Source organism: Lontra canadensis, unplaced genomic scaffold (genome assembly GCF_010015895.1).
Source record: "Lontra canadensis isolate GAN:19392208 unplaced genomic scaffold, GSC_riverotter_1.0 scaffold90, whole genome shotgun sequence".
Classification (NCBI taxonomy): Eukaryota; Metazoa; Chordata; class Mammalia; order Carnivora; family Mustelidae; genus Lontra; species Lontra canadensis.
The window spans coordinates 5,545,320-5,689,498 of NW_022631084.1; positions in this window are offsets into that span (position 1 = coordinate 5,545,320).

Sequence of the window (144,179 nt, forward strand, 5' to 3'; positions counted from 1 at the left end):
TCTGAAACTAGAACTCAATCACAAGAGAAAAGTTGGAAAGAACTCAAATACATGGAGGCTAAAGAGCATCCTACTAAAGAATGAATGGGTCAACCAGGAAATTAAAGAATAATTGAAAAAATTCATGGAAACAATTGAAGATGAAAACATAGCTGTTCAAAATCTTTGGGACATAGCAAAGGCAGTCCTGAGATGAAAGTATATAGCAATATAAGTCTTTCTCAAGAAACAAGAAAGGTCTCAAGTATACAACCTACCCTATACCTAAAGGAGCTGGAGAAAGAACAAAGAAAGCCTAAACCCAGCAGGAGAAGAGAAATAATAAAGATCACAGCAGAAATCAATGAAATAGAAACCAAAAGAATAGAACAAATCAATGAAACTAGGAGCTGGTTCTTCAGAAGAATTAATAAGATTGATAAGCCCCTAGCCAAACTTAGCAAAAAGAAAAGAGAAATGACCCAAATTAATAAAATCATGAATGAAAGAGGAGAGATCACAACCAACTCCAAAGAAATACAAACAACTATAAGAACATATTATGAGCAACAATACACCAGCAAATTTGACAATGTGGAAGAAATGGATGCATTCCTAGAGACATATAAAGTACCACAACTGAACCAGGAAGAAATAGAAAACCTTAACAGACCCATAACCAGTAAAGAGTTTGAAGCAGTCACCAAAAATTTCCCAACAAACAAGATCCCACGGCCACCTGGCTTCCCGGGGGAATTCTACCAAACATTTAAAGAAGAATTAATACCTGTTCTCCTGAAACTGTTCCAAAAATAGAAATGGAAGGAAAACTTCCAAACTCATTTTATGAGGCCACCATTACCTTGATCCCAAAACCAGACAAAGACCCCATCAAAAAGGAGAATTACAGACCAATATGCTTGATGAACACAGATGCAATGCGAAAATCCTCACCAAAATACTAGCCAATAGGATCCAACAGTACATTAAAAGGATTATTCACCATGACCAAGTGGGATTTATTCCTGGACTACAAGCCTGGTTCAACATCTGCAAATCAATCAATGTGATACAATACATTAATAAAAGAAAGAACAAGAACCATATGGATACTCTCAGTAGATGCTGAAAGTATACCATCCTTTCTTCACAGTGTAGGGATAGAAGGTCCATACCTCAATATCACCAAAGCCATCTATGAAAAACCCACAGCAAACATCATTCTCAATGGGGAAAAACTGAGACCATTTCCCCTAAAATCAGGAACATGGCAGAAATGTCCACTATCGCCACTGCTATTCAACATAGTACTAGAAGTTCTAGCCTCAGCAATCAGACAACAAAAGAAATAAAAGTCATCCGAATTGGCTAAGAAGAAGCTAAACTCTCACTCTTTGCAGATGATATGATACTGTATGTGGAAAACCCAAGACTCCACCCCAAAACTGCTAGAACACATATAGGAATTCAGTAAAGTGTCAGGATATAAAATCAATGCACAGAAATAAGTTGCATTTCTATACACCAACAGCAAGACAGAAGAAAGAGAAATTAAGGAGCCAATCCCATTTACAATTGCACCCAAAACCATAGAAAGGAATAAACCAAACCAAAGAGGCAAAGAATCTGTACTCAGAAAATTATAAAGTACTCATGAAAGAAACTAAGGAAGACACAAAGAAATGGAAAAATGTTCCATGCTTATGGATTAGAAGAACAAATATTGTGAAAATGTCTATGCTACCTAAAGCAACCTATACACTTAATGCAATCCCTATCAAAATACCATCAATTTGGGACACCTGGGTGGCTCAGTGGGTTAAAGCCTGTGCCTTCAGCTCAGGTCATGATCTCAGGGTCCTGGATTGAGCCCCACATTGGGCTCTCTGCTCAGCAGGGAGCCTGCTTCTCCCCCCCACCCCGCTTGCCTCTCTGCCTACTTGATCTGTCTGTCAAATAAATAAATAAAATCTTTAAAAAAAAAAAACCATCAATTTTTCTCAAAGAAATGGAACAAATAATTCTAAAATTTATATGGAACCCAAAAGACCTTGAATAGCCAGAGGAATATTGAAAAAGAAAGCCATTGTTGGTGGCATCACAACTCCAGACTTCAAGCTCTATTATAAAGCTGTCATCATTAAGACAGTGTGGTACTGGCACAAAAAACAGACACTAGATCAATGGAACAGAATAGAGAACCCAGAAATAAACCTTCAACTCTATGGCCAACTAATCTTCAACAAAGCAGGAAAGAATGTCCAGTGGAAAAAAGGCAGTCTCTTCAACAAATGAGGTTAGGAAAATTGAATAGCCACATGCAGAAAAAACTGGACCATTTCCTTAAACCACGCAGAAAAATGGACTCAAAATGGATGAAAGACCTCAATGTGAGACAGGAACCCATCAAAGTCCTTGAGGAGAACACAGGGAGCAACCTCTTTGACCTCAGCCACAGTAACTTCTTCCTAGAAACATTGCCAAAGGCAAGGGAAGCAAGGGCAAAAATGAACTATTGGGACTTCATCAAGATCAAAAGCTTTTGCACAACAAAGGAAACAGTCAACAAAATCAAACGACCACTGACAGAATGGGAGAAGATATTCACAAATGACATATCATATAAAGGACTAGTATACAAAATCTATAAAGAACTTATCAAACTCAACACCCAAAGAACAAATAATCCAATCAAGAAATGGGCAGGAACGCCTGGGTGGCTCAGTGGGTTAGAGCCTCTGCCTTAGGCTCAGGTCATGATCTCAGGGTCCTGGGATCGAGCCCCGCATTGGGCTCTCTGCTCAGCAGGGAGCCTGCTTCCTCCTCTCTCTCTGCCTGTCTCTCTGCCTACTTATGATCTCTCTCTGTCAAATAAATAAATAAAATTTAAAAAAAGAAATGGGCAGAGGACATGAACGGACATCTCTACAAAGACAACATCCAGATGGCCAACAGACACATGAAAAAAAACAATCAAAACCACAATGAGATACCACCTCACACCAGTCAGAATGGCTAAAATTAACAAGTCAGGATAGGATAGATGTTGGCAAGGGTGTGGAGGAAGGGTAACCCTCCTCCACTGTTTGTGGGAATGCAAGCTGGTGCAGCCACTCTGGAAAACAGTATGGATCCTCCTCAAGAATTCAAAAATAGAGCTACTCCTCGACCCAGCAATCACACTACTGAGTATTTACCCTAAAGATACAAATGTTGTGATCCGAAGGGTTTATAACAGCAATGTGCACAATAGCCAAACTATGGAAAGAATCTAGATGTCCATCAACAGATGAATGGATAAAGATGATGTGGTATATGTATACAATGGAATACTATGCAGCCATCAAAAGAAATGAAATCTTGCCATTTGCAACGATGTGGATGGAACTAGAGGGTATTAGGCTGAGCGAAATAAGTCAATCAGAGAAAGACAATTACCACATAATCTCTCTGATCATAATCCTCTGATAAGAGGAATTTGAGAGGAATTTGAGTTGTGGGGGTAAGGAAGGAAAAAATGAAACAAGATGGGACTGGGAGACAATCCATAAGAAACTTTTAATCTCACAAAACAAACTGAGAGTTAGTGGTGGGTTGCGAGGTGGGACAGAGCGGCTGGGTTATGGACATTGGGGAGGGCATGTGCTATGGTGAGTACTGTGAAATGTGTAAGCCTGATGATTCACAGACCTGTACCCCTGGGGCAAATAATACATTATATGCTAACAAAAATAAAAAATTTAAAAAAGAAGGAAAAAATGCTTATCAGTATTTTGATTTATAGCTTCAAAAAAGAATCTGATTATCTTTATTTTCTTTATTAAACCAACAAGTTTGAATAGTCTTCCCCACATCCCCTAATTTCTACTCTAAAAGTTTGGTCTTGGCAGACACAGCCCCAGATGTGATCTATTTTGCCAGTAAACATTTGTTTTAAAGATCAGACATGAACTTTAGTCATAATTTCCCCTCCTATATAAGTAAAAAGAAATCTATTTTTTATGTTCTAAGTCCATTGTGTTTGCTTTCTAGAATTTTATTCAAAATATACTGAAAATAGTATATCATCTTAAATTCCCTCATTTCAATTGTCCTTTTATTTTACAGATACTTTTATAATCTCTACAGGGAATTTAATTTAATTATACTGAATACCAAGAATACTTTCAGTATACCCCTGCACCCATAATCTTTTTTGGACAAACTTACCCACAATTTTATTAATGATAACCCTCCTCTTACTTTTCCAAGCTTCTAGAAGTTGCCTTTATATAAGAAAAAAAAAATGGAGAAGTAGCCATTTTTATGCTATAGAAAATATGATGTCCAACAGAAAATTACACAGGTAATTAGTTCATCCAATTTTATTAACAGGAAGGTAAATATTACAATATCAAAATATTTTTCTTCACTAAAGTAGCTTAGAGAACTAAAAATGGGATGTTATTTTTAAATTATAGACATCTATAATATTTTCAAAGTAAATATCCAATGAATTGAACAACTAAATATATCATTACTAAACTCAGAGAAGTATGCTCAAGAAAATGATAAATGAAACCAGGTACTATATACAGAGCACTTGCCATGCCAAAGCACTGTATAAGATATCACTGAGATATAGACATGATCCATCATTAAGACAACATGGAATATGATAAGAGTTGAACAAAATACTTAACCATTCAGAACAAATGCAGGAAAGATGTCATTTGAAATATACAGATAAATACTGCTGTAAGAAATTATAGAGGGGAATTATCACTTCAAACTAAGGTCAGCAAGGAGAACGTCAGGAATTTAAATTTGAACTAAGTTTTGTGTACCACTAGATTTACACAGAAACCAAAAGAAACAAGGAAATAGAAATTTAAAAATATATGTTGCTATATACAAGTATTTATCAATGAACAACATAATGGAAAATATGTAGAGATGGAATGAAATGATAAAAAAAATTAGATATGAAAATAACTGCTTATATAATTTTAAATACCCAACATCACTTTTCCAGAAGAATGGGAAAGCAAAAATTGACAGAAGAAAAATTTTAGAAGATGAAATGCTTTGACTGTTATTAATATTTTAACAATTCCCATCTAAGTCTCCAACTTATTTCTTCATTTTCATGCAATACTTACAGATTCAATAGAACTGTGTTGCCTATGAGAAGTAGAGGCTACAGATGCAGAAAAAAATAAAAGTAGGACACCACTCCAAACAATCACTGAATCAATTGTTCCTCAGCTATTATTTTCCCTCCCTTTCTCTCAGAAACTAATTTTTGCACAGTTGCATTAGTAATTCTATCAGTTCAACAAGAAATCAAAAATCTGACTCTTATTCACAGTTCACTATAAATAAAATACTAGGGCAGCAAATTGATTTTATAGTTTCACACATCTATATACTCTAAAGCTAGACTGTCCTTTGGATATCTCTCTTGAAATTTTTGAATAACCTTCCTTTCCAGGAAAAAAAAGAAAAAGAAAAAAAACTTGCTTTCTCAAGTTTCTAGTAATTGGTATTTTGAATCACAGGATGCCAGAATTTTCAAACTAAATATGGAAATACACATCTACACACTAGTATTGACTTCTGTTGTAGTTCCATAGTGCAGAAAATTTGTTTAAATTATCTCAAAAGGACAATAACTTGAGCATCTGAATCTAACTTTTTTTTTCTCCCTTTTTTTTTTTTTCAAAGAAATTATGCTATTTTATTTTAACAAAATAACCTCTCAGGGGTGCCCGGGTGGCTCACTCAGTTAAGCATCTGACTTCACTCAGGTCATGATCTCAGAGTCCTAGGAGGAACCCAACTTCAGGCTTCCTACTCAGCAGGGAGTCTGTCCCTTTCCCCTTTCCTCTGCCCCTCTCCCCATTTGTGCTTGCTCTATCAAATAAGTTTTTTTTTTAATTAAAAAAAATAACATTTCAGCACACCCATACATATTTAAGGATTCCCTAACATGTTTAGAGAAAGAGAAAAACAGAAATTGACTCTTGAACATGTTTTGCTTTCTGTTATTACAAAGAAGGAAATTATCAGCTCAAATTAATGTCCAATTAATGTCCGATTACCTAGAACAGAATCTTGTATACATTTGGACAGTGGACTGAGCCTGAGATTCAATTCAAAAATCAGTTTAGTTATGTCAAACTGATAAGCATGAAATCAGTCTATATTTTACATTAAATTTAAAATACATAATCAGACTGATCATAGTGAATGCCTCAGTTCTAGTAACTAACATTTGGACAATTTTTTTTTGTTTAATTTTGTTTTTATAAACAATCTTCGACATGTCTTCTTCAAAATTTTCAACTTGTCTTGCCTGCCATTTTGTATCCATGTGATATATTTATCTAAATTAATCTCACTAAAGAAAGTTTCCATTTCATATAGACCTTGTTCTTCTCTACCACCAAAATTACAGATTTTAAAATGCCTCAGGGACATTTTTTTAAAATCCAGAACTACTCAGCATATTTATTTGACTGACCCCTAAGTTATTGTATATTTTCACATAGGAAGCTAAGTTCAACCTACTTGGGCCATTCTGAAAGCAGTCAGAGTACTTGGACTGAGTAGTCTAACAACCACATATTTTCCATTCTGGTTCACAAATAAGAAGAGTTAAACTTCTATGGGTGTGTTTAATGGAATTCAATAAATACTTTAAAGTGTACTTGTGCCCACAGGTGGTATGGTAAATGTCAGATGTCATAAAATGAAAACTAGAGAGAACTCTAAATTTAAATGATTCCAGTGAAATTTGAGTATTAAGAAGTAATGATTTCTTAAAGTTTTGAAACAAAAGCATAAGAAACATTTACTGATGATTATCTAAATAATTTCATCTGGATAGAGAATGAATTTCATAGATAAGAAATATAAACAAGGCAAAACTATGAGGGTGGAAACAGACAAGTGATCATCAGGGACTGGGAGCGGAAGGAGGAGTTGACTACAAAGGACATGGGGCAATTTGGAAGTAATGGAACAGTTTTGAAGTATGCTGTGAAGCAAAATATGAAGCTCTATGTATTTTTTTCAAAGTCCATAGAAGCATACCCCACAAATTATAAATTTTCATTTTTATAAATGAAAAAACAGAAATACTGATGAGAGTTTCCTAAAGTAGAAAATCTGATGTTCTTTGTCAGTATCAGATACTACCACAGGGTGTCAAATTGGTAATTCTATTTTTTGTGCTTTGTCCATATTTTTACCCATTGTCTCAGGATATAACACCTTAATTTCTAGTGAAGATAGAAAGGCCTCAAGATATCTGCATGTGAGTCTGACAAAACAACAACTACAACAACAACAACAAATATATATCAATTCTCTTTAATCACTTTTCATGCACTATATTAAATTTTCTGAATATAATATAGCAAACAATAAGACATTATAATAAATAAGCAATCTAATACTTGTTTATTTTGTTTTATAAAATGCCAAAGGTTAGCTCACCTTCATAATAAAATGTGATTAAATTTTTTATAAAAACAAAAAATTTTTCCCCATCTCATGTATTTTTGGTTGGAGTATAAAATGCCACAACCATATTGGAAAATATATTTAAAGTTCTTTAAAAGAGTTAAACAAATACTCTCATATGATCCAGGAATTTCAGCCCTAAAAGTTATCTAAGAAAAATAAAATTATATCTCTAATAAGACCTGTATGCTAATATTTATAGTATCTTTATTTGTAATAAAGAAAAATCCCAAGGCACACTGATAGGTATATGAATAAGCAAACAGTAGACCATTCCTGCAACAGAATATCACCCAAGAATTTTAAAAAGGTTCTGATACATGCTTCTAATATGACAAATTCTAAAACCATTGAGCTGAGTGAATCTAGATGCAAAAGAATACATATTGTATGATTCTACTTATGTGAAAGTCTAGAAAATGCAAACTAATCTATAGCAACAGAGAGCACAAAAACAGTTGTCTAAGGACTGGTGGAGAATAGGGAAGTTGGTCTTAAAGTTGGAAGAAGTATGTTTGGAGGAAGTAATGGAAATGTTCTAAATATCGACTTGAGTAACGGTTAAAACTATGAATATTTGTCAAAACTCATTGAACAGCATATCTAAAATGGGTTCTTCGTGTACATAAACTCTACCTGAGTAAAACTCACTTTAAAATTTTAAATTAGATTTTGCAACTAGATCTTAGATTCTAAATACTATTTTCCAATAAAAGGAGTCAGAGCTCATGAGGAATGGGTTGATTTTAGGTCCTAGAACATCTTATAGGACCAGAAAATCAGAAAGTTCTAAAATGAAAGAAAAGAAGGAATAAAGAAGCATAGAACCCATCTGAAAGAATTCTGAAAGAACTCACCACAATGGTCAAAGATTCAACTTAAACAACAAAATAAGACTTTTTTTTTTTTTAAGGAATGAGCCCATACTGATATACACAAATAACAGACAAATAAAGGGAAGACAAGTGGCAACTCAGTCTAGCTATAAGAAAACATCAAACAACCCAAATTGAGAAACATTCTATAAAATAACTTACAAGTATTTTTCAAAAGTGTCAAGGTCATGAAAGACAGAAAAAACTGAGGAGCTGTCATGAATTGGAACAGACTGATGAGATTATAGCAATTAAATTCAGTGTGAGATCCTGAAATGATCCTGATACAGAAAATGTTCATCATCATTAGCCATCAGAGAAATTCAAATCAAAACCACATTGAGATACCACCTTACACTAGTCAGAATGGCAAAAATTAACAAGGCAAGAAACAACAAATGTTGGAGAGGATGTGGAGAAAGGGGAGCCCTCTTAACACGGTTGGTGGGAATGCAAGGGGTTGCAGCCACTTTGGAAAACAGTGTCTAGTTTCCTCAAAAAATTAAAAATAGAGCTACCTTATGACCTGGCAATTGCACTGCTGGTTATTTACCCCAAAGATACATGTGTAGTGAAAATAAGGGCCATATGTACCCCAATGTTCATAGCAGCAGTGTCCTCAAGAGTCAAACTCTGGACAGAGCCTACATGCCCTTCAACAGACAAATGGATAAAGAAGATATGGTCCATATATATACAATGAAATATTACTCAGCCATCAGAAAGGATGAATATCCAACTTTTGTATCAACATGGACAGGACTGGAAGAGATTATGCTAAGTGAAGTAAGTCAAGGAGAGAGAGTCAATTATCATATGGTTTCACTTACTTGTGAAACATAAGGAATAACATGGAGGACATTAGGAGAAGGAAAGGAAAAGTGAAAGAGGGAAAATTGAAGGGAGAGATAAACCATGAAAGACTGTGGACTCCAAGAAACAAACTGAGGGTTTTATATGGGAGGGGGGGTGGAGGGATGGGTGAGCATTAAGGAGGGCAGGTATTGCATGGAGCACTGGGTTTTATACATGAACAATGAATCTTGGAACACTACATCAAAAACTAATGATGTACTGTATGATGACTAATATAACATAATTTTTAAAAAAGAAAAAAGAAAAGGGACATTAGTAGAAAGATGAGTAAAATCTGAATAACTTCTATGTTTTAGTTAATAATAGTATGCCAGGGTTAATTTCCTAGTTTTGACAAATTTTCTGTGGTTATAATAAGATGTTAACATGTGGTCAAGCTGGGTGAAAGTATATGAGAATTCTCTGTATTATTTTTGCAACTTTTCTGAAAGACTAAAATTACCTCAACGTATTTATTGTTAAAAAGTTTCAAATATTACTGGTGATATTACATGTTTCCAAAAATACATAGAAAATTAGATCCTTAGCAAATATTCAGTGAATTGGCTTTTCATGTTTGAAAAAATTAATTAAAATTATATACTGAATTCTTACTCCATACTACAGAGAGAGCAATTTTCCCATGGAAAGGAAATAAAACATCCCAATTTAAAATAATATTCTACCATAGTCCCTTCATTCAAAAGTTATCTAGCATCTACTATGTAAGAAAAAATGTATAATATGTGAAAATATGCACAGTAAGCTAATTTAAAATACCAGCAAGTAAAATAGGAATTGATAGGTCTCAGGGGCCCTGGGTGGCTCAGTTGGTTAAGAGTCTGCCGTTGGCTCAGGTCATGATCCCAGGGTCCTAGGATGGAGTCACACATTGGGTTTCCTGCTCCACAGGGAGTATGCTTCTTTCTCTGCCCCTCCCCCCCACTCATTCTCTCATTGCTCACTCTCTCTCACATAAATAAATTCTTAAAAAAAAAAAAAAAAGAGGAATTGATAGGTCTCATGGATGTCATTCAAAACTGGCCATATGTTTTTTTCCTTGGGGCACTTGGGTAACTCAGTTGGTTAAGCACCCAACTCTTGATTTTAACTCAGGTCATGATCTCAGGGTCAAGAAATCGAGCCCTGTGTGAGGCTTGGCACTAGGCATGGAGCCTGCTTAAAATTATCTCTTTTCCTCTGCTCCTACCCCTGCTCCCTCACCCACTAAAAATTTAAAAAAAAAAAAAATATCTTAAATTTTTTTGCTGCTTTAAATAAAATGACTCTAAAATGTGTGTAAAATTGTGTTATCAAAAATTATTGTTTTACTCTATATAAATGTCTGGCCACATACATGGTAATAATACGCAATCATTGTTTTCACTAATTTATATTAGTTGAGAGTTTTCACCTGCTAGGAATTCATTTAGAAATACCTTGACATTGTACCTTGCTTTAGTTAGAAAACATCAAGTCAATGACAACAAAAATAACTACCACTGCAGAAGAAAAAAGTAGGACAAAACTTGTATATTATTAGCTTTTCTTTAATCAATAAACTTAAAAGCACACAGAAATTTGATTGCTTCTTTTAAGTGGTTTTTTGGTTGTTTTTTAAATTTTGTCTAAGTGTATATTCTGTATGAAGTACATAGGTGGGTTTTATTTTTCAGCCCAATCTGTCAGTTTCTGCCTTTCAACAGAGGATTTCAGAACATTTGTATTTAATGATATAATTAATAAATTTCCTTCAAATAATAAACATTTTATAACTTCTCTATTGTTCCTTCTTTTTGCATTTGCCTTATAACTACTTTTTGAATGTCAAGTTCCTTGCCAATGAAGCATAAAGAAAATGAAGAGCCATTTTACATCAAGTGCATCAGATACTGTGAAGTCCCACATTAAACAGCCTAGAACTTCACCCCTTAATTTATCTGAGAACAAAAGCATCCTCCTTTCAGTGTCCTATTACATTGCTTGTTCTATTATTAAACAAAAGAATAACAGCAGATGTTAATTTATGTATCCCAGGAAAGGTTGAGTTTGTTTGTGGCTTTGAGCAAAGGAAAAAAAAGGAACAGCTTATATAATATGGTTATCCACTTACATTATCTCTGAAGTTTCAATCCACAATATGGAAGCCAGGTATCAAGGGACTTGGCAATTCTGCCACTCTTGGCAGTGGGCAATGACTTGGAACTACCGATCTCTCTCCATCCAGCCACTTCTCGATTTAGTGCATTATGTGCTGTGAATGACCTCACAAAAGCCTATTTTAGGAACTCCTTTCTGAAATTTCAAAGACTGTCAAACTTCTTTGAAATCATAATTTTTTATTTGTGTGTTTTAGCAGTCAAACTTATCTGGAAAAAAAAAAATCCCAGTTCCCTGTGAAGATAAAGTCCCTTCAACATCTGGCTTTTCTGAGTTGGTAAAGAAAGAAGATTCTTACTTCATTATTTCTCCATTTCATGCTTTGGTACCAAAGACTCTACCAATATTCCTGAAAGAAATATATCCACTGCTTCAAAAGGATTCAACTTTATCAGAAGCAGGGCCTATACAAAATCATCTTTTTAGGTTTTGTCTAGAAGTTGTCTAGAAGTTTTTCCTCACCACACAGAACTGTATCATTAAACTTCATCATCACTAGCCATCAAGATTCAAATTAAAACCACATTGAGATACCACCTTACACCAGTTAGAATGGCCAAAATTAGCAAGACAGGAAACAACATGTGTTGGAGGGGATGTGGAGAAAAGGGAACCCTCTTACACTGTTGGTGGGAATGCAAGCTGGTGCAGCCTCTTTGGAGAACAGTGTGGAGATTCCTCAAGAAATTAAAAATAGAGCTTCCCTATGACTCTGCAATTGCACCACTGGGTATTTACCCCAAAGATACAGATGTAGTGAAAAGAAGGGCCATCTGTACCCCAATGTTTATAGCAGCAATGGCCACGGTCACCAAACTGTGGAAAGAACCAAGATGCCCTTCAACGGACGAATGGATAAGGAAGATGTGGTCCATATACACTATGGAGTATTATGCCTCCATCAGAAAGGATGAATACCCAACTTTTGTAGCAACATGGACAGGACTGGAAGAGATTATGCTGAGTGAAATAAGTCAAGCAGAGAGAGTCAATTATTATATGGTTTCACTTATTTGTGGAGCATAACAAATAGCATGGAGGACAAGGGGAGATGGAGAGGAGAAGGGAGTTGAGAGAAATTGGAAGGGGAGGTGAACCATGAGAGACTATGGACTCTGAAAAACAATCTGAGGGGCTTGAAGGGGCCGGGGGTGGGAGGTTGGGGGAACCAGGTGGTGGGCATTGGAGAGGGCACGTACTGCATAGAACACTGGGTGTGGTACAAAAACAATGAGTACTGTTATGCTGAAAATAAATTTAAATATTAAAAAAATAACTTTGATCAGAAACGTTACTGTGAAGAGAGAAAGGAGAGTCTGCTCAAAACAACAGACAGGAACTGATTCAAAGACTCATTTTCTTAATAGTTATTTTACAAGATCTTCATTGCAAGGTAAATCATTGAATCAGATCTCATTAGAGACATTGAAAAATCATGAGGTTTTTGGCACATTGCTCTATTGTGTTAGTTAGATACTAGAAGTAGAGAATTATGTGAACTTCCCCAAGTTTAAAAAAGAGTTTCTGGCTAGCTGATACACAGAATGACAAAGCTGTGTCTATTCATCCCCAAGTAGAAATCTATAGAACTTGTAAATGCTGAAGAAATTTTGTATCTGTCCAGATAAAATTAAACTTGAAATATGGATTTATGACCCTTTACTTATTGCTCTAGATAAGACACCTCAGTGAGAGAAGACTTTCCAAACATGAGGTCACTGGCTTACAAAGAAAATTGTTCAACAGAAAGTCAGGGCTAAGAGTTAAAGTCCAGTTCTTTAACACAAGCCTTTCTTCATCTAGTAAAATTAGCAATGTGACATTTGGGAATGATTTGTTTTCCTATGTGTGTAAAATTTTTCATTGATAGCTGCTATGATCAAAATGCAAAACTAAAATTTGTATTATTTCAAAAAACATTACCTAACCGATTGGTCAATACTTTTTTTTTTTTAAAGATTTTATGTATTTACTTATTTGTCAGAGAGAGAGAGAGAGAAAGCACAAGCAGGCAGAGGCTGAGAGAGAAGCAGCCTCCCTGCTGAGCAAGGAACCCCACATGGGACTCGATCCCAGGATCCTGGGATCATGACCCGAGCTGAAGGTAGCGGCTTAACCGACTGAGCCACCCAGGCGTCCCTGGTCAATACTTTTCACCTGTATTTCACTATCCCCCATCCACAAGTGTCTCAGTCCTCCTTTGGGCCTTTGAGGAATGTGAGCTTCCTACTCTTACCTAATAATTAATTTGCAGTGATAATACAAGCTAAGTACTGCAAGCCCTGATTTCTTTACTCTGAAATGGTAAAGTAGCCAGTGGGAGAAACAATAGGACTATAGTAATCTGGAAATTCTCAAATCTACTAATTTGAATTTGCATATTTCCATGATTAAAAAAAAAAAAAAGAAAACCTTTCTCTTTTGACTTAGATATGCCCCAGCAGTAAAACCATAGTTCAGTCATCTCTCTTTCTCTTCATTTGTTATTTCCTTAGAATGGTACATCTTTCTTGCCACCCATCTTCCCCATGTTGTCTTATGCTGTGAAAGGCCACATAAACAAATGATATTTGTAAATCTAGATCCTTGTCACCATAAGGTTAAAGAAATGAAGCAGTCTTCTTTTTTTCTTTTTTTTTTTTTTTAAAGATTTTATTTTATTTATTTGACAGAGAGAGATCACAGTAGACAGAGGCAGGCAGAGAGAGAGAGAGAGAGGGAAGCAGGCTCCCCACTGAGCAGAGAGCCCGATGCGGGACTCGATCTCAGGATCCTGAGATCATGACCTGAGCCGAAGGCAGCGGCTTAACCCACTGAGCCACCCAGGCGTCCCATGAAGCAGTCTTCTGTTTAACACCTGCATCATCCCTAATAATAGTAACCTTAAAGCTACTTGATTTTCTTCCCTAAAGCTCTTAGATTTTCTTCCAAGTGTATAACAGCATATTTCTTCAAAAAATATCCAAGTTAAAAAGTTATCCAAATTAAAGATAAATAGAAACTATGCTTTGAGACAGACATTTTATCTAAAAGGCATTAATTAGTGTTAAACTGAGCTACCCATTTTCTTAACTGTTTTATACGTTTTAATCTGTTATTTTGTGCAAACAGTCCAACTACTTTTTTTGGACATATTACATGAACCTTACATGCAATATATTATGCTGCTCAGCTATACTCCTCATTATTTCACCAACCCAAAATTTCAAATACTTTTTGTGCTAAATAAAAGCATCTTTATTACAGTCATTTACTTTTGAGCAGAATTAAAGTTTAGGTTTGGGCTTATTTTCACAGCTTGAATTTCATTTTATTTAAGAAATTACAATTGCATTTTGCTTGAAAAATGGAGAAAAAAATTAATCCTTTATAAAGATTGTTTTTACATCCTACCTATATAAAATATTTTATAGTTTTTAAGAAAACTTTCTATCAAATTTTTTAACTTTACATTTACCATGACAGGTATGTTACTGTTTTTTAAATGTATCATTTTAATTGAAATAAGTATCTTATTCCTCTTAGATAATGTTGACCTGCTGTCATAGTGTATATTTCAAAAATAATTTCATGTGCATTATTTCATTTGATATTGATAAAAACTTTCAACGGAATGGACCAACCCTTCACTGGCCAACCTTCCAGCTGCCTCCCCCAATTTACCAATTTTATAATTGATGACATAAAATCATCAAGAATAATGGGCTTTTTTATAGCTATGTAGTGACTAAAAGAGGATTTAAGACTAATGTTTATCCCTCTAGAACAGAATGTTCACTTCCCCACACCTCTTTTTTTATTGTGTGAGAGAAGGGAAGAAATGGGATTCATTATTCATCAATTGTCCCAGCATATTAAATATCTCTCCCGAGTAAATAATTATTTTTGATATTTACTTAAAATCTTCCAATATTACAAGTGCAGAGACTAGAGGAGTCATCAGATCCATCTTAAAATTTTATGTAACTCCTAAAGTATTTCATACATGAAACAAAATCAAAACCATCTACTTTCTTTTTACTCTCCCTAAAGATAAAAACTGTTTTGCATATAAATTATCAAAATTCTATCAAAATCTTTATTTCCCCAGTCTACATATTTGAGTCAGTTGAGATGTTTCAGCCAGAAACATGCCATCATCTAGACAATTTATCATCTGATTTAAAGCATGTTATTGATTCTTAAACTGTACAAAACCATTGGAGAACAACCCAGATCATTCCAAAAAGGTTTCTAAATTTCCGTTATCAAGTTGTATTCACATTTTGCTTTTTTGATATTTAACAATACTTTGCATCAATAGGCAGTTCATTCTCAGAGGTCATTTGGTTCTTTAAGTGTTAGAGAAGAATCACTGTTTTATTGGTTAGCTTAGTTTTGGAGGTGGGACGGAAGTTGGAAGACTTTTACCTTTCTTTGTTACATTCTCTCAGAAAAGCCCACCAGAGTTTAGCAAACTTTTTCTGTAAAGGTCAGTAATAAATATTTTAGGCTTTGAAGGTGGGTAGGGAAAATTAAAAATATCACATAGTTACCTATGTGACCATTTAAATGTAACCATTTACAAATTGTAAACACCATTCCTAGCTGTCAGGTACAAAAGTCCACTGGGGAGCCCTCTCTTTGCAGGCTGCCAATGCAGGATTGTTCCAACCAGCCCACAAGACTCAAACACAGGAATTCAGACTGCTAGTACATAAGTTGAAGTCTTCCAAGAAATCTCTGATCCAGCACTGGTAGTAATAAGAAGTAGGTCTGAATCAGAGGGGCTGTTTGCACAACCCCTGATGGGTCTGGGTGTAGAAAAAGTACCCATACCATTCTCCAGAGCACCCTCTGCTCCTAAACATTCCCTCCAAAGGAATCACCTCTGGTCTCTTCAATACAGGCTGCACAGGGGATTATGGTGATTCGGGATCAACCTTGTTATCTTTTGCTGAATTATCTTTTACTAAATTCCAGGAAGATCCATGATCTTTGGGACTTTGTGTCCCCTTCTTAAAGACAGAGGGTAAGAATATCTTCATTTGCAAGAGGATAGTTCCATCTCGAAAGGCAGGACCTGAGGGTTATCACTACGGTGATACTAAATTTCGGCTATCTATAGGAGGATATATATGGATGCTCAGTAAGCAGTATTTGACCATACTATTCATTAACCCATCATCTCTCAGCCCTAAATCAACCAATCTAGATTACGATTTGCTGGCCTGGGAATGGGACTCTGACAATCATACTTCTCTTTAGACTGCTAGGCTTCAGCCAGGTTCCAACAGTGAAGGGCACCAGAGGGAAATGAAGTCAAGAGCAACACTTGACTTCATCCTCCAGCTTCTTGTAGGCTCAGAATCAGCCTAATTGAATATCCTCCAACAGAGCAGCAGGGGCAGCGTCCTTCCTCAGAAGGTCTGAATTCCAGCTTCTTTGGGCCCTTCCCCCAAGACTCCAGGTTCTGAGCAATCTGATAGGTTCTCTGGGATGACAACTGCTCCCTGCTCTTCTTACCCCAAAGTTCCCTCTTGACTCTTTCAGAACCTCTATACCTATCTTCCTATAGTTCTATCAAAGTCCTTTGTTAAAATGTTCAGTGTGCTTTTAATTTTCCTATCAGAATCCTAGCTAACGTAAAGGAGAGGATAGATTTCAAATTCAGGTAAAAACTGATTTTTTAAATTAATCTTTTTATTGTTTTGACAAATTGTTAAATTGAGGTTGGAAAGAGATCATTAATGGAAAAGATCAAAATAAGAGATTTTTTGGAAGAGCAGAAGGCAAAGACTAATAATCATAATTTCAAAAACAGGAGCTACACTATTGTCTACTAGTAGCCAATATTGTACGAAGAGCATATGTTTACTAAATCCTCACAAAAGCACTGCAGGGCACAATCACTATCTCCACATCACAGGTGAGGAAACAGGATCAGAAAGTTAAATGACTTGCACAAAATCACAAAGCAAGGAAGTGGCAGGGTCAATACTGAAGTCCTGTTCTATCTGATTCCAAATTATGTCATTCTACCTCCCAAGGAAGGAACCATTAGAAGGACAGTCTGAAAGGCTGTGAGTGTTCCTAGTAAATGAAGTCACATAGCTAAGTAGGGATGAAAGAACAAGATACTGATTAAAGGCTGGCTTCTTTGGCAGTAAATATATGTACAATAAGTTTGGAGAAAGCAAAAAATGTATCATTTGCACTGTGAGAATAAAAGTCTGAAAATGCAAGGAACACACTTGAGATCGAAGGCACATGCCCCTATTGGAGACACTTATTTGAGTCAATTTAAAGAAGTAATTTTGATTTTAATAATGACTACCTGAGGCAAATTTGCTTTAAATTCATGTTGTTACAAAAGACTGTAGAGTAGAAAAAAAGTAATTTTTAGGGGATTCTCTCCAATTATTTAGATGCCAGATTCTCTGCAGTTGGTCCAAAAAAGTTTGATTAATTACGTGAGGGATATAATTCTAAATCCGAGATCAAGGACTTGGAACGGAAGAGCAGAATTTGGGCATTAGTTGTGTTGGCAATAGTAGAATAGCCAGTTTGGATATAGGTTGAGAAAAATAATGGCTGTGGAAAAGCTATTGCAGGACCCCTGGAAAGAAATGGATCAGGCATTTTCCATAACAGCATTGAATGGCAGCCTTTGTGACATTTAAACATTTGGCTATTCCACTGGCTGGTGTGAATTACAAGATAGGATACATATAAATTATTTTAGAGTCTAGATAAAGTCTATTCTACTGCCATACACCCTACATTCTGGGCATATTTGTCCTCTCCCCTAAGAATCCAATGCATCATGGGCTTACCTTTGAACACTCTGAACAGAATGCTGTAACCAAACCCTCCATCTGACAAACTTTTACTCATCTTCAATGTCAAATCAGATTTTATCTATTCAATAAAACTGTCTTAGGTACTGTCACGAAAAGTTCGTTGTTTCTCTGTGATTCCCTAGTGCTTTGTCAAAATCCCCTTAATTATATGTACAATGTTGTACCTACTTAATTCCTATTTTTCCTTCAACTCTCCAGCTATGAATAGGAAATTTGTCCTCTTCATTTTCTAAACCCATCTAACATGGTGTCTTACAAAAGATAGTTACAAAATGAGCTAGAATTCTTGCCTCACCAATAAATATTTATTGAACAAAAGAATGAGTTAATAAATTAATCAAATACACAAATGGCAGTTGGTTATCTATTACAAAGAACAAACTATTCTGTCAATTAAATTTAAAATCAAAGATACAGGGAGATGAATAATCACAAAAACCCAGAAATGACTCTAAATGCCATAGTTTTATAATTTTAAAATATAAGCAATTAAAGCAGTGCCATACATTAATGATTTCTAGTAAATTAAGCAACTTGGGTATTCAACCATGCTGTTTAATTACCTGTGTCCTTAAGTGTTACCAATTATGTCTCCCCTTTATATGAAAAAATATGGCTGTAAGTCAGTAAAGCATCACTCCTTCTGGACAAGGAAAGTGAGTAGTTAATTAGTGAAGGAGATCAAACTGCTTCCTTTGGGATGAGAAAACTGTCATTTAGCAATACCTGGAGCATAGACTGAGAAATAAGTAATTTTACGTAAGAGGTTCTTGAACTAGTGACTTCTACCAATTAACACCAAAAATTTAGGGTAACATATATTTTGGCAGGACATGGACAATGCAAGAAACTGAAAAATCCTCAACTAGATAGAGTTTAGTTGTAGGATTTCTGCTACAACCGAATTTTCTTTCTTCCAACTTTTCAACAATACTGTAATTATGATCAAATAGGAATAGGGTGTTCTGGTTACTCCAGGTGACTAACGAATCTACACCATGGACTGAGTTCACTGATGCTTACTCAGTTAATCCTACTTCAATTTTGAGTTCTTTGGTCCTCTTCACCTGTCTTGCAAGATTTTCTCTCTTTCTTAAAGTTCAAAATGTACAGTTGATCAAAGAAAGGAGGCATAAAAAATAACCTTTTTTTGTTAAAGATTATAAGTTTTATACTATCAATCCTTTCTTCCTTGTCATCCTCCTGTATCTGCAATCTTTTGATTTCTGACTTGGCAGTTGAGACAAATACACTCTTTTCATGATAATGATGTATGAATGAAGAGATAAATATCCCTGAAAGCTAGTTATTTCCTGGTGCTCAGCTAGAACTTTGAAATTCTCAGATAGAATTAAACTTTCTGCCCCTCATCCTTGACAAATGATTCATCTGGCCATCCAGCTTTTGTTGAGCATCTAAGAAGTTGAAGAGAAAGTCCATTCCAGAAAGGACCACCATGGTAGCACATGAGCAGGCATAAAGCAGCAGAAAGCACCAAACATGGGCTGAGGACAAGAAAGTTGTAGAATTATATAACCTCTCGAAGAATGCTTGTTTCATCATCTCAAAATAAGAATATTTAGGTAAAATTTATAGGATGTGTTGTGAGAGTTAAATATGATAATTTCTGTAAAACAATTGGTTTGGCAGAGATTGCAATTTATCATAGCATTCCATTATCTCCTGGGCAAACTACATTCCCCAGACATCTATGGAGGAAGCTGTGGCCACATGCCTATGTTCTGGCAAAAAAATGTAACCAGACATATTATGTATGATTTATGGAAAATATCCTTCCAAGGGCTATACTCATCTTTTCTTTTTCAATTCCTGTTGGCTCGACTATACTAATCATACAGCTGAAGCAGACATCTTAATCATGAGGTAGATCCTGAAAGATAGGAGAGCAGCAATGTAGAATGAATCTAGTTCTCTGCGATGTTTTACTCCCTACTTCTGGACTCCTTCTATTTGCAAGTAATAAAAACTATCTTTATTTTGTATACTCATTTTTTTGTTTCTTTGTTCCTATACATTCAGCACAACCTAAAACTTATACAACTTCTTACAACTTCTATAATGTCAGGATGATTTTAAAAGAACAGAAATAGAAGAAAAGGGGACCAGATAACAGACTCTTATCTAAATGAAAAAATACTGCAGAGACTAGATAGGCAAGGCATTGGTCTTTCAAGGGGTCAAGATGATGATTTGGAGTGATATATTACTGAGACTTTACACAGAATGGCCGGGAATGTACATGGTAATATTAATCAGAATAGGGACTCAACAGCAATAAAACTATTATGGAAGAAAAGAATAGGTTGGATTTTAGACATACTGAATTGTGTATGCTGGCATAGTATCTTGATGAAAATGTGAAGAAAAAAAAAAGAAAAGAAAGAAGAAAGAAAGAAAGAAAGAAAGAAAGAAAGAAAGAAAGAGAAAGAAAGAAGAAAAGAAAAAATTTGAAGCAAATATCACAGTCTTATATTTCTGCCTGGTATAAACTTAGATTGTACTCAATTTATTGTAATTATTAATTCATTCAGAAGTTTTTCTTAAGCATCTGTTTTGTACCAGACACCATTTGGGGCCTTTGCGATACACCAGGATTTTTGTCCTCAAGAAGGCTCACTGTCATAAAAAGCACATTTAATTTTCTTCTAGGGCATGAAGAAGGTAACTTCATTTTACAGAATCCTTCATTGTTATGGTAATACAGTAATTGCACTGATACCTTACCATTATCCAATATCTTAACCAAAACTTTACTTTTAAATGTAATTTCATTTTTATTGTGTGATACCATGAAGGAGCTAGTTGCTTAACCTTGAAATTTTCAAAAAAAAAGAGTAATAGAAAGTTTCATGACGGAAACTAAAGGAAACAGTCTTACACATTCCACTGATTTTAAGCAATAATTTCCTGAGCAAAATCTGGAGCAGCACTTTGAAATTGTAGACATTAATAAAGCCTATTCCTTCCCCTTGCTAGCAATTTGGAGAGTGTACCTGTATTATTGCAAGCATAAATTCAGCTACAGACCATGTAAACAGCTCTGTTAATATTTATTACCCCCTTTCTTTGTTTCGTGAGGTTTCAGCAAAGGTCTTTATTTTGGCCTGGAAAAAATACTTAAATCCATTTAATTTTGAGATTTCTGAAAAGTAAGTGATTATTCTAAAGTACAATGTATATGTTTATGTTGATTTTATTGATTAATGTTGGTTTTATTAATCACTTCCAAGGATTTTTACGTTCTTTAACTATTTTAGTTACACAGAACTCTTCAAATTTAGAATCAATAATACTTCGTTGCTGCAATTGTGTAACAGAAATATTAAGCTATACTTTAGGACTAGCTTCTGACTAGATAAATGGTTTTGAACCAAGTCATAAACTTCAGATGACTGAGCAGCTCAGTTCACTAAAATATTTATGTCTCGCTTTAAACATTCCATAAAAATACCAACTTTGGTTCCCTGAACTCTTCTAACATTTTAAAGGCTTACATACCAGTTGCTTTGGGAGGCTTTCAGTAAACTTTTTTATAACTACCTAAGGGGCTTATTTTACACACAAACCATAGGTCACATATCCGCATGTATTGACATAACACTGCCAAAGCACTACTAAGTTGCCTATTGCGGGTTTAAATAATTAGGAGGAAAGCATTAGTTTAAACGTTAAGATCAGTAGGCCAGGGTGCCTGGGTGGCTCAGACTATTAAGCATCTGCCTTTTGCTCAGGTCATGATCTCAGGGTCCTGGGATAGAGCCCCACATTGGGGTCCCAGCTCAGCAGGAAGACTGCTTCTCCCCCTCTACTCCCCCTGCTTGTGTTCCCTCTCTCATTGTGTCTCTGTCAAATAAATAAAATCTTTTAAAAAAGTAGGCCATATTCACTGAGTCTAATTGGCTGCCAATTTCATCATTTTGTTGAAGGATGTCACACAAGCTTGAGTGTAAGCGTTAATTTTAAATCACTATACCTGCCATTTATGGGGCAAACATATGCTTTTCAAAGTGCTTCATCCTTTTCAACCCTACAACATTGTGTGAGGTAACATTTAAAGAAAGCCAACAGTCATGGATATTACTGAAAAGTTCATTTTTTTTTTAATCTAAAAGTCTTACCATATTTTACATTACTTATGGAAATAGGTGTGTGGGACCTGCTATTTTGTTTTTAAAATATGTTTTCTTGTGTATATTATTTATGTTATAATGTTTAGCTATGCCTACCTGATATGCCCATTCAGCAGTTAGTGCCTGTGAAACACATATATAAAATATGCATAGGTAATATTAATTTAAAAAAAAAAACTTCAAGAAATAGGATCACAAGTTACAAATCATTAATTCATGTATATATGTGTGTAAGATTGATTTGTTTTTTAAAAATTTACTGAATTTGAGGAGGCTTGGTTATGATAAACTAGATTCTTCACTTTATGAATCCAAAAACAGATCAGCAGCCTGAGTCAGGCCTAGGTCAAGATGGCAAATAGCAGGGACAGCATGAGATGAAGGGCTGGACACTGGTCCAAGTCCCAGCTTTGCTCAAGGTCATTCAGCTACTAATTGGCACTCTTTCCATAGTTAAGAGTATCAGTTTCCTTCTTTGAAAATATATCCCTGCTGGTATCACTGGGGGAAAAAAAAGGACTCAGATATGATGATTTATATCAAAGCACTTCATATTTCAAGCACATGAAAAAATATAAGTTATTAATACTACTGTGCTGTTGTTGTGACATTTTTATGGATCACTGAAGAGTAATCATATGCCGTATGTTCCAGAAAGGACATTCAAGCTCATCTCTACTCAGTACCTTGTGAACTTAATTTCCTCATCCATGACATCTGATTCTATTTATCTTCCGTCCACACATTGCTAGTATCTCCTTACAGTAGTACTTGCCTGGAAGATGGTGAGTTGATTCTGATGGCTCAAATAGTGATTCTAACCCAAAACTTCAGTTCTGAGAATCTGGATGGTACTCCCCGAGCTGATCCCTGCAATACATTCTCTAGCAGCCCATCAAGGAAATAACAAGTACACTTAAAAACAGAGATGGAATTGACAACCCAGTTGTGATTCCCCATCTCCACTTGTTTTTTTTTCTACCTCCCTCTTCTATGACTGGTAGAAGCTACACTTCTACTGCCACACTTTTTTTTTTTCATTTTATTTATTTACTTGACAGACAGAGATCACAAGTAGGCAGAGAGGCAGGCTCCCTGCTGAGCAGAGAGCCCAATAAGGGGCTCGATCCCAGGACCCCGTACCCTGGGATCATGACTGGAGCCAAAGGGAGAGGCTTTAACCCACTGAGCCACCCAGGCGCTCCCTACTGCCATCCTTTTTAACATAGGTGCTTGAGTTAAAACTTGAAGTTAAGACATTCATAAATTCTGAAGACATTCCACTCATTGTCTCACTACTTCTGTTTTTATTTTTTTAAAGATTTTATTTATTTATTTGACAGAGAGAGAGATCACAAATAGGCAGAGAGGCAGGCAGAGAAAGAGGGGGAAGCAGGCTCCCTGCCAAGCAGAGAGCCTGATGAGGGGCTAGATCTCAGGACCCTGAGATCATGACCTGAGCCGAAGGCAGAGGCTTAACCCACTGAGACACCCAGGTGCCCCTGTTTTTATTTTTTTTAAGATTTTTATTTATTTGTGCCCAAAAGAGATAGCGAGAGAGGGAACACAAGCAAGGGGGAGCTAGAGAGGGAGAAGCAACCTCCCGGCCAAGCAGGGAGCCCAATATGGGGCTGGATCCCAGGATACTGGGTTCATGACCTGAGCCAAAGGCAGCTGCTTAACGACTGAGCCACCCAGGCACCCCACTGCTTCTGTTTTTAAAAAAATAATTACTATTCCAAGGAATTAACCAACAGTATTAAAGGACATTTGAATGACTTTATATTATATTTATTAGGAATGTGGTTTTGCCCAACTTTCTTTTTCCTCATTTTTGTGGTTGATAAAATATCAGAATTTGAGGTCCCACTCAAACTTTGAGATCTTATGTTTTTCAAGATGCCCTTTTTCAGGCTCCCTCTGAAGGATGGGTTCATCAGTTAATTGTTTAAGAAGTTGATAAACATTGATATAAACAATCAAATAATCTTTTCAGTTACATCTTATTGTTCTCTAACAGTGTATCTTTTTTAATGTCATTTTTTCTTCCTCAATTTTTTTTCCTACTCTTTTTCCGAATCAAGAATCTTTTCAAATTCATTCCAGTGCCTGTATTATTATCATTTTCCTTAGGCCTCGTATTCAAGATGACAATAACTATTTAAAAAGTAATTGAAATGCAAAGTATATAAAAGTATATAAAACATTTTTCCTTATTAGTGTTAAGATAATTTGGGAATGCTGACAGGTAATGAAAGGCTGACCTGCAAATTATCAGACATTTCTATGACCACATTCTTTACATAAGCATATTGTTTGCTATAAATCTATTTCAAGAGAGCTAAAAACTACTCATTCAGTCTTTTCATAACACAGTTATGGAACACTTGTGGGTTTTACAAAGCTGTACTTCATTGGAGCAAAATTATAAAATATGATCTTGGCCACTGAAGAATGTACAATACACAAATACACTCACTCATGTTGGCTACAGTAACTATGACTTTTTGTCCACTACTTCTTTACAAAGTGCCTGATACATAGTAAATACTCAGCAAATACTTTGAATCCATAAACTCACAAATGATGTAACCAAAAGAGCGGGTTACATCATGTGGATGTTCCACAAAGAGAGAAAAAGGAGATGGTTATGTGATTGGAACCAAGAAATACTACGTGGAGAAGATGAGACACAGAGTATTTGTGGCAAAAATGCATTTCTAGTGGAAATTACTTCAAAATGTTGGAAGATGGCAAAGTATTTCTATGGCTGTTTATGTCAGCCAATGAAGTTTTACCTAGACCCCTACCCCAACAAAATTCTGAAAATCTTCTCTTATACCCATTTACCCTCACTTCTAACCTACTGGACTTTCCACTGCACTGTCTGGAATTCACAGTCAAATCCCTTCTATCCCTAACAGCTTCCCCGAATGTTCCTTTCATATTCTTGCTGTAACTTAACTGGATTTCTCATGAACATACTGTTACCTGAAACCTTCTCAAGTGATCCCTGATTTTCTCCTCTCATCACTCATACCACTGAGCTTAGAGGCAAGACAAAAACCAACCTTGTTCCACATGCTACTTCTAGATCTTCTTCGATGATTAAAAAAGAAAAGAAAAATCCTTTAATCTAATGTCTTTATATCATTAGATTACAACCTCTCCTTGTTTCAATCACCTACAGACAACTTGGGTGTCTATGGTGTCTAAAAATCTATGAAGATTTTTGGCTGCAACGTCACAGTTGCTTTATTTGGCAAAGTTCTCAAAATCAGTGATCCTAATATTCACACTGATTATATATCCAGTATACTGGGTTTTGAGCTCACTAAATGTCTTCTAATAAAATAGTTCTTTACTTTTTCTTATCTTCTCACTCTCATTATTATACCCTGTTTTATCTTAAGAACAAAGTTAATACCTTCATAGTCTCAATTGCTATTATTCTGTGTGCTCTCTGTCTAATCCTTCTCAGTGTTTTTTCTGATTGATTCTCATATTCTTGACTTCTAGATGCCAAAATGCCCACCTAGAGCTTTGTTCTCACATATATTACCTTGTCTCTGTATGCTGACTCTTCTGGTCATTTCATCAAATCTCAATTTTTTAAAAGTACCCCAAATGCTTCAATCATCTACCCAAAGTCTTGACACTTTCACATGAATGTCTGATATTTCAGTATCAACACGTCCACAAGATTCCTGATCTGTTTTTTCATTTAGACCTTCCCCCCTTCCAATGTTTCCTATCCAAATAAACGTGGACTGAATCTTCCCAGTTGCTTAGCCGCAAACAGCACAGTTATTCTTGATTCTTCTCTTTCTCTTAAAATTTTAATTCAGATATTAAACTCCATGTTCAAACTATATTGCTTATTTACATATTTATATATAATATATAAACAATTATATCTAAATAGTAGTTACATAATTTTATATATCTATACATATATATATTTCAAAAACTGTTCCTCTGTTGCTATTGTCTTGATCTAAGACATCTTTCACTTAGACTATTCAAATAGCTCCTAGGTGGTATCTCTGTTCCTGCCTTCATTGCTCTGCTCTGTAGACTAGTATCCAGAATGATCCTTTCAATACTTAAGCCAGATCCTGTTATTAATCTGCTTTGGAAGAAATCTAATTTTTACCCTATTTCACTCAGAATAAAAACCAAATTCCTTACAAAAACCTATAGGACTCTGAATTTTTCTGCCTTTCTTATTATTTATATGACCTAGTCAACTAATAGACCCCTGCCCACTTCATTCCAATTCAAGTGAATTTGTGGCTGTTCCTCAACCATGCCAGGCCCATTTTTACCTTAGGACTTTGGAGTTGCTTTTTTTTTTTGAGAGGTGGGTAGGGACCAGTAACACTACTTCCCTAGATATCGACATGTCTCACTCTAACAAGTTTTGCCAGGCTTCAAGCATCTGCTCAAGTCTCCTGAAAGTATCTCATCTTCTCCATGAGACCTTGCTTACCAAATATCCGAAACTCTACTCTCCTAGCATTTCCTAATCCTGTTCCCTGCTATTTATTTCTTCATAGAATTGATCACCTTTGATATAATATCTATATCATTTATTACATCTATTGTTTCTTCCCAGTTGAAATGTAAGCATTTTGATGGAAGGAATTTTTACCTATTCTTTCTCCTGCTATAACCCTAGTACCAAATACAGAATCCGGTATATGGTAGATGCTCTTTGTTGAATGAATGAATGAATGCATGCGTGAACAGAAGAATAATGAATGGTTAAAGACAAGGATTACAGCAAAGTAGAGAGAATCTTTCTTACCAGATAAAGAACTAAGATTTTATATCTTATAAAACTATCTCCATTCCCCTACATTTCTAGTGCTTTCATAATTTCTGATTTGTACAATTGTCTCCAGGCTTTTTTTTTTTTTTAAATACCACAAACTACCAAAGCCATTTTATTTCTAAAATAGAATGTTTTCATGCCACTTACATTCTTAAAGCCTTTCATTGGTTTCTTATTTCCCAGTGGATTCAACCCAAATTCATTTTGGCACTTCAGGACAGAAATAAGACTGTTTAAGATAGCATCCCAAAAAGGTATTTTTACCAACACTGTCAACAGTATATACCAGAATAGCAACTGTATTGGTCTGGTCTAGCTAATCCATAATGCTGCCCTAATCTGTTTTTGTTTTTTTTTTAAGATTTTATTTATTTATTTGACAGACAGAGATCACAAGTAGGCAGAGAGGCAGGCAGAGAGAGAGAGAGGAGGAAGCAGATTCCCTGCTAAGCAGAGAGCCCAATGCGGGGCTCAATCCCAAGACCCTGGGATCACGACCCGAGCTGAGGACAGAGGCTTTAACCCACTGAGCCACCCAGATGCCCCCCAATCTGTTCTTTAACTCAATTGTTCATGTTATATACAATAAAAATTTTATGTGAGGTTAATGTTATGGAATTAAAGTTCTATATAACTCCCCGTAGCTAACTACATAATTTTAAACAACCATTTGTAGAATACAGTACAGTTCTGATATTAAATATAAGAATTAATAATAATAATATAAGAATTAATTCTCAGCCTTTTGGCTAAAATCAAGTGTAGAAAGTAATGCAAGTGTATAAGTTCAGTGTGGCTATGGGAAATTTCCATTCTGCTCCCAGGTAGATTTTCTTGTTTTCCTTCCTTCCTTGCCTGCCTGACTGCCTTTCCTCTTCTTCTTTCTTCTCCTTCTTTTTCTTTGATTTTTTATTTTTGCCATTCTTCAGTGTATCCCCTTCTATTGCTCCTTCTGGCCCTGCTATACTCTGTCTAGAGGTGTATTCTTTGCATCAGCCTTCTTATATTTATTTGCAGAATAATCTCAAATCTTTACTGTAAGATATAATCTTTTACAATTGTTCTGCTGAGGAGGATAAACTTTCTTCCAATGATAATTATAAAAATTTTGCCACAAATTTTATTAATCACCTAGAATAGCTCTTATAACTGCATGATGCTTTGGCATTAGCTTTTCTATTTAATTTGAATTTGTATTTCCTCATACATATTTCCTTTTCATCACTGATAGAATCATTGTCTCAGGGACACTACTCATCTTTTCTAAGACACTAACAATACCACATTTTATTATCATCACAGGTGAGTTTGTTTTTTTTTAACTTATAATGTACTTGATTCTTTATGGCTCAATTCCACTGGAAAAACATAATGCTAAATACCTAGTAGGCACCATTCTTGCATTTACCAGCATTTTTCATTTACCAACATTATTCAATAACTGTACATTGATACTATTAAGGAGTATATATATTAGCCTCTAGCATTTAGCACCAAACACATAATAAGCACCTCAAAAATATTTGTTAAACTATCCTGTGGATAAGAAATGTGGAGTTTCTGTTACCACTAATGGTTGACTATGTAATTGAGGTCAGCATTCCCTCCCAGGACAATCAGAAAAGATGCACAAAAAAGAAAGCAGGATTAAATGCATGAGAGTACTGAGTACCAGGGAACTGAACCAGAGGGCTAGAGCCCTGTTTTTCTATGGGGTCATATGCTAATTCAGGAGGATGAAGTTGACAGATCAAGAAGTTTAGCAATTTCTTGCCTAATCATAGGACAAAGCCCACAGAAAAAGGTGTATAAAGCCTGTCAAGGTGGGCAGAGACACCACGGGGCACAGACTAGACTGGCCGTATCACAAAAGTAATTATTTATGTTGCCTTTTCAACATAAGGAGGAAATTATTTTTCCATTTTTCTTATGTTTTTTTTTTTTTAGTGTATCTATATGAAAAGATGGATATTAGTTGGGCCTGTTGTGGCAATCATTTCATAATATATGTAAATCAAACCATCATGCTGTATATCTTAAACTTATACAAGAAAATATTTGTTATTTCTCAATAAAATGGGGGGGGGAGGCACCAAAGAACACATTTTATATCATCCTATTTATTGAATTTTCAAACATCAGGCAAAACTAAATTATAGTGTTTAGGAATGCAATTAAAAAAAACAATTATAAAAATCAATATTGTGTTACCCTCATGGGTGGGAATTGGAGAGAGATGCCAAGGTAGCATGAGAGAGATTTCTGACATGCGAATAAACTTTCCATTTCTGAATTAATGATGGTTACAACACTGTTTGCCTTGTAACATTTTTGTTTTGTGAACTCTTTTATATGTGTTTTATATATTGCCTCAAATAATTATTTATGAAAAAAAGAAAATGAGGAGCCATTGGAATATGTTAATAAATGCAATTATATATTTCACCAAGAACAGCAAACTATTTAAAAGACCATTTTAAAAGCCCAGATTATCGTTGAGAGTATGATCCCTGTTTTCTGAACTTTATTCTTTACATGAAGAAAGAAGGAAGCAAGCAAGCAAGAAAGAAAGAAAAACATATTCCTGTGTCTAGTGAAGTTAGTCGCCAAGAGTGGCATGAGAATGGGAAAATATGCTATATTCAGCAATGTGTTAAAACTGTCAAAAAAGATATGAGCTACATTGTGAAACAGATGTTATAATTCTGTGTTTTGTTATGGTGATGAAATTGCTTTCTCCCTTAAAAATAGAATATTTCAAAGAAATGATTTGCGTGTGGGAGAGGGGAGATTGCGGTGGGCCATCTTGTAGAGAAACCAACACAGTTGTTTGTGTTTGCACACACCCCCCCACCCGCTGACCCACAAGTACCTTGCAACCTATTTTTTTAAATAAAGTCTGTGCTTCCAGGGACCTCTGAGTGGTGTAGTCAGTTAAGCATCTTACTCTTGGTTTGGGTTTAGGTCGTGATCTTGAGGTAATGAGGTTGAGCCATGCTCTGCCTAGAGTTTGCTTAAAACTGTCTCTTCCTCACCCTCTGTCCTCCCTCTACCTATAAAATAAATAAATCTTTAAAAAAATAAAATAAATGCTGTGCCTATATTTTAAATCTAAAAAGTTTTCCCAAAATGACCTGCATGACATTTTGGTGTCATCCAAATTGTGTATTCCACAGAAAAGGCCATCAGAACCAAGCAGGAGTCACAAATTTTGTTAGATACTCCTTTCTGAAGCAGGAAGTATGGCTGACACAATAGGCTGTAATCCATATATTTATTCCTCTGAAGACCACATGTTCACCATAGCTAGAACATAAAAGTTTGAAGAAAAATATGCAGGTATTACTTAATTGGTCCTTCCCTTGATTCAAACTACCAAGTACTACTACTTAAAAATAATTTTATGTGTATTTAAAGTTGGTATCATTATAGAGTAAAATATAGTGGCCATAAAAACTCACTGACTGTTCTTTTTTTTTTTAAAGATTTATTTATTTATTTATTTATTTATTTATTTGACAGACAGAGATTACAAGTAGGCAGAGAGGCAGGCAGAGAGAGGTGGAAGCAGGCTCCCTGCTGAGAAGAGAGCCTGATGCGGGGCTCAATCCCAGGACCTGGGATCATGACCTGAGCTGAAGGCAGAGGCTTTAACCCACTGAGCCACCCAGGCACCCCTCACTGATTATTCTTATCTCAATTTCCTTCTGCAGTTGTGGAAAATAATATTGCTTTAAGGTAATTCATGTCACAATCACAGCAAGGTATCTAAGTCCTTAATTTTCACTTCTTCTGTTATAGCAGAACTTTAATAATATGAGATAAATAATAATCTTTAAATGTTGTTATGCCTCTAATGTAAATCATACATAGATGAAACTTATTCTCTTCCCATTCACAACAAAAGCACAGTAAATATCCCATGTAGAAAATTTACAAATGATTTATGCAGATACTCCATCCTTAAAGAGGGGAACATAAATCCCTAAGTGTGCTATATATAGTGGTTTTCCAAAAAGTACAGTATGGGAAAAGAGGGAGGGAAGTCATATTTTATAGTAGAGAAACTGGTAAATGCTAGCCCAGCCAGTTGATTATGGTTAATATCGATAGTCATATTAACATATGCACCCTTGATTTGATGTAATGAGAATGGGACTTCATCTTTGTGGTCTTCCTTCCAAAAACATGCACTCTAGTCTAACCATGAGAAAAACATTTAGAAAATTCCCCCATTGAGAGATATTCTACAAAATCCCTGGCCAGTCATCCTTAAAAATTGTCAAGGTTATCAGAAACAAAGAACACCTGAAAAACCATCACAACCAAGATAAGCCTAAGGAGACATGATTAGTAAATGAAATGTGGTATCCTAAATAGGATCCTCAAATAGAAAAAGGAGATTAGGGAAAAACTGAGGAAATTTGGAGAAAGTATAGATTAATAATAAAATACTAACAATAATTAATAAGAATGTATCAATATTTGCCCATTAAATGTGACAAGGATACCATATTAATATATGATGTCCATAACAGGAAAAACTGAGTTTAGGATATTCAAGAATTCTCTGAACTACTTTTAGAATAATTCCGAAAGACAAATACTGTTCTAAAGTTAATAGTTTATTTTAAAAATAGGCATGGTTTATCTTAAGCCCAGACTAATTATGACAAAAGGTTTGGGCACAGGCATATGAAGGATATGTTCTTTGAATATTTGACAATATGATTATTTTGGGATATGTTATGTTTGAGGAATCACCAGTATATTCAAAGGAGAGTTCCAGGATAAAACTAATAAATTAGGAGTAACATTTAAAATAGAGGTCATTATTTGAGATACAGAACTTGAAATTCAGAATAGAGAAGAACTGGGGTTAAGTGAGAAAACAAAGGAGCATAGTGAGCAAAGAAAAGAAAGAGACTGACAAAGTTTAGAAATAGCTTTCATTGGGCCAGTAGAAGGAAGAAGAGAGACTCTGGATGGGTATAGAAAAAGAAGGAAATAAAAGGTGCAACTAGAATGATGCAGAGACACAGAAGGCAAGAGAGAAGAGAGGTTTAAGAACAAGAGAATGCTGTTCTCAGTCATGAAATGAATAAGCAAATAGTCATAAGGATTACAAACAGCTGGTAATACAAAGACCATTGGATGGTCAGTGGATTGGTAGAGTGGAAGCTTGAGGCAAGGAATGGAGGAGTGTAACGAAAATGGGAGAAATTGGGACAGTGATTTAGTGAAATGGTGTCTTAGTTGATGCTACTATAACAAAATACCATGGATTAGGTGGCCTAAACAACAGACATTGATTTCTCACAGTTCTGGAAACTGGGAGATCAAAGCTTGAGAAGCCAGCAGATTCCCTGTCTGGCTGAATCTTCTTGCTGCATATTCCCATGAGGAGCGATCTTGTGTCTGCTCTTCTTTTTATAAAAACAATAATCCCACATTAGAGCCTATTCTCTGGACTTATTCTAACCCTAATGACCTCTCAAAGTTGCCTTACCTCCAAAAGCCATCACCTTGAAGATTAGAACTTCAACATATAAACCTCAGAAAGACAAAAACTTCAGTTCATAGCAATTGTTTTGTCAAATATAATTTGAATTTTTCCTATTCAAAAAGTATTGTGGACCAGCAGCATCATCACCACCTGGGACCCTGGTAGAAATGTGAGAATTCAGGCCCATCCCAGACATACTTAACCAGGATGTGCATTTTAGCAAGATACTCTGGTGCACTTTACAGTTTGAGAAACACTAGGTTATACTATTATGTCAAGAAGTTTAACAACATCAAGATAGAAAAAATAGTTTAAGTGAAAAATGGATTATAGAAGATTTTTTTTATTAGAATAGAAGACCCATGAGAATATTTGTAGATGAGAGGAAGAAACAAGTGGGGAGAAAAAGACATAAAAGAAATAAACACGAGGGGGGAAAAGAAATAAACATGAGGGGGGAAAACACTGCCCACAATATTATTCATTATAACTGTTCTTTCCGATTTTTATTCGATTATCTCATGCTTGCTTCTTCTCCCTGAGGCTGTGTCATTTACAGTTAGTGGTAGTGGAGATGCTGGCGGAAAGGGGGAGTCAACAAATCTCTTGGCCAAGGGTCATCCAAGGTCTTTTGTAAATTCTCTGAAACTTTGACTTCTCTTTCACTGTCCTGAAAATAAGGACCCTGAGCAACTGCCTGTATAAGGTATTAAAAGTTCAATTAAAAAAAAGTTTTCTAACTTTGAAGACACTTAGCATTAAGTAGGTATTAAAAAGACATTTGAACTTCCCTCACAGAATGTACTTTACAATCTGACTTTCCCAACTAATTGTAATTTTTTTATGAATCCCCAGAGAGACTGACAGACCTGTCCTAATCTGCTAATTAGGAGGCCAGCAATGTGCCACAGGTTTTTTTGGAGTACCTTCCCTAAGGAAGTATTTAGTACCAAGTATTTCTCTTTGAATGATCTGTAAATAAATTTTAACGAACAAGACATTATTCATAATGCTCCTATGGAGACCCAACGAGCACTAAGACAGCTTAAGAAAAAGCACATTTTCATTGATATCCATGACAATGTAGAGAAAGGTACAAGGGTCTCAGCACTGAGGCCTTGGAAATCAAAGTTATAAGAATAATTCTATGACTTTGGCCTTTTTATTTCTTCTCTTCTAGTCAGTGTTTTTGTCCTAAAATGGGGAGATTGAGCTAAATACAATTTAACAAACTGGAAGTCCCGAGATCAGACGTGCCTCACATGAATATTTTAGCTTGGAGTCTTTTACATTTGACTAAAGATTTAACATAGGTAGATTTAGCTCAATGATCTGAATTTCAGGATTTTTTTTTGAAACGTTGGAAAATATGGTGTTATCTGCTTCATTTTTCCACATGACAATTATCAGCCGAAACTGATTAGCACCATGGAGGAGATCTGATAATGCTGTGCTCAGATACTTTCTCCAGAGCCAACATCTCTCTCTCTATACCACCACACCCATTCACCCTGCACCCAAATTCTCCTGGGAATATCAACTGCTGACAGCTCATAATTGTGTACATTGTTGAGAATTACCCTTGACCAGATGCAAGAAACTATCTAATTCAAGACTGAGTTAGACCAACAGAGGCCTGACTCCTTTTCTTCAATTAAGGTCAACTCTGAAGTGTTATCCAGCTCTGGAGCTCTGCTTGGGATTAGATAATGTCTTTACTCAAATTTGCCTTCCTTACTTTCTAGAAATGCATCTCCTAAGAGCACATCCTAGTAAGCCTACATGTCATTCTCCTCCTCAAAGTCGATTTCCAGGGACACAATGTAAGGCACATGTCTCCAATTTGCCCAAATGGCCACTACTCACTAATTTTTTCGCTAGGGGTATAAGCTAAAGTTTCATTCCATTAGTTATCAACACTAGCCCACTGTTGTTTACCTCATAGTAAAGAACAATTTACCTGTACTCATATTTCTGTCATAGTTAGGAAAACTAAAGACAAGATGGCCAAAGGACTCAATATTCATCCTTTATTCATGCCTCTCTAGAAATTAGAATTTATGAACTCAGGACTGGATGTTTTTCTAAGATCCTTTCCAGGGCCAATACTCTGTGGTATAAGAACCCATGTCATTTTTCTATTGCAAGGAAGAGCAATTTTAGTACAAAGAAGTGACTGTAACTGTGAAATTTCAAGACTCAGAAAGAGGCCACTGTTCACTCTAGCAAAGAGCAGCATCAAAGCTTAGCAGTAGCACCATAAAGAATAAACACAGGGAATAGTCCACATGACAGTTGTTTCAGGACTAATTATGCAGTGCAGTGGGAACATGTTTTTGCCCTTTCTTCTAGATTATATAATGACCAGGGAAAAAGAATAAATGACCTAGCAATATATTCCCAGGATAGAGACCCTTGCTATTTCCAGTAAGTAGGTCTGTAGCCCATTAGCACTTACCAACATCTTTACAAATAACTTTTAAATATGAATGCTCATTTCGTCAACAGCCCTGTCAAGAAGATATTTTTAGCCTCATTTACAGATGAAAAAATCAGAAGTTGGGAGAAATCAAATCTTTTGCGCAGTCGGTAAATACAGAGCAGGGGCTGTGTACGCAGATTCCAAACTTAGACTATTTGACTTCTTTTCAATCATGGAAAATATAATCCATGAGATGTTAGTGTTTATCAGAATCTCTCCGGAGTTGGCAGAATTTTTCACGCTGAGTGGCAATATTTAGATGACCATACTGACATAATGGCAAATTTTGTACTTTATGCTTTCATTTCTCCTCTACATACCCAGTCTAGTACACAGAGAAGTTTGGTTGGCTATATAAGATTTGCTTTTTGAACTTTACTGTACTGTTCCAATATAAGGTATTAACATTACCACTATTTCTAATCAGTTCAAAATAGATAAATAAAAGTCAGCTCCAAGAATAATTTATTCTAGGAGTGAACTCATTGCCTGGAAACAGTACTATCTTCCCTGTATCTTCAGCAAAATTTACAGGAAAAAAAAATATTGGACCAAAAATGCAAGTAAGAAGAAACACTCTGGACAATAAAACATATATAATTATTTTGGTATTTCCAATTGAACATCTATGTATGTATTACAGACACATATATATGATGCAATATAAATGTATTTGGATTCACAAACCATATTACTCAGTGTTACCCTCAAAAATGTTTATCACAGTTTTATTCAGAGCAGTGAAAAACATAAAATGATCCAAATGTTCAACATAAGAGAATCAGTTTGGTAGATTACGTCACACCCACAAAATGGATTGTCATGTAGCCCTTAAAATTATAATTATGAATAAAACTTCATGACACAAGCAAAGAGAAAATGGTAGGAGAAAAAAAGCAGGATGCAATTTATGCAAACTATGTGATTTCAACTTGTTTAAAGAACAATTCATATAAAGCTGGAAAGAAATGTACTTATATAATGTACTCTTATAACCTCAGTATCCTTACCTTTAAAGTATTATAATAACCTATTTCATAGGGCTGCTGAGAGAACCAAATGAAACAGGGAATCAATATAGCACAGTGGATGTATCTTCAGAGTCCTAACGGAAACAGATGGCACTCTCAAATTGGGTAACTGGAGATAATCTGATGAACTATTTACCAAAATGAGGCAAGGGTATAAGAGAACACCAAGGAAAAGCGGAGTAATATAGGACTTGTAAAAATCAGGGTACCAGAATCTCTCATATGAGGGGGCAGATTCCAAATCCCAGAAGAAAATATATCCATATGAAAAGGATTGGTCCACAGAAGCTTTGACCTTCTGTTGGGGATGGCAGCCAGCCTATTGTAAACCAACAGAAAGGAAGCCAGGATATTAAGTACCGCAACAGGCTTTTCTTCCCTCCCTCTATAAAGCCATATAGCTCTGCCTTGAGGTACAAAATAGGATGGAGAAGAGGAAGGGAACCTGGGAGGAAGAATGGAAGTTATTTACAGAGCTTGCTTTCTTTCTTCTTTTCTTTCTTTCCCCTTTTGCATCCATTTTTATCCTACTACCAGTGAAAACATGTGTTTCCAAAACAGAGATCATACAAAGTCCCATCAATGACTTCATCCATGTGAGATCTGTTGTTTGAGATCCAAGGTGAAGGATAAATCACTCTGAAAGCTCATTGATGCTTATACTGTAAGAAACTCTATGGACAGAAAGGTAATTTTATGTCTGAAATATGGTGTTTAGCCCTGGAAGGGTTCCTGCATAGTCAGTGCACCACCAGTTGTTCTTAAAATTAAGATGGGGAAAAAGGTGATGACGGGGTGTGAGGGAAGGAGAGGTAGGAGCCACTCTGATAGAATTGGTGTGGGATGGCTCATTCCTTGACCTGAGGCCTCAGGTCCTGTCAGACAACCCTACCTACTCAACTATCTTAGTTTCCAGGTTCCAACAACCATTCTCTCTTCTTATCTCTTCAGCCCTAGTGATGACATGCATTATCTCTTATGAATTTCCAAACATCCTGCTCAGAAGACAGTAAACAGACATTTTATTAAACTCTCCTCAAATTACCCAGTTGGGGGGCTGCCTGGGTGGCTCAGTGGGTTAAGCCTCTGCCTTCAGCTCAGGTCCTGATCTCAGGGTTCTGGGATCAAGTCCCACATCAGGCTCTCTGCTAGGCAGGGAGCCTGCCTCCTCCTCTCTCTCTCTCTCTCTCTTTCTCTACTTGTGATTTCTCTGTCAAATAAATAAAATCTTTAAAAAAAAAAAATTACCCAGTTGGACCTTAACATCTATTTTCTAGTACTGACTGATAGAATAATTGGAACTGAGCCATGGCCTCAGGAAAGATATTGTCAAAATAAAACTTTGAGGCTCAGTTACTTATATAATTGAGGAGTAGAGGGATAATCCCTTTGGCAGAAGGAAATGAGTAATGGGTAATCCATGGCAGGTGTTAGTTTTACAATAATTCATATAATTTAAATTACTACTGCTGGTGGCTTACTAGCTTAGCCAGTTCAGCTGCCACCACAACATACTACAGGCTGGATGTTAAATTTCTCTTCTCACACTTCTGGAAACTGGAAGTTCATGATCAAAGTATCCACATGGTCGGTTTCTAGTGACAACTCTCTTCCTGCCTTGTAGACAGCCACTTGTTGTTATGTACTCACACAGCTCTTCTTTGGTGTGTACATGTGGAAAGACAATGAGTTCTGGTCACTTTTCTTTTTCTTACAAGGGCATCAGCTTTACTGGATTAAGGTTTATGATCTCATTTAACCTTTTTCACTTCCTCATAGGCCTCATATCCAAGTATAGTCACATTAGGTGTTAGAGCTCCAACATGAGAATTTGGGGGAGGATACAAGCTGAGATAACAAATTATATACACTGGTCTCTGCCCCAAAGCTAAAATGTTTATAATTTCCTAAGTGATCAGTACACTGGGAGCATCTCTTGTTCTAATATTTGCTTTGACCCCATCCCTGACATAGGGCTCCTAAAACCCACATATATTCATAAATGATCAAAAGGATTAGGAGCATCTTTTTTTCTGTTGAGGTGACTCTGGGTGGGGTCCTGGATGGAAGCTGGTCAGCAGAAAGACCAAACCATGATTAAAACCATGGAATTTTTGCCCCTTCCCCATCCTCCAGAAAAGGAAAAAGGGCTGGAAATGGAGTTCATAACTGATCATACTTAGGTGAGGAAGCCTACATAAAAGCCCAAAAATACGAGGCCTGGAGAGCTTTCAGGTTGGCAAACAAGCATATCCATACCAGAAGGGTGACACACTTCAATTCCACTGGGACAGGAGCTCCTGAGCTCACAACCCTCCCAGACCGTCTGTATCTCTTCATCTGGTTGTTCATCTGTGTCATTTATCATTTCCATTAATAAACTGGTGAACATAAGTAAGTGTTGCCCGGAGTTCTTAGAGTTACTTTAGCAAAGTAATCAAACCCAAGGAAGGTGATTGTTGGAATCTCTGACCTGTGGTCAGAATCACAAGTGATCACCTGGGCTTGTAATTGGCATCTTAAGTGGGTTGTGGGGTGGAGGGTAGGAGATAATGTTGCAGAACTGACCCCTTAATTGGTGGGATCTGACATTATCTCTGTATAGACAGTGTCAGAATTGAGTTAAATTTTAGGACATCCAGCTGGTGTCAGAGAGAATTGTTAGGGGTGGGGAAGAACCTCCACACATTTGGTGACCCAAATGAAGTGTTTTATGTGAGTAGTTAAGGAGATTCAGAGGGAAGAAACACACAGGAGAGAAGAACCGGGTTTTTCCCCACAGAAAGGAAGAAAATTGAGGTTTTTCCCTTTTTATACATATTCAGTCCATAACACTTAGGATGAAGTACACAAGGCAGGAAGAGATCATATAGCTGTGACACTGATATGACTACAATAATAATAACCAAATATTGATTACAAATTGGTGACAGGATCTAACTTTTGAAGCCCTGGAACATATAGCAAAAAAGGAAGGAGAAACAAAGACATGTGACTGCCCAACAGAGAATGCAAGTGGACAATAAGAAAACCTCTTTGGGAGTTCATCTCTTACAGCTGTTGGCAGACATGGCTGGGAATCAGACCCAAGACCTGATCATAATGACAAGAATTGCAGTGCCAATTAAGTGCCCGATCCAGGCAACTAAAGGCACTGGTTGGGAATGAATGAGATTCTGAGACATGGAGAGAAATGTGAGCAATCACAGACAAGACTGAAAACTTTGAAATTACAAATCATCTTGAGGCCCCCTTTGCCAGCTGAGGTACAACCAATTACCCTCCCTTTGTAATAGAAGCAGCATTTTCTGAAATAAAAAGCTTTCAGTGTTTGTAATTGCGACAGTTAACTCATTGCCTCCAGACCCCTAATGGGAATCAAGATTCCTGAATATACCAGACAGACAAGTCTAAATCTTGACCCAAGAAGAAACAGCTTCTATTAAGAAAGAACTGTAGGAATTCATCCATTGGTATGGGCAGCAGTAAAATAGAGTATGTGTGGAAAGGGTAGATGAAGCAAGATGAAATAAAACTCTTGTGTGGTACAACTTAATTGACAACAGTGGGTACATCCAAGGTTCAACATTTAATGTGTTGACTTAAGTATTAAAAGTCTACGAGGTTGGCTTATTGAAGCTTGAACTCAGTAAGTTTCAAACAATAAACTTTTTTTTTTAAAGATTGATTGATTGATTGATTGATTTGACAGAGAGATCACAAGTAGGCAGATAGGCAGGCAGAGAAAGAGGGGGAAGCAGGCTCCCTGCTAAGCAGAGAGCCTGACGTGGGGCTCAATACCAGGACCCTGAGATCATAACTTGAGCCGAAGGCAGAGGCTCAACCCACTGAGCCACCCAGGCGTCCCAAACAATAAACTTTTGTTTAAAGTGTTGTACACATACCAGTAGCATAAACATCACCCAAGAGCTTGCTAAAAGTGCAGAATCCTTGGCCCCAAACTATATCTACTCATTAGAATCTGTTTTCTAACAAGAGCCCCATGTTACTTGTATGCACCTTAAAATTCAAGCAGCACTTCAGGTAAAGAAAATAATCCAAAAGGGCTCAATCTGAGAACATTTCTCAGCTAACTGTAAACTCAATAAGAGAGACAATTTTCTATCATTTTCTTGCATTTCTGCATGTCTTATAAGCAGAGATACAGGCTGCTTTTTTTTTCTGAAATATTTTTCCAATGATATTCATATAGTGAACAGCTTTGAAAGATAGAGATAGTGTTCCTTCTGGAAACTTCAGAAACTTCTGAAAAATAAGAAATGCTTAGTATTTAGTATAATAAAATTAATGTCTCCTGCTGTAGCAAAAGGCAGGCAGGTTTGCTGCCAAAAATGATTTGTGTTCCCCAAACTCAGAGTTCCTCTCCCATTATCTCAAAAGACTGCAGGAGCACATATCATTTGTGCCTCTTCCCATCACCAAGGGACTAGAACAAGAAAATGCTAATGCTCTGGTTAATGCAATTGTTGTAGGTAATAAAGCCTTTTGTGTCTGCTATAGGAGGCTCACATCTGCCAATATCTATGAGCAGTCTAGCTTGTTAGCTTGCAATTAGGGTAAAATATCAGACTCTTCCTAGTTCTGGACAGTTTTATCAACAAAGATGAGATGCTGGTAGAGGCATGGTTTTCTAGAAAAGGAAAAATGAGGCTCTTTCAAGTCAATAAATGAGATCTGGACAAGCCCATGGGATTGGTAGTGAATATGTTGATGAAATCACGTAACTAGACAATAAAATGGTCTTCCAACTTATTGCTCGTTAATGAGAAAGAACTGGGAAGATTATTGTAAGTCAAGTGCAGTTGACTCTTGAACAATGCAGGAGAGGGGTATGTCAAAAATCCACATATAAATTTGGACTTCCCCCAAATTTTAACAACTAATAGCCTACCCTTGACAGGAAGCCTTACCTTTAACATAGTCAATAAGCACATATTTTGTATATGTATTATATACCATATTCTTACAATCAAATAAGTTAGAGAAAAAAATGTTATTAAGAATTTTTTTTTAAATTCATTTGAGAGAGAGAGAGAGCATAAGCAGTGGGGAACAGCAGACAGAGGAAGAGGGAGAAGCAGACTCCTCGCTGAGCAGGGAGCCTGATGTGGGGCTCTGATCCCAGGACCCTGGAATCCTGACCTGAGCTGAATGCAGACACTTAACCATCTGAGCCACCCAGGTGACCCTGTTATTAAGAATATTTTGAAAGAAATTATATTTAAAGTATTGTACTGTATTAATCCCCAAAAACTCAGCATGTAAGTGAAACCCTGCCATTCAAACCCCTGTGGTTCAAGGGTCAGCTACAAGTAAATGGGTTCAGACAGCTGACCTCATTGTTGTAACTCTCCTCCATGTGGCAGTATTTCCTCTCCAATTTGGTGATCCATCTCAGAACTACTCCATTGTCACAATTAGTACTAAGATTTGTCCTGCGTGACAACCTGGAGAAAACAGTTACAGGGAAACCCACTTCAACCAAGAGTGCAAGGAGGGAAGTCTAGGACCATGGTTGGCTGAAACCAGGTAAATCATTAGAATTTTGGTGGTTCACTTGGGAGATGTGGGGTTGGAATATGCAATGCTTGGTAAGAAAGAAGGCAACTCCTAGATGATCCTAGGATTCAACCCTTCCTAGGGTCTATCATGCTAAACTTCAATCCACTTAAAGACAATAAAAGTTCTGCAAGAATTTCACAGTAGGTATTGACAGTTTCAAGGAAGCTTTGGCCCTCACATTTCCCTGGAACAAATCTGATGGTACACCATAAATGAGGCACTGGATAGTATTCAGGCCCTTACTGTTCCAAGTTGAGTTTAATTGCAGATGAAGATGACCCACTAGAGAATGAGAAATTGACTCAAAGAAATCTAGATAAATGTTTGCTGTCAGTCTCGCCACCCTAAAAAAGTTCCCTAGCCCTTATGTTAAAATGATAGAGTAATTTAAGAGATGTTCTCATGACAACAGGAAAAAAAATGCTTCAGAGTTTAAGGAGGACTGGTTTTAAAAAATAACCGTTGTGCAAATCAAGCACCACAGCCAACTAAAAAAGCCCCAGAGCTCCAGCCAGAAAGCAATGTGACTTTGGATGCTGAGTCAAAGTGTCCCCAATGTAATCATGAAGCTGCTGTCCCATATGGAGCTGTGAGTAGACAGGAAATATTGGTGGTTTGGTTGAGCTACAAGCAGCAGCAACACTATTGGAAATCAAAGGTAAATGTACCTTGCTTACTGACAAGAGCCCCCCGCCCCACCTCCCCAGAATTCAGTTAATTTGAAAACAAAGATGATTAAGCCCTTAGGCTGAAGTCTCTGGTCCCAAGAAGAACCAAAGGCTGTAAGCACCCATTTGAATATGCATAGGAACTTTAGTGAAGGGAGGAATTGAAACTTAACTTTCCACCACAATACAGTTTGGAGAAACCCTGATTTTCTAAACATTTAACATAATATTTAAGTTTGCGCTTTAGAGTCAATCAGATCCTTAGCTTTTAGACCTTGTATAAGATGTTAAACAGTTCTGTGTCTCACTTTTCCTCATCTTAAAGTGAAGACCTTTAGAGTACCTACTTAATAGGATTATCTGTTCCCTATCATTATTAGCCCTCATTGTCATGTATATAAAATATATTATGCATACAGCACCATAATAATGTTGCCATTGATGTTATGACAGCCAAAGTGTTCTTCTAGCACTGCTACAGTAAAAATACGGTTTGTACTAATTATAAAATTAGTATGAATATAAACTCCAAAGATTGAGTACAGACTTTTTTTTGTACTGAAGCTTACAAATGAATATAAATTTAAAATACCTAGGAATTAAAATTTATGACATAGATCAATGTATATTGACATGAAAAGAGAAATACAAAATATTGCTTAGGAGCAAAAAAGCAAGCTGTAAAAGTGTGCAATGATAATTGATCACATTTATACATATATAGAGAAGTATAGAGAGAAAGTGAGAAATTGGCATGTCTGCATATGATAGAAACTAGACTAAAAAGATCTACTGTAGATTTTAACTATGGCTATCTCTGGAGATGAAATTAAGAAATATTTGTACTGTCTTTTATTCTTCTGTTTAAATACTTTAAAAACAAGTATGATTTATACATACATATCCATGTAACACTTTATTTACATAGAAAAATTAAATTTTTATTTAACACACATCTCTGAAAATCAAACAGTGAGATATGTGCATAATATATAATCCTTCCATACTTTCTATTATTTTTCACATATCTGTCATATATAACTCCCCAAATCCTTCTGAATACCCAGAACAAACAAAATCCCAATTTAACAGATTTTTAAAATGACTTAGAAATAGTATTCCACTATCATTATTTTGTAAAATCCTTGAAAAATACCGAAGCTTTTTAGTAACATACAAAAAGTTAGGACAATTATTCCTGTTCCTAAATATTAGTCTACTCTTTTTTCTATTATTTCACAAGGATCAGCTTATTAGAAGTTTATAGTGAGGGTGCAGTGAGAAGAACTGGAGGAAACTGACTTATCTTGTGCCAAAAGTTAAGCTTTTGTCAAATAGAAAGAAAATACAGGGAAGAAGGAGTTAAAGCAGCTGTGTTCCATTCATCCCTTTACTGGTGGGATACTCTGCGGGAAACAGAGAAGGCAGGACATCTAATCTAATGTCTAATTTTAATTTAATGTCTAATTTAATCTAATCTAATTTTCCAAACTGCTAGGTAAAGAGAATAATGATATTTACTAAGTGGAGGATGTTTATCCATAGAATATTCTTTATATGAGTTCCATGTTCAGAGTGTGGTGGTTAATAAACCCAGAATCTTAGATACATAAATCTTGGCTTCATGGACAGTGCTACACAAGCTACAGTATAATTTGGGGAGAAACAAAATCCTTCTGCTATGTGAGGGACCATGTCTTGAGAGACGATGTCTACTCTCAGCCAGAGAGCATATGCAGGAAGGAAGAACATAGAAAGTTGTCCTCCATGTCCCAGACTTCTCCCTACTTTGTCTCCCAGTTGCCTTTAAGATTAGTAACCGGTAGTATTTTTGATTCACATGAGTCAGACTTGAAAATACAATTATCTGTGTTAATTCAAAAAGAGGGTTAAAGCAGTACCTGGGTGGCTCAGTCTGTTAAGCATCTGCCTTCAGCTCAGGTCATAATCTCAGGGTCCTGGGATCGAGTCCCACCAAGAGCAGGAGAGCCTGCTTCTCCCTCATCCTTTCCCCCCTGCTCCTACTCTCTATCTCACCCATGATCGCTCAAATAAAATAAAATCTTTTTTTAAAAGAGGGTTAAATAAGAACCAAAATACATACTTAATAATGCATTTCTCCAGTAACAGGTGTGATTTAAAAATGCAAAGGAAAATGAATATTCATGTACAACTTACCATGAACCAGGAGCTTACTTCCCTAATATTACCTACCCTGTGAGGTAGGTAGAATTATTTCCATTCATATAAAATTAATAAAACATAAAGATTTTTATTAATGTGCACTCTTACTCAGCTATTATGCCAGGGATATGGCATGCCAACCTAGATCCAATTCTCAACTAGTTACTACTGTCTCTTTCAAACCTTTCCATGAGTTGAATTCAAGAACCAGTTTTCTAGTTCAGAATCCTATATGAAATCCCAAATGTATTAGAAAGTCATACTTTCTACGTTTTACAGCCCTGTCTTTATCCCTTTCAAAGCTTCATATGTCCAACAACTAACTTCATCGCCTTTGTTTAGATGGCCACTTCTAGTTTCCAAGACTTGGGAAGGTGAAATGATTCTTCATCTAATAAAATTTCCCTTGATGGCACTCAGCACCTACTCTTGAAAAAGTCACTTTTAATTACACTTTGACATTTATTTTACTTTACATATAAGTAAACAAGCAAACAAACCAACCTCATGACTTTTAATGAAACAGACATGGATTTTGCCCTGGTAGTAGGCCAAAACTGAAAGAGGTTATCTATAAAGCTTCTGAAAGAGTTTGAATGAAATTATATCATGTTTCTTCATCTAAAAATAAAGTGATTCTTCTGTGCTCCATAGGTAGAAATTTTTCTTCTTTTTTGACATATGATCCAGGGGGATTTATAACACTTCTGTAGAAAAATGAATTCTAGAGAGGCTAAGATGATGAATAATTACAAGTACCAGAGTTCTCTTCTTTTGATGTTATTCCCAGTTACCCCTAATTCTGAATAAATAAGTATTTCTGGGAACAGAAGGGCAGTTGAGAAGTAGGCGCAGGTAGGAGTACGCTATGTTATACAACTCCGGAATTCATCTGCAAGTAGGCATTATGCCGTGAAGCAGAAATCCACAGGTGCACAGATGGCATCAATCCATATGCAAGGTCATCTAGGCCACATTTTTAAATAACTCTTAAAATACATAACTTAATATATATATATATAATATATAAATATATATATATAAACTAAATATATATAAAATATATATATAAAATAAATATATAAATATATAACTCATTTAACTCAGTGGATTGGGATAACTGAAAAAGATGTAGGCTATGAAATACATAACTCCTAGGAAAAAAAATAATTAAAATACATAACTTATAGGAAAAAAAGAGTTCTTTTGTGGTTCCATGGTTTTCACTATTTTCCAGCATTCACAAAACCTATTTGTGAATAAGTTTACATTTAAAAAAAAAAGAAAACCACATGTCAACATATCACAAATGGCAGAAAATCTAAAGCAGAGGTGATCAAAATATGTAACTTTTGCATAATCTGGCCTAGGTCCTTTTAGAAGAAATGCTAATACAGCAAAATTTTCTTTTTGCTGCTATTTCTGGTTTTGCATAAATTATTAGTGATGTGCTAGTTTTTGCATCCAAAACAAGCTCATTTGATTATTGGTATGATTCTTCTGGTGTGAAAATTTGTAAGAGGAAGTTCCTGGATCCACATGCTTTTGTTCTAATGAAGGTATGCATTCACATGTTGACAATTTTTTTTAAAAGATTTTATTTATTTGACAGAGATCACAAGTAGGCAGAGAGGCAGGTAGAGAGAGAGAGGAAGGGAAGCAGGCTCCCCGCTGAGTGGAGAGCCCAATGTAGGGCTCGATCCCAGGACCCTAAGATCATGACCTGAGCCAAAGGCAGAGTCTTTAATCCACTGAGCCACCCAGGTGCCCCGCATGTTGACAATTCTTTTACAAACATCCAAGTAATTGACTCAATTCAATTGAGTCAATGTATGTACATTAATAAAAGTATGACTTGCTTTTATTAACTGAGGAAGAATGTCTGAGGTTCAGAAGTTGAGGAGAGCTCTGACTTATGACAGATATACAAGTCTCTGCTTAAAGTAATTCAGCTTTTATGGCTTTTTTTCCTTGTTCAGACCATTAAAATGTGAAAGTTTGCCCCAAAATAATTTTCTTGCAATCAATTCTAAGTACTTATATGCCAAGTTAAAAATGATGGGAGAATGATACATTGCCTATATTTGCCAAATAGATCGATGTGAAGTGAGGAAATGTGTATAATACACACCTATATCTATCTATCTATATTATATGTATATGATTCAAAAGGAAAACAAGATGAAAACCTTCATAGTTCTAATATACTAGTCAAAGTAGACTCACCTCCCTCATCCAAAAATCACCTCATTAGCTCTAAGTACTTTTTTATGAAATTCAGCTAGTCTAATACCAATTTATATTTTCTCATAATCTACACCTTCGCCAGTTATCCCAATCCAACGAAAGACTTAACCATTTACTCAGCCACCAGATTCTAGAATCTCTACTCTTTCTCTGATTGCTTTCTCTTCCTCACACATAACATCCAATCACCAACAAAATCCAGCATGGTTCTTTTTTTTTTTTTTTTAAGATTTTATTTATTTATTGGACAGACAGAGATCACAAGTAGGCAGAGAGAGAGGAGGAAGCAGGCTCCCCATTGAGCAGAGAGCCCGATGTGGGGCTCCATCCCAGGACCCTGGGACCATGACCTGAGCTGAAGGCAGAGATTTTAACCCACTGAGCCACCCAGGCAATCCTCCAGCATGGCTTTTTTATATTTCTCTCTTCAATCCCCACTGCATCAACTGTCTTTTAACCTTCATCATTTCTCAAGTGGACAAAAGCAGCTTTTGAATGGGTATCTCTGTCTCTCTTTAATCCTTTTCACCCTTGGTTGCCAGAAAGTTTTTTGGTTTTTTGGTTTTTGTTTTTATCAAAAATCATACTCTGATACTCCCTGTTTAAAATAATTTAGAGGTACTGGGGCATTATTTGCCTAAAATGCAGGTATCTTATATGATATACATTATCTTCTGGGCTCTGCCTACTCCCAGAGGCTCCATTGCTTGGAGCCTTGGGGCTATCAGTCTTAACTGTCTTATCTTTCTAACAAATGAACATTATTAAAAAAAAAAAAAAAACTTGACTCAATATAGGTGAACATTATCCCTCTATCACAGGTCATTTGGAACAGATTTGGTACTCTCAGATTTTCATGCAGGAGGTATCGGGGATGGGGAAACAGTATCTGTGAAGGATGAGCTAGCTGAACAGAAGGGAAGCTGCCGTCACTGAGGTTTGGCCACTCCTACAGTGAGTTTTGGGGCTGGTATTCATTTCTTCAAAGTTTTCAGTAATGGGGGCAAGGAGCCAAGTTTTGATGACCCTGCCCCCTAAGTACCAATAATGAATACTGGATGCTCTGGGAGAGAGGCAAGACCTGAGTGAACCAGCTTCCCCTCCAGTGAGGACGATTCCTGGAAAAGAATTTAGCTTTGAGTCGACACCTGTCAATATTGACAGCAGCTGGAAGAATGACTACCTAGGTCCCAAAGAGGTTCCTGGGTAGAGCATCCCAGTGTCTTCTATCACTTACCAGAACTGCTTTATTTCAGCAGTTACTATGATTTAAAATTGTCCCTAGCATGATATTAATGAGAGCCAAATTCTAAATTTAAAATGAGGATAAATGCTAGTGGTGATCATCCTGAAGCCCTAAATAGCTTGACCATGATTTCCAACACAAACATTAAGAAAGTAAAAGTGAGGGGCACCTGGGTGGTTCAGTTGGGTGAGTGGCCAACTCTTGATTTCAGGTCAGGTCATGATCTCAGGGTCGTGAGATGGAGCTCCTGCATTGGCTCTACACTCACCACAGGAGTCTGCTTGAGATTCTCTCTCCCTCTCCCCATCACTCACATGCTCTGTCTCTCACTCTAAAATAGACAGATAGATGATAGACATATAGATAGATAGATGATAGATAGATAGATAGATAGATAGATAGATAGATAGATGATAGATAGACAGATGATAGATAAAATCTTTAGAAAAAGAAAAGTGAAAATTGAAGAAACCATTCATTCATGGTCCAGCTATATTGACTAAAGCAGGTAAATTGTTAACAGGGTAGGATTTCAGATTTCCTCCTTTACCAGGATTTCTATAAATAAAGAGGGAGAATTTGGGATTACAAAAAGCACTGGAGAAACTGACACATCCTTGTACTTTGGTCAATCCCATTAATATCACATACCTGCCTTATGGTTCTCTACAAGAGATTTCCTGACATAGGATTTACATTGTAATTATAGACATCAATAAATATATTGAACTTTATTTTGGACTTATTTTCTGTGCTGAAATACTGGCTGAAAATATGCAAATAAATGTTGACTATTTTGAATAAATTAATTTTAATTAAATATTATTGTAATAATTTAATTCAATATTTAGTATTATAATAACTTATGTTCTATTTAATAAAATGCAAATAGGATTTAGATAGATATTTACTACTCACATGTCTTAAGCCAAGCATAGGTACAAAGAATGCAGAGAACTGTCTCTAAATGATCTTGTGAAAAACATAATGAATGAGGGAAGTTGCCCTCCCAACAAACACACACACACACATTCCCCTGTAAAAAGAAAATAGTCAGTTGTGCTGTACTGTAAGAGCTATAGGAGAAACAGACATTCTAAGCTTAGAGTCTACATGTAAAGATACCCACTAATGAAAATGAGCACAATAGAACCGCAGCAAGGGAATTTCAGAAAGCAAAATGAGTATGTAGATGTTTTGAAGTACTGAGATCAGAGCTGACATGGCGTTCTCAAATTTTTAAATAATGACAAGAAAATACTTCTTGTATTTTTCAACTCTAGGAATAACACAGTAAAACTCACATTTTCTTAGCAATGTATAGGTTCTATCCCTTGGTCTCATGTTCAGACAAAGATCACCACTGATTATCTAATTTGCAAATCCAATAAACTTTTCTCCAACCTCATCTTATTTTACCTTTCTACTGAATTCAGCAGTGAGTGTATATGGAAACACACATATGTACATATATACATATATACATGTATTTTTAGTTTGGGGGTTTGTTTTTTAGTTGAAACATTTTTTTAATTATACATGGTAAAAACAACTGAAAGTAACATAATTAAAATCAATTATATTACCATATATATGGATTTTTGGGAAAATATAAAACAATAAGACTTTTAAATTTAATTGTAAAGCTTGAACATGTTTTACTTCTGTAATTTAAAAAAATTAAAAGGAATCAAACAGATGTCAAACACTGGAAAAATGTGGTAAACTCATGGTCTCCACTGAGGGCTGAGTTGGTTTATTACTCTATTTAGTTTGAACTGACCCCCCATCTTTCATGATTGGATCAAACTTTCAAAGAATCCTACATCACAGTCAGTAATGACAAAAGAGAAAGCCACTAGATTTGATTTTATATACCCAGAAGTTCTTTTTCACTCTATGGATCACTGACCAAAGGCCACAAAATTTCCAAATTGAAACCATGAATGAGAAGAAAAGTTAGCTTCTGCCTGAGGCACCTTTGTCCTGATTCACAGCAGCCCATGCCTCTCCAGTTTGATGTGCCTCAGCAATGTTATTTTGGGTTAGTTACTAAGCAACTCTATGAGTCATGGGAGAGCACTCAGCAACACCATCATCCATGTCATCTTTCAATAGACTTAACACAACAGCTAAACACTAGTCACCTTTTTTCCACAAAGGACCATGTCAGAAATCAGGAAGCTGGGTTGTGCGGGATGGTTTTATATTATAGGATTCATAATTGGCTTTCATGTAACTTCAGAAATAAATATCATTTAGACTATTAGGGAAATAAATGGCTTACCAAAATGGAGTCAACAATAAGGATTATGAAATAAGAATAAATAGAAATCCCTAAGGTGGGATGGCCCATAAGACACCTTTGGAAGATTATTATCCCTTTCAAATCTCTAGGATACAGCTTGGGAAATCAGCTACTGTCTTCTATGCACTGAAACAGTCAACCTGATTCTTCCCTTCCTGGTGTTTATAGGACAACATACTCTGTAATCTCAGTATAGACAAAAGCCTTCTGTTCCTTTTAAACAGATTCAATTATTCTTTAGGCTTAAAAATCTCTCATCCTAAAATATAAAAGTTACTAGGGATTGTGGATTTGGGGCCCAAGAGGGAACAGATGGATAATGAAGAAAATAAAAGCAGATTTCTTCACAGGCAGCTCTTCAACTGCCCAGTGGACACTGCCTGATCAATGTGCCACAAGGGACTTTCAACATTCCACTGCACTCCTCTATCTAGATCAGTTTTCTCCCCTGTAGGTACCCACAACCATCTAACCACTCATGCTGAAAATAATGCTTCTCTCCTCTCCTTCCCTTCAGCAGGCCGCCTTCCTGTGCACGTGAGCTGAGCAGGTGCATGGCAGCCTGCTCACAAATGGGTCCCACACTTGGTCAAACACTCCCATGTCACCATTTGAAATTCTTAACCATTTATAAACAATGTGCCCTGCATTTTCATTTTTCCCTGGGCCCCACAAATTATTTAGCTGGCCCTGCCCTTCATTCCTCATTTGAAATTTGCTACCAATCCTATCCATTCTAGCAATGAAACTAACCTAAAAACATATCAGCTCTTTATCCCACTTTCATGGTTCAGGCCTTCTGCATCTGACGGTCTTGATTCAGGAATCTGACGGTCACAAGGATTTCGGGGGAAGTGTCTCCTCGAAAGTGAACAGTTAGGAGTAGGAGGTAGCAAAGAAGAATAGGGGAAAGAACATGATGGGTGGTCGATTCAGCAAAAGACGTTGTGAGGTAGGAAAGAAGATGGCAGCTAGATTGAAAGAGGCTTAGAAACCCTGGGTGCTTTCACTCTATTTCTTCTCTTCTTCCCTCAGTCTCCTTCTGCATATTATCTAAAGCTTGGATATCTAGTTAGAATCCTACTCTCTGGATCTGCCAAGAGATTTACTGTAACTACTTTTTTAGTCTGTGGCACTGTGGTTTATAATAAGTACTTACCCCTGGAATCTCTATACATCAAAATACTCCACTGTTCAGTCTATCCCAGTTCCTAAAGTAAGAGGTTGAGGGCAGATAGAGCCTCATCTCTTAGCATTTTTATATGCATGACCCATGTATAAAGTACTGTTATCATTATCCAACCAGGACTATGCGTCTCCATGTTGCACAAGCTGTTCTCCTGACCTATCACTCTCTATCTACACAACCCTCCAAAGAGTTTATTTCTATCTAATTGCTATCCATCTTGGAAAGTCTGAACTTCACGTAGAGTCACCCCTTTCTCTCTCTACATTCATGTAGCCAGCTTGCATAATTTCTACTTCAGAACCAGCCACATTTGTTGAATGGTTTAGAGGCAGGAAGGAAGAGAAAGAGAATGAAACAAGAGTTCTAGACTCCTAAGGAGACGTTCTGAATGCAAATCAGCAGCTGAAGTCATTTGAAACAGAAACACTATAGCCATCAAAGACAGATCACCTACATCTATACCATTCCCCCATATCTTTTCCCTACCAGAAATTGCCAGCATTTCCCTAAATGAATGAGTGCCAGTCTGAATTGGGCCAACATTTCTCAGGAGAAAAGCCTGAGTACTCTCCTTCCAGCCCTGAAAGAAAATTAACCAGAAGTCAGCAAGATGAGCCTCCCCAGCCTTCTGTGTGCTTATTTGCTCCCTGCATGTATAAAGGACGATCTCAGTTATTCCCTCCTTTCCCACTGGAATCAACATATTGGCATTTATGCTGGTTCACTGATTCTAAAAGGTCAGGATGGAAGAACCACAAGTCTCTCCAATTACCCAATATAGCTGAACTCAGCAGACACTGGAAGAGTCCCTCCACAGAGTCTTTTATAACCATCCAGTTTTAATCCAGTCATCTATGTATGTACAGACTAAAAAACTAAGTCATTCTCAAAAATAAAAAATAGATCACACAGGAAAGATTTCTCACCAACCTCCTCCTCTCCAGGTAAAGTAATTCCAACTAGATAAACTGTTCTAGAATTAGAAATTTGAATATGTAATTACCACCTCAAAATAAGATGTTACAAATTCACTCAACAAAAGGCAATGCATTCGTATTTTCAACTGTACTCAAATTAGAATATGAAAGAAAAATCATTTTGTGGTATTTGTCTTTTAATTCTTAGCTTAATATAATGAGAATGTTCCTAATATCCCTAGGACCAAGGTGGGGAAGAAATAAAGGGAATCACCCCTCTCCAGTACCCATGTAACCTTTGCTCTGAATTCAAAAATATGTAATATTAATAAATTTGGCAAATTAGCATTTAATGCCAGTAATAACATTACTTGATTTCTATTATTTTGCATTTGCCTTTTGTTTTTATTACATTTTCAAGTTTTCCTAATTTTTTTCTTTTGAGTTTAAATTTCTGAGTCTCATTTCCTACTTATAATTTGCTTCATTTGTGAAACTTCTTTTCAATTTATACACCATGATGTTCTGTATAGGAGTGTACAACCAGAAGCCAATTGTATCTTTCAGGCATGAAATAATATGCTTATCACCACACACACACACACACACACACACACACACACACACATTATCATTTGTTTTTATGATCACACTACCTTTGACAATACAAAGTGCATTAAAATGCAATTGCATTATGCTACACCATTAATTACTTAACATTAGAAATGTATTTCAAAGAAATAGGAATACCTTACTCAAGTTTCAGTGCTATTGAAATTCCCTGACATTGAACATGTACTAGTAATATTTGTAGAGAAAATGTGTGCACTATATGGAACAGCATCACTTACTCAGGATGACTGAAATAAACTCCCATGTGTCATTCCGTGCTCAGTGCCTAATGGTGTGTGCCTTGTACGACTTCCCACCTTATCCACGTAGGAGAGCATAATATCTATATTTTCTAAATTCTCCTCAAATGAATGTTAGTTATAGCTTAAAATTCTTATAGAAACCTAGCTCTCATATAATGTATAACATCAGACTTAAAGAACTGAGATGTAAATTTTCTATTTTTATTTTCTACTTTATACTACACCATGCAGAAAAATGACTTTGTATCACTTAACACAAATGTCCTTATTATTAGTGCTCACTCAAGCCCATCGAAAGTGCCCTAAACCCCAAAGCCTATTAATTTTGCCTTCGTTTTTCTTAGGATGCTAAACTTAATTCTAAGTATAAAGAAATAAGATGATGATGATGTTAGTGGATATAAAACAATAATAACAGTAGCAATAATATAGCAACTAACATTTAAATAGTGTTTGCTATGTGTCAGGCATTTATACAAGCCTTTGACATAACGTTAACTCACTCCTATTAAGTTGGTACTACAGAACTTTATAGTCTTTGGTTCAAATTTCATTCTTTGTGAAACAGTTGAAAGCTCATGACAACATAACATAAGCTTCGCTATTTCTTCCATGATCTCACTGCTTATAGCAATGCCTACAGAACAGAGGCTTCAAAGGGCTCTGCAGTTCTAAGAAGGTATCACTGTATCTGTGGCCTCAGTAGTGCTATTTCCTACCAGCTCACAGCTAATTGTGCTGGACCTGCTCTCACATCCTATGTGGTACTCTCCAGGCAAATACTACTTCAAATGCATATGGTTACTTGGATTAGGACTACCTTCTCTGCCAGGTATCAGTGTTCCTGTGTTGGCATTGCTGGCTCCATTAGAACATTAGCAGGGACATCTTACATGCAGCTACATGAGCTGCTGGAATTTATATGTTGAATGTGTCTAATTATATCTGCACATATATTATTGTGGACACTGTGTTTTATTACTTTTACCAAAGGTTAAGGATAACTACAGAGTAATATGGCAAGGTGGGTAGAATTCTCTTCCCCTGTTCTGCATTATACTCCCTTAGCAGGAATCCAAAGCACTGTAGCTTGTGCCCTACTATTTTATAGGGCGTAAATACAAAAAAAAGCTTTTATTGATTTCTCTTTATACTTCCTCCTTTAAACAAATCATAAATATAAGTTCAGCCAAAACAGAGATGACAGTCATATCTGAGGAGGAAACCCTCATTCTTCTTCTGGAAGCTTCTCTTTTAGAATCAAAGATTTCTTTTTTTGGCCAAATTTGTAGAATTGTTCCCACTTCTCTTAGGATAAATTCTTTCTCACCAGGCTCCCAGGTCCTTTAGAAAATATCATCCCAACGGGCCTATCTCATTAGTTCAGAGTATATGACCAGCCATCTTCATGCAGGAAGTAACTATAACTTAGGTCTCAGGTTATTTCACTGCATCAAGATAATCACTACTGATTATTGGCAAAATGGTTTCCTCAAAAGCAATACAATCTGTAACTAAGAATGAAGGGTTAGTTAATTCAACATTTAACAACCATCCATGGCATAAACTATGGTGCTCACCAAACATGCCTTCTGCTTATCACTCCCTTGCTCTCTTACATTTAAGCTCAGACATCTAATTAATGCTAAACAAGGGCTATGAGTGGAAGCTAGCACATAAGAGTAACACACAACCTCCCGGCTGCCTTTTCTCTGCCATAACTGAAGAACTATGGTGCACGTATAAGACGGTAGAATTTCCATCAATCCTAGAATCTTGATTTGTACCATTTGCTGATTTCTATGATGTGAATATTTCCAACGAATTTCAAACTATTAACATGAAGTTACTTAATGAGGACTCAGAAAGATATAAGCATAACTGGCTCTCAATCATTTTAACCAAATCTAATACACTACCATGAGCTCCAGAAAAAAAGAAGACATACCCATAATTTAGGGAGAGAAGCAGAAAACATCACCCTGTGAAATAAACTAGTAAATAATATTCAACATAGATTTGGTTGAGCTTAGACATTGACATAGGTAACACAAGGAACTGAGAATGTATGAAATTGTGTTGCATTTGAGAGTCAATTTATCATGGAGAAAAGATTTCACAGATACACTAGAGAAATTGGGAAGTCTCCCACAGACTGTAAAGGTGGTCAATATGAACTCAAATTCAATCAATATTTTAGTAAATGCACATTTATTTGCCAGGAGTAATGCTAGTGGTTTTTACATATGTTATCCCATTTTGCCACAAACCCCTTTATCTCTATTTTGCAGATAAGAAAAAATGAAGCTGTTGGACAATTAGCAAGAAATGCAAAAGAAATTTGAATCCAAGCCCTCTGCCTCCAACCTCAGTATGCTGCATCTGGAATAACACTATCTCTATGGTTTCAAACAACAACAACAAAACGGTCACTAGAATGTAACTGAGGATATAAAGTTTTATTCTGCTCAAGCATATCATAACATGCTTCGACAACTGGGTAATCACAACCAAAGAAGTCAAACACCCAAAAAAGTACAGAAAAGATTTGGAGTTTTTCATTTCTCTCCCTAACTTCCATACAACCAATAAACATTTAAGAAGTTCCTACATGTTATTTTCTCCATGTAAACAAGGGAGTTGATTCTGAAAAACCAATATTTGTTATTAATTATAAATGTCTCTGGCATAAAGAATGATTTTTCCAGCTACTGTGGGGGTTTTGCTTCCCCAAATTTTTATTTAAATCCAGTTAGACAACATACAATTTAATATTAGTTTCAGATGTAGAATTTAGTGATTCATCACTTACATACCACACACAGTGCCCTCTTTAATGCCCATCACCCATTTAGCCCATCCTCCACCCTGCTCCCTGCCAGTAACCCTCAGTTTGTAGTTTGAACCAACATCCTTTTTTTAATTTTTTTTTAAGATTTTATTCATTTATTTGTCAGAGAGAGAGCATGTATGCAAGCAGGGTGAGCAGCAGGCAGAGGGAGAAGCAGGCTTCCCACTGAGCCAGAGAGCCAGACACAGGGCTCAAACCCAGAACTTGGGATCATGACCTGAGGCAAAGTCAGACATTTAATGGACTGAGTCACCCAGGCATCTCAGCAATATCCCTTTTATAAAATGTCCATTTGCTCTTTGTCCATGCTTTGCTCATGTGTTCTTAAGACAGAAGGAGGTTTCCTTAGCTAGGGTCCAACATTGGTAATCTTGCAAAATGTATCTCCCATTATAGTCCAGTAACTTGACACTCTATAAATCAGTCTCTGTAGGATATTTTTACCGTGTAAATCCTTCAGAAATTGACACCATCTAGAACACTTAAGTAGATTCTCTGATGCTGCAAATTTAGGAGCCAGTTTCTAAAACCACAGTGACCCACCAAAGGTCTCTCTTTTTCAATACATCTTATTCTAGTTTAACCACATTTAACTATAAAGATGCTAAAAATTCATTTAATTTTTTATATTTAAGTTAAACATAGCTAAAGAATTAAAAACTGAATTAAATTTTCTGAAAGAATTGTAGGTCTTATTCTCACATGGTATTAGAGACATTTTTTATAATGTCTACCAAGAGCATCATTTAACAATTTGCAGAAGTGCCCTGAATTAGTTTCATTTTCAAATGCAAAGAGAGTAAATTTTCTTACTCCCAAAACTCTTTCCAACTTCAGCACACAAAATAGCAAATTAGTCTCATCTATGGGTAAAAAGACAGGATGAGCAGTGGAAAGTTCATTAAACCATTCTTTTTGAAGTTCTTCAGGGTGATGCTTACATAAGGCTGCCTAAAGATGATATGACTTGGCATAAGGTTGAAAACACATTTAACAAATGAGTATAGAAATCCCTCCTCTGTCTCTTCAGAATTTATATCAGTTGTTGTTTCTCTGAATTCCCTGTCCCCATTTTTTTTTTTTTTTTCAGGCTTTAAGCATGCCTATCTACAATGCCTTTCAGAAAGTTATTGTGCTAACTAAATATTTAATTTTGGGATAGTTACTTACTCTCTGTCTATACATTTCCTTCTGGGACTTCTCAGACCAATAAACAATGGGTGTAGAACAAGACTGACATTCAGCCTCTCAGATTCTTAGCCAAATACATTTTAACATCTCCTTGTCTTGAACAGAAGAGAAATAGCCTTAATAGCCTTTAAAGAGTTTAAATAGCTTTTGATAATGCCCAGTGCCATCAGAGCAACAATCCTGCTATTGTCAAGCTGCCTTAGAAGGTTATACATAAATGAGAACACAATATACTTTCCAAATGGAGGAGTCTTGAGATTATTGGAAATATTGGTATTTACGATCAGCAGTTCTTTATTTTTAGACTTCGCTTTTCACCATTTGTTCTCTGAGCTTATGTAATTCATTCATCTAAGACTCAGTTTCCTGTCATGGAAAATAAGACTGAACTGAAATTTCTATCACATTTGAAATGACAGCAGTTAAAAAATGATAAAGCAGGAACAGACAATATGTCTACAAGTAAATGAGACCAAAGAATTTGACAACTGAGAAAGTTCACCAACTACCTATCTGCTCCTCACCCTTCAGAAAATCTGCCTATTGGCATTCTCCATTCACTCACACCAAGCCCACAGGCACCTCATAGTCGGTGGAATGGTCCAATACAGAAACCATTGATGCTGAACAGGAAAATCTCACATATACTAGTCAACCTAGTTCATCATCATCATAAATACAATGGACAAAAAGAAAAGATCAGATCACTGGACATTTAAAGAAAATCATATCATGTTAGTGAAAGATCAAGATGAACAAACACAATTCATGACACTGAAGGAAACAATGCTAATTTAGGGAAATTTTTACAAATTTTAGGATAATGCCCTTAAAGAAATTAGAGATAATATTCTATTTACAAAAGCATAACATTAAAAAAAAAAAAGCATAACATTTTTTAAATGGTATCATATCAAACAATTCGTTTGAAGAGAGAGTTACTTTCTCTCTCTCTTCCACCCCCTCTCCTTCCCCCAATATACTTTTTTTTCAACTACTTTTGGATAAATAGATCTTAAATCCTTACTGGATATCCGGAATGTTTTCTAGACAATTTTTCACCTCAGTTTCAATCTCTAACCTTAGCAAAGAGCAAAAATTTAATCCATAATGGAAAATAAATATTCAAATAATGATAATTAAACCATTTAAGAAAAATGTTTAGAGCCAAAAAAGACACATTCAGATTGATTAAGCCCACCTAGTACCAGACAGAATAACTGAGGAGAAAAAAACAAAAACAAAAATATGTCAAAATATTCTGGTAAAATTTCATAATTAAAAGAATAAAATTTTTATTAAATAATTAATGACCTTACCAGATATCCCATTAACAACATGCAAACTGACAAATAAAATCAATTTTGTCACCAGAATTCTATACCAGGGAAACTATCACGTATACATGGGGGAATATTCAAGTATGCAAAATAATCCTAAAACTCCCTGTAACAATAAATTGCTCAGAGCTGTTTCAGAATAAAGAACAAGGAATCCAAGATTAGGCATGACGTGAGACACAAGAATCAGTGGCAACAGGACACTGAATAAATAAATGTACAAAGTTTCATTTATTTGAAATTTTTTATCTGGTCAACAGATTCTGTTAGAACAATACTTAAAGTCTTTTGAAGAAAAAAAAATTCATAGCACTAGAATTCATTTTCTTATATATATCAAATTGTTCCCTTAGAGTGAAGAATATATATATAATCATAACATTACAAATGATGTGTTGGGGTTTCCTATTTTTAGAATCTACCTATTGACAAAGGACAGGGAAAGAGCAGAAAGAAAAAGAAATATGGTAATTTCCTTATGTTTCAGAACAGGAGTCAATAAAGACTATCGAAATTTGATAAATCAAGAAACAGACTTATGAAAGGTCAGTTCAACTACTACAAAAACCCTAGAACTAAAAACATAATTATCAAAATCATGTAGTGAGAAGTATAAGATACAATATGAAGAGACCAAATTTTTCATACTTGATGAGGAGTCAATAGATATGATCAAAGCTGATCAATCTAAGAGTAGGTATAATATCAAACTAATGATAATTCACTAGAAGAATCAAATTCAGAAATTCTTAGTAATTGCCTCTGGGAACTGGAGAAGAGGAATTACAAGTGGGAGAGTGGTGAGTGAGATCATTTTAATTTATGTACTTTTATGCCATTTGATATTTCTTTAATATACCTAATTCCATAGTATTTTTAAATTTTTAAATGAATACCTGTGATAGGAGAGTAAGTCCAAAATGATACAAATAATATTAATTGCTTATATTGATAAATTACTTAGTTATAAAAATATATTCACATGAACTGTCTTATGCCTAACAATTATTAAGAAAGTAAAACTCTGATCACCAGTTTCAGCCGGTGGGAGTTTTCCCTACACCACAAGCAACTGTCTAACACTCGCTGGTTGCACTGAAATTCAACTGAATTCTGACACTATCTACACAGTGGTAATGTCAGATCCCCCGGGGTTAAGGGCTCAGTCCTACAAGACTGCTTCCCCCTAACCGGACTTCAACAACCCATTACAAACCCAAGGTATCACTTCTGCTTCTGTCCAACCAACTAGAGACTGGAGGTTCCAAACCTCCTTGGGTTCAATTAATTTAGAAGAGTGCCTCAGAAATTGGGAAACCAGTTTATTCACCAGATTACCAGTTTACTACAAAGAATATCAAAGGATATGAATCAACAGCCAGATGAAGAGATAACATAGGGTGAGGTCCAGAACGAGGGAGTTTCTGTCCTCACCTGACATTTGGGGACCAGCATGCTAGCACCAGTGTGCTACCTGTGTGTGGTTCACCAACTTGGAAGCTCTCTGGTTCTTTATAAAGCCTTCATTACATAGGACGGCTTAAATCATTGACTTTTGGTGGCTGATTCAACATCGAGTCCCTCTTCCCTTCCCAGAAATTAGGAAATGGGACTGAAAGTTCCAACCTTTGTTCCCTTAGTTCCCTTGGCAACCAGCTCCCACCCTTAGTTGCTCATTAACATAAGAAAAGACATCTTTATTGCTCTCATCACAGGAAATTCCTAGGGTTTTTAGGACATCTGAGCCAGAAACAGGGACAAAGACAAATCGGGACAGTAACTATATATATACACACATATAGAGATACATAGATATAGATAGATCTATAGATCTATATAGATAGATCTATAGATCTATATAGATAGATACACAGATATAGATATATCTATATATGTGTATATACATATAGTTACTATAAATCACAATATCATAGAAAGATTCTATTATTCTTATAAACAACTGAAGAAGAAAAAGAGATTAGAAATGCTAATGAAAACATGAAGAAATTCTAATACTTGTACCCTCTTGGTAGGCATGTAAAAGAATTCAGCTGCTATAAAAATAGAATTACCATATGATCCAGCAATCCCACTTCTGGGTATATGTCCAAAGGAGGTGAAATCAGGATCTCAAAGAGATATCTGCTCACTCATATTCACTGCAACTTTATTCACAACAGTCAAGGCATGGAAACAATCCAAGTATCCATCAACAGATAAATGAATAAAAAGGTAATATATATGTACGATGGAATATTACTCTCAAAAGAGAAGGAGAACCTGCTATATACCACAACATAGATGAATCGGCTAAGGACAGTATGCTAGTGAAATAAGTGAGATACAGAAGAACACATACTGAATGATTCCACTTATATGAAGTATCTAAAATAGTCAAATTCATAGAAACAGAGAGCAGAATGGTGGTTACCAGCGGCTGAAAGAAGAGGGAAGCAAGGAGTTTGTTGCTGTTCCAAAGATACAAAGTTTCAGTTATGCAAGATGAATAAATTGTAGAGATCTGTTCAACACTGTGCCTACAGTAAACATTACTATACTGTATACTTAAAAATTAATCAAGAGGGTAAACCTCATCTTGTGTTCTTAAAACAGTTTCAAAAAAAAAAAAAAGAAAAAGATATATAGAAACAAAAAAGTTTAGAGGGAAAAAAACTGACTTGCCATAAGTCACACAGCTAATTAAATGATAATGCCGAGGCACAAACTCAGGTATGCTATTGTCAAATTTTGTTGTAGTTTGCAATAAAAAAACAAAACAAACAAAAAAACTAAACACCATTTATATGAGTTGTTTCATTGTGTTTGTTGGGTTTTTTTTCCAAGTTTACAACATAATTTGTAATAACTTCATCTTAACAGATTTTCTCAGAACCAGATTTGGAGACAAGATTCAAGTAGTAGTTTCTTAGGGAGAAGATTACAGAAAAAAGGAATATCGAGTAGCAATGCTGAGAAAGGGAAAAGCAGCAAGAAAATAGAAGTTCTGTTATTAAGCAAGTTACCACTGCAGAAAACTGGAGTGGATTCTTTGGGGGACCCAGGGAAGAGCACAAAATATACACCTCAGAGTTACTCCACCAACTGGTAAAGAAGCTTGAATATTTATCTACTAAATACTACTGATGAGGGGAGATTAGGTTGGGGATGTTTGTTACTTGGCATTTCCTGCCAGCCCAGCAAACAGGACAAGTTTTAGTGGTTACAAGTGGAAATTGGGCCTGATATACACATGTGTTATGCAAAGGACATATGGGTAGGAATCTGCTACAAACTCCCAACTAAAATGTATCATTCCTTGTGAGTGGAATGCAGATCTTTCTCTTTATTTCTACTACCTAGCATGGGGCTAAGATTAAATAAATACATTATAATTCATTGGATTAGAAAACCCAAGCATTCTGAACTCATCACTGGTTTAGCTGACAGTTTTATTTTACCAAAAGTAAAGAGTTTTGTTTTTATTCTGTCACCAAATTAAAAGATTTTCCTTATGACATTGATTCCCAGATGCTGTTTTACAACCAGTGCTGGTCTAGAAATAAATTTTTACCAATCTGTGGTAAAATAAGAAAAAAAATTCAATACTTTCACTATTTTGTGAAATTTACAAAAGTGGATTAAAGAATGTAATCAGAAATTAACTCTGTCCAGTATTTTTGGTATTAAGATATCCTTTTTTTTATGAAATTACACTGAGAGTAAATGATACTCTTTCAATGTCTATATGTTCTTTTTTATTCTCCCTTTAGATCCCTGGGAAAATTTTTTTGAAGTGTGATCGTACATTGTGTAAATCAATTTTTAATTAAAATCATAATACTTTATAATATAAAAATATCTAGAAATCACTGATATATAGGCTATTCCTTAATAAGATTTTGTGAACTCATATTATTACCTTATGAGTTATTTTCCAAACCTAAAACAGCTTTAAAATCACTGATGTGATCTCATAAGGTAAATAAGGTTATTAGCATCTTTAAAAATAATATAAAATTTGTTTACTCATAAACAAAAAAGTGAACATCTGTTTGGCTATTTTAAGATTATATATGGGTAAAAATTAATGCTGTGTTTATCTTGTGATTATTACTTCTACAGTATATAAATAAACTGTTTCATTTTAAACATGAACATAAGGATTTATTGAGCAGTTGATTTACAAAGTAAAATATACATTACTTTGAGGAAAATAATCATAGTCACACAGATTTCTTTAAAACCCTGGTGTAAGGACACCTGGGTGGCTCAGTCAGTTAAGCGTCCGACTCTCTATTTCAGCTCAAGTCTTGATCTCAGAGTTGTGAGTTCAACCCTATGCTGTGCTCCATGCTGGGCATGAAACATACTTAAAAAACAGAAAACAAAAACGCTTGGATATGTACAAGATTGAAATAGTCGTATTTTCTAAGTATAAGAAGATATTCAACAACCATGAATATGTTTCTGAGATCACATACTCCCTGACTCTTTAAAGCAGTAACTCTTTATAGCCAAAAATGTAGTTTTGTCCATTTTATTGATCTTCCTGAATGTAAAGTTGAGTCCTATCTAGTTCCTTTTTATGAATGGAATGTTGAGTATGATCCAAATAATTTGGTTGAAAGATTTGGAAAAATGATTACCAACAATCCATGACATTTGGGATATCAGGCAGGGCTCTCCGTAAGTAACTGATGGAGTCAGGGCCACTTGGAGACATAGGTAGATCATACTGTGAGACTTTAGTTAAATATATGGAGGAAGAAACAGGTTAAAATGATCACAAACTGTGAAGGACTAAGAAAGTCACCGCAGTCACCGCAATTTATAGCTTGGGAATAGGTCTCAAAATCTCTTCCAACTTTGTGTTTTTAAAGGGACATACTCAAAACCCCCTTTCTATTCATGGGTATTATTCTTGATTCAGTACTCAGCATAAATCCCAGGTTTTCTTGCCTTTCAGCCCCTCTGTTTCAGAACTAACTGGATATTCCTTTATTCAATTTCTTCTATGTCTCTATAAGTTAACTCATCCATGCAGCAGTGAGCAAATACTCTTTATCAGGCAGAGTATTAAGAGTGTATCATCATGTGGCATCACCCGTTTATATTTCTCAGATATATGGCCCTCCTTTTTCCTCATAGCTAGATTCCTATGCACCCAGTGGAGTAAGTTAGAGGCTAAGAAAAAGACCACTAAACCTTGTCTCTAAGCCACTTCCACATAATAATGTAAGCTTATAAATCCATGTATGGCCTTGTTTGTGTGTGGGAGTGTAGAGATCACTATTACTATTAATCCCATACTAATTGGCAAAGTCATCTAAAAGGTTTCATTATCTTCCTTATATATAACTTAGCACCAAAGATTAAGAATTTAGAGACCATTTAGTTTTGAAATAATGGATTTTTAAACCCACAAAAGGAACTTGAATAAATAGATGTTTCTTATGAATATTCTAATAAGAAATTATGCTAATAGCAATTGCTAAAGCTAAAAATGGTTGAGAAGGAGACTAATTACTTATAATATGCCATGAGCAACATGGGACAAAAATAGATGATTCTTCAATTCTTAATGCTCAAATATTTTATTGATATATTCTTGATGAGAAAGGAAACAGATTAACCTACAGAGTTTAGAAAAATATTTCAAGAAGCAAAAAAATTTTTAGTCTGTGCATAAATGTTATTGTTTTTCCTTAAAGAGTTTTATACAACCTATGAGATGCTTTCATGAAAAATAATAACTTGGTTTTAAGCCACTAACATTAAGAAGAAATAGAGGACTTACTCCACCTCGATACCAAGATTTATTACAAAGCTAAAGTAATATGTATTGTATTGTTGCAAAGATAGATAAACCAATAGAAATAGAGGGTCCAGAGATAGCTCACACCTGTATGGATTCTTGATGACAAAGACAATTGAAAAAGCAATGGCAAAAAAAATGACCTTTTCAAAATATGGTATTTAGTCAATTGTATATCCACATGTAAAAGAAAAAAATAAAATTGACCCTTTTTTCAAACACGCTCAAAGATTAATTCCAGATAGACTGTCATTCTAAATGTAGTATATAAACATTAACTCTACCAGGAGTTAGCATAAAAGAATATTCTCATGAACTTGGAGTAGGTAATAATCTCTTTCCTCATTAACACTAGCCACATTAGAAAAGATTACCAACTGGATTATACTGCCAGAACTTCTGTTTATCTAAAAACACCATTAAGAAAGAGAAAATTTAAAACACAGAGTGACAGAAAACATTAACAATACATATAAATAATAAAGGGCTTGCATATAATATATATATTAGGAAAAATATGTAAGTCAGTAAGGCAAATAATCCAATAAAATGAATAAAAGACTTGAACAGGCATTTCACAAAAGAAGATATTCAAATGGCTAATCATAAAACATGTGACTAACATCACTACCCATTAGGGGTATGCAAATTAAAATCACAGCTATATACCATTACATGTATACCAAAATAGCTGAAATTTAAAAATGCAATAACACCTAAGTGTTTGAACAGCTGAAACCAGAACTGTGATACAATGCTTGTGAATGGAGGAGGAAGACAAATTCTTGAAACCACCATATAGAATTTTTTGGTAATATTGGCTAAAATTTAACAAATACAAATCCTAGGAACCAAAGATTCATTTCAAATTAAATGTCCCAAATTGTGTGTGTGCATGCATGTGTAGCCAAAGTCACCAAAAAAATGTTCACAGCATCATTATTTGTAATAGTCAAAAACTAGAAATAACCCAATTATACTTCAATTGAAAAATAAATTATAACAATTTCATACAATGAAACACAATAAAACAGTAGAAACACATGAAGTGCTATATGGAATGACATGGATTCACTTAACAATAGAGTTAATTATTTTTCTTAATTCAAGACTTTGACTTTTGTCTCCAGCAAAAATACAGCAACAGGAATGGTATCTACCCTTCCACCTTAAGCAAAAAACAAAAACAAAAATGATTAAATAAGTGAAACAACAATTTTCAAAACACTGCAATCAAGGACAATTATCTCTGAAAGACAGAAAACAAATGAGGTGGGCCTTGCAATTGCCACTGGCTTACTGCCTAAAACAAGTTTCCAAGAAAAGGAGACACAGCAAATGCTCTGAGTTGAAGAGACAAAGCTGAGAGTATGGGGTAGGTAAAATGGCTAGAATTTTTATCTAGAATATCAGAGAGGAGAGAACATAGAGAAATAAAACCACAGAGATCTGCAGAGTAGCTCCCACTAGAGTACACAACAGAGTACGGACTGGTAGAAGTTCCTAAAGAAACCATACAAGGCCAGGAAAAGAACTACCTCTAAAGATTAGAGTTCACAGTGTCTGGAGGTCACAAAAAGGCAGGGATAGTACTTGATCCAACCAGTCAGAATGGAAAATCTCATAATTCATTAAGTATTACAGAATATTCAAAAAGGTCTTGCCTCAGTAGTGGGGAATAATTATCCCTACAGCAAATACTATTTTGATCCTGCCTAACACATCTTAAAAGTAAAATCCAAAAGGATCAAATCATTTCCAAGTAACAACGATCCCAGAACAAATCTCGAGAAATTGTATAAAACTATAATAACAGTAGGAAGCCAGGTAAAATGTAAAATGTCTGGCATTCAATCAAAGGTTACTAGCCATACAAAGAAGCAGTAGTGCAAGTCATTATGGGAAGAAAGAATTAAATCAACTGAAACCATTCAGAGCCGAATTAGATGTTACACTTAGAAGAGAAGGACATTAGAATAGTCATTGGATTCTTTATATTCAAACAGGTAAGCATAGAAATGGAAAACAAATAATAGACCCAAACTGAACTTCAGTATATGAAAGCTACAATGTCTGAGATAAAAAATACACTGGCCAGGACTGGATTAAGAAAAGATTAGACAGGAGAATAAAATATTAGTGTCCCTGAGGACACATCAACAGAAACTATCCAAAATGAAATACAGAGATAAATTAATGGTAAAAGAAAAAGGGGGATGGAGTGGGAGATGGACAAAATGGGTGAAGGAGAGTGGGAGATACAGGTTTCCAGTTAAGGAATGAATAAGTCACAGGGGATGAAAGGCATTGTGTAGGGAATATAGTCCATAGTGCTGTAATAGAATTATATGGAGACAATGGTAGCTACAGTTGTGGTAAGAGTAGCGTCATTTATAGGTTTGTCAAATCACCATATTGTACAGCTGAAACTAATGTAACATGTGAGTCAACTATACTCAATTTAAAAAAAAAAGAAAGAAAGAAAGAAGGGGTGCCTGGGTGGCTCAGTCAGTTAAGTGTCTGCCTTCACCACAGGTCATGATCCCAGGGTCCTGGGATCAAGTCACCCATTGGGCTCCCTGTTCAGCAGGAAGTCTGCTTCTCCCTCTCTCTCCTCCTCTGCCTACTTGCCCTCTTTCTCTCTGTCAGATAAATAAATAAATAAATAAATAAAATCCTAAAAAAAAAAAAAAAAAAAAAGGTAGGAAGGAGGGAGGGAGGGAGAGAGGAAGGGAAGAAGTTCTTATAAAAATGTATAACTGGGAGTAGCCAATGAGGCAGTTACAGAAAACTATGCATATAGAAATAAGCACCAATATTTCTCTAAATTTCATAAAAATTATAAATCCACAGAGGCAAGAGTCTCAATAGTCCTCTTGAACAAGAAATATGAAGAAAACTGCAATAAACTATATCACACTGAAATTGTTCAAAACTAGGAATAAAGAAAATATCCTAAAAATAATCATAAAAAATAAGACATGCATATACAGAGGAACAGAGATAAGAATGACAACATATTTCTTGTCAGAAATAATGCAAGCAAAAAGATAGTGGAGCAGCATCTTCAAAATACCTAGGGGGAAAAAATGTTCAACTTAGCATTATATAACTGACAAAAATATTTTTCAGAAAAGAGGGCAAAATAAAGACATTCAGACCAACAAAATATGGGAGAATTAATCACGAGCAGACATACACTACAAGAAACATCAAAGAAAGATCTTCCAGCAGAAGGAAAGTGGAATAAGAGGGAAATATAGATCTATACAAAGGAATTATAAAAAATGGAAATGCTAAGTAAAGACGTGGGTTAATGTGTGGATTTCATTTCCTTATTAAAATATAGAATATAAGTTCTTTCTTACTGCTTAAAACTCTTTAGAAGACCACTTATACCCCAGAGAACAGAAAGAATACATCCACACAAAACTTTCACAAAGGTGTTCCTGTAATAATTAGAAAGTGAAAGCCCAAATTTCCATCAACTGATGAATAAAAAAAAGTAGTAGTCCCATACAATGGACTATTTTACAGCCATAAAAAGGGATAATATGATTCATACTACAGCATGGTGAAATCTTGAAAATATTACGCTAAGCAGAAGATAAATGCAAAAGGCCATATATCATATGATCTGGCATATCCAAAATAGGCAAATCCATAGAGATAGTAAATAGGGCTTGTGAGGGGCCAGGTTTTGGAAGAATAATAAATGATTGCTAAAGGATACAGGGTTTCCTTCTAAGGTTCTGAATTAGATAATGTTAATGTTTGCACACTTGGTGATAAAGTCACTGAATTACACACTTTAAAAGGGTGAATTTTGTAGTCTGTAAATTGCAGTGGTCAATAGTGGCTTCCCAAAACTGTATTCAAGTCCCAACCCCTAGTACCTGTGAATATGACTTCATTTGGAAATAGTGTCTTTGCCAATGTAATTCAGTTAAGGTTCTCAAGATAAGATCACCCTAGATTTGGGTGGGCCCTAAATCCAATGATGAGTGTCTTTACATGAAAAAGGAGTGGAGGATGGGTGACCCTCATACACACAGGGGAGAAGGCCATGTGAAGATGCAGGCAGAGACTGAAGTTATGCCACCACAAGCCACAGAATGCCAACGAGTATCAGCGGTCCATAGAGGCTGGAAGAGAAGTACGAAACATGTGCTCCTAAGAGCTTACAGAAGGAAACAACACTGTTGACAAATTATTATGAATTTTTGGCTTCCAGAACTATGAGATAATACATTTCTATTGTTTTTGGTTTTTTGTTTTTGTTTTTGTAAAGATTTTATTTATTTATTTGACAGACAGAGATCACAAGTAGGCAGAGACACAGGCCGAGAGAGAGGAGGAAGCAGGCTCCCTGCTGAGCAGAGAGCCCAGTGTGGGGCTCGATCCCAGGACCCTGAGATCATGACCTGAGCTGAAGGCAGAAGTTTAACCCACTGAGCCACCCAGGTGCCCCCATTTCTATTGTTTTAAGCAACCAATTTGTGATAAAATGTTACAGCAGTGCCAGAAAACTAAAGCATAAACTGTGTATCAAATTAAAATACTATGTTTGGAAAAAAGATGGCTTATATAAAAACAATATAGTACAGTTGGATAGCATATATGAAAATAAATGTATGAAAACAATAGTGCAAAGTTCTATAGGATACCCAAAGGAGTGTACTATTGCAAGGTTCTTTTTATGGGCTTGGGTAGCATTCCCCAAAATTTCATGTCCTTCCTAGGACTTCAGAATATGACCTTATTTGGAAATAAGTTTGTTACAGATTGAATTAATTAATATAAAATGAGATTATACTGGGGTAAGTATGCCCTTAATCTAGTAAGACTGCTGTCCTAAGAAGGAAAGAGGAGACACAGAGACAGACACACTGGGAAAGTGCCATGTGACAACAGAGGCAAAAACTGGAATGATGCATGATAAGCAAGTAACATCAAGGATTGCCAGCCACAAGCAGAAGTTAAGCAGAGGCAAGGAAGGTTTCTAACCAGAGCATTAGGGGGAACGTGGCCCTACTGACACCTTGGTTTGGACTTCTGGCCTCCAGAACTATGACAGAAGAAATTTCTCTTGTTCTAAGTCACACAGTTTGTGGTATTCTATTATAACAGCCCTAGGAAACTAAATACAGTTTACATAAGATGTGAAATTCTGTACAACTTGAGGTAGATGTGATAAGTTGAAGATGCATTTTATAAATCCTAAAGATACCACTGGAAAAAGTACTTAACAAAATCCAATACCTGCTTTTGTTAAAAACCCTCATAAGGGGTGCCTGGGTGGCTCAGTCCTTAAGCGTCTGCCATCGGCTCAAGTCATGATCCCAGTCCTGGGATGGAGCCCCGCATCAGGCTCTCTGCTTGGCAGGAAGCCTGCTTCTCCCTCTCCTCCTGTTTCTGTTCCCCCTCTCGTTGTCTCTCTCTCTCTGTCAAATAAATAAAAATCTTTAAAGAAAACCCTCATAAAAGTAGAAATAAAATGAAAATTCTTCAATCTAATAAAGGGCATCCATGATAAACATACTGCTAACCATACACTTAATGGTAAAAGACTAAAAACTTTCCCCTGATGAGTAGAGTAGGAACAAAATCGAAATACCTGCTATCACCACTTCTAATTAACATATACTAGGGTATCCGGCCAGCAAAATAGGCTACAAGATAGAAATAAAAGACCTTCTTTATATAATAAAAGGAGGATTAAAAATGTCCTTATTCACACACATGATCATATGTGTGGAAAAGTGGATAAAAACTACCCCAAAAAGCTACTCAAACTAAAAACTGAGTTAGCAGTATTTCTTTAGCTCGTTCGTGGAGCGTCTTACTTCCAAATATAGGATCAATATATAAAAATTATCTGTATTTCTACATAATAATAATAGACAATTGAAATTGAAGTTAAAAGAAAAAATAATACCACTTAAAATAGCACCAAAAACATGAATACTTAGGGACAAATTAAACAAAATATATTAAAGATTTATACACTAAAAACTATAAAATATTGCTGTGGGAAATTAAAAATGTAAATAAGAAATTAAAAATGAAAGTAAAATGTAGAGAAATATACCTGTTCATGGGGTATAAGCTAATATTAATTTCAATAGTAATTCCACTAATATACTCAATATTAAAGGTAGTTCCTCCTAAATGGACTATAAGTTATAATTCCAATCAAGGAAGTACTGTACTTGCATCAAGACAGGTGTGTTGATGCACAATGAATAAACCTTTTTAGAATCCCTAAACATAGAATGCCTGGGTGGCTCAGTTGGTTAAGCATCTGCCTTCGGCTCAGGTCATGATACTGGGGTCCTGGGATCAAGCCCCACATTGGGCTTCCTGCTTCTCCCTCTGCCTGCCACTCCCCCTGTTTGTGCTCTATCAAATAAATAAATAAGATCTAAATCTAAATCTATCTATCTATGTATCTACCTATCTATCTATAGTACCTAAAAGTTAGGAAGAAGAGGTTTATTGGAGTCGCAGCTAGTAAAGTTCCTGGGGATACATGGTCTTCACGGAGAATAAAGTGCTCTGGAGAATGAATAGTTTTTATAGGGTTATATACTTTTCACATCTTACAAAAGCTCCAAAGAGTATAGATTAGCATATAGACAGGAATCATGAGTTTTCTCACAAAGGAATGCAGGGAGTAGGAGCACTGATGGATATATCAAGGACAAGATGGTTTTCCTTGAGGCTACTCATTCACAAAATGGATATACAATGCATATGTGGCAGTCCATAAATCATGCTTTTGGTTTGAACAAAGTTTATATATAGGCATGTTGACTTAGAAATCTAAAATGGCCTCTCAAGTATATCATGTCTTTGAAGAGCTTTTCTCTCACCATGTGTTTGATCTCCAACAAATCAAGGAAGCAAAATAGAGTGTCTAGAAGTAGAACCATGCATTTATGGACAAAAATTTCTCACAAAAAGAAATGCAATTCAGTGGGAAAAGAACACTTTTTCAACAAAAGGAGCTCGAATAATTTGTATGAATATGCAAAAAAAAAACCCTTTGGTCTTTAAATTAACTCAAAATTGACCATAGTCTTAAATAAAAAATAAACCACAAAGTTTCTAAAAGAAAATATAAGAGAAAATTTTTGTGAGTTTGAGTTGGACACTATAAGCACAATCCATAAAGGAAAATAATCGATAAATAATACTGCACCACTTTTAAGAGACTGAAATGGCAAACCACAGTGAGGAGCAAACATTTTTAAAGCATATTTCTTTAAAAATGTCTGGTTTCTAGACCCTATAAAGAAGTTTGGAGTATATCAAGAACTTTAAGACATCATTCCTAAGACAAGACAACCCATTTTTTTAAGAAGACAAAAAAAAAATTTGAATGGATATTTCACCAAAGAAGTTATACTTAAGACCAATAAGCACATGGAAAGATGCTCAAAATCATTAGTCATTAGGGAAATGCAAATTAGAACCATAATGAGATTTCATCACCTACCTAATAGGTGATGAACTATATATACATATCTATAATGTTAGAATGACTAACATTACAAACACTGGCAAGCATGTGAAACAACTGAAACTACTCATGGGACTGAATGTACATGGACCTAACTGCCTTGGAAAATGATTTGGCAGTTTCTTAAAAAGTCAAACATATACCTACTTCATGATCTTTTCTCTCTTAGGCATTTCTTTACACAAGAGAAATGAAATCATATGTCTATGATATTACCCAAGAGAAATGAAATCATCTGTAGACAAAGATATCTACATGAATGTCCATATAAGCTTTATTAGTAAAAACCCAAAACTGGAAACAACCCAAATGTCCACACACAAGTGAATGAATAACCTGGTGTATCCATACCATGAAATGCTCATCAGTGAGAAAAAGTGAACTACAACATAGAGGACTCTCAAATAATTACACAGATTTTTTAAAAAGCAGAAAAGAGTACATAGTCTCTTATTCCATTTATCTGATCTTCTAGAAATTCAAACTACTTTTTAGTGAAAGAAAGTAGATCAGTAGTTACCTAGCCTGGGAGGGAAGAGCAAGGAATGATAAAGATGCTTGATGAAACTTTTGGTAGTGATCACTATGTTTACTATCCTTATTGTGATAATGTTTTTATGGGTGTACACATAAGTCAAAACATATTAAATTGTGTAATCTAAACATTTATCCTTTGGTGTCAATTCTGCCTTGATTTTAAAAAGCCTTTCTACCTCTCTGTGTTAGGTCTATGCAATATCTGCATATATAACCTCCAGGGTTGGTTGGTTTGCTAGGACCACATCTTCTGGCCCTGTTCAGTTGCAGAAGATGACATTCTTACTTGTAGTTACATTCTTCCTCAATCAGGAGTAAGTAGTTTCTTCTCCAAACAGAGCTACTGCTCAAATTATGCTCCTACCAATGCACGTAACTTAAATATCTGGATTGGGAATGTTATTATTCAGTCTGTCAATCTCTGTTCTCAACATTTATACATGCTACCTAGTCTGGCCTCTCAGTGGGAATAAGCTATTCCCACTGAGAGGCAGTCCAGGTAACAGAATGGACATCACATCCAGCAGCCAAGACTCCCCATTTCCTCACCATCATTTATTAGGTGACCATGGACAGTCCCTAAACTTCTCTGAGCCTTGGTCACCTACTAGAAATATTGGGACATGAATTCCTGTCAGAACTATTGCTGAAGCAGATGATTTGTCAGCAACACCTCCAGTTCAAATAGCCATGCCACTACACTACCAAAATTTGAAACCAGACTTTTTAATAAGTCAAAGTCACACAATGATTTGTAGAATGATGTACAATAGCCATCATAATTATATAAAGAGTCATAGGAAATACTTTTTTTATCTAATTTTATTTTTTTCAGTGTTCCAGAATTCATTGTTTATGCACCACACCCAGTTCTCCATGCAATACGTGCCCTCCTTAAACCCACCACCAGGCTCACACAACCCCCCAACCCCTCTCCCCGCCAAAACCCTCAGTTTGTTTCTCAGAGACACTGTGAACTCTAGGAAATACTTCCTATTTAGAAAAATTTCTTTCTTTGAAAGCCTACAGTTTCTACTAATGTATGTCTTCAGACATCTTTCAATAAAGTTATATGGAGAAAATATGCATTCTCCTTGGTAATATTTCTAAAAATTGCCATTCACCATTCTAACCAGAAAATACACACATACACATACACACACACAGACATGCACGTGTGCATTTAGCAAACACTTTCAGTGGATATTCACAGTTTTTATAGTATTGGGGGCAGTAAAGGACTTTAGAGATCATGCTGTTTTAGCCTTATTTTAAAGCAGAAAAGGCTAAATTCCAGACAGGCTAAATGACAAATCAGAGACATTCTGGCGTGCAGAAGTTGGTGTGATGTTCTAATCTACAAAGACTTCAAAGAGCAATGAAAAAAACATTATTTGTCATGAGGAAATGTTCAGATAAAGATGTTCAATTCTTACTGCCTCTAAAATAAAGAATTGTCTTACAGAAATTATCAAAATAGACTTCCCTTTGGCCATATTTTTCCATTCAAGAGAGATTCACATTTGGAATACATGATTTGGTGTTGTATCTGACCAAACATAGGTGTTTTTCTTAAGGCACTTTTACACTTTTGCCATTGTGATTAGTATAAGTACTACCCTTTGCTATCTATGAGAACAGAAAGATAGCACCCATATCGATCCTTTAGAGGCAGATAATCTTTTAAACTAATATTCTACTTTTTTGTAAAATACTATTTCATATGTTTCCTGGAAGCTGTTAGTAATTACAGTATTTTGTCACATTGGGAAAAGCATTTAGTACCAACACTAAATGTATTAGTGTGCAGTAAAATACTAGGATTGATAACTAGTTCAATTTTTCTAAGAATATACTTGTATTTCTGATTAATGACTCTAACCTGACTAGTATTTAATGCCTTCGTGGGATAAACAGAGATGAAGTAATCATGTATAACCATTCATTGTTCTGTTGTTTTCAAGAAATAGAAAAATCAAGTTTCTTGAATCACTGCTTCTCATAAATTTAAGTCAGCCAAAAAAAAAATCTAGCACAAATCCAGCAAATAATGCAAGATCAATTTTTTAATATAAATGTTGCTTATTTCCTAATTCCATAGAAATATTTGTGTCTATCAAATGTTGGATAATCTAAGAGATAGTCTTTTCATTATTCTGTGCAAATATAAGTACTACAAAGATCTTAATATATGACTTTCTGCGGGCACTGGAGTGGCTCAATTGGTTAAGTGTCCAACTCTTGGTTTTGTCTCAGGTCTTGATCTCAGTGCCATGAGTTCAAGCCCTGCATTGGGCTCCACGCTGGGTGTGGAACCTACATATATATAGATGTGCATATATGTAGATGTATATATATAGACACACACACACATACGTACACATAGAGAGAGACAGACAGACAGACAGACACGTATGACTTCCTGGTACCTATCTGTTTCTTTCTGCCCTAACCCAGTAAGAGGAAAGCCTCTGATATTATAAGGAGGGGAAATGGTCTCTTCTTGGTCTCCTCGTAAGTGCCTTGAAGATCATCTGCTCCATCAGACCCGATATAATTTGATTTCTTTGATTCACTTTGAAGTCTGCAATGAAACAATGTGCATCAACAACTATGTGGCATTGGTAGGCAAACATCCCACATGACAACTATAATCTAAGTCTATAGAAAGCCTATATCTCAAAATCAAATCGAACTTAAAGACAATGAACATAATATGCACTGACATTTCCAGAAAGATTAAATATATTTAATACTGGTATAGTTTTATCAGTGTACAAAAGGAATTTCTGAGGCCAGCTGGACGATTGTTCTTAGTCTTATTATTCTTTTCTGACAATAATCTATCCCACTTTAAAGTAATATAAAAACCAAACTATTCATAATTTTTCTCTTCCCTTAGTTTATTTTTCAGTATTTACATGTCAAACTAAAACAAATTTCTCTAATACAAGTTTTTTTTTTTAATTCTTCTATCTACTCAAAGATGGATGCTCAAGTTCACAGTTTTTCAAATGCATATGCTCTTATTTCTAAGATCTAGGATTCCCTCTCAGGCTGAGTTTCCTCAGGCTCTATCACATCTTTGCTTCTACTGTTTTGTACTTAAGACGTCTTTGGTAAATACATTCATCTCTTTCCTACTCCCATATATTTTGCAAACAAACCAATATTAGTTTCCTTGGAATCTGTAAATGCCTAGGTCCTTATTGAGGGATGAGAAAGAAAGAGGAGCTTAGACGGAGGAAGGAGTGACCCATCCAGATACGTTGATTTGGAAAGAGAAAGAAAAAAACCTGACATTTGGAGGAAGATAGGAACCTTTCTGGTTAAAAAAAAAAAAAAAACAATCTACTTTGTGTCTCAAGTACTAGGATCATGAGTTAGTGAAAGCATGCAACAGCTCCCAGTAAAAGACCTCTATCCACCTAGACAAAGATACATACTCTTACCCTGAGTGAAAATAACTCCTCTTAGAAAATTATAGATTCTACGGAAGAAATTATATAGGAATGCTAGAGAAAAAGGGGGGGTGGGGTGAAGTTAAAAAACAAACTATTTATAATTTAGTAATATCACTCAGCTCTTAGCCAAGACTAGAGTATACAACAGGTCTTTAATAGAATAGAACGTCACTAGGTGTTGTTCTAATGTGTTTTATTTAAAATTTTCAATGCGTATATTTGCCTTTGACAAGATGTATATCATGGGGTGGTAGGTTCAGGCATGCTCAAATAATTCTTTTGTGTCTTATATTCTCTAAATCCTTGATATATGGCCATTGGTAGATATCAGGCCTGAATGCGTATCACCTAAAAAAATTAGATTTTGGCACTCAGAGCAGGCAAAGACAGGAAAAGGAAACCCCAAACTAAGATGCAAAGGAAAATGATATTTAAAGGTGTTTTTAATTTCGTGAATTATACAAATTAGAAACTTAAAAGTTATTCGTGCAAAGGTTCTAATCAGCTCTGCTATATCCTGCCTCAATTACTCAGAAGGTCGCAGAGTTGTAGGAAGAACAAAAAATCACCAGCAGTAATGAACCAATGACAATTTCAAGCAAGTCTTTTTTCAAACTCTGGCCTATGAAGTACTTGTATAAGAATCTGCAACTGCTTTATTTATTTTGAACAAAAAATGAAGAGTCTTAGGCCTCATTCCCAGAGATCTGAAGTTCACCCAGGAAGATACTCAGGAATATGTTATTTTAACCAGCTCATTAGATGATTTTTTTCAGTACTTTCAAGCTTAAGACTCTGTGCCCACCTAGTTCAAAGATCTTCCTATGAAAATACAGACACCATCTTCTATTTAAGACTGTACAACGTCAGTGACGTTTCTTTTAAAAAGCTATCTACATCCATCTTCCAACTCTATGCCCACTCCCAGCTCTCTAACCTAGTATTCTGTTTTTCTTCTTCCACAGCAGTTTCTTATCAAATCTTCTCTAACCAAAAGCTAAGGTCAACGAGAGCAGAGACATGCCCGTTTTAGTCACCTATATCCCTGGTACCCAGTAGTGTAGGTACTCAAATTTAGCTTTTGTCTGAAGAAATGAATACATTAACAAAAAAGACAAAAGTATCCACTGAGCATAACTAAAATGCCAGTCTCCTAACATGCCTTTTATTATAGTGTTAATCTAAACATGTGTGTGTGTGTGTGTGTGTGTGTGTGTGTGCACGCGCACGCGCACCGCATCCATGCATAAATGATGTCTTCACATTGTGGATGAGGAAACTGAAATACAAAAGCCTCATGTGATTAATTCTAATTAATTCTGTGAAGACGATGGACTTCTAGGTACCCTTTCCATTGAGGATCTAGCATGCAATCAACTCCCTCTCCATTCAAAACCCCAGGAAGAAGGATGGCCTTGGCGCTCCCTTTCCCTGATTCAGAAACAGAAGAAAGTTTGATAACTTAGAAGAGAAATAGAATCAGCAAACAACAAAGAAGGAACACACATTTCACACAGGGATCAAATGGTACTCATTCCCAAACACTTGCACAGCTCCTCACTGATTCATGGCACCTTTCTGCAGAGCTCCAGCACTGCTGTGAAATCCCATTACACTTTTGAAATTTCTGCTGCACCAATATGACAATCGTACACTTTCTGCAACATAGTGTTTTTTTAACATATGGTGTTCTCCATAAATAAACTGTAAGCTGCTTCAGGGGTGAAGCCAGTGTATTTTACTCATCTGGAATGTTACTTTTCCTACCTCCCAGAGTTTAAAACAAAGTTCAGGTAGTAGATGGCTTTCAAGAAATATTTATTGAACAAAAGAATTAAAAAATGGACTACACTGGGCTGAGCCAGGCAAAAAGAAACAGAGCAGACTGAGCAAAAAAAGAGTCATTAAAAATGAGAAAGAGCTATATTTTCTTGCTGTTAAATTATTCAGCTAAATCAGACTAATTAATTATAGACAGAAAAGACCATATCTACTCAAAACTATATTTTACTTTCCACTTTAATTTTTTCACATTAATGCTGTGTAAATAAAAGCTCTTCTTCTTGAATGCAACAAATTTACGAGGACAATACATAAAATGTCATATTCATAGGTCTTGGTAATAATAATAATAAATTATCTCCACATTTCTATAATTCACACTTGCATGATTTCCCTGGAATTTTTAATCACCCCTGGGAGTTAATGGATTTTACTATAAGGCATTGGAATTTAGTTTTTTGTAGTCAGGAGCGTTCATAAAGATCCACTGAAAATTACAGATTTCTCCATGACAAACTACCTCTACACACAAGTTCTTATACAATCTGGGGACATTTTCTGATCTCTTTGATGTCTGAGTTAAGACTCCCACTCTGCCTTAGGAAAACTTTCCTAAGTGACAAATAAGGGTGGTTCACCATGTTCTTCGGGAGGACAAGTGGGCCCCTGTTTTGAAATTTCTCTTTTCTCTGCTTCCCTACCTGGTTCCCACCTGGACAGACTGCTTTATCAGACTGCACAGCTGCCCACTCAACATTGACCAGAACCTCATTCATTATATTTATAGATATGTTTTGGTTCTCACTCACCAAAATTCTCTTTTTCTTCCATCATTGCCCATGATCCCACATGACCCAGATGCATGACATTTTTGTTCACTATGACAAATTATTCGCCTTCAAAATTTCAATCTCATAATAACTTTCAGTTTTAAAACTAAGATTGTGTTTCAGTGTTTTAGTGACTGGTGAATGGACATAAGCCAACTACCAAGGTTCCCTGGGTACAAAGTTCTAATATATCCATGTAGCACAGCCAGAATAGGAATTCATCTAAATTCTACTTCATCTAAAAACAATTGTCCCAGGGCACCTGGGTGGCTCAGTCAGTTCGGATGCCTTCAGCTCAGGTCATGATCCTAGGGTCCTAGGATTGGGCCCTGTATCAGGTTCCCTGCTCAGCAGAGAGCCTGCTTCTCCCTCTCCTTCTGCCTGTCACTCTGCCTACTTGTGTTCTCTCTCTCTGTGTCAAATAAATAAATAAAATCTTTAAAACTTTTTTTAAATAAAAAAATAAAAAATAAAAACAACTGTCCCATTGACCAAGGATAACATTCTAAAGAAGATACACATTGAATAGCACAGGCATGAGAGGATATTGGCCTAGCCACAGCAAAAAGTAGATGGAAGAAGGTATCAACAGCAGTTTCTCTTCAGTCCAGAACTTTTTTTGTTTTCAAAATGGCAGGGTTTTCTTTAAGTGACACCAAGAACAACATTCATGCCTTTAAATTACTGGTTTTTTTCCCTGCCAGCAAAATGAATCATCAAAGAAAATTAATCGCTGCGCCATCAATGTCTTATCCCATCTGCTTTATTGAACTTATTTTATTATTGGAAAGCTCATATTAAAAGAAAAAGCTCACATTAAAACATAACAATGAATTCTTGGTGTTAAAATATTGCTGCCTTTGCTACCAAGTAGTTTGTGATTACTTGAATATAAATTTGCTTATTTTTCCCAAAACTCTGCCTCTCACACTAAAGCAAAATGACAGCTTTGAGCTTGAAAAATATTATATTTTAATTTTCTTCTGTGTCAATTTTAATGATGAATAAACCTGGGAACATTCATAAAGAAGAAAGAATCTTAAACCACTTACACAGTGAAGAATAAAAGGAACAGATTCCATCCACAAGAAAGTTGGCATCCATCTATTCATGCAATTGCATAGAAAACTGTGTATCTTTTCTTGCTTTGGAACACTTAAGTTCTAGGTTGATTTAGTAATAAACTGGAAAAAAGCATTTAGTACATCTATGCAGCACTCTAGACCTCAGCTTCTTCACCTGCATGGTAGAATGTTCTAGTCTTGCTACAGAATGTGTGTTCTGCAAATCAGCACCACAAACATTACCTGAGAGCTTGTTAGAAACCAGAACTGTCAGGCCCCAGACCTTCCTGAGACCTTCCAAATCAGAATACACCTTGTAACAAGATCCCCAGGGGACTGGTATATATACTCAAGTTTGACAAGCATTGATCAAGATGGTTTCACCAAGGCCAAAAGGAAATCATACTGGAAAAAGGGAAAAAAAATGAAAAAAGGAAACTTTTCTGCATTTAAGTCTTCTACTCATTTCTCAGAAGTAATTAGTGACCCAGGTTGTCTATTTATGGAACAACTCAGGTGACCACTTGTAAGTTCATCTCAGAGATAAAGGACACAGTTTTACAAACAAAATTTTTATATAAAAATGGTAAACAAGAACAAGAAAGGACTAGACCAAAAAAGGTTTTTTTGAAAATTTGCCTATTTGTTTTCTGTAACAGGAGGAGACGAAATTAGATGAACTTCTCCAGAAAGATAATAGGGAAAATTTGCCTAAGAGCATGCTATTGAAAATAAGATATAGAAGCAATGAAGTAGCGCATCAACAGGTAACAAGAAAACAAGCCCAGTACAGGAAGGGTGTTTATTGTAATGCCTGGCTATATGTAGCATTGTCATGAATCTCAAAAGTGATTTTTCCTTTTTCTGAGGAAACAGTGACTTGAATAAAACAAAGTAAAAAGAAAACACCCATAGTCTTAAATTGGACTATGATGCAGAAGCAGCACCACTTGGCAACTGTGTTGTAAGCATAATAATATTAGGACAATGTCATTTGAAGGGAGAAATATTTCCCCTCTACTTGCTGACTCTCTGAATTGTCTATAAGGGTATAAAAGATGTTAGTAATAATGGAGCAGATGCATCTGAATTGGACAGAGAAAATTTCCCATCACATATAGCCCAGAAAATTATAGCTATATTTTTGTCAAATGTTTCAAATTGGAAAATCCAGTTGAATGCTGTGGTTTGCTTAGTAATTTTTCAATACAAGTGCTTTTTTCTTGTTTCTTTGGCTATGCCCAGCCTATGAGTTTTTGAAAGAAATAATATTTCCAGAAGAAACCAAAGAAAGTGAGAGGGAAAAAAAGCATCCTTGGCAAAGCAAAGAAAAAGCAGATACTTTTTATAGGCAGTAATGATTTTCTCCATCATCAAATAAGTCTGTGGTAGATGGACACAAAATACCTTGTCCCGGGACTGCATGGCAAGTTTCTGCTTCCCCTGACTAAACTGAGGACTTTGGCATATCATTTTCTATTTTTTCACATCATCAACAATTTCAGCAAATCGAAAGTCCTGGAGAAAGTTCTAATAAAAGAAAACAGGGCGGGTGGGGGAAGGAGATAGTTGCTCTGTTACATTCAGGTCAGGCTTTTCCCAAGTAGAGATGTAAGCAACTCAAAAATAGCAGAGAAAATGTTTAAACTACACAAAGATGTTTGGGAAATATGGACTGTGAATGTCTAACAAGTCTCTAACATCCCCAGGGCAACTGAATAAAAAAAAAAAAATCAATTCTTCATTTTTTAATATGTTCAGTAACTTTTTGGAAGTCTTAAGAACCAGCAGCACAGACCCTTTGCACGTGTAGAAAATTCTAAGGATGTGTATGAATTCTGTCTATAGAATGCTCACCAGGGTTTGATGAGTTCATTCTGGAGTCTTTAAAGGGGACATAGTGAGGGACACATGCATCAGCCTCTTTGAAGAGTAAATTTGGAACAACTTAAGCAAATCATGGTATAGACTCCAGAAACCAATTATTGAAAATATATAAACATGAAACAACAATGCTTCCTTGTAAGCAGCAAATCTTCATTAAGTCTTTTGGCATTGATTACATTCACATGATTCATTTTGAACTCTTCTTAGTAATGTGAATTTAATGCATAATTTCTGTGTAATGACTTTTTTTAATTACCACATAATCACGGTGGAAAAAGTGTCTTCCATTTGGTCCATTTTATGAGGCTAAGCAAATAAATCTATAAAATAATTTATTCTGCTAGTTGCTTGGAAACCTTATTGTTGATATGACAACCCTGGCATAATAAATCAAATCACTGCTTTTTTTCATTTGCCTGTAGAAGTCCTATATTTTCAAAAGAAAAGAAGTCCCCTTTTTGCTATGCTACAGTGACATCTACAGAAAGGAATGAAAAAAAAATAGAAAGGAAAGAGCTTTCTTGCTTGCTTTTTTTAACAAAATACTTTAAAATACACTTAAACTCCCAACTTTAAGAAGTAAGTTTAATATTTCCAACATGGAATCTTTTATAAGTACTTTAATAATCTCAGAGGGCCTAATTTACAGAAGCTTATAACTTGTGCCTCCTGAAAATCTAGCTAATAGCAATTTTTCAAGCAAAGTTAGTCATGGTAATTCCAAAAGAAGTAATTATTTCCTTCATGAAGATCAGTAATACTTTAATTTTTAGAAGATCAGCATTTGTAGTCAAGAATAATCATTTAATCTTTGAAGCTTCTTTTTTAAAATGCTTCATCATACATTTTGCAATCTATTACTACAAACTACTATAGATTTTTTTAAAAAGTCCTACTGGTTTTTAAATAATTTGAACAAGTAAGCCTTTGTGCTTAAAGGGGTGGGGGGAAGGAGGAACAATAGGAGTACCAAGCTCTATACCAAATAAAATATAAATGCAATTTTTTTTATTGCTAATTCGCCAAATATCTATCTCCTCCAACTACAAAGATTGATCTGAGAGGAAAATGATCTTAATTCCTATGTTCTCGTGTCCATAAGTTATTCCACCTGCACCTCATTAAAAAGAATAAGAATAGAAATAATCTCCCTGGGGCGCATGGGTGGCTTAGTGAGTTAAAGCCTCTGCCTTTGGCTCAGGTCATGATCCCAGGGTCCTGGGATCGAGCCCCTCATTGGGCTCTCCACTCAGCAGGGAGCCTGCTTCCTCCTCTCTCTCTCTGCCTGCCTCTCTGCCTAACTGTGATCTGTCTGTCAAATAAGTAAATAAAATATTTAAGGGGCACCTGGGTGGCTCAGTGGGTTAAAGCCTCTGCCTTTGGCTCAGGTCGTGATCCCAGAGTCCTGGGATCAAGCCCCACATTGGGCTCTCCACTCTGCGGAGAGCCTGCTTCCTCCGCTCTCTCTGCCTGCTTCTCTGCTTACTTGTGATCTTCATCTGTCAAATAAATAAACAAATAAAATCTTAAAAATAAATAAATAAAATATTTTTTAAAAAATAAGAAATAATCTCCCTTTTCTGTCAGTATCACCACCACAACAGAGATGTCTAAGAGAAAAATGTCACTTTGAGTAGAATCCACTGAATCAGCTCCCTTTTTTACAATATGTCCCAACAACGACAGATCTCAATGTGATTTCTAAGAGGTAGTGAAGTTATGCAAAGCAGTATAGCAAAGACTTTTGTATATAGAAAGGAATTTTTCCAAAGGTCTATGTAATCAATACTTTCTCATTGATTGTATTTCATTTGCAAATTAAATCAAAGGGAAAGGATGATGACACTGTTGTTGTAATCAGCACATTGTTATGTATGGGAGAGAACATAACTGCATGTGATGTTCTTGATTTACAGGGTAGTGAGAGGAGGCTGGCAAGTGTGGAGGAAGTCAGCTGAGAGAGGAAAGAATTTCAGTTCAAGAAAACAAACTAAATTATTTCAACTGACACTTAACAAAACACTTGCTATGTACCAGGCTCTATGTTCACTGGCAAAGGTACAAAGGAAAGTAGAAATGAGATGTTTAAAAACATGGAAATGATTCCCTGGAATGGTGATATCCTATAGGACTCAGTACAGATGTATATACATATGGATAGATTAGATAGCTAGAGAGAAATTTTTTCCTCCACCAAAAAGCATTATTTTTGTGCTTTGTATTTTGTGTTTGGCTTTGCAGAAACAGATTTAATTCTTGGAAACAGGTTTAATTCATATTGTCTTATTATTTTAAATGCACAGAATTGCTATTTATTAGGGAGAATACCGTGTCACCAAAAGCAACATTGTTTTCTGCCCCTGGCACCACACATTTCAAAAGCACATGATTAAAAATGTCAGAAGCTCGCTCTTTTGAAGAAAATCCCTTAATCCTGCCTTCATCTAAGAGGCAATGTCCTCATTCTAGTAAACCCTCTGGAGTATTCTGCACAATATAGAAAGAAGTCCCCTGTTCACATGGCCTCTCCAATCATCTTTAGCACTAGTCATAAGAAAGATCTCAATGCAATCCCAAAGAAAACGCTAATGAAAATATCAGATGAAGTCAGAATGATGTAATACTGATGAGTATTGAAGTCAGGGATGGATACAGGAGGGGTCCATTATATTACAGAATACACAAAAATATATTAAAAGTTTTTCAAAGGAACATTAATGTCACAAAACTGCCTGAGATTCTAACTTTCTGTTAATCAATCTATTTCATTTTCACTACAAAATTTAAAACCTGTTCACTATGAATTTATACCATTTCTTTCTCACAGATCACTATATAGTAAATCTAATCTGAGATTCTATGTTGGGGTTTAGACCTATGAGAGAGGAGCTGGTAAATTATGAAATAGTAAATAAGGAATTATCTATGTTCTTTAACATCTCTTTTTTAAAGACTTTATTTATTCATTTGTCAGAGAGATAGAGAGGGAGAGAAAGAACACAAGTAGAGGGAGGAGCAGGCAGAGGGAGAAGCAGGCTCCCTACTGAGCAAGGATCCTGATGCAGGACTCCATCTCAAGACACCGGGATCATGACCTGAGCCAAAGGTAAATGCTTAAATGACTGAGCCACCCAGGCATCCCAAAGTTCTCTTTTTTTTTCCAATGGTTATTTGACATAACCCATAAAATGGACTCTAGCACATCGCTGAGATCCTTGGAGCCTGAGCTTGACACAGGTATGTAGTAGACCAGGACCTTGGATAAACCTAGGAAACAAACGAAACCAAAAATTTAAAAACCTTCCAAAACCTAACCATGCCTAACTTTTCCTATTGACTGTATTTAAACCCCTATTTCCTGACTTCTTCGCTTCTATTTCTTCTGGTAGCTCAGCTGATCAGTTTTTCTGACTCTTGAACCTTTAATGCCATTTCTGGTTTATGGATTGACCATTTATCCTTGTCTCATGCTAGGATTTTTGCTACCTCAAGGGATTCCTGGGGGTCCCCTCTCTGAACTGCCTTCTCTTGCATTTCTCTGGAGTGAGGCCCTATTTTCTGGGCTCTACTCCAACACTGGCTCAGGCCACAGTGGTAGAGCTCTGATAGGCAGTATTCTCTCTACTGGGGGTTGCATAAATCAACAATGCACACTGGGGGATCTGATTTGTCCTCCCATCTCTGCTCCTTCATGTTGTTGGTTTATCTGGCACAAGCCCCTCTAACTACAGACCTAAAGCTATGATCCCAAAAATCCCCTTTTACTGATATTTCATAGATATTCAAGGCCTAAGAAAAGAGTTTAGAAAAAAATCACAAAAGCAATTCCAACTTACTACAATAGGCATTGCACAGAAAGCCACTGTTGATCTCCTAAAGAGTTCCCATTTGTTTTGTGGGATGGTTATGGCCTCTGACTTCACTTAGTTATTCTGCAGTTGAAGGACTGAAAAACCCAAGTACTATGTAATGGTGTGCAGTTATACAAAACACTAGTATATTAAGGCTTTCAGATACCATAATTAATTTGGATTCTGGAATTCATTCTTACAGTTCTTCAACAAATACGTATTCAGTGCCAATTATCTGTTGGACCCTGTGTGCTAGGCATCTCTAGATAAAAAGTAAGCAAGACAAACAGGGCCCCTGCTTTAATGGAGCTTTCTGCCTTATAAAGGAGAGTGGAAAATAGACAGTGATAAAAGGATCATCTGGTATATACTTTAAAAAAAAAATTACTGTGAAGGAAAGTTATAAGGAGCCAAAAGCCCAAAGTAAGGAGATCTTATAAGGTCCTATGAAAAGACTCTCTAGGAAATGTAATATTTTTGCTGAGATCTGAAAGGTGAGCAGGATTTAATGAGGTAGGGAGAACAATAGTGACTAGGAGAGAGATTTTCCTGGCAGGGGAGATTAGCATATGGTAAAACACCAAAGGAGCAATATGTCTTTGAGGAACTTAAAGAAGACCAGGGTGGCTAGAACACCAAAGACAAAGAGAATGTTCCATGAAGGATACAAATGCCCAGCAGAACGGCTGTAAAAATGACAGAACGTTCAATTCATGTTGGTTGCCTATAATTGGCGACAATGCATATATAGTTACTAATGTTTTTTTAGATCTCTCTCATTCTAACATTTAGCTGTTACCAGCTTGAATTTTGTCAGCTTATTTGTCTATGAGTAAAATAATTCTCTTTTATTCATTTGGTTATTGGTTTTCAAAATCACCTTGAACTGACTGACAAATATTTCACCCTATTTACTACTTGATAGTACTCTACAAGTTCTCTAGTTAGTAGTACTCAGCACCATTCATTTATACCCCACAGGTTCCTTCATTTATTGGCAAGACTTAAGAACACTTTAGTTATAGAAGTAAAATTGGTCATTGAACAGGCAAATAAAGTGATACTCAGATAATAATAATCCATTTCTTACTTTTTGTCAGAAACCCTAAGAAGTACTTTATCTGAGTGAACTTCCCACAGCCAGAAATGGAACTCAGGTTTTCTGATAGTCAATTCAGTGGCCTTACTACTACTCCATGCTCCTCTCTCCACCATTAACTGTGGCGAGATACATACAGTTATCTCATAAGGAAGGAACAACTCCTAGATCTAGGAATTGGTTTGGAACCCACTTGTGTAAATGCCTTGTATAAAGCAGAGGGTCACAGGTACAAACTTTTTGATGAGGAAGACTTCCCAGGTCAGCACACTAAGCTACTGTGTTCTACGGTTAGAACCATCAGAAAGAGAAATTTTAGAAGAAGAAAAGAAATGCATCCTCTGAAAAATAAAACTGAATTTCACGGTGGTTCTCAGAATCTCAGGAGACTTCCCGAGAAATATACTCCTTCTTAAAGGGAAGGAAAATTATTTAGGACTAATTACTTGTAAATTTAAGCATCTATGCATGCTTCGGAGTAGGCTGACCAAAAGGGCTTACATGCACACAAGCCAAGGTAAATGATTACTTCACATAACTGTTCTCTCTCCAAAGAGATCCTGTCACTGGTTACCACTGGTGACAGTTTTGCTTTGTGATATAAAGCAAGGGATGGTAAGGAAATCAATGTCATTTGGTCTCCATTACAAAAGGACACCACATTCCATTTGCTTTAAGAACAGAGTAGTATACTTATTCAAACAACAGACTACAACTTCTAGTGAGGGAACATATTTTATATGTATTACATAGTTGGTATCTGAATTGTCATGTGTGTTTTGGATACAATCAACAATACAGTTCCCATAAAACAGAATGCCAAACACAAAGCATTTTCTGTTTTCACTACATGACAGAGTCTGGAGAGAATATGAAAATGGGATGCAATCGTGTCATTACACCTACATGAAGCATTTGGAGAGACAGCAGGTTTTCTTCTAAAGCAGTCAATGTGCCCTAACACTGCCTATAGATTTTAGCTGGTGAGCAAACAATTTAGCTTCCTCTTCTGAGCTACCTACATCCACTGGAAAACAGAATTATTTTTAAAGAGGTTCTTCCCAAATCATATATTTATCAAATCACTTGTATAATTACTGTTCTATGTTCCCACTTGCATTGTATTCAAACATACCCTTTATATATGGTTCAATTCAGTTATTCATTTACTTTTCAACCAATATTTAAGTAACATTGAGTAGGCAGTGGAAACACAGCTATCACCGAGCTTAGAATCTAGAGGAGGATTAAAGATGTTAATTAAGTAAAGTGCTCATGCAAATAGATTTCAGTTCACAACCGTGACAAGCATTTCCAAGTATTAAAATGAGAGATTTTGAGAAAGGAGATTTGACTTTCTCAAGGAGGCCAGAAGAAGACTTCATCCTGTGTTATGCGAGAGCAGAAAATAAAATGATTCCAGTATAAGAAAGAAGACCAAGGGAAATTATCAAAGATTGAGAAGTCCTGGTGGGAGGAAAGGGAAGTGAAAGAGGGAGAAACCACCTTGTCAGAGATGAGATGGAGAAGAAGGCAGGACAATTCAGGGCTTTGTAAACCATGATAATGGGGTTCATCTTACCCCATGGGAAGTAGGGGAATGTCACAGATTTGCATTTTCAAACTTCAATTTATCTCTGTAAATTGAGTGTAGGCCAGAGTACATACAAGGAGAATAACTGTGACTTGAATCAGAATGGTTCTTCCCATGACAAGAGAATGGGAATCAACAAAAATTGTGATTTGCTGATTTAGGAATTCCTGTATCATGTTATATAAACTAATATATCTCTCAGAATATGTTGAATTATTTCTGAGCCACCACCAGCTTCTCATTCCAATATCAGCTTAATTTGGAACTCTCAGCCCATAGAGGAAAAAATTCTTCCCCACATTTTTTCCCTCAGAGAATTTCTGGTTGGAATTATGTAATTCAAACGTAGGTGCTATCACTATTTGTCCGACCTGGGATTTCAGTGTCAGCACTCCCCAGGCCTAGAATGCATGTGATTCAAGTTTCCAATGTCATCACCAATTTTTCTCTAATTCCATTTGCTACACATTACAGCATTCCCAGTGTAGGTATGAGAATGATCAGAGCAGCTGGATTTTTTTAAATTTTTTTTTAAATTACTTTTCAGTGTACTAGAATTCATTGTTATGCACCATACCCAGTGCTCCATGCAATACGTGCCCTCCACAATACCCCACCAGGCTGGCCCAACTTCCCACCCCCAACCCCTTCAAAAACTTCAGATTGTTTTTCAGAGTCTATAGTCTCATGGTTTATCTCCCACTCCAATTTCCCTCAACTCCCTTCCCCTCTCCATCTCCCCATGTCCTCCATGTTATTTGTTATGCTCCATAAATAAGTGAAACCATATGATAACTGACTCTCTCTGCTTGACTTATTTCACTCAGCATAATCTCTTCCAGTCCCACCCATGTTGATACAAAAGTTGGGTATTCATCCTTTCTGATGGAGGCATAATACTCCATAGTGTATATGGACCACATCTTCCTTATCCATTTGTCCGTTGAAAGGCATCTTGTTTCTTTCCACAGTTTAGTGACTGTGGGCACAGCTAGATTTTAATGTCACATTTTGATGACCTTTTTTTACACTAGAATGTTATCTTTATCCTCTATGTGATATGCAAAATTCTCTTAAAGTTGTATTGTTGAAAATAATGGGTTTCTTTTTGGTTTTTTTTTCCTTGCTAAGAAATACAATTCTTAATGATTAGTACCACATAATTCATTTTAAGTACCTTGTTATTTTTTTTCTACCTATGCTAACATGTGCTAAATACCTTCATGAAGGCAACTTCTAACAGTATAAACTTATTACCCCTCCCGAAAACTGTAAATGTAGTCTAAAGAACTCAGAAAAAAAGTCATTTCATTCCTACGAGTTACAATTGCCATTATATTCAAATTATCAATAGGGGGAACTCACAATCTCACTTATATATGTGTATTTTTTAATTTAAATTTTACTTTTTTTAACATAGAACAAGACTGTGTCTTGCCAGGATATTTCAAAAGCATACCCTCCTCAACAATGTTTTGTAATTCATTTACTTAGGAAACCACAGCTCAGATGCAGCATCTGGTTTGCAGTGAGTTTTGGCTTTTTCCCCATTTTTCCATCTGGATTGACTGAGGTACAAGTCAATCAAGTGTGGAGCCAAAGGTCTCACAGCAAGACAGAGTCTGGTCCAGCGATGAAGTCCATGCTTCTCCTTACAAGCAGTGTACCACTAAACAATGATCTTTATATATAGATCCCTCTTCATATATACAGATCTATAACAACATACAGATATTGTTTAACTAATTCTATATTTAAAGCATGGATTATGGCAGCCCTGACACTGTTAAAACCGCACATTTGACTAAAAATTGCAGTCATAATAGCCATCATTTTAGAGCATCTGTCATATCACACATCCAAGTTAGCAGTTCTAATATTCTGCAGCATGACTTTCTTTGGTAAGCATACACCCTGTTTGCTTACCAATGAAGACCTCATTGTCTAATCTACCATTAAAAACAAACAAACAAACAAACAAACAAAAAAACCAGCAAATATATCCTCCCTAAGGAAGAGAGTATAATATTTTGAGGAGGAGGGCCAAAATTTAAGACCCAGTTCTGGCTCTGTGATCTGAGTAGAATATTTAACCCCTCCAGATCTGCTCAACATCTAGAAAATGGGTGAAAATAATACATTATTCAAAGTAATGTTACGAGAGAATAAAATTTGAATGATGGTTTTTTAATAGACACAAGAATACTTTAAATTTCATATGCAGACAATGGTAATTGTTACAATGGATTAGCTTTATGATTTTGCTGAAAATAGAAGATATAAAAAATCATTGGCTAGGGACTGTATCAAGTTCCTACTTAAGTGACTACATACTGAGTTTAGACTGGTTCCAGAATATACCATTGTGTGGGGTTTTCCTGTTTTCTGTGAAGGAGAGAACATTTTATACCAGACGTTCTATGGGCTCTCTCAACATTTCCCAAACTCCTTGTAGTTAGGTAGGTCTTTGTGACTAGTTCTGGAAAAGAGCTCTAAGTAGACATGACCTTTGTGATTTCCAAGTGGAAACATTTAGGTCCTAGAACACAATGATCAGTAATATCTTCCCTTCTTGTATTAGTTATCTAGTGATGCATAACCAATTGCCCCTAAATTTTGCAGTATTAAACAACACACATTTCTAGATCTCCCGGTCTCTGTGGGTCAGGAATCCCCCTGAAGCTAAGTCGTCTGCCTCAGGGTTTTTCACAAGGCTGCAATAAAGATGTCAAATGGGACTGAGATCTCCTCTTAGAGCTCAACTGGTGAGAGATCTGCGACTAAATCCCACTTATGTGGTTGTTGGCAAGGCTCAGCTCCTTAAGTGTTGTTGAAATGAGGCTTCAGTTCCTTGCTGGTCACTGGCTGCAGGCCACCTTCAGGCCCCCTTTACCACGTGGATCTCTCCACAAGGTAGCCTGCTTCAAAGTCAGTGAGAAAAAGTCTGCTAGCAAGACAGAAGCCACAACATTTTATAATCCAATAATAAGAGTGGCATGCCTTCCACATTGTTACAGTTGTCTACTGGTGGGAGGCAACTTAATCAAGGGGAACAGATTACACAATGAATGCCATGAATATCAGAAAACAGGTATCCTAGTAGGCCATCTTAGAAGCTGCCTGCTACACCTACCAAAAGATGAGATAGCCGGTATCTGTGTGCTCCTACAATGCTGGGAGCAGAGCCTCCATTTACCAGTGCTGGATATGTACCACCAAGATTTCAGGGGATTTTGATATCCTGACAAAAATAGCATGTGCTTAATTTGCCTCTTACAGCAAGAATCCTCAAATTAGGCAAGACATTTCCCAAATATAGCTAAAAGAACAGACTCCTAGAGTTTAGGTAATTTTCTTTTTCAAGATAATAAAGCAAACTACATCAAAACTTAATTCACAACCAGGGCATTTGACCTCAAAACTAGTGTTCTTTATTCTTACATTTTCCTGTAATACTGTGTCCCTTTATATCTCATCCCACCCCCCCCCCCCCCCCCCCACTCTTCCCCTTTTTTTTCCAAAAAGTAGAAAAAAAAGAAAAAAAAAAAAAAAAAGATAACATTTTTGCTACCTTCTCTCTTCTTTTGGCTCTGTCTGCCTAAGAAATGAAGTTTAAACTCACAGAACTGCACAAAGCAATTATTTTGTAATTCTGTTTCTGCTTGTTCAATTACTTGATCTATCTACTAGAGGGTCCCAAAATCCTTTGCTCACACCTCTATTTTAGCACTCAGCACTCTGAAGCGGAACTTTTTTGTATCTGTCCCTCTTCCAGATGGTGAACCCCTTATGAGTAGCGGCCCTATTATTCTCATAGTAAAACATGTGATCAATTTGGAAAATACTGTTTATCTAATCAATATAATGCAGAACTATTACAACTCAGGTATTTTGCAAATTCCATGTCAAGTTCAAACAACTTGTATTCCTTTTACTAAATTTGAAAATGGCAACACAGATTATTAGGTCAATCCACATAGAAAATAATTCTAAAAAAAAAAAAAATGAGAGTCCAGGGTCTCATTAGTATCTTACTTCTGAATGTAAGTATTTGAGCTAGTAATATGCACTAGATCTGAACACCATCAACTTCCTCCTTTGCCTGCCGGGGATATATTTTCTACACCTTTTCTAAATCCACAATTTGAAGTAACAGAATACTGCTGCCTAATTTTCTTTACAATGCCAGACTTTTAAAATTTTGTCTCTATCTTTCAGATAGACTTATTCTCCCCTTCATCTTGGTTAGAAAACATAGTATTTGAATCTAACCTTATTCCTCTCAAATGTTACCAGCTTGGCAGGAATCGTAAACCGTCATATGTTTAAGCCAAGTTAATACATACAAAAATATTTTCTGTCCAAGCCTGCATTTTTACTCATGCATCCCCATCACAGCCAGGTGTAGAGTGCTAAATGAGTGAAATTGACATTCTGTGGCACTTGACTCAGGTTATTATCCACTATCTGAGAGAGAAGGTAAAATGGTTTTGTAGGCTAATCTGCTATGTTAGTCTGTTTTCAAGCAGAATCAGAACTTTAAGGATGAAAGATGGCTGCCAACTGATAGATAAAAATCTATCATGCTCTTGAAACTTACAGGTAAGGAGATTCCTTTGTGTACTTAAATACTCTTTAAGAGAAAAATGCACTATTTACATAACTGACTGAAGCCGAGGTCCACAATTTCCTCTTAATTAGCAAGGAGGTAATATTATGTTCACAATCCCAATAAAATATTCTTTCATAAGTGATAATACAAAAACATAGTAATGAAAGTAGCAATAATAATAATAAACATTTAATGGTGCTTATGATTTGCAGGCACTACACAAAGAACTTTACACGTGTTATCTCATTCATCTCCAGAATGTATGTTTAAAAGGAAATGTCATTGGAGGAATTCAGTTGGAGAAAATTTAGACCATTTGCCCAAGGTCAAAAACGCAGCATTTATATGGAATTATGATTCAATCATGAATTTCTAATTCTAAGTCCTTAGTACTAAGTTGCTCAACTATACTTTCTTTTGAATAAAGTACATATTCAAATTTATGACATTTCCAAAAATATTAGAGCCAGACTAATTTTGAGAACTCAGAACAGATCACATATTAGAGCTCTCCCTGCTTTCACCCTTGCAAAGCTATAGCTATTGTCAATTCAGCAGCCAAAATGATCCTTTTAAATATAACTCAGATCATGTCACCCCTCTGCTCACATTTCCAATATCTTCTCCTTTAGCCAATTAAAAAAAGTGCCTACGATGTCTTACAAAGCTCTACACACTCTGCTCCCACCTTCTACCATTCTCTCTGATCTCGTCTTCTACCTACTTTCTCCCTTCCTCCTCTCCACAGACCTGTGCTTGTCTCATTCTTCTCTTCTTGAACATACTCTCCCTTCTCTTCTCCTCTTGAACATACTCTCCCTCCTTGGGGCCTCTCAACTTGCTCATCCCTTGGGCTGAAATGCTCTTAACTTGTGATTATGTGACTTGATCTTCCAACTCTTCGAGGCTTTGGCTGAAATACCCTTCTCAGTAAGACTTTCTCTGACCTCCTATTTAAGAGGACAGCCTTTGTCTGACTCCTCTTGGCACTTCTTGCAACCACTTCACAACCATCTGACATAGATTTTACTTAATGTGTCTCTCTCCACAAAAATTAGAAATCCTGAGAGAAGGGACTATTTTTTGTCTATTTTGTTTGGTACTGAGTCCCTAGTACCCAGAATACTGCCTGGTACATAGAAGGTGTCAAATGAACACCTATAGAGTAAACAGAATAGAACAAATGAGTGAATGGCATTCGTAAGCCCATAATGCACATCATAATACAATTCTTGGCTATATTCTATCAGCAAACTGAAAAAAAATATGTATTTAAACTATAAATCAGAAATATGATCTACAAACCTATGTAAAAATGAACAAATTATTTCAAGATAATTTTAAATAAAAAAGGAAAGATCTCCCAAGCAGTTTTAATTTTTAAATGCACAAATTGAGAGTTTAGACAAGAGCAGACATGTGAAATAAACCTAGATAGATACCTCGAATATGAAGTGCTCCAAATAGAGCAACTAATAAAGTTACCAACACAAAATGTCATGTGCAGAAAAAAATCAAGATTACACTGTCATGACTTCATTGTTCCTGTCAATTGAGAAGTGTAGGAAATGAAGCAGAATTTAACCAGTGACACCAGTGAACAAAGTGACAAGAAGACAAGGGAATAATAGCTCCACAGTAATGACTCATGCGCACTTCAATTCATGCTTGCTTTTTACCAATTTCACATTAAAACCTGATAAAGATAAGAGTGAAATATAGCCACACAAGGCCTTTGTGAGCTTTTAATATGAACATCAGAGAGATTAGGAGTCAGAAAGAGCGATCCTTAAATAATTTTTGAACAGTCATTCATTCCTCACCCTGCCCGAAATGGAAAAGAAGGCAAACCAAAAAAAGTGAGCAGGGGCTGGGAAAACATTTCTGAAGTAGCATCATATTCCCAAACACTCATCGACCTGCTTTTTAACTACCTCTCCTTGGCACTGAAACCAGCCAAACTTTGTGAACTTGGCTATCTCACCAGATGGAGTGTTCTCAAGCTCCTCTCTACTACGATCTTCTCCAAGTAGAATTGAAAAGGAAAAAAAAAAAAAAAAAAGAATTCCAAAACTCGGCAGAGAGAACCATTCTTTTTATTTTGGCAGTGATGTGCAGCTCCTTGGCAAGCAGCACTGTTAGTTAACGTAGTTAGCACTCTGGAATTGTCTGTGACTTTTGTCATGTGTTTAAGCTGATTAGCCCCCTGGGTGACTTTGGCTTTCAAGGCAGCATTTCTTTTGACAGCTTGCTGAGGGTACAGATGTCTGGACAGCCGATAAAGTTCTTAACCCTTATTTCTCATTTGGTTTCTGCTCAACTATTTTAATAGCGCCTGTGGACTTATAAACAGAAGGCAATGGTTTAAAATGTTTAAGATGTTCACTTATGGGCTAACAACTATTGGCTACTGCAAATTTCCAACAGTAGAGGCATCGTAAAATGTGACTCTTCTTTGACATTTGAACTTCTTTCATATGCTGAACTCCATAGGTTCTACTTCTGCAATTTCAAAATGGCTCCAGCCTTTTTATGCTCATTGCTACTACCCTTTCTCCAGCCCTATTACTTACGCCTGAGAACAGAACCAGCCTACCTCACTCTTCATGAGGTCTGTTCATCTTCAGCTCTGCATTCTATTGTTTCCTTGGAAATGCTCCTTCCAAACTGGAATTCTTTGTACTACCTGGTTATGCCCACTGCGTTCCAGGCTTTGTGCTTTTTTTCATGATTAATCCACCTCATATTTTTATTTAATCTACTGTTCAAATCAATGCTTCAGTCACGCTACTCATTGTGATATATCGGATATATCCTCATAATCTTACCAACATATCAAGTCCTAGTTCTGTTTTTCAAACACCTTAAAATACTTTATATATCATATGTATTTTTATTATATTATTTATATATTATACATATTTATTATGTTATTATATATATTTTCTCCATCAAATTAACTCTACACACTGCTAACCAAATTAACCTTCCTGAAGGACAAATCTTAACTGGCTATAAAATGAGATTCTAACCCACATTCACATAGGTTGTAATCACTGTAATTAATCCCTTATTTCCATAATACTTGTGGTAGTTTCCTACTTGAAACATGACTGATGGAAATCCAAAGTTTAACCAGCACAAATTATTTCTGACCCAATTATTCATCTTTTATTAGAAAAAAAAATCCATTTTCAAACACAAAGAAAATGAATAGCATTGTTTCAAACACAAAGAAAATGCATAGCATTGAACAATGCCATTCATTATAATGGCAAAAATTAGAAAACATTGGAATATCTAGCAATTAATGAAATGGTTAAATTATGAAACATTCTTATGTCATGTAATATGATGCAGCAATTAAAAATGTCTACATCTTGGGACACCTGGGTGGCTCAGTTGGTTAAATGTCTGCCTTCGGCACAGGGCTCAGATCATGACTCCAGGGTCCTGGGATCGAGAACTGTTTTGGGCTCCTTGCTCAGTGGGGAGCCTGCTTTTTCCTCTGCCTACTTTGTCTGCTCTCCCTGCTTGTGTGCTTGCTCTCTCTCTCACAAATAAATAAAATCTTAAAAGAAAAGTCTAGATCTTGCTAGTTGCAGTCACCAACAGAAAATTTGTCTCTCTCTCTCTCTCTTTCTCTCTCTCTCTCTATATATATATATTAATTTGTCAAAAAATATAAGATTTATCAATATATATTATATGTATATATAAAATAAAAACAGCAAGTGGTAAAAAAAAATGCATACTCATTATGTAACATTTAATAGAGATAAAGGCATTGAATAACGTCTGGATTTTGCCATAAACTGTTACTTCTTGAGAAGGATGTGTGTCTGAGTAATGGGAACAAAAGGACTTTTCTTTCTTACTCAGCTTACCCTTGTATTGTTTGAATTACTGAAGAAAGAATGTTTTCAAATACTATGCACTTATTTAAAGCAATATATAAAATGACAAAATCTGGCCTCACAATAGATTGCTTAATGGAGACCTGATATCTTACTATTTATGTTTTTTTAATTTATTACTTCACAACCACATCAGAGAAAACAGTTTATTGAAGTTGGCTAGGATGCTAATGTAATTTTATAGAACATTAGCAAAAATAGGAAGATGCTCTCAAGCAGCACTGGTCAAATCCTATCTAGGGTATAATCTTAATTTCAGGTACCATATTTCATGAGCAAAATTAAATAACCAGTATAACTCTGGAGTAATCAATGCAATGGTTAATCTAAGGGACGCCCAGATAGCTGTACAACATTTCTGAGTATGTCTGTAAGGGTCTTTCTGGAAGAGATTAGCAAAGATCTAAGTAAAGATCTCCCTCACCAATGCCAGCAGGGCTTCATCTAATCCTTTGAGCTTCTGAATAGAACAAAAAGGCAGAGGAAGGGCAAATCAGTTTTCTGCTTGAATGATGACATCTATCTTCTCCTACCTGTGGACATCAGCACTCCTACTTCTCAAGCCTTCAGACTCAGAAAAGGAGTTACCATCACTGGCTCCCTTGATTCTCAGGACTGAATTTGGACTGGAACTACAACACCAGTTTTCCTGGAGCTCCACCTTGCAGACAGCAGATGGTGGGACTTCTCAGCCTCCATAATTGTGTGAGCCAATCCTCATAACAAATATCTTTCTGTTATATATATATATATATATATATATATATATATATATATGACCTGCGCAAAAGGTTATATCATTTAGGAAGATGGTACCTGGAAAGCTGGAAAACACCATAAACAAACTTCTCATACAACAAGAGCGCACTGCTGGCACTTTTAGGATGAGTTACTTCATCTATGATTATGTCACAATTTCCCTTCATTGTTGCAAAAATGACCCCAAAAATCATGTGCTCTCATGGAAATATTAAAGGTCAGAGAGAAGAGAGGGAGAGATCATTTTTCCTGAATCACTGACTAAGTATCATTGAGCAAAACATCTACCTCTCTCCAGTCAGCCACTGGAGAGGAGACATGTGATGATACCGTAAAACCCTTTTAGTTCATGTGATGAACTAAAACCCTCTAGAACCTATTCAACTCCAAGTCTCTGGACTCTCCAAATAGCTCCACAAATTCACTAGTCCACAAAAGAGAAGCAACCATCCACCACTGATGGAAAAACAGAATAACCTTATTTTTAAAGAATCCAAATCCAAAGCTTGAAGTTAGATTATCTAGCTAGTTAAAAAATAGCAGCTCTATGCAGTTACAGGATAAAAATATATTATGTCTATATACTAAGCCACTTGTAATAGCACTGATGTCATACTCAAGGTGGAAAAAAAAATAATGATTTTATACACTTACAAATGTCATTTGGAAACCAGAAAATTACTAAGCTCGTCCCACATAAATGTTTGGTTAAACCAATCTAAATGTACTAATATTATATCCTAAGAAACAAAGGACATCCTCATGAGAACATTTTTTTAATTATTATCTTAGATTCTCTCCTTTATAATTCAGTACCATATTTCCCGATTCTGTTATTTCTCCGTGTGCTCAGCCGATTCTTTTCTGTCACCATTATCTACTAGGCTTCCTCACTCTGCGGAACTCATCATTATTTTCAATTCAAATCCCCTGAGAAGATGGATTTAGGAGCTAGATAGTGATTATACCATAGTAATTTATAAAGGTCTTTTTAGAATAGGTCCATTTTACATGTGCTAATGACCAGCCCACTGAGTTTTACATTATCCGCTATTACTAAACCTGCAGAGATACTTCACAGGGTTTCAGCCTTAATAAGGATGAAAAGGCAAATGGAGGGACCTATTTATAAAACCTCAACATGTAGTTTATTTACTAAGCAGTAAGTACTAGCCATTACATTGATTCACTCCCCTTCACTTTACTGAACTCCCAAGATTATTTAATATGTTCTTCGGTATTTACTTATTACAAGTTACTTATTACTTATTACAAGTAATTTACAAAATTACTTATTAATTTTAAATCCAAGCATTAAATTCATGCCACACTATCACCATCTCTTAAATCTAAAATGCTTTTTTTATATCTTTTTATCTTCTCTATTGACATTTGCCTCATCCATCAACTCCAAATTGTCATTCAATTTCACATACATTCTCTATGAAGTTTGACCAGCTTTTGGCTTAAAAAAAAAAAAAAAGATTCATCTTTCCCTCAGACATCGACAATAATCAACAGCTAGCCAATGACTTAAATGAAGTTTCTGAATGATATATGGTGGAGAATGTTAAGATGAAAACCATTCCTTTGATATCTAATTTAAGGCCTGCTAACAAAGCATGATTCATATAATTTTAATTCTATTTTTAAAAATTAAATGAATTTTATTTAGTTTCATAGACTTTATCCAGAAGTCTGTACACTGAATGCATCTTTGGTCTCAGATTTTCATTATTAAGTCAAGATTGCGTTCAAGACATGTAATAATTTCTGATACCAACTACCCCGTGTTAGGCCAAATTTTACAGGTCAGGGGCACAATCCTCCATAAGACTGCCCTTATTTCAGACACTGGCTACAGGTATTGGAGTCCCCAGGGCATCCTCACTTCCGATGGGCTGGCTAAAAATTCAAGGTTCTCATTATTCCCTCAGGTTTGATAATTCACTAGAAAGACTCAAAGAAATGAACAAAGCACTATACTAAATATTACAGTTTTATTGTTGCAAAAAGATTGAAATCAGAACAAGCCAAAGAGAAAGATGTATGTGTGAGGATTGAGAGGGCTCTCAAAATGAAGCTTCCATGGTCCCCAGAGTTGCATTGCCCACATAGCACACTGAGGTATGATAATAGGCAGAGCACTGCCAACCAAGACAGCTCACCCGACCCTCAGGGTCCAGAGTTTTTGCTGAGGTTTCATTATGTAGACATAATCGATTGAATCACTGACCACTTGGCAAAACTCAATCTCTATCCCCCTATCCCTCCCCCAAGGTCAGGCTGATAGCATACAACTCAAAGCCTCAATTCTCTAATCACATGTTTGGTCTTTCTTACATGGCCAGCTCTTACCCTGAGTCATCTTGTTACCAAGAAATATCTAGAGGTTCAAAGTGAGTCATCTCATTAGCATAAACTACCAGGTGTAGTCCAAGAAGCACACCATGAATAAGAAAGACACGCTTAACACTTAGGAAATTCCAAGAATTTAGAAGCTATCCCTCAAGAACTGGGAACACAATCCAACAAAATTCTTTATTCCAAGGGTTTATAGGTTACTTCCCAGAAACAGGGATCAAGGCTAACCAAATTCTTTATCACAAAAGATAAGAAAAATAAAAGAGAGAGAGAGAAAGATTTTTATTATGCACATAATTGTCTATTTCATATGAAATTCAAAATTTCTTAGGTCCATAGAGAAAACTCAGCATTGTACACTGAGAACAATGAAATAAACTTTATGTTCAACACCAATCAGTTTTTCCCTTATATCCTTTCTCTTTTAATAGCCAATGCCTTAGTGAGGAGAAGGAATGTTATAGTAAGGGAGGCTATGTCCAACATGCATCTATTAGTTGAAAAAACAGCAGGGAACAAGACTAGCCCACCACATATCAACCTACAAAACATTTCCTTCCACTGACTTTGTTGAACCTAGCATTTTTCAGGATTTACATTTTGCTATTCCATGAAGGTTTTTCTTATTGTGACAATAGACTATGTTCCTATCCTGTTGTAGAATAGACTTCTACCTTTTTTTTTTAGTTTTGGTTTTCACTTAATGTATTCTTAATATATGTAAACATCTGAAGTATGCCTATTCCAAACAGAACTGCCCCTTTCTCCTGACAGAATAGACCAAAAGAAACACCATCAAAATAACTAGGAAGAAATAATACTCCAAATAAAGTATATAACTACCTGAAATATACATACTTCCCCATTTTTTTTTCAGGATTATGATTGAGCTATGATTCTGCATGCTTTTTTGTTCCTTAAAACCACACCCTACATTTTGGAGAATGCCAAAAACGAGATATTGAAACCCTGGAGATGAGCTTATTTAGCCAGAAAGTCTTGATAGCTGAGCTGGTTGAACCAGCAAATAATTCTACAGTTCCAGGGATAAAGACAAAGCCAACAAATAATTTATGTGCTTTTTCAGTGGAATATCCATATTTTGAAATCAACCAAAGAACTTGGAGATTTATATAACTCCAATATTAAACCACCTACAAAAAGAGTTAAGAGCAAAATTAAGTGTGTTAAACTAACTTCTATTGAAATGTAATCACTTAATTAAGAGAAGTATTTAAAATATCTGCATGTTTTTCCCTAAAAACTGCAATTCAAGTCTTGAAAGAGTCAGCAAAATGAAGACTCTCATCTGAGTGACTGAGACACACACCACAGCACAACACTCCCTCCACACACACATACCTCTGTCAAGCAAATGGAAGTGCATTAACATGCTTAAGGTGCCATCTTACATTTATCATGAAGGACCATCAGTTTTTAGAACTTACAATGTCATTTGAAAGATGTATAAGGTAATGTTACTGAATTCTTTGAATAAAGCAATTCTAAATAATGTCATATGTTTGGGTGAAATATCAAGTCGGAGTAATCTTCCAACCTTTCCTTTGAAGGTGATTACTCTCATTACCTACCACCAATACATCTATAATCTAACTAGTATATTTTTGATTCAGAATGTTTTGTTTCACGGACACTCTATTTCACTTGTTTTTTCATCCTTAAGTCCAAAAGTATAATGAATTTTATGATGATTTGTAAATGCAAATACACATAATACTATAGTTATGTAAAACAAATCACAAAAATCAGGGCATCTGGGTGGCTCAGTGGGTTAAAGCCTCTGCCTTCGGCTCAGGTCATGATCTCAGGGTCCTAGGATCCAGCCCCGCATCAGGCTCTCAGGCTCTCTGTTCATTAGGAAGCCTACTTCCCCCTCTCTCTGCCTGCCTCTCTGCCTCTCTCTCTCTCTGTCAAATAAATAAATAAATCTTTTTTAAAAAATCACAAAAATCAATTAAATATGGCCACTATCATTAAAATTATAGAACCAAATATCTTCCAGGAGGAGAAAACTCATCATTCACAATGTACAGTGAGTAAAGTGATTTTGCCTTTCAAAGCAGACACGTTTCATTCAGCATATAAAATTTAAGTTGGCAATTCCTATCTAACTGAGTTAGGAGAATTTTAATTTGTATTCAAAAATGAATTGCACTTGCAAATAAGGTTGTATATCGAAGTCTTGTACATCATAACTGTCTTTTAAATTGTCCGAAATGCACTTCTTGAGAATTACCCAAAGTAATGTGCAACAATTACCTTTATATTGGGTTTTGATCAATTGTACAGCATATTTTCTCAAAATTATCAGTCATAAAGAAAAGCCTTCAGCAAAGATAAAGTCCAAAAATAGTTTATTGCATTCACATTTACTCAACTCATTTATGTTTTTCATTCCTCTATATTCAGATGGTTTTTTTGACCTCATTTCCTATATTGTCTCTAAATATACCTGAACATTTCTTGATGTCTTACTTAATTTTCTGCAATGCAAAGCTTTCAATACTGAACACAGATAGGTAATTATCTAAAAGATATCTTTGTATTTATTTGCCAAAAGTCATTTTTCAGAAGTGCTTTGTTGTTGCAAATGATAGCCTGTTAGAATACTATTTCCTCTTAATTAAAGAGCAGCCTGATTCCTGTGAGACTTTATGATAAGCAGAAGTAAAATAAGACTATATCTCAAACCTCTCAGCCAAACTGGTAGAAAAATACTGAAAACTATGAAAGATTAAAAAATGTGTCCAGAGATGAAGGTATTAGTTTTATGGAACTAAAATTTATACAATTGGTGGGAGGGTAGGGCAAGAGGCAGGGGAAGCTCTAAAAACATACATTACAAATACAAAATTAGGCCAGGAGGAAGTCAGTGAGGGACCCTAGAGCTTAGTATTCATTAGCTTCATAGCAAACTCATTCTGACTATTCACTAAAAACATATCTCTATATTTATTTTTAAACTGGTAAAAATTGTTAAATCTACATTAAATCTTCTATCACATTTCTACAGAGTGAAAACTAAGAATTAAAATCAATTCCAATATGGAAAATAGGCCAAGTGCTGCCAGAGGTAAATATTATGCTGATAAATAGAGCTTTATTATGAAAAAAATTGCTAAGCATTGAGATAAAACCTGATCATTATAAAATCCTAACCATCACCTCTTCCTTTGCAATCCTTACATTAGGGAAGACCAAATAGCAATTTTTCTTCATTTTGTTGCTGTTTCTGTTTTGTTTTAAATCTAGCCAAAAAAATTAAAATCCACTGGCTCTTCCAAGCGTCAATAAATCTATGATCATAGGAATGTGAAATCTGAGGTTACACAAACCTTGAAGCTGAAAGAAAAACAAGGACATTTTTGGAACTAAAAGTCAAATTATAATTCTGTCTCTATTACCAGAGGAATATAATTTAATCTTCCTTAGAATGAGTTTGCTTATCTGTAGAAGGTAGAACCATAACCCCTACCTGAAAGTGATGTTGTAACAATGAGAGTTGATATATGTGAAATTTTTAACATGTGGGAGATTAAGTAAATAGTAGTTTGTAATGCAAAACCATCAGCAGTAGCATCCTCTAACACTGTCTATAGGGAATTCTACTTCAAAAATATATTTATGCACAACTGACCAAAGCAACTGAAACCACTATGTAGGACTCATGCTTCCCCTCAGTGTCTTAGTGCAATGGATAAAGTGTGTGTGGCTATGATTTTGTTCATGATTCCAAGCTGCCAGTTTGACTGGATAGGTTAATCCAAAAATCATATTCAAGTGAAAGCGGAATTCTGCTCAAACATTTTGCCATATCCTGGAAGAAACTAGAGATACTTGTGATTTCTGTTTAAAATGCAGAAAGCTGGAAAGGACATTGCTTCCACTGTTACAACAAAAACAACCACAAATGCCAGACAATCAACAAATTCAAAACTTTCTTGAACCCATCAGAGACATAAGGTCTCAGAGCAAACAACTGACCTGAAATGTAAGGAGAAAAGCTGCTTCCAAGAAGGAAAAGGATATGAGCACTTGCATGCCCCAGGGAGTAGCTGCCTGTTGCCAAAGACGACAGGACAAATTCAGGTAAAAATTTTAATCCATTTCTAAAGGCCAAGTGTGGGCAGGAATGAGAATACAGAATCCCTGGGAGCCACAGACACAAGCTACATTCATACCTCCTCACTGATTCTTCAAAGCTCCACAAAAAAAGAAAGAAAGAAAGAAGAAAGAAAGAAAGAAAGAAAGAAAGAAAGAAAGAAAGAAAGAAAGAAAGAAAGAAAGATTGATTGGATAGGGACATGAGTTCTGAGAAGCCTCCATCCCCGAACAATGTTAGAGAGGTAAACAGCTGTGGAAAAATCAGAAATTCCTGCCCACACTCTTCTCATCTACTCCTCCCAAAACAAAATACTTAAGAGTATTTGGGCTTAATGCCCCAAAAGTCTGCACCTGGGGGAAGGGAACAAAAAATAATCCTCTCTTCCTAGAGTTGTGCACTTGGACCATACCACGAGATAATCTTGGCAGGGTTGTTATTTTTTGTTATTTTTTGGTCTGTGTTTTTGTAGAAATTGTCAAGTTTTTATAAAAAGATAAACTAAGTTAGCCAAATGAGTTCTGAAAAGGCAGAACAAGGTCTGAAGTGCACTGTAACTGATTTCTAGACATACAGTCCAGTCAAGATAGTTACGTGGTGGAGAAAGGATAGACCTGTGGGCCCATGGAACTGGATGGAGAGTTCAGAAACTGAAATAGACCTACACATATACAGCTGACCCTTGCACAATGCAGGGAGACAGGAGGGTGTTAGGGGTGCTTACATAGAACTTTTGACTCCCCCGAAACTACAAATAACCTACTATTGACCTGGAATCCTTACCAATAACATAAACAGTCTATTGGTAAATATTTTGTATATGTATTATAGGTTGTATTATTACAATAAAGCTAGAGAAAAAATGTTAAGAAAATCATAAGAGAAAATACATTTACAATACTGTAAAAAATCCTCATATAGGCAGGGTGCCTAGGGATCACCAAGATCTGTCTCTTGCTTCAACAGTGTTAGATGATATTACTCAGCCATCACAAAGGATGAAATCTTACCATTTACATTGATGTGCATGGAACTAGGAGGTATTAACTAACTGAAATAAGTCTGAGAAAGACAATTGTTATATGGCTTTGCTCATACAAGGAATGTAAGAAACAGTGCAGAGGATCATAGGGGAAGGGGCGGGAAAAGGGAATGGGAAGGAATCAAAGAGGGAGAGAAACCATTAGAGACTCTTAACTATGGGAAACAAACTAAGCAAACATTGCTGGAGGGGAGGTCGGTGGGGGGATGGGGTAACTGGGTGACGGGCATTAAGGAGTGCATGTGATGTAATGAGCACTGGGTGTTCTTTGCAACTGAATTATTAAACTAATGATTTTCTATATGTTGGCTGATTGAATTAAAAAAAAAAAAAACCCACAGTGTTAGATGAAGTAATGTCCCTTCTTCAACCATTTTTCCAGTTGCAAACTTAGAAACTATTATCTCAGCCAACCTCTGACAACATGACTAGTCAACACTGTTTTTGTTTTGTTTTGTAGCTTAGCTCCTTATTACCAATTAACCATGAGCTCCCAGGTTCCTCAGGATTATTCCTTTCAGGTGGAGGCTACCCTCAACCACTTGATAAACATATCTACAGGAATCTACACTTCCCTTTCTCTGGTCTGCTTCTATTCCTACCACAACGATATGGCTCTGGAGGGCATGGACACTTCTGTGAGATGGCCAAGGAAAAGAGCAAAGGCTCCCAGCATTTCTCTAAGATGCAAAACCAGCGCAGCAGCAGCACAATTTCCCAGGATGTGCAGAATCAGCTGAGGATAAGTGGGGTTAAAACCCTGGACACCACAGAAGCTGCCTTAGTCCTGGGTAAGAACCTCAAGTAGAGCTTTTGGATCTGCAGGTCTGAGGCTCTGCCCACGCAGATTCTGTAACTTCCTAGAGAACCACTTCCTTGATGAAGAGGTGAAACTCATCAAGAAGATAGCGACCACGTAACTAATTATTCGGGTTGGCCCCCAGGTGGGCTGGGCAAGTATAACTCACTCTCAAGCATGACTAGGAACCTCCAGAACCCAATGACCTTTGATGGGTCCCTCTGGCATTCCCCTAGTGTCAGTGCTTCTGCCTAAACCACTCCCTGCAGCTACTTGCCTGCTTTTTTAACCATCCTGGAGTCTTCTTACAAGCTGTGGACCGACTGAAAACAATAAAGCTTTTTGCAGGGCTGGGGGTTGGGGCGTGGGGGATGAGATCCACCTGTAACGGGACTCAAGAGGTTTAAAAGTATATTGTTCAAAAGTCAACTGTATGTTCAATTGATTTTCAATTAACATGCAAGAAGATTCAATGGATAAAGGATAGTCTTTTCAGCAAATGGTGCTGGAAAAGGTGGATATCCATAAGTAAAGCAATAAAGAACCTTCACTCTTACATCTTGACTTATATAAAAATCAAATATAAACTGATCATAGAAATCCATTAAAGAACAGATAGATTGGACTTCATCAAAACTTAAAATATCAGCTTTTCAAAAGATAAGATTAAAAAATAAAAAGACACACTATAGGGGCACCTGGGTGGCCCAGTCAGTTGAGCACCGACTCTTGATTTCAGCTGGGGTAGTGATCTGGGGTGATGGGATTGAGACAACCCCCACCTGCTTCACGCTCACTGTGGAGGATTCTCTTTCTCCCTCCTCCTCTGTCCCTCTCCCCACTCACAGGCTCTCCCTCTATTTTTTTTTTTTAATTTAAAAAAAAGACAAGCCATAAAATGAAGAAAAATATTTGCCAATGACTGGTAAAGAGCTTGTATCCAAATTATATTAAGAACTCTAAAAGTAAATAATCATAGAATAATAAGAAATGGGTAAAAGATTTGAAAAGGAATTTCACCAAAGAAGATATAAGGATGTGAGACAGGCACCTTAAACACAATATCTTTAGTAAATAGGGAAGTACAAACTAAAAACAAAATGAGATACTACTATATTTGCATTGTAATGGCTAAGTTAAATGAATACAAAATGCTGGTGAGGATGTAGAGCCATAGAACTCTCATCTATTTCTGGTAGGAATGCAAAAATAGTAGATCACTTTGCAAAACATTTTGGTAGTTTCTTATAAAAAAACATATACTTACCATATGACTGAGCAATCTTTCTCCTTGGTATTTATTTACCCAAGTGAAATGAAAGCCTGTTTTCACACAAAACCTCACAAATAATGGGGTAGGCAGGCAGAATAGTCAGAAGAGCATCAATCACATTCAAACAGCCTGGCCTAGGAGACCCCATTCCCAGGGCCCTAAGATGCCTCTCTTCATCCAGACTGGTATGGGGAAAGCTCTTCCACCTCCAGAAGCAGCACCAGTGGGAGCTTTCAGGAGCCCCTGGCAACAGGTAAATCAAGAAACCATAAAAATGTGGCAAACAACCTAGATGTCCATCAACAGACGAATGGATAAAGAAGATGTAGTATATATATACAAAGGAATTCTATGCAGCCATCAAAAGAAATGAAATCTTGCCATTTGCGACGACGTGGAAGGAACTAGAAGGTATTATGCTTAGCGAAATAAGTCAATTGGAGAAAGACAACTATCATATGATCTCCCTGATATGAAGAAGTGGAGAGGCAATGTGGGGGGTTTGGGAGGAGGAAAAGAATAAATGAAACAAGATGGGATTGGGAGGGAGACAAACCATAAGAGCCTCTTAATCTCACAAAACAAACTAAGGGTTGCTGCGGGGAGTGGGGTCAGGAGAGGGTGGTGGGGTTATGGACATTGGGGAGGGTATGTGCTATGGTGAGTGCTGTGAAATGTGTAAACCTAGCGATTCACAGACCTGTACCCCTGGGGATAAAAATACATTATATGTTTATAAAAAAATTAATAAATTTATGGGGCACCTGGGTGGCTCAGTGGGTTAAAGCCTCTGCCTTCGGCTCAGGTCATGGTCCCGGTGTCCTGGGATCGAGCCCCACATCGGGCTCTCTGCTCTGCGGGGAGCCTGCTTCCACCTCTCTATCTCTCTGCCTCTCTGCCTACTTGTGATCTCTGTCAAATAAATAAAATCTTAAAAAAAAAAATTTAAAAAATTTAATTAAAAAAAAAAAGTGGCAAAGACTCTACAGATGACACTGCCTTTGGAAACACAGCCCACAATAGACCAGGACCTGCATGATAAACCTACCAGGGCGATGGCTTGCTAAAACAAAAGATTTAAATAAGACCCAGAACCATTGTCAATAAGGAAAACAAAAGATCTCTCCATATTATTTCATACATATGCCTGTGAATTTAATATTATCTCAATTAAAATGTCAAAATACAAAAAAAGAAAAGAAAAACTTAAATGTTTATGTGCTTACATAAAACAACTTTGCTTGTAATTTTCCCAAACTAAAACCAACAGAAATAAATATTCCTCCAGTGGAGAACAGATAAAATAATGGTTGTACATTTATACAACAGGAAGCCAATCAGCAATAAGAAAAAAAAAAAAAAAACTACTGATACACACAACAGCATTTTTAAATCTCAAATGCATTAGGCTGAGTGAAATAAGACAGAGTCAGAAAACAACTACATATTCTGGATGCCTGGGTGGCTCAGTTGGTTAACCATCTGCCTTCAGCTTAGGTCATGATCCCAGGGTCCTGGGATGGAGTACCACATGAGGCTCCCTGCTCACCAGGGAGTCTGTTTCTCCCTCTAACCTTCCCCCCTGCTCATGAGTGCTCTCTTTCTCTCAAATAAATAAAAATCTTAAAAAAAAAAACCTACATATTCTATAATTCCACTTAATGTCACATCCCTCTCAGAGGCAAAACTATGGAGTAATAAAACTAAGGCTGGGGATAGGGAAGTTAGTCATTGACTATCAGGCGCATAGTTGAATTTTGGAGAATGGAAATTTTTCTATATTTGCTCTGTATCCGGATTATGATTGTGGTTTCATGACTGCATGCTTTTTTCAAAACTTTCAGAACTATACAATAAAAGGGCAAATTTTGCTGTATGTAAATTTTACCTTGATTAAAGAAAATGAAAAAAGGAACACACATTAGTTTGACCCCTGAATATTCAAGACTGATTGTGATTATAATAAGTGAGTCCATTACGTAGTCCATAAAAACATTGAAACTGCAATTAAAGCATTTTTTAAAATCACCCACAGTCCTACCATCCCAAGATGTCACATTCTTTTATTTTTTATGTACTATCTATGTATACATTTTAAATAGAAACATATTCATAACCATTTTCCATTTGTACACTATTTCATCTAATTAAAGTATGATTGACTTAACCTTTCCTCATTAATGGACATTTGGACTACATTATAATGTTTTAATATGATAAGCAAAACTCCATTCAACATCTTGACACACATTATCATTTTTTCTTTTGATTGCTTTCACTCAGGGTAAATTTCAATGCATGAAATGACAGCAAAGAACACTTCATTTTTCTTCACCAGTTTGATCATTTTTCCTAAAAAGATTTTTGCTTATTTTTCCACCCCATAACAGAAATTAGAACAATTTTATAATCTCTCATATTCACTAATATATATGTTAAATATGTAATATTTTCAACTTAATATGTATGAAATGGGTATTTTGCTTTAATTTCCATTTTTCTTTTGTATTACTGATAACATAATCTCAAAGGTTTGCTTAAAGTTTCAAATCCATTGGAGGTATACTTTATTCATGGCCTTCATCCATATATATTTTTCATATGTATGAACATAGTGGTCTTGCATGGATAAGTAGTATTTTCCTAAATGTTCACTTCCAGATTTATGACAAATAATACTAGGAATCTCTACTAAGTAAAATGAAGCTAAGGACCATGGGTTGCACAGTGGTCAAATGCTCAAAAAATATTTGTTGGAAGAAGAGGAAGGAAAAGAAAGAAGGAAAAAAATTATTCCCCAGGGGAAGAGCAATTATAACCAAGGAGTAATTATCTTAATGGGAGGTCTGGGAGAAGTCTCTTTGTCTTTTTCTTAAGGGAATTCAGAAGCTTGCTGTGTTTTTCCCTTTACCCATTCAACTTTAAAATATATTTTTCTATCTAAGGGGATGATGAAGTATCATCTGTAGCTGGAATACTATATTTCTACCAGGAAGATGTGACAACTCTCCATGCATTCGGTTTTGAAGGTTTTGACTCTTTATTTTGCAGAAAGGAAAAAGTGCTGGGGTAGGGAAGGTTTTGCTACTATAGACCCAAAGTGCTCAGTTTTGTTTTGATTTGTTTTTTAACTTCCCCTCCCCTGTCCTTGTATTGTATATGAGACCAATCTTATTCAAATGAGGTAGTTTTGTTTGTCAAGTAAGATGGCAAATGTAACAAGTACATTTCTGGCAGAATAGTGGGAACAGTGAGAAATCTATCTTTGACAAAGAGTAGCAGCATCACAGATTGGTGATTCCATATGAGAACTGTACTACAGAAAGTCATCTCAGCCCACCCCCAGCAGAAAAGCTCATGAGATATTGGTGGTCCACCTGGAGTGCTCAGAGCCAGTTCTGTTAATGCAGGAGGATAGTTGTACGTCAGAGCAAAGCTGGGGTCCTCCTGGCAAGTTGGGTATGGTAACTGGTGATGAACACTGGCCTTTTAGAGAAGCCAGAATCAAACCACATCTCTCTTTTCACTATGAATGACAGAGCTCTGTATCCCATTGTCACACTAAATCCCCATCTACTACATCTGAAATACCTCAATAAAATGAAAGCAAACATTAGCTGCAACATTAGCTATCAGTCATACAAAATTTAGTAGCTCCAATTTACATTTGAATAGTAAATTGAAATGAGTCCAACAAATACCAAAGTTTGCAGCAGAATGATAGTGGAAAATAGAAACTTAAGGTTATTACTATCCAGATGGCAAAGAAACTTAAGGTTATTACTATCCAGAAACTTAAGGTTATTACTATCCAGATACAAATGAATGTTAAAGTTGAATATAAAACTGTCCAACATTTTATTTGTCGATATTTATGAAAATGTACGATTGGTTTATGATTTCCATTTCCTGCACTGAATTACACAGCAGGAACTTATCAGAGAAAACAATTAATATTGACAATATATCCACTGTTATAATAACTGGTAGAATGGCTCAAAATAGCAAAGAACACTCTTGAATCCCACGGATCTCCAGAATGCCATACTCTCCAAACTTTACCTCAAAGATAGAGGAGAAAACAACTTGGGATGACAGGAAAGCAACCACAATACAGAAAAAAAAGTCTGAGATTAAAGACAATGCCATTAAACTCTGTGGGATCAATGGTACTACCATAAAAGCAGTTATTTAGAGGGAAAGCATGGGGGAAGAGAACAAGAGATTTTTTTTTAATAAAAGAAAGTAGAAGATATTAGGAAAGATTTAGTTTATTTGTTCATTCACAGATTCACTTATCAAAACATTCATTGAATATCTATCATTTCCAAGCCCTCTGGTAAGACTTGAGATAAAAAGATAAATGTTACAAAAGATCACTTTTAAGGGGTACCTGGATGACTCAGTTGGTTAAGTGTCTGATTCTTGATCTCAGCTCAAGTCTTGATACCAGGTTCATGAGTTAAAACCCCATACTGGGCTCCATGCCAGGAATGGAGCCTACTTAAAAGAAGCAAGCAAGCAAACAAACAAAAGCCCACAACAACTTACAAGTCAGTGAGGAAGACAATATTTAGAGGGATGGTGTAAAATATGAGAGTTCTGTACTAGAATTATACACAAGGAAAACATTTATAATCTTTAAGAGGGGCACTAAACTCTTACTGTTAGCTACCCTACACCTACACTAAACCTTAAAAGATGAATAAATGTTATAAATATGATCAGTTTGTTATCAGCATAAGAAAAAACCTACAGTGTAATTATAAATATTCTTTGACACTGAGAGTCAGTCACACATCTAATATTTGTGACAAAAATTATAAGAACACAAACATTTCCTCTTCCTTTTGCTGGCTCTGAAGGCCTGAGCTTTGATTGACCTTTCAACAACACAATAGATTTACTCATTTACTGCCCAGCTGTTTCATTTAGAAGAACTGAAGGAACAAGTCTGATTCTTGACCCTGGACCAGGTTAGAGCTGACAGATAAACGAGGCCCTAGCGGGAAAGGCAAAGCATGTGTGCTTCTCGCATTCAGGAATGTAAGGTCAGGGCTGCTGATTTTCGGTAAAAGTCTCCAAAGAAGTGTGATGGGAAACCCTTGAAATTATAAACACCAAAAAAAGAATTTTCTAGACTAGGGCTAGCGATGATTTTCGTATTTTATTCTCTCAGCCTTGTAAAGATGATTGGAACATTTTGGGGGTTGAGAGATGTATTAAAGAAATGGTAGTGAACTGGGAAAATTACTACAATTTGAGAAATCATAAGATATTTGAGAATGCCTCTTTTTTAGTTATGTTTAGCATAGGATATCATGTGATATGCAAGTGTCATGTTGCGACTCCAATTAAACTGCCAAAAATTCTGGCAGGACAAAATTTCTGTTCCCTAGAGCTCAGATTCCATAGTTCTAGAAGACTGAAAGTCATAGAAAAGCCTCAGGTTTTAGAAGAGAAAACAGATTCCTGTGTTCTAAACACAGCATAGTCACTTGAGAAAATTTCTCTCTACATGTTAGCACCCAGACTCTCTTCCTTATACTCACCATAGTTAATAGGAAAATATGTGTCTTTCAAACTAAAGTATATCAATGAGGATTGTGTCCTACTCTTCAATGCTTTCAAAAATAAAACATTTTTAAAAAATCACCCATTACTTTATCACAATTTCAAAGTAAACTAAAAAGTGAATTCCAAACACACACACATGCACACACACACATGCACACACACACACACACACACACACTGAATCCCTCTGAATTCTGCATCTCAGAGTAACAACTGTAAATTGGTGCATATATTTTCACAATATTGCCCATTTGATACAGATATGGACTTTTTTAAAAAGAGACTTTATAGAGCATAGGTCTAAATAGGTCCAGGTAGACCTACCTTACTTTCTGGTTGTGTATTTTAATTTATTTTGAAATCCTTTATTGATAGACATTTGGTTTTTTGTCTATTTTTTTAATCACAAACAAAGGTATAATAAACATTCTTGCTCACATATATTGCTATTTCGTGTACAAAATTCTGGAGATCACGTGCGTAATGTTAAGGTAGTACAGAGAAAAGATCATGGTATTTGAAACCATAAAATATTTTATTTCAATTATAGTTACATCATTTGCAAGTTTAACAGTTTTTGCCAAGTAGAGCCATAGTTCCATTATCAATAAATCGGTGGTAATAATAATCCCTTTATAAGACTGTGAAGATGGAATGAGATAAAGTATATAAAATTTATTTTTAAAACTGAAAGTAATGTACATGCTTTTATTGTTAGAGGTTATGTGCAATTGCAAGATTATCAACTTGGTCAGTTGTTACCATTTCTCTGAAATTTACACCAAGAATGGCTGGGGTGGGTCCACAGAATGAGGGAAACGGTGGAAAGGAGGCTGCCAGGAAACTGAACAGTCTTTGAAGTGAATTTCAGAGCATCTTATGCAAAGAGTCTACTGGGGGTTCCTAAATTAGTTGTAGAAATTAGAGTCCGTGCTTCTCTTCATGAAGGCTTGGCTCAGTCTGAAAGCACGGTAGACAACAGGAGGAACCAGAGGCCTCCAGCACTGTCATGGAAGCAGCAGTTGCCAAGTAGATATAGTGGCTCCATTGTGACAAACCCTAAAGGAGCAGAAGTATTGCAGAGCCTACAAACCTTTTCCTATTTGAACTAAATTATCAAAGAAGAAACTTTTTCTAGAGGTCTAGGACTGTCTCTCAGTCAGAATTAGGGAAATCTCATATAGGTTTGGTCACATCCATTCTCCAAAGAATCAAGAGAAATAGTCTATCTTTGCTGACAAGGGCACACACATACTAGTTCAGGCAATGTGTGTGGTTCATTGCAGATGAGACAGAAAATTCCAAAATTAGGATACTTCATGGGCTCTGCCACTCTAGAAGGAATCTTTCCCTCTTCATCATTACACTCAATGATTTTTTTTTCTTCCATTTCAGGAATATTAGGAAGAGATCTTGTGATCTTGTGAAGCCCCAATTTTCTTCCCAAGAAAGAAGGAGCAATTTTCTCTTCTGTAAAACTGGTTCATGGAGCACAGAGCTATCAAAGCCCAGTGTACATGCACCTACTCTTGGGATCCAGCCTTCCCACAGACCACATATATTGCTTACTCTTCTATACTATAAGTAGCCTGTGCAGGGGTGGAAGGGAGACCTAAGCTCTCTGGCTTCTCTGCCTATGACTGGGTGAATGAATCAAGTCATGGAAGAGGAAGTAGGATCCAATTTGATCTCAAGTCCATGGTTGATTTCCTAAACTATTTGGCAGAATAAAACTGGTGTTTGGGATGTCTTGGACTCCTGTATTTATTTTTCAACTGGTTCAGAATTTGTGACTGAGAGATGTGTGAAACAGAACATATTCAAAAGATGTGGCAAAGAGCAGTCAGAGAACTGCCAATAACCAAAATTGCTTAGTCTAAAGCAGAAAAAAGATAGCGACTTCATCATCAGACTTGACTGGCTTCCACTGTAGCCTTTAGCCTCATTTTCTTCAGGTGGACATTTTTTTTACTCTCCAAACTGCTGGTGTGGGCTCTGCAGGGCTACCAGGACTTATCTTTACCTCGGGTGGGAAGCCTTTAAGGGAACCTGAACCTAACCCTTAGGATTAGAGGCAAATTTACCAGGGAGCTGAAGGTCAAGCTTCAGGCCCTTCCCTTGCAGAAGTATTTCCCAAGGCCCAGTGCTTTCTCTTTCTGAAACACTGGGAAGAAGCTATGACCCTGGCCCAGCACCAGAAGTATTAGATACTCCTGCTTTCCTGGGAATTACCCTTTAAGGTCCTGGGCAACATGAATGGTCAGCCAACTTTGAGGGCTATCTTTAATCAGTCCCAGCAACAGGTTACCATTGCAGATCTCTTGGAGCAACCAGATTCTATCTTTGACTGTAAGAGGGAAAATGTGAATTAGATGCTGATTGCTCCATGGCAACGTCCTTCCTAAGGAATGGCTCAAGATGGGGAGGTGATGGTGCTGAGAGACTTACCAAAGACAGTGGAGACATGACTGAGCTGGACTAGCTATAGCATCAGAGATCCTTCCAAGGGAGGATGAAGGCCTGGAGTTCTCTGAGGGCTTGCCCTGCATAAGAAACCTGAAAGCAACTAACTACAGATGTGACAGATTTAGGGTTACCAATAATGAGTTGTAAAAATGATAATAAACACATTTTGATTAATCAAGTTATCATAAATTTCCTTTCTATTGCAATATTGAAAACAATATTCATGTCAATGTCATATGAAGAGGCAATCACAGAGTATGCCGAATAGTGTAAAAAATAATAAGCATTGTGGATAGAATTGTCAAATCACTGTGTTGTGTACATGAAATTAATAACTAATATAACATTGCATGCCAAACTATACTTCAATAATAAGTTATATATAATAAACATACAATAACATACAATAAATTGAGATGTACCAAGCAGTTAATAAATAATAAGTATTTCAATTTCCTGGATTTGACAGTTGTGTTGTCAGCTTTTCAAAATTTGTAGGGTGTTTTGATTTCTCTTTTTCATTCTTACAATTTTTCATTTTCCAATCAAATTCTAAGTTCACAAATTTGCATTGTTAAGGAAGCCTTCAAAAATTGAATAAACTTTTGACCCTCATAAAATCTGCATCTACCTTTGCTCAGAATTAATTATAAAGTTAACCTCTGATACCAGATGATTCATGGCTTGTTAATCTATTCTTACTATTTATTTCCCTACATCATCATTAAAAACTGACAACTTTCTTTGGATATGAACCTGGGACCCTTGGCGTATAACTGTCTCTGGATAACATGTTAGGTAAATGTAAATGCCAACCATTTGAAGCACCTATTATTTTATGTTAACAATTCTTATATTGCTATAGCTTGTGCTTCAGACGCTAGGCGTTGGCCAACAACTGGACTTGTTTTAGCTCTTGCTGAGTTTGTCACCTGGTACTCATTTTAGGAATAAATCTAATTTCAGGTCTCACTCTCTGCACTTTTGTTCAGACACAAATATCAGGACTTTCTTTTCAGGCATGAAAGAGTGTTTTGTTTCTCTATTGCTATGTACTAAGCTGCTCAGTGATTAGTGAGTTAAAACAAGAACAATCTTATCTTCAACATTTCTGTGGGTTTACTGTGCTCAGTTGGGGGATTGCTTCTGTGCCGTGAAACATGGGTTGGGCTATAGTCGTCTGAGGGCTTGGTTAGGCTGGACCATCCGAGATGGCTCATCACATGGCTGGCAGTTGATGCTGAGGCCCAGCACAAACAAGCAGTCCACTTGGCCTATCAACCAGGCCACACAAATGGGCTCTCCATGGGCTCTGGGTTCTCACAGTGTGGTGTCCAGAGTGTAAAAAATGTTTCAAGAGTGTCATTTCAGGATAGAAAAAGCAGAAACTTCAAGTCCTCATAAATCCTAGGCCTATAACTGGCACAGCATCAATTCTACCATATTCTATTAATTAAAGCACTCACAGGCCAGCTTGGAAGGGACAATCAAGTCAACCTTTCAATGGAAAGAGTGACAAAGGATTTGTAGCCATTTTTAACCTGCCATGCAAGGATATATATCAGCTAGATCCCAAAAATATATCATTAAATTCCCAGATAGTAGTTGTTATGTAAAGTCAGAGACTTTTAGACAGATATTTTTCCTCTTTTGTAATTTTGTCTTTGAATTCTGCCTGAAATTGTGTAATCTTAGGATGGATTAAATTAGAGTAGATTTCCCTGTGCTACAGGACAATTTGATGACTCTTTATTCTCTTAGGTCTATTTCTACTAAAACAGCATTATTTTCCTAATGAGAAAAGAAAACTGTTTAAGAATAAAGTTGATCAATATCATTGAATGTAAATTTATTATTAACTCTTAGATTAATCATTCAAATTACCTTGGACCCTGTCAATAAGAGATTGATGTTGGTCATTCTGCTTTTGAATAACTACGAACTGAGGCTCCCTTCCTATCTAGAAGAAAATAATATGAAGAATCCCAAAATCCTGGATATTCTTCATAACTTGGAAACATATGCCAAACTTACTCTTTCCCAAATAATATTTTACATAGAAATTCAAGACGTGTGGCTCTGTCAAAAGTATACATTTAATCAGCATCAGTTCTAATCAGACTGAAATTTGATAAAATAAATTTTCTTCCTGGCACATGTAGTAATTCTTATATCACAGAGTCACACCATCTGTTGTAACAACATCATTTTGGGGATTTCTTAGAGAACATATTTACAAAATCACCAGATATGCTGTTAAAATTGAAGCCACAATGGTAGCCTTTAAATGCATCAAATTTAATGTTTGTCATTGCCTAAAGAAAGCCCCAAGCCATCTCTATATGCCAAAAAGTCTAAAGCAGTTGTTCCCAATATAAACTAATCAAGAGCTGTCACAGGAGTGTCTATACCATCTGGCATCACATACTCCAAATCTTCACTTAACACCAAAGTTCAGGAGTTTCATTCTCTCTAGATTAACTAATTTTGGGATTTCATAGTGTATGCAATTAGTAAAAACTGATACATGCATGCTGCAACAGTTATGGTATGTCTGATATTAATGAAGCCATTCCCAAATATTATTTCATCCCAATAGTTGTTAGTTACTATGGTTGCTGTGCATTCTTCTGTTTAATACTGATCACACAGAGATGTCACTAAAACCATCACGATGAGTGTCGCCTTTCCATGAGCAGTTTCTTCAGCCATTGTAAATACCCCTTTTATCTGTGGTATGACCAAGAGAATAGCTTATAAGAGCAAATGGGAAAACTGTTTGCTAAAGTTCTAGATAAGAATCTGGGAACTAACACAGTGACTCAATTCTATTTCATCAAGATTCAGATATTACAGTGATGGTGGAAGCCATGAATGTAATTTTTGGAGCAAGGAGAAAATTTAAAATAAGTCTAAGCATTTTATAAAAAGTCCTTTTACTGTGTAAATAGTTCAGCATACCACATCAGTTTACTAGTTTTAGAGACACTACTCAGCCAGGATTTCACCCTGGCTGTATTTAAAATAACCTGCAAAGCTTTTAATAAAATAGGTGCTTCAGATTTATATCCCCTATGTTTCTGATTTAAGCAGGAGACTCAAAAGTAAATATATAACTTAAATGGACCCTTACCTACAGCCCAAGCTTATCAACAATTGATAATTACTAAGGTTGCTATGTCATGATAGTAAAACAACTCTCATTCATTCAATAACAATTCAATTTTAGCATCACCTATGTGCTGATACTGTTGACAGTAGAAGCTCTTAGAGTATTAGAATTCCAGTTTATGCTACAATATTGTATTGTATTGTGTTGTATTATTTTATTTTATGAGAGAGAGAGGGAAAGAGAGCACACCCGAGTGTGGGGGGTAGATAGGGACGGAGGGATAGGTAGAGAGAAAATCCCAAGCGGACTCCATGCCCAGAGGGGAGCCCAGCCCAGGCCTGGATCTCACAACCCCAATATGACCTGAGGTGAAATCAAGAATCAGTTGTGCTTAATAGACTGGGCCACCCAGGCACCCCTGGAATAGTTTAATCACCAGCTTATCAGAAGGGAAACTTACTTCAAGCTTATTTAAAACTTAAAGAAGTTGTGCTTGGGTACCTACATTTTATTTTTTAATAGGAAATTGTACCTTTCAGTATCACTTTCAGAAGCTAACAAATCAATACTATTGGATTCACACGGTGAAAAGAATCTCTGGCAAAATAGCTCCAGAATAAGAATAGCCAACCCTTCCTAAGTTTACACACTTTGTATCACTACCTTGTTCCTTTCAAGACGACCACAGCAAAGCTGTTTCATTGGCTGTTGACATTATAGGAAAATGACAAAACATCAAGCAGGTATTGACGTAGAGTATAAGAGCAAAAATGGCTGTCATACTGAAATGAATGCAATGCGCTCTTTTTTACTGTGATGCTTTCCTCGTGGGACAAAGCATTCAGTCCAAGATTGCCTAATGGCACTAGCTGTATACTACTCAAGAAAAACGCTATCAACAGTATTTAAAAATACAAAATGGACAGGAGCACTCTTTGCTAAGGAGTTAAGAGTGTCCACTGTCAGAGCCACAATTCAGACATTCAAATCAGTATAAATATAAAACTTTTTGTGATTTATTTCCAATATTTTTATTATTGTTGAAGCATGAATCATCTGCAGGAACCTATTAGTTTCAGATGTACATCTCAGTGATTCAGTATTTTTATATTTGACAAAATGACTCCCATAATAAGCCTAATTATCATAATTATTTCACTACCTATACTTGCCAGAGTTTCCTGTCCCACATTTATGACCACATGCTCCTCCTCATTCTTGGAAGAACAGTCTCTAATGTTGGATCCTGACTCTTCTATCATCTGGTTATTTCTAGATCACGATGTGGCAACTTTCTTGGGAGTTCTAATTCATCACTTTCAGCCTATTAAATTATGTAGTTAGCTGCACAGAATCTTAGATTGACAGGTATCTATGAGAGTACACACAAATTCCAAAGAATTTTGTGCTATTGACAAGCTGTCAAAATGAATCATATTTCCCCCAAAAAGATTAATTTATTTCAAAAATTAAGTGTTGGGGCACATGGGTAGCCCAGCTGGTTAAGCATCTGATTCCTGGTTTTGGCCCAGGGTCATGATCTCGGATTAGGAGATCAAGTTGTATGACAGGCTCTGTGCTAAGCGTAGAATCTGCTTGTCCCTCTCTCTTTGCTTCTCCCTCTGCTTGCTCTCTCTCTTTCTCTCTCACAAATAAATTAAATCTTTGGGGAAAAAATTAAGTTATTATTAATGATAATGGTCATCAAATTATTCTGTACTATAAGCATTATATTCTAATATTATTTGCATGGAAAATAATATTGACACGTAAGGACTAAAATAAGTATCCAGATATGTGTTATAACAAGTTACAAAGTTTCTGCCTCTAATAGAAAATAGGTAAAGAGCCTTGGTTATTTACTCATATTAATTTTGGAAGAACTTATCAAAGAAAAACTTTTTTTGCTATTTTTTTGACAGACATGTTGAGCAAGGGAATCAAGTAATATCAGTAAAATTTTTCTATTCTTTAGTAAAAATTATCATTTTCAGATTTCTCTCAGCCTTACCTATGAAATCATTATTTTTTAATGTATGTATAGGCAAATATATTATAGTTAATTTCATTTTCTTGGTCATGGACCATTATTTCACTATCACCATCAACATTCATTTACCTAATGCAGCCTAAGAAGACAAGGCACATTGTTGAATAAAATAAGTAACAAAAATTATCATTTCCCCATCTCTCAATATGTCATTCTTTGACCAATTCCCCTAATCACTACTACTGCGTTACTAATCCAGTGATACCTCAATATTTTGCTCAATCATCTTTACTCAGACTGGCCTTAGAAGACATGTATAAACATGTATGTACATGCATGTACACACACATATGCACACATATACAAACACAAACAAATAATCTAGATGTTTCTGTCTCTACCTCCTATCATAATCATTTTTACCAAAAAAGTTAATATTTTCTGGTTCTCTAGGACTGTTGGATCTGGACAAGATAAATGTCTATATCTATGGTACAAGTCTTGCAGCACAATCTGTAAGAACCATGTAAGTACCAGTGTACTTATGAGCTATTTTAGAAAAACCTTGTTAATCAACCATGAAGGAATTATTCCCAGGATTCATTGCTTAATAAAAACAGGACCAGTGGAAGGATCTTTTCTAGAAAATTGACACTGATTTTCCTATGACATTATTTGAGAATTAACCAACACCCAAAAGGGAAGGAAAGCATAATAACCCTTTCCAGGCATCTTAGTTACTTGAAGAGGAGTGTCCTGGTAATGTATCTAGCATGATAAAAACAAATTTTCAGAATCATCCCTGTGCTTTCCCTTTTGGTTTGCTCTATTATTTTTTTACAAGCTTCAGTGAATGTGAGTAGAGTTGATAGAGGTCTTTATTAATCCTAAAGAGACCTCCTAGTCCTTGTCTATATTATTGTTACAGACATATGAATATCCTAATATGATAATGTAAAACTTTAACTTATAACATTCTTGAAATACTTAGTGAAGGTGGAGACGAGAAAATCAACAGCACTTTTACTTACTAGATTTGAAGCTGGGAAAAAAAAAGATTTGAAGGTAATTTCTCTTCTAAACGTCAATTAAAAATTTGTTCACATAGATCCTGGGACTTTGAGGAATGTTAAGAAAATGAAAGTCATAAAATAGCAGAGGCTATGTTTTAGGAATTAGAAGATTAAATGAAAAGAGTCTTGTCTAAATGGTCCCATTTAAAATTACGTCAGGTTTCCAGCCAAATCATAGAAATAAAAATACTTATCAGATTTGAATGGAAACACAAAGCTTTAACAACCACTAGGCAAAAACACCACTGGATTTCGAGTTACGTATTTTGAACAATTCATTAAAACTATAGCTGCTGGAATTATTAATGACAAAACGTACCTTCAAAAAATCTCTACACCTATCAGGCTGCCAAGGGTTATCTCAATCACACAGGATTCAGAGTTTGGGCAAGTCTTTAATTTGGTTAAATAAATGAAAGTAAAGATAATTTAGTAGGAGTGCATGCAGATTCAATCTTTCTGGAAAGCAATTTAATGGAATTTACTTTAAAACATAAAGCTTATGTGTGTTCACTCTGTTTTTGTTTGGGTTTTCCCAAATGAAGAAAGAGAAAGAAAAAAAAATACTGAGATAAAGTTTTAGATACAAACAGTTTGTTCAGTATGCGATTTCAAGAGGCACACAAGAGGGTGAGGAAGTGAGACAGGGAAGCAAGGGAAGTCCAACGAAGAGTGTGTTGATTAGCAGCCTACCTCTAGAGGCAACTGGGGCCCAATCTCATTGGGGCCCATCTGAGAGACTGAAATGTATCTCACAGTTGTACCACTGAGAATTCATGAAGTTGGCAGATTTACCCCACCATCTCTCATTCTTTGGGGATTGAGGGTCACTCCAAGGACAAACTCTCTGATTCATCTTGCCCTATGATACCAGTAGGCTAGTTACCACATCAAGAGACAGCTCTCAGGCCATCAAGTCAGGATACCATCACACTGGGAATTGTGAGCAGATGGCCTCCTGGGTAGGCGAAGAAGACATGAGTAGGGCATTGATGCTGTCTTTATGCCCTTTGACCCAGGAAATCCATGCAAAAATTTATTCTTCTGTTATGTCTCTCACAGTGAGTAGATGAATGCTAGTAGAATTTCTAAATGGTTTTGTTATGTTCACATGCATATTATGTAATAAGCCAGTAGATTTTTGTTTAATATTAGGTTCTATCAAAAAGCTGTTTCTTCCTACAATCAATTCAAATTTCTACTGAAATTGTGGTCTATTAAATAATCTGTTTGATAAACCTATAGCTATAATCACAACACATCCTGCTATCATGTGATACCTGATAATATGATCAAATGAATAATCTTAGGAAATTGAAGAGAATATCCACAAAGTTGCCAAATTTGGGAAATAAAAACTAAAGGACAGGGATACCTGGGTGGCTGGGTCTGTTGAATGGCCGACTCTTGGTTTCAGCTTGGATCATGATCTCAGGGTTGTAGCATCAAGACTTGTATAAGCTCCATCCTCAGCACAGGGTCTGGTTGGGATTCTCTATCCCTAACCTTCCCCCTCAGCCCCTCCCTCTCTCAAATAAAGAAAAAATAACAAAATCTTAAAAAACAGAATCAAAAAAACTACGGAACACTCAAGTATATTCATTTCCTGGGCTATTATATCAAAGTGGCACAAATTGGGTGCCTTAAAACAAAAATTTATTCTCTCACAGTTCTGAAAACTGAAAGTTTGAAATCCAGGTGTCTCTCTGCAGGTTCTGGGAAGGATCCTTCTTTGATTCTTCCAGCTTCTATGGGTTGGTGGAAATATTTGGTGTTCCTTAGCTTGTAGATGCATCATTCCAATCTCTGCCTCCAGCTTATGATCTTCTCCCCTCTGTATCTCTCTGTCTGTGTTTCTTCTTATAAGGACAACAGTGATTGGATTTAAGGCTCACCTTCATAGAAGACCTCATCTTAACTTGACTACATCAGCAAAGAGCCTATTTCCAAATAACGTCACATTCACAGGTTCCAGTTGGCATGAAATTTGAAGAGACATAATTCAACCCAGTATACCCCATCACATTTGAGTTCAGATAAACAATGAAAATTGTCCCCAAATAATGCATGGGGCATACTTATACTTTAAAAAATTATTGCTTACTTAAATTTAAATTTTAATTTGATGTTTTTCATTTTTATCTGGAAAACTTACTCCTAATGAGTATTCAGATGTTTCAGCATTACCTCATTTTTTATATGCCTTTTAAACAGACTGTTTCTGAAACTGGAGCTTGAAATTAAGAAAAAGTAGCAAAGAGTCTCAGCTTTCTCTGAGGCTTGAAGTCTAATCCACTTTCTCTAAATAATTATAGAAGTATATGGATTAGTGTTCTTTGTTTTTTGCCCCATTTTCTCCTGGAATCAGAAGTCTAGATGAATTCCACTTTTTAAGTATTTACTAAGTTATTCACAATACATAAGAATATGTGTGGGATACCTGGGTAGGTCAATTGGTTAAGCATCTGCCTTTGATTCAGGTCATGATCCTCAGGTCCTGGGATCAAGTCCCACATCAGGCTGCTTGCTCAGTTGGAAGTCTGCTTCTCCTTCTGCCTGTTGTACCCCCTGCTTGTGCCATCTGTCTGTCTGTCTGTCTGTCTGACAAATAAATAAATAAAATATGTGTGAATAATGAGTATGGGCACACAGTCAGATGGTAGAAAGAGAACATGCACCTCCTGCCCCCTGAGAACTTACAAGTTAATTCTAGTGATGAGAAAGTCATCTCCCAAACTGCAGCAAGACAGACTATGTGCTACCAAAGGAGTATGAGCAAAGTGGAAGGAACCTCAATTAATTGTTATCCCACCCACTCTAGAAAGTTCACATCAGATTTCATGGACAGAGAACTTTGGAATCAAAACTTAGAAGATCAATAGGGCATAAATGCGAAGTTTGATGGTACAGAATATCCTAGGCAGGTAAAGACCAAACATAGGAATCTGTTTAAGGATAAATAAGTTATTTAATTCAGTGGTTCCTAAAGTTTATTGTCTGTCAGGTTCTCCAATATTCTTAATTCCTACCGTTTTAATCCAAAGGGTACTGATTCAGTAGGTCCAGGATGGTTCATTTAAAAAAAAAAAAAAATTTTTAAATCCCCTAGGAATTGTGAAGTATAATAAAGACCCAAATGGGCAATATTTCAAAAGCAACCTAAGTTTATATTTGGTTCACATTACAGTCCAAGGTCAATGTGGTAAATTAGGGTCAGGTTTGATAGGAGTAGATTGAGAGAGGAAATCTATTTTGTATTTCTATAACACAAGTTATTTTTAGATCTACTCAGTGACCTGAGAATTTTATAGCCAAGAAGATTTCTCACTAATACAAGTCCCTTCTTTCCTTCTTTTCACAAATATTAAAAAAAATTCCCGTTACTCCTTTCCCATTAAACAGTTAAAAAGTCAGAGAATAATTCCCACTCCAAACTAATTTGTAAATGCCCTATTACTGATGGATTCTAATTAGTATCATAAAATGAAGAAGACTGAATGTTCTCAGTTCTAAAACATGAACAAAACTGTGCTAATTGGTTATTTATTTTAGCTTACTGATATAAACGAGTCAGGAGCACATGAGGTAAATTACATCAAAATAGTGGAACTGGCTAACTTTTCAAGTAGACTACCAAAAAAAGAGAGTATCTAAAAATAAGTGTAAAGAGCTAAAAATAACAGTGTGATTCAAACTCCAGGAAATGCAGACTGTTGCTTGTTGTGTCTCTGCATTTCAAATAATGTTTAGGAAGAAAAAACTTACTACTCAAAAAAAACAAAATATGCAAATCTACACATAGGAATGTGAACTTTCAGAGCAATGTTCCCTGACAACATGAAAATGCTGAAGGTCTGTAACTAGAAAATTTCTTGTTCTCTTGATTTTAGGAAGGCCTCATAACATTTTCATGCCATGTATCACCTTGTAAGCAGAACACCAAGAATATATTAGCTGTTTGAAAAGGTCGGTGTACTTCTCATCTATATACCAAGTAATAATAACTAATATTTGCCATTTATGAAACACAGGGGTCTGTCCTGTTGCTTTTGGTCCCTAATAGTTGTGATGGACGGAGAGGGATGGAGGCTACTGTTAGTGTTACCTCTTCCATACAGGGAACCAGTCTGAGGTTTAAGAATGTCACTGAAGGTATCCAATGTTATAAGACTTAGTGAGAGAAGCGTGGCTTGAATCTGATTTGCAATCCTGATTAACAGTCCGTTTTGTCTTCCTATCATTCTATGAAGTTCCAAATTACCTCAGGGAAAGCTTATCCTCATGGAAATAATGTGTCGAGCTGAGAAAAGGCAATTGTTCTATTTCCTTCAGTTTGTGAGAAGTATTATTGGGTTTTCTTATTTGTGAGAAGTAGTATTGGATGTGGGTTAAATAGCTGAGAAGCAGTTATGGAGGATATGCAACCATTATTAGGATTTAATATCGCTGTGGTTTTGTTTTAAAATAATTTAGTAAGCTGAACTAATCAATATGATCAAGTAATGGTCCACGAAATTCTATTTTAAAGCACAGCTGTTAAAGAATCCAAAGATAAAATCTGAAACTAGTAAGCCCCTACTAGTAATCCCCCTTTATCGTTTTAATGAAATTCAAGCCAAATCATGACGAACATTCAGAAATGAAGGATTTAAAAAGGAAAATACGAAAATTGATTCTGTGGAGTTTCATTTCAAATCAACTCTTAATAGCTATGTTTTAAGATTGTGAAAATGGAGGGTCATAGGACAGGCTTTTAACCATCATAGCAATAACAAGGTACTACTGCCGTCAAGTAACAGTGTTTGCAGTGAAAAGTGTGATGCGTATTTTACCATTCTTACTTGAAATAAACTATTCGTGTTATTATACCCCAGATAATCAACCCAATAGCTTCTTATTCAGACCATCTTAAGGGACCCATGGCTTCATTAATTCTCACCTTTGAAAGTGCTTTAGCAAACAGGAACAAAAGCTGAATTTCTAATAGGGAACAGTTAATTAAATTATGATGTTTCCTTATATTGGCATATTATCTCATGAAGAATTTTTATTGACAAGGGAAAATGCTCATGATCTAATATTAACTATGGGGGGGAAAAAAACATGATACTAATTGAATTAGTTTGATAAGGCTGCCATAGCAGAACACTACAGACTGGGTGGCTTAAACAACAGAAATTAATTTTCTCACAGTTCTGGAGGCTAGAAGTCAAGATCCAGACGTCAGGAGGTTTGACTTCTTTAAGGCCTTTTTTCCAGGCCTGCAGATGACTACCTTCTTGCTGTGTCTTCACATGGCTTCTCCTCTGTGCGTGCTCATACCTGTCGTCTCTTTCTCTGCTTACAAGTACACCAGGCATATCGGATTAGAGCCCCATTCTAACAGCCTCATTTTAACTTAATCACATCTTTACAGACTTTTTCTCCAAATACGATCACATTCTGAGGAACTAAGCGTTGAGACTTCACCACATCAATTTTGAGGGGAAATAAATTTAGTCCATAACACCTGTTACATATAGAAAGATTTTTCTCTGGCTATATGTCTATGTATTTTATGATAAAAACAATGGAAATATGGCAAAAAGTTAACATAATTAATTGAGTAGGGCAAGGTTAATTTTATTTTCATCTTTATAGTCTTCTGAATTATAAAACAATGCAGGTTTATTTAAAGAAGAATAAATCAATTTGCTATTTTAATCAATTATAAATGAATCATTAAAAATAACAGGACATCTGATTAAAGTATTGTAATGGTAAACCAAAGGACTTCTACATTAACCTATCTATATCAGTGATTATCTTTCTTTATTTCTTTCATTTCCTTTTTTTTTAAACTATAAACTATTTCTTCAACAAAAGTCTTTGGCACAAGCTCAAGACATTATATTGGCAAAAACAGAAGTACTCTAGTTGATGCAAGATCATTTTCTTTGTAAACTATAAAGAAGTCTATTGTCCACAGTAAATTTTTAAGTACTTTGAGGGCATAAACTAAATCTTATTCATCTTTGAAAATTTTAGTCCCTAGACTAGTGCCTTCAACTGAATCCATACTCAATAAATGTCAAAAGACAAGACACTCAAGTATCTCATAGCTATTCTTTAAATAAGAAGATAACAGAAAGTATACCAGATTTGAGTCAAAGCAATTTTGTTCAAGCACTTGTTCTGCTGAATATCACATGGATATCTCTCAGAAATCCACACAAGTTCTCTGTGCTTTGGTTTCCTTATGTGTTGGTAATGAAGAGGAAAAATCAATTTTCTTAGCTAGTCTAGGTCCAGCGAGAGGATTTCCTTTGTTTAGAAAAGGTCTGTGATAAGACACTTGGGATAAAAGATAAGATCTTGAGAACAGGAACTAAGACAAGGAAAAAAAAAGGAAGAAAAAGAAAAGCTTAGTTTCTTTGTACAAGAAAATGAGATAAATTTGGTTCTTTGTTTCTTACTATTGAAGAGGCGCTGAAAAGAGGAATTCAAAGAAGAAATAGGAGGGGAGCAAGAAAGATGACAGCAAGATGGTGAGGGTATGGAGGAAATGTGAGATATTACAAGCATTAGAAATCCCTGTGACCGCAGAAGAAAATTTAATATACAATTTTAAGTGGTTTGCTCTATAAAGTGTAATTGTATTACACTGTAGGGCTTTCTCTTGTTGATGGTAAACAGTAGGGGATGTGGAGGGAGAAGGGGTGACTCAAGAGAGAGGACAAATCCATCTCTGGAGTAGAGTGAAAGAACTGAGGCAACCATGAGAATATAATCTAAGAAAAATTTGCAAAAAAAAAAAAAAACTTTAAGAAGGATTTTGGACTTCCATGATCCTAGATCAATTTTATAAAATCTTAAGTGGTTTTGAGATCTCAAGTGATGTGTAGATCATGTTAAATGGGATCATTAGGTACTACTGTTGATTTTATAGATTTACTGTATCAATTAAATGAGATAATCACAGCTGGCATTTATACAGGACTTACTATATGTTAAACACTTTCGGAAGTGCTCTAGTTATTTTTATTCTTTTGCCCCTCGCAATGTCATAAGGTTCCCACTGCATGTTTTGTCTGCATTTTATAGGATAGGAGAAACAACCTGCCCTCATTATATAGCTAATGTGTAATTGGTGGAGTCAGGATTCGAGACCTATAATGACTACACTATTATAAGCCAGACTAATATAATAATTTTTGTAAATTAAACTATATTGTAAGCAATATAAGTTGCCTGTCTAGCATTTAGACAGATTGGGCAGTCCCAGTTAGGAAGAAAAAGAGTGGGAGAAGTATATAGGAATTGTTCCACCTCCCTTAGTAATGACCTCACAGGTGTAAGGTAAAATAGGTTTTCCTAGGATGGCCTCGCAGCTTGAAATATCTTTCTGCTTATGTCACGGAGATTGTGCTTCACATCAGAATTTGGGAACAGGAAGTGACTGGAGTTGAAATCCATTATCCAAGCCATGTGCCCATTGGGCTATAGCTACCAAAGGGGACACCTTTGTAAATCTCACACAAAAGTGCTTGTAGTCAACGGTGGATCCTGCTTCCACTCTCTTTTCACCTAATCAGTATCTATTCATCTACTCATCTACTCTCTACTTTCCCCTCAGGCTTCTTACCCCATAGCCATACCTGACATTCTGGTTTTCATCTCTATCAAATGCTAGCCCTGCCTTCTCCACCTGTGTGTTAAGTCCCTTAAAGCCAAGAGCTTTTTGTTTCTCAAGTCCAAAATGCCTAGCAAACTGCTAGGTATACAGTAGGTCTTCAAGAAAAAAACAAAAATTTAATAAGGGTAAAAAGAACCAAATCAATTTTTCTTGTCGGTGACATACTTGGAAAATAAGTCACACATCCTAGAAGTGATTTTGTGTGAAAATTCCGAACTGAAATTTAGTTTTCGTCCAACTATAACGAGCTCAATAATGTTGGGCAAGTCGCTTAACATTTCTGGCCCTCAAGTTTTCCCTATAAAATCATTGGTTTGGATTAAACTGATCTTTCAGGTCAATTCTAGTTCTTAACCTTCTATTAACATTGTTTCTCCTCTGTCATAAGTTTGATTAATGAACAGACAACCCTTATAACCCATTGGTCTACTTGGAAATTCAGGCAAAGTGTCTGCCTTAAAATCATTATTTTATGTTTTTCTTGGTCCAAGTTCAGATATTTACAGTTCTTGGGAATTAATAACTTCTTTTCTAATATATTCTTGCTACATATGTTCTTAGCCCTGTGATTCAACTTATATGTCCTTATTACTAATGGCTCCACATATAAACTATGTGACATTAAAAGAGAATGATTTCTCTATGATGGCTAATTGTTCCACCATTTCTGAAACACTAAAAGAAAAATAGCAGTAGATGAGAGTGAAATGACTGGAGATGTTAATGCCTTAAGCACTTTAACCTTATCCAACAGCTCAGGTCGATCTGCTTGGCAGACATGCCAACAGGAGGGAACGAAGCGGGTGGGAAACAAGATATTAACAGGCTCAAATGCAGGGCAATTAACAGTCCATTATCTCCACATCAGGGCTAGATTGGTTTCTCAATAAGCCTCTGAGTTAACCAGCCATCACATTCCAATGCAAATCAATTAAATATATTTTACTGTATTATTTTCAGATTTCTCATAAGTACATTGATCTATATTTGCTTAATTCCATGTATTTTTGATAAATCAGCATACTTAAAGGTCTTGCTGTACAGATATGACATACATCATTTCTGAATGATACCAAACCACAGAAGAAAAGAGTATGAATTTTAGTTTAACCTAATTTCATAGTTAATAATAATAAAAGTTAAAAATCACTGTTGATGGAGGTAATATGTAATTTGAACCCTTGCAAAAATATATCTGGGAAATATTATGGCATTAAATACATAATCAAGTTAAGTGTCTGACTTCAGCTTAGGTCATGATCCCAGAGTCCTGGGATGGAATCCCCACCTTGGGCCCCCTGTCCAGTGGGAATTCTTCTTCTCCCTCTGCCCCTCCCCCGGCTTGTGCACATTCACTCTCTCTGTCAAAATAAATAAATAAAATCTTTAAAAAAAAAAAAAGACTTTATTTGAGAGGCAGTGTGGAGAGTTTGGGGGTTAGGGAAGGAAAAAATGAAACAAGATGGGGTTGGCAGGGAGACAAGCCTTAAGAGACTCTTAATCTCACAAAACAAACTGAGGGTTGCTGGGTTTTGGGGAGATAGGGAGCGGGTGGTTGGGTTATGGACATTGGGAAGAGTCTGTGCTATGGTGAGTGCTGTGAAATATGTAAGCTTGATGATTCACAGACCTGTACCCCTGGGGCAAATAATATATGTTAATAAAAATATTTTTTTTAAAAATCATATAAAGTGTTCCTTTTAAAGCCTGTCACTTGTTATAACATTCTGTCCACCACCAGAGATATGATATCCTCCACAAAACTTACATCTTTCTTTCCTCCCCCAGAATTTTTCAGCAAAATGGTAACATTCAAGATACATCTGGACGCTCCCCTTGTGGGAAGCATTGTGGTTCTTCCATGGTTACAACTGAGCACAGAGAACTGAAACCACATGTGCTGACAGAGACTAGGTACAAAGAGAAGGAGAAGACAAAGCAGTACGCTTCAGGTAACTCAAGAAACTATGGACTCTCATAGCAAGAAGGGAATGGGGTTTTAGACAAAGTTAAAGCAGATCTCAGAGGACCACAGGATCCCAGCTGAACACTGAGTTTCATGATGTTATTGCTGTTGCCATTACTGATCTTGGTCTCTGCATTGCTAGTACCATCCCTGCTTCATTTTTTAATGCCTGCTACATATTGAACATGTTGCAAAACACTATGCAAATATTGTCTCTTATCTTCACCATCCTCACAAATGATAGGAATAACTCTCCTTATATTACATATAGGATTAAAAAAAAAAGAAGAAGAAGAAGAGAGAATAAGATGGCTCCAACATATTCCCTGCCTCCTGCTCTAATAAAGATATTGAAGCTCCTTGCTAATGGGCTCACACTTGTTTTGTAAGTGCTGACTAACACAGAAACTAAGCCCTGAGTATGTAATAGATAAGTGGAGATTAATCTGGCTTGGACCCTAACACACCACTGGTCATCAAGACTGATTTGACTATCAAGGGGACTCAAAATGTCTTTTGTCTCTCTCTGCACCATGCATCTTCCTACTCAAACAATAGCTTCAAACAAGATTACTTTCCTCAACATATCAGGCAGTCTCTTCAGTTTTGCAACCCATGTGAACAGAACCCTCTATGTCACCATGGTACCTCATCAGCTGGGATCATCTTCCAAGAAATGAGGTTCCAAAAAACACACAGGGGATTTGTACACCAGAGTTTTTTGCATGCTTTGTTATAAAGACAGAGTGGTAGTGTTGTCTGAGTTTAGGGGAACAGAATCCTAGTTACCTATAGGACACCTTTCATGGGGGGTTAAGGGGGTAGGAGAAGAATAAATGAAACAAGATGGGATTGGGAGGGAGACAAACCATAACTGACTTGTAGTCTCACAAAACAAACTGAGGGTTGCTGGGGGGAGGGGGTTGGAATAGGGGGGTGGGGTTATGGACATTGGGGAGGGTATGTGCCAGGGTGAGTGCTGTGAAGTGTGTAAACCTGGCGATTCACAGACCTGTACCCCTGGGGATAAAAATATATTATATGTTTATAAAAAATAAAAATTAAAAAATTAAAAAAAAAAAGATATCCAGGTTGATGCAGATACCTCATAGGGGCATAGGACTTGTCAAGCACAGTGGAAGGCAGATTTTGTTCCATATTCATCGCATTGATCTGGCATAAACTGTACAACCATCTATAACAACCCTGCCAGTGAACTTGGTAAAAAACCCACTGGAGGAGTCAAGAATTGATAAATAATAATCATAATCACCATCATAAAAATTGGAGCCAGATTTTCAAGGGCTTCCTGAGTTTTCAATGTGAGATGCCCTTCTGTAACAGCACTATGACTAAGCCCAGATCTGGATATATATGTTATTTGGAATCTTCACATATATACCTTTTTATTCTTACATGCTAGTTAAATGCCATTATAGCATTCTTCTGAACTCTCATGAATAATCAAGTGATGACATAATGTGTCTCCCACGATTAGTAGGCAAAGGGTAATCCGTAAAGTCGTAAAGTCATAACAAAGTTCTTCTCCTGAGACCCAGGTGACCAAAGGAAAGCTGCACCATTGTTACACCCTACTGGTGAATACCATCAGGCAGACCTAACATTTACCACCCATAATCTCTTGCCAAATTATTAGAAAACAAGTTGAGAACAATGGATCTCATCTTGCACTACATGTCATCTATTTCCTTTCTCTCTCTCTCTCTCTCTCTCTCTCACACACACACACACACACATACACATATAGACTCTAGGATCCTTGAAGAAAGCAAAGCAGTTTTCTTTATCTTTGATTATCTGTTCCAGCATAGTGCGTCAGACATCTTAGGCATTCAGAACATCATGGGTAAATGAGTGAATGAATAATAAATTAATAAGATCCATGGTGTAATTTAAAGTAAACAACAACAATAGCAAAAACAACAAAATAGAGGCGATAGGATTATCATAGCCTACCCACCCCATATTCCATAGAGAAAACCCCCTTACTTCTAGTTCTTCTTCTTTATTGGCAATTAACACAAAAACAGTTAATCCCAGGAACAACTCCTCTGGAAGTTACTCCAAGGGGAAGTATCTGAAAAAGTCGGATTAAAGATAGATTTTTGTCTAGGAACTGGGAATCCATTTAGAAATGGTTATCTAGACAGATCATTGCAGCCACTCTTGGATTTAACCAAAGGCCATAAAGTCTTTTCCCCCCACTCCCCGCCCCCCGCCCTCCAGCTTTGGTTAAATGTGAACAGCTTTTTTTTTTTTTAATTATTTTTATTAACATACAATGTATTATTTGCCCCAGGGCTACAGGTCTGTGAATCATCAGTCTTACACAATTCACAGCACTTACTATAGCCTGTACCTCCCCAGTGTCCATAACCCAACCATCCTATCCACCCCCAACCCCTGACAACCCTCAGTTCCTTTTGTGAGATTAAGAGTTTCTTATGGTTTGTCTCCCTCCCAATCCCATCTTTTTTCATTTTTTCCTTCCCTACCCCCCACAACCCCCTGTCCTGCCTCTCAAAATTCCTCATATCAGAGAGATCTTATGATAACTGCCTTTCTCTGACTAACTTATTTCGCTCAGCATAGTACCCTCTAGTTCCATCCAGGTCGTTGCAAATGGCAAGATTTCATAAAGTCTTAAATAAACAGTGTAGCCCAACTCTTTTTTAGTGGAGATCTGGCAAAGTCCCTTTTTCTGAGACTAGCACAGACATACAGACTTGAAACCAGTCTTCCCGGTAACAGTCTTGCTCCACAATAATACATTCTCCACAGAGAAGCAAGAATGAACTTCTTGAACCATAAATTCAGTCTTATCACCTGAATCCTTAAAACCCCTCAATGGTCAACTATTGCCCTTAAAATACAAATACTAGCCTATCTTTCTGGTCTCATTTTCAACCAATCTCCTCCACTTTCCATTATTGTCAGGTGACACAAATGTTGTAGAAACATTGTTTCTAGAAAACATTGTCTAGAAACAATGTTTCTAGAAAATTCGAAGTTCACTCTTATTCATGTATGTTGTTCTGACTAGAAGCTTCTTCCCCTCCTCCTTTCATTCCCTTATTCACATGGCCTGCTTTTTTTTTCTTTTTAGATCTCAACTCAGATATTATCTCTTCATAAAGGACTTTCTTGACTACCTAAAATAGCTGCTCAGTCATTTTTTTTTTTTATCTTTCTTTAACCAAAGAAATATAAATGGAAGTGGCATGCATCACTTCTGGTCAGAAGTTTAAAGAGGAAGCATATGACTATCCCATTCTCTTTCCTTATGCCACAGTAAGATTTCATCAGACTACATATTTAAATGACAGTGATGTGGAACAAAGCCTCAGTGGACCAGCCATGGATACATGGTGTAACTTGTATTACCCTGCTAATTTTAGTGAAGTATTTGTTGCTAAAGCATAACAGTCAGTCCTAACTAATACAATCTCAGAACTTATTTCTTTTGTATCTCTAAGCACAATTTATATTACCTATTATGTTCTCTACAGTGAGACTACCCTACTAGAATGTAAGTTTCATGAGAGCTAGAATCCATTACATGCCTACACAAGGTCCAATACATTGTAGGTGCTAAGTAAGCATTTGATGAATATAGGAGGGATTTCAGGTCAGTATACTCACTGGAAGAGAAGCTTACAGATGTCCACTGATGAATCTGGGAGTGGTACTTTTTATTAATTGTCCAAACTCTAGCTCTAGAGAGAAGTCTTCAGGAAGGACAAAGTTACACTTCATGTAATTTCCTCTAACTCTCCCCAAAGTAGGGGCCAGCTAATTCTTCTGGTAGGCTGACTCTTGCACACAGTCTGGCATTCTTTCCCATATTTCTTTAGGAAGTAGTTTGTTATTCAGGTATCTCAGCACTGAGTCCACTTGGCCTAAATCCAATCTAATCTCTAATAATCCTGAACCTTTTTCATATATGGACTCCTTTCAAAATTCTGGATCAAGCCATGGGTTCTTTCCATAGTACAAAATCATGAAAGTTTACAATTTTATAGGATTCAAAAATTCCCTGGAGTTTCTTTAGGGACCTATTCCCCCATATTCTAGAGACCTCAAGCTAAGAAATAGACTTCAACCTAATTCTATGACAAAGTCCCCACGTATCTCATTGTTTCTGAGCCCTACTTTGACGATCTTGACTCTTGATCTTCTCTTGCTGAGGTCCTGCCTTGATCTTACTCTCATTTTCTTTTCTCAATACCAGGCAGGAGCTCAGCTAACTGCTACTCCCTTTTATTTCCAGTATGTCCTCTGTACAGCTTGCCTATTGCTGGATGGTGGTCCTTCTGTCAGCTACAATGCTTGTGCCATCAGGGAAATATGTCTTCCATTTAGGTCCTACTCTCCTGCTTTCTACAGTTCCACCCCAAAAACATCTTCACACACTCTAAAAGTAGAAAAAAAGCCTCTGATATTGAGTATTTCTTAAATTATTCTTACAACTGACTGAAAACAGGTTGTAGAGTCACTTCACACATTAAGGGGTTTCCTCAAACTCTTTTCAGCAGAACTAGGTCTACAGATTTAAAGTGCTTCTTAAATTGGTAAAATTAAAGTGCATCATCAGAACAATGACTCAGCTTCTGAGTCAAGCTGAGTTTTTCCAAAACAAAGTGCTCTGCAGTCTATCTTATAGATTTGAGCATTATGCTGCACTAAGCATGTACACAGTACTATTCCACTCAATTAAAATAGTCATAAGAAAGGCTCATTTCTCATTATAGAGTACTTAGAATAGAACAGTACTATTTAAACATTTTAGATGAGAAGTCTTTGGTGGAGAAAAATCTTACACAAAAAGGATATTGCTGCAACTAGGGTAGGGGTCACAACAATCCTGCCTCCTGATGCCGTCTGTTTTCAGGGGTCTTCTTGAAACCACCAAGGCTCCATGTTTGAAGTTTGAAGCGCATTGATATAAAAATGTCTCTAAGCTGCATAGGACAATGCAGGAGAAAAATACCTCAACAAACAGTGCAGATAATCCTTCCCATCTTCCACTAAATCAAAAGATGACAGCTCATGACCCCATCACTCATTTTGCTAGAGGTCCATGATGATGACAATTTTTCCAGGAATTTCAGAAGGCAAATAAGCGCATACTGTTGTACTGAATAACATAACTCCTACCATGTATAGCTGGCTTCAGCTTGTCCCTATGTATTAGCAGGAATCTCCCTTGTTCTTTTTCTGTCCTGTCATCATTACTTAATATATAACTTGAAAAATAGACTCTATTGCTTCCTGTCCTCTTAGGACAGAAAACCAAGTCTTTAGAGCTTAGAAAAATATACTGTTTCCTAATGTAAAACCTTAAGATAACTTTGGCATGTGGTAATTCAGAATTTTCCATCTTCAGGCTACAAATTGCCAGAATAGAGAACTGAAAAATAACTAATGAACTTATTAATGAGAAACCTCAAAAGACAATTGTTTCTCTCTATATGTGGGCTATTTCTGCCACATAAGTTTTATCAGGAATACCTTTCATCCCCCAACCCAACTATCCTGCTTGAGATAACTAATTCTCAACATCCAAATTAAATATCACTTCTGTGAAGTCTTCCTTAATGCAAATCTCACAGAGGTGAGGTCAATCTACATTCATTAGTGCAATTACTTGTGTGTCTATCCTCCCTATCAGACCATAAATTCCTTCAGGCAGGATTCATACTTTATTCATTTATGCCCCAAAGCCTACTTCAGGGCTTAGCACATAATGGATTGTCAAAAATGTTTATTAGGCTGATAATACTGACTATTGATATAAATGAGATACCTCACAGAATTGTTTTGTGAGTAGGCATACTTAGAAAATACTATGATCCAAGGGGTACCTAACTCTATAGCCAAGGACATAAAGGACACACACTAAATTTAACTTCCCTACTACCACCCCCTGTTTATCACAAACTACAACTATGGAAGAAAAATGAGCCCTGTAATTCTAAGACTATAACTTTATCACATGTCTAGATTTACTTTTGATATTTTATTCAACCAAGACTGATTGAAAGTCTACTAAGTACAATATAGAAGATTTTTTAAAAATCTTTTCTAAGAACTAAATTATGTCTGGGGTGTCTGGGTGATTCAGTCACTAAAGTGTCTGCCTTCAGCTATGGTCATGATCCCTGGACTTCCCTGATCAAGCCCCAGAGTCTGGCATCTAGGTTCTCTGCTCAACTGGGAGTCTGCGTCTGCCTCCCTTCTACCCCACTCTGTGCACTCTCTCTCTCTCAAATAAATAAATGAAATCTTTGGAAAGAAGAATTAAATTATTACTTACTTATAATAAAGCTAAATCCAGCTATTTTACTAAGGAAACCTCAGATCCAATCTTGGCACCTAAAGTTAAAATTTGTTCCATGAATCAATAGTACACTATCTTTTTAAATTTCACTGAAAGGGAAAGAAGTGGAAAGGAAGTACTGTACATGTTGGTAAATTTATACACTGGAATTGGAAGCCTATGTTTATAATCTGGCACCCTTATTTACTAGCCCAGTAACCTTAGGCACATTATTTAACCCTTTTGTGCCATTGTTTCTTCATATGTAAAGTGAGGACTAATACTAGTACTTGTAACATGGGGTTGCTATGAGATGATGAGAAATGTTTACAGTGCATGAAAGATGCTCAGTATATGTTAGGAAGTTACTATAGAAAGTTTTTTCCATCAACTGCCTACCTCATACCTTGCAAAAAAAACAACAACAACAAAAAGCAGTTTTTCACTCAATCAATACGCATGAATGAATAATGATACTCACTAATGAATGTTCTCTGTGCCATGCACTTACTGATAACATAGGAAGGGGATAGCCTATGCTTTCAAGAGACTTATATTCTAATGGAGGATACTAGTAAAAAAAAAAAAAAAAGTGAATAAGTGCTTTCTGTAGTTTCAGTGAGGGAAAAAAAAGGTACGAGAGGATAGACTGAAGAGGTATATGGTTCCTTCAGGTACAGTGGCCAATGAAACTGCTCTGAGATATATTTGATGTGAGACCTGAACCTCTAGAAGGGGGATACCTTGTTCAGGGTATATTTTAAGATAGAGCTAACAGCACTTACTGCAGAATGGGTATGAGCCTGTGAGTAAAGGAAAGTTTCAAAGGAGATTCCCAGTGTCCTTGGCCCAAGGAGTTATGTGAACAGTGCTGCCATTTACAAAATAGAGAAGACCAAAGAACAGTTTGTAAAGAAAAATCCACAATTCTGTTTTGGTCACATCAGGGTCCTAATTTGGAGTTAAGGGGTAACTTTTAATGTGAAATTACGTTTTTCAGGTCAGACAGGATCACTCAGTGAGAGCGTAAATATGTAAGAGTTCAAAAGATTGTACCTTGAACACATTGACATTTCAGAAGCTGGGAAAAGAAGGAATTCCATATAATACTATGAAGTAACAGTAAGACAAAAAGGAAATCGTGAGTGTGAGGTATCCCTAAACATGTGAACAGCAGTTTCAAGGATGGTGGAGTAGTCAACCACATCAAATGAAGCTGAGAGGCAATGATGATTTCTGAGAAATATGGAGGTCACTATTGACAAGAACATTATGGTCAAATGGTAAAAGCAAGAGCCTAATTTTATGGATCAAAGAGGACACAGGAAATTAAAGTGGTGTATAGTAATCTCTTTTGAGGAATTTTACCATAGATGGTGCAAAAATTACTGTGAGGGGAATGAAGTAAGATGGTATGGGTTCAGAGAAATCTATTTTTCAAGGGAAGATAACGCTCGCTGTCCCTTCTCTAAGAGGAACTTTTTGGGTTGAGCAGAGAATGGGAATTCTCACTCCTTTGTAAACGAATATTCCACTGAATTTGTGTTGGGCATTCCAAAGTTTATTCATTCCAAGAAATTAGATGCTTAATCTGAATTTGAACTTTGTACAGTTGGGATTCCATAAAGAAAATGCAAAACACTTTTCTTCTTCTGAGGTAGCAGTTATGCTGACTAGTGTTGTAGAATCAAGTAGAATAATATCTCTAAATCTAACCTTAAATGCTGAAGCATTTCTATTTCTATATTTTAGAATAGGAAATAGCACAAAATGAAAAATTGACCATTTTTGTATGACCGTAGTCTATCATTTTTGTTTATAGAAAGAGAAAACAAAATTTCATCCATTCAAAGAAGTATCAGTAAATCAGATACTTTAATTCATGAAAAGATAAAGGATTTTTTTAGAAATATGGAAAATTAAATTGAGACTGTTTTTGACCAGCTTTATGTCAAAATTGTCTCTTATATAACAGTGCTATGAACTGTGTTACGCTAATGCCAACTAAATGTGTTTTTAATGATGTTATAATAAAACTAAAATCTGGAGAGGAGAGTGATGCTGTCAAAGTATAATTGTTTCAAACTTAGAAAATAAACTATTTACCCCCAGGGCAAGGTTTATTTGCAGATAAATGGCTTATTTTCACCTTGGCATTTATCTGATAGCAGGAGGAGATATATCCTTGGTAAAAGTTCTATTATCATTATCTCTTATTTTAATCACAAGCATCTGGTTGAGGTTTAGTTCCTCCTCTATAAAGAAGAAAATGGAGCCATTTCAAGAATCAATAAAGGGGAATCTGTGAGAAAGGCTTGAGCTCCTGTCAGAATCATCTGGCCCTGGATGCCAGACAAGACATGGAAAGGCACCTGCCACATTTGTCATATTGCTTTTTAAAGTGTGCTGAGACTTCCAAAGAACACTCTGCCCCAAGAGGAATTCAGTGTGAAATCTCACTTCATAGTTGTCAAGTAGATCAGTCCTGAAAATGAAAAAGTGTCTATGATAAGGACATTAGAGAACATAATTAGAATGAAGCTCCAGGTTACTGATTCCAGCATTGGCCCTTTGAGAATAGAGTAATATTGACACTCAAGTCACAGGTGAAAGGATGGCCCTAAGGAGGTCTAGTAAGAGTACCCACACTTCAGGTTGGTGCTGTTTGAAACTGAAGGAACACCAGCATGGTTCCCATACAGTTAGGGTGATCCTGTGGTAGCATCAGCCCTTAATACCCTTTCCTTTTCTGTCCCCCTCTTCACACCTACTGCAATATTCACAATTCTGTCCTACAAGCCTCCCTTTGACACTCAATTCCTCCCCTGAGGGTTTTTCTGAGAAGTCCATGCCATATGAAACCCACTTCACTTTTGAAATCACAGCCCCTGGCCTGCTGAATGGAGAGGCCATTTTTAAAACAAATTGTCCTTTCTCCTCTCCATTCCCTCTCACCATAGCCTGGCAACAATTATTTGCTGATAAGTTCAGACCCAGGCCTGAACCTTCCTTAGGCAATCATGTTGCCTGTCTTGAAAATATAAACTGAACCAATCCAATGTCTCTCTCTGAATCTAGAATTGAAAACCAATTCAAGGGACTGAAATAGTGATGTGGGGAGAGCAGAGAGAGAGAAGCCATGAGGCAGAGGCCTGGATGAAGAACAAGTTGCATCCTTGGGCATAAGCACAAAGTTTGAGTGAGCATAAGAAGCCAGTCAGTAGGGAACATAGAGCTAATGTGCCCCCCAAAAGCAAAAACCCATGAGTAGTCAAGACCATCCAGAGACAGAATTATCTCAGGTCCAGGAACTGTAAAATCCTATCATACCAACTTTTCTACAGCTCCTGTTCTTGGATTTTCATACCATTTCACTTCTCACTAAAATAAACCTACTTTATTTTCAGTGCCTTGATTGGGTTTCTGTACTTGAAGAAAAATATATCCAACTATTAGTCAGTTAGTAATGCAGATGTCTGCCTAAAGCTGGATAATTTTTGAAGAGATTTCAATGGATTAAGGAGGAGAAACTATCTTCCTTCATTGTTCTCTGGAGTCTGCTCTTACAGCAAGAGATATAAATCCAGTAAAACATCCTAACAACCTATCACATTCTGTGACAGTATAAATCCCAGAAAACCAGCCTGACAGGGGCCCAGAGATCTAGGACTCTAGGCCACATATCTCTAGCTTTTGTAAAATTCTTTCTTCAATCTCACAAAGAATCCCTTTATACATTAAAAACAAAACAAAACAAAACAAAAAACAAGCAGAGATGCTTTTGTTGAACAACTCAGTCCTCCTTCATACTCCTCCCTGAAATCAAGAAACCCTATGGGTCCCCAGAACTTGGTTTGAAAACATTTAATCTCTCATTTGATATGTGAACTACAAAGGATTAAAGCACTGCTAAATGAGCACATAACCATGAGACTTTATCTCTGGAACCATCTGTAATCTCTGGCTCTCCTATGCCAATATCCAATATTCCTAATATAAGAAACTATTTTATATTTGTTCTCTGTGTATTCTTGTGAAAATTTCCATCATAGGTTTCAAAATATCTTAATATTGGAAACTTCATTTAAGACAAATATTTCATATCACAGTATTTTTAACAGAGTGCATTCAAAGTCCTTGCCAAAGCAGATTGGATTTGGGCATCAGCCCAAAGACTGAACTTTAAAGAGATGTGGAATGTGTTTTAAGAAGTCCTAAGGTGAAAACCTGAAACTGAATAATGATGAAGTCTCTTTTTGTGTAACAAATTCTTTCAGACTAAAAGAGAGTACATGAAACAAGATGGGATTGGGAGGGAGACAAACCATAAGTGACTCTTAATCTCACAAAACAAACAGGGTTGATGGGGGGAGGGGGGTTGGGAGAGTGGGGGTGGGGTTATAGATATTGGGGAGGGTATGTGCTATGGTGAGTGCTGTAAAATGTGTAAACCTGGCGATTCACAGACCTGTACCCCTGGGGATAAAAATATAAGTTTAAAAAAAAAATAGGGCACCTGGGTGGCTCAGTGGGTTAAGCCTCTGCCTTTGGCTCAGGTCATGATCCCAGAGTCCTGGGATCGAGCCCCACATCAGGCTCTCTGTTCAGCAGGGAGCCTGCTTCCCCCTCTCTCTCTGCCTGCTGCTCTGCCTGCTTCTCTGCCTACTTGTGATCTCCGCCTACCTCTCTGCCTACTTGTGATCTGTCAAATAAATAAATAAAATCTTTTTAAAAAATTAAATAAATAAAAAAATAAAAATATTTAAAAGAGAGGTATGGTTTATATATGAATTTGAGTGATCCAAATATAGGAGTGTCTCTTAAATTTATCTTACTTAAATCTCAAAATGTTGGTTTCTGCCACATACTGCAAACCACATTAACTACAAAATGGCTATATGCTGAAAGCAAGCTGCAGTAGATCATTAATGAAGGTAACATTAGAGGCTGTGACAGACATGCCAGGTGCCTTCAGTATCCACTATCCCCAACTTACCCTGTTTAACAACCCCACTTTTATTCTAAGCAGCAATGTGCCCTCTTCAGTGACTACATTTCCAAATCCTCTTGCATCTAGATGTGACTAAGTTCCAGCCAATAATACGTAACAGAAGTGTTGCATGAGATATCCCAGAACACTGGTTAAAAGAAGTTACCTCAGTTAGGAGGTGTCTACTTTGCTCTCCCCACCGCCCCCTTCTTGACACCTTGAACTCAGATTCTGAAGGCTGGAGATCTATCCCTGTCTTGAATGACAATGTCACCTTGAAGAGAGAAACAACACAGTAAGATGTAGTTGCTGCGAAACTTCACACTGCCTACTCCCGGACTCAACTTACAAGAGAATCTTCTATGTTAGTCCGCTGTTATTTGGTATTTCCTGTGATATAAAATTAAATCAAAACCTGATTGGTTCAATGGTCTAACTTACACAGTATTCTTCCAGGGCTGTGGTGTGGTGTAGGTGAGAGGAGAAAGTGAATGTGGGGTGATTACTTTTGAAAAATCAAATGTGCATCTGTTCATCTGTCTGCACTTGTAGCTTTGATTTTTTTTTTAAGATTTTATTTATTTATTTGACAGAGAGATCACAAGCAGGCAGAGAGGCAGGCAGAGAGAGAGGAGGAAGCAGAGTCCCCGCAGAGCAGAGAGCCCAATGTGGGTCTAGATCCCAGGACCCTGGGGTCATGACCTGAGTAGAAGACAGAGGCTTAACCCACTGAGCCACCCAGGCATCCCGTAGCTTTCATTTTTTTAAGTGCAGAAGCTGTTTACAAATTCTACCAACACTTGAATAAACAAAAAAATGTTATACTATAAAAATAAGACAATTCTAAAAAATGAGAAATATCAAAATTTACCCTAAAACATTTCTTTCATATTTAACTTATGCTGAATATATAAAGTTTAATTGTAAAATAGGATGAAGTACATTTCCCTTCTTGGAAGTCTTCCTAAGCATTTGTATCTAGAATAATGTATATTTGTCTTCCTGATAGAAGGCGATACACATAGTGCTTCCTTCTGGCAGAAATAAGAGCACAGAGATGCTTAGAACTGTTTCCATAAATGTTATTGCATATCACATGTAGTTGAAAAGAAGAAACACAAGCTAACCCCATCAATCAATTAACTCTTTTCTGTTTAAACATAACTGTCACCTCATGAAGAACATTAAAAATATCCTCTCCTTTTCTTTAACTATGGAAGATATTTGCATTAAAAAGGGAGGATTTTATTTCCTTAGAGTTCATCTATGCCTGCTGGTTATTCCCCAGTTAAAGTCATAATCCTGTTTGCAACATCATAATCATTTACCCAGCAAAAAATCAGAGTGTCACTAACAAAGAATTATGACTTTAGGTGGGGGATAAACTACAGGCACAGATGAACTCTGAGGAAATAAAGATTGTTTTCATGAAAATGTGGCTAGTAATAAATAACCAGCAATGAAAATTATGATGAAACAAAATATCCCATAAAAACAGATTTGGGTAGATATAAGTAATCAGCTAGAGAGCTTATCTAAAGATTGCAAACACCTACAAATCCAACAGGAGATCGAAGAGAAGAACAACAGCAATTCTAGAAACAGAAAATCAACCACTTTCTGAAAGGTAGGACTGGCGGAGAAGTGAATCCAAAGCGATGGAAAGATAGACCGAGGGGGGAGGGGCCGGCTCCCGGCAAGCAGCGGAGCAACAGAGCACAAAATCAGGACTTTTGAAAGTCTATTCCGCTGAGGGACATCGATCCAGAGGATAAACCGGGGTGAAGCCCACGCGGGGTCAGCGTGGCCTCAGGTCCCACAGGATCA